The sequence below is a fragment of the Trachurus trachurus genome, assembly GCF_905171665.1.
Source record: "Trachurus trachurus genome assembly, chromosome: 16".
Lineage (NCBI taxonomy): Eukaryota > Metazoa > Chordata > Actinopteri > Carangiformes > Carangidae > Trachurus > Trachurus trachurus.
The window spans coordinates 25,895,934-26,040,112 of NC_139902.1; the positions used below are offsets into that span (position 1 = coordinate 25,895,934).

Consider the following 144,179-nt stretch of genomic DNA (forward strand, 5'->3'; position numbering starts at 1 on the left):
CAATAGCTAATTTTGTGGATTTTAACCCTTAAAATTCCAGTTTGATTACTTGATGTCACTGTTCTGTTATTTTTGAAAATAAATTAATAATCATGCATTTTGTGATGTCAGGGCTTCAATTTGGGGAAAAAAATAGTCTGTATATTTCTACTGTTTACCAGCTGATTGCACTATTCTCCCATTATGGGTGCATATGCATGAAATGCATGCCATTTCTTCGTCAGTTTATTGAGCTGTGTGTGTGTTGTTTGTGTTGTTCATGTGTCTTTGAAGTAGAGATTGACCTTAGTTTAATCTTATTTTAACTGCAATGCCTGATAAAGACTAGTCTCACTCGTCAGACCCTCCTCCAGAGAAGAATAGCAGGATGGCAGTGAACATTTGTGTTTACAAGCAGATTCAGATAAAGCACTGACAAAGGTCTAAAAGGATTTTAGTGGTGTAATGAAAATCCTGAAAGGCATGTGTTCATTTATGCTTTGAATAAAATCACATCTCATATCTTGTAAATTCTCTGCTTTGTCAAATCTATTTAACCCCCTCATACCAAAAGTTGTGTAGACCCATAAAGGTAGCTATTACTTCCCAGTTTATGTAAATTCCTTGAACTTGAGGTTTATAAATGATCAAAATCACAGTTATGCTGAATTTTGCTCATTCTACTAGTTTCAGATCTACCCTGGTCCTTGTAGCCTACTGTCTCCCAAATAGCAGTTGCTAGTTTGAGGTTGATTTGTAGAACAAGGAAGTGTGTTTACTACATGAGATCTTCAAGTTAAACAAATTAACCTGAAAGTGGAGCAAATGTCAAACTGTGACAAAACAACTTGCGATTGAAACATTTTTTGAACCGTGCATTTTGACCAATCAGAGAAGGAGGAATCGTTGCCCCGCCCACCTCATTGGATCTGTCACGGTGCGTCTTTGTTGCTTTCAAAACGACTTGTGAAAAACTGATTTTTTTTTTTGTAAACTAAAACTCGGGTAATTAAGTTGACATTTCATCATAAATGATTGATGGTTATTGAGAGTAATCAAAATAATTTATAACATATGGTACTAATGGCAGGTTAATAATAACAACTAATTCCAGGGGGAGAGAAATGTGGATCAAAACTTTAAAGTAGACAAAGAAAAAGAAAAAGCCCTTTGTAAATGTGTTGAATGTATAAAAGCCATACATTTAACTGGGTTTAAATTGTTTCGGATCTTAATCCTTGATTTTTTTTATTATTATTTTTTTTTTACGGACAGCGATGTAGAGTTGTAATCTGAGATTTACAACTGCCCGTGAAGGCAGCGCTTCTCCTCCAGTCAGACGGAGCCATATGAGGTGAACCTGCTTTAACTCGCGGTCACAGTAGATGCATTGTAGTGGTGGTGGTCAGCTAACGGTGGCATCATATTATCTTACGATGATATCGGCTAGCTAGCTCGCTCGCTGGCTGGCTAGTTTAGCTTACTTTAGCTTATGAATTAACGCAGCCTTTCCGGGGATAATAAGGCCGATGCTGCCGCTGATGGTGGAGGAGGAGGAGCGGGTGAATATAATAGAGATTTCCATCATGTCGAAGTCGTTCCGTTATTTTTAGCTAGCTAGCTAGCACTGCTGCAGGCTAGCGCGGCTAATAGCAGGCAAAAAAAGCGTGACTAATCTGTGTGTTGTTTAAAAAAATAAAAAAGAAGAAGAAGGAAGAAATCAATGCAAGTGCAAATGGAGCAGTGGCAGGACGCGGCCTCTCAGCAGGTCAAGCTGCTCACACACCGTCTGAATGAAGTGTTGTCCCAAGGCCTGCAGCTGCTGCGCTCCGAGCTCGGCGTGGATTTGGGGCTGAAGCCCGAGCTTATTCCGCCATGGGTGATCCTCTTAGCGGCGGGTACGGGGCTGGTGCTGCTGGTCCTGGTCCTGTGGGCCTCGGTCTGCCGGACTTTCTGTGGAAAGAGACGACCCACCGGCGCCGCCGCCGCCCAGAGCCCCGTCGCTGTCGACGGCGACGACGGCATTGAAACAAAGCGAGCCGCTGCCAGTAAAGCTGTCAAAACCGAGGAACCGAAGAAAAAGAAGAAGAAAGCAGAAAAGGTAGGCCACATTTAAAAAAAAAGAAAGAAAGAAATGTGTCTCATCTACTACACCCCGGTTAGCACTGGGGGCTAGGCTAGCTGTCATGCTAGCCTCTCATTGACATCTGAAGCCATGCTGCAAGCCTTTTGGTGGTGTTAAATGTATTGGCTGTAACATAACTGGTCATTTATCGGGGTGTTTTCATTATTATAACAGCCCTACACATTTTTCTTTATCTTATTTTATCGTTATCTTCACGTGTTCTTGACAGAAAGCCCAGCCTAATGGGAGAGCTGTGGCTGAACCACAGGAAGAAGCCATAGTGTCGGAGGAGATAGTGCCACATCACCAGTCGCTGCCATCAGAAATCAAGGCTGAGAAGGCTGCAGAGGTAATTTGCTCTATTAAAGCTCAATGGTAACACATACACACTATAATAATAATAATGGTAATGTGACTTAACATCATAATGTGCCAATTGTGAAGCATATCCCCCGATTGTCGTTTTAAATGGACCCTAAATGCTATTGTATGAATCATATCGGTAGTTTTTTTTATGGCATCCTAAATCAATAAAATCGCACTTGAGGAAACGCCACGTTTTCTCACTGTCACTCTACAATGATGCTGCCGGACCAGCTGCTAGTGTTGGGTTACAGTTTGAAATTGCAGATGCAGCAAAGTCCTGGACGATGGCTGCCCCCCACCCCACCCTCCTACCCCTCTGACTGAGAACAGTACATGGTGCAGTCTTTCATCTGGACACCATAAAATAACCCATAATCTGTGCTCCTCAGAGATGCTGCAATCAGAATATGTTGCCACAGACACCTAGAAATTGAAACGGTGCTCCACAAATCCGGCTTGTAACCGATTTAGAGGGTCTTGGGGTTGTAGTTTCACTTATAAATAGACGTGGCTTGAGCCGAGCGTGCTATTTGATTGATGGTCTATGGTTGTTTCCGTGAGCCCCTGGGGTCGTTTGCCCAGTTGCTCTTCTTGGAGGTGAAGATATTTGTGTTACAGTAGCACCTAATGCCCAATATGTATCCTCTTCCAGGTAAAGAAGTCTAAGAAAAAGGCCAAACAGGCTGCAAAGGAGACCAAGGCGGTGAAAACAGATGGCAAAGAACCAGAAGAAGGTGAAACATTACAAATCACATCATAATTAAGTCCCTGCTTAATATACTCCCAGTGTTTTGACAGTTTTATGATCATTTTTTAACTCACCACTTTCAGTAACAAGGCCATTGCAGTACATAACAAAGAAGTTCTGTACTGATTTTATATTGACTTAAAAAATTTGGTTTAAACTTGATTTATTCCACCAGTCTCAGGCTGGTAGATTAGGAGCACACTGAAACTCTTGTTCTCATTCGGTGTGTGTGTGTGTTGGGGAAAGGTCTTTACATCTCCTCCTTCATCCCGTCTGATCCATACCATATCTCCTCACTAATCCTACACTGAACCTTGGCAGTGTTGTGAAACTAATTCCTCACTATGTTAATTTTCAGGCACATGGGAGACCAAGGTCAGCAACAAGGAGCGCCGCGAACAACGCAAGAAGGATAAAAGTTCCAGCGATGGCTCAGCCAGTCCTGGTGGAGGCGACACGCCTGTGAACAATGCCCCAGAGCAGCCCAAAGCCTCTGCAGCTCCTGCACCTGCAAACCAGAAGAAGAAAAAAGGTATTGGCTTCAATTATGTATATTATTTTAATTTAAATTGTGATTTTTTTTACTTGTTGACTTGCACACAAGGCACAAAATCTGTGGAGCATCTTGGATAAACAGTCTTAATTTGGCATCTAGACAGAGATCTGTGTATAGGCTGTTGTTGTATTTATGTAGTCTCTTGTTGACAGGACAGACTATAAAAACAAGCATTAGGGGAATTAGATTTCGTCTCTTGAGTTTTTCCTTGAAGTGTTGGAGCTCAAGAGTGTGTGTGTGTGTGTGTATGTGCTGCCTTTTCTCCCGTGGGCGGTGTTCCTGGCATATTTTGACCTTCTTATGCTTTGTTCTCAGGGGAATCCACTAAAGTGAAGGCAGAGAAGGTGGAGGCTGTCGTATCTCAAGGTAATTATCAGCGCAAAATGCTTCGGCCTTTGACTGGTTACCAGTTCAGAAAGACACCTTAAGTACTGACATTTCATCTTTGTGATGGAAGTGTGTGGCTGACATAGACATAAATCAAATGCAGCACTCAGGCTACTAACAAAAAATGAGAAAATTGATGTTGATGCCCCTTACACATATTTTTATTTTCATTTTTAACTTATTTTGAGTAGATTTTCTGTTCTGTTTGTTTAGTTTTATCCCTGTGAAATATTTTGTAATCTCTGATTCTTGATAAGTACTACATAATTAAACCTTATCATATGTGTGGCCAGCCAGAACTGTGTTTACTGTGGCTCCATGTCAAGTGTTTCTCTCTCTTGGTTTTTAGTTAACAACAGAGAAGTGGCAGCAGTGACTCCTGCTGTGGCTGATATGAAAGTCAAGGTCCCTGCTCACAATGTTGCCCCGAAGCCGGGCCCCTGGACGACCAGCAGGGAGCCCGTGTCGCTGTGGGGAGGAGACATCGATGGTAATAAAGAAAAAGAAAGAAGAAAATACATGTTGTTGAACCCTACACATGCTAGTGTAATATGTTATAACCTTTCTAGTGTCTCATAACCCAGTAAATCTCCATTAACCTCAGCTTCTGTGGTAGAAGTAGGGATTGATACACTGATATTGACCTTGGTGAAAGTTGCTGAGTCACTGTTTTTAAACCTGTCTGTTTCAGAGTCATGGACTGTGATCGACAGGAATGTGCCCACAGCAGAGTTAAACCTGACATTTACCGGACTGGGAGTTGGTCCTGCTGGTGAGTGATTGTGACAGTAAACTAATGATGATGTGAGAGATGGCTCTCACCAGTAGATGGCGTAGTAGTTTCCCAAAGCGTCTCATGTTCGTGGAGCGTTGAGTCACCGTCTCTTTTGTCTGTTGCAGAGCCCCGCACTGTGAGCGAGCTGCCATGGCTCAGTCAGCCCAGAGTGGACGATGAATGGTCTGGAATCAGTAAGGAGCTTTTTCTTATTTTATTTTCCTCAAAACTCCTCTCTTTAATGTTTATCTAACCAGTTTTGACTCCCCTTTCCACCTCTAACTGTTGTGTGATGGGTTATTTTTCAGATGGTGGCTCCGTTGACCCCAGCTCTGACTGGAACGCCCCCTCTGAAGCCTGGGGTAACTATGAAGAGCCCACTCCCGAGACCCCTCCTGCTCAGGAACAGCCGCTCCCGGAGCCCGCTAAGGTTAATCTGCTTATCAGAGCAGCTGTAAATACGTCTACTACTACGCTTCAGGCGAAAATAAGCATTATGGGAGTTACCTGGAAGTTTTAAAATAGCAACGCACTAGTTGACGACTCCTGAGGGCTCAGGCCTCGGGGCAGCTGCCCTGGTTTTTCATCTGCGTGTCGCCCTACTGCTTATAGTTATAAATACACAGCCCTTACACATTTATGAAGGCACTCACAGTTTATTAACAGGGGCGAGGTTTAGGATGTCTACAATCCACTTCACTGTAATTCATAATCATTGGTGTAACAGTAGGTTCCCAGTCATAGAAATGTCCTGGAAAAGCTTGAGTTGTCCTGGAAATGTATTTATCACATCGTGGCATCAGCTACCAGAGCTCTATCTGACTTTTTCAGACCCCACCAAGGATTTCTTTTCCAAAGAAGTGCCTCATGAGAAAAGTAGCGACTTTGAGTTGATAGTGTTTCCAGTATTGGAGGGTTTTCTCTGCTGAGTGACAGATAGAGGAGCAGCAGAGAGCTGTTTTGGGTGTGGTTTAAAAACAAAAAACAACATGTTTGCGTTGTTCTATGATAACTTTGTCAAGCATGTAAGATATTATTTCATAGATAAATTAGAGCCATTGACTGAACATCTTTAAATCAGACTTCTGGGAGAGAGAATGAGAGAGAGGAATAAACATAGAAACAAACTGGTTAAATGTACAAAATAAGGTACAACTGTCAAAAAGACTTCTCCAAAGCATCAATGGGACTGGGGATATATCGGTGTATGGCATGATAACATGTCTGTCAGACTGTAGCAGCTGAAAAAATCCTGGAAAATGATTTTAAGAAAAGAGTGGGGACCCTGTAGCACCATGCCTTCTGCTCCACTATTGTCATGTTGTTATATTCCCACCAGAAGGCCTCAAGTAAAGAGGTTCTGTAAATCTGATTTGGTCACTGCTGCTGGTTCCTGCTTCTTCATTTTTTCTCTGTGTTCCTCAGGATAATGATGATGATGAAAAGGACAAGGGAGAGACTGCTGCTGATGGAGCAGCTAAAACTAAAAAGAAGAAGAAAAAGAAGAAGAAGGCTGGAGAGGAGGGAGGAGCAGCCGGCCAGGTAACTGCTTGTGATCCAAATTCACGTTTCATTCTTGGATGTTAATCTTTGTTAAGCTTTGAGGAGACGGATGTAAACTCGGCTTGTTTGCTGCGTAGGGCGAGGAGCCGGAGAAGGAGGCAGCTCCTGCAGCCTCGGTGAAGAAGCAGCCAGCTGCTCAGGAGAACGCCGCTGCCATCCAGCCGGTCAAAACAGCTGCTGCTGAGGTCAGTGGAGCAGCTCTCTTCCTGTTCAGTCACATTAAACATTACAGTTTAATCAAGGAACATGCCTCTCTTCTTTCCTACAACGATACAGACTAATTCACTTATGCTTTCAGGTGAGAGTGGAGCGACCAGTGAAGGACAACACATCCTCAAAACCCCCCGTCACACAAGTGCCACAGAAGCCCGCTGATGGAGAGCCCACTGCCAAGCAGAACAGCCTTCCTGCTCCAGTCCAACAAAGTGAGCACATGAGCCAGTTCTGACTATAATAGTGTAGTTGGATTATCTTTTGTTTATTAAAACTCCACCCGATTCGACCTGAATTTTACCTGCACTTATAACACTTATGGTGAAGTGTTGCTGTTGCTTGTTAACTTGTTGGATCAATAGCTTATTTTTCATTAAGGCAGTCCATTGGCCCATTGACATAATCCCTATAGTTTTAGCAGTAGGTTCGTTACCTTTAATTGTCGGTGCAAGCTATTTTTCGAAAGGCGGAGCAGAGCCGTGAGCTGCTCAGAGCTACGCTATGGAGGCTAATGGGATTTCTTGGTTTCCCTCATCAAACTCATCAAATACACAATCCAACAACTCCAAAACGCTCTGGTGGGCAAGTTGTGACCTGCACATTCACCACACTATGAGATTTCGAGGCAAATGCAGAGACTGCTTGCCGAAAAACCGCCCCCGACGGGAACGTGCATCAGTGGTTTTGCATGAATTTACCTTGAAAACAACTCTGCTCCGCCGTTCTAAAAATAGCTTGCACCGACAATTAAAAGGTAACAAACCCACTGCTATGACTGTAGGGATTATGGCAATGGGCCACTGTGCCAAAATGTACTATCCCTTTAAGTTAACAGCAGTTTAACGATTCCTTATTAAATACACATCACCCTTTGCTGCATGATATTATCCACCTAAGAGTTTCGTCAACTCATCTTCTTGTGTTTCCACAGAAAAACCTGACGAGAACCAAGCGCCCAAACCAGCAGCAAAGAAGAAGAAGGCGAGGAGAGAGACATGAGATCGCGTCCACTCTGCAGATCTCTGTATGCAAAAGACTTCATATCCTGTTTATGCAACACCTTTTGTGACAAGAACTTTGAACTAAGGTCTTCATGATGAACTTAAAACCTTAAAAAAAAAAAAACCTGTCTGGAAAATGAAAACGACTTTTATACACGTCGCGTGTCAGTCGGTGGATTGTTGAAAACTGAACCTAGATGCAGTGCAATCTAATGTGATGCGGTGTTAATGATTTTTGAGTATGCATTTGATACTTTGATTCTTTCTTCTAATTCTACAGAATCAAATAACTGAAGGAGCTGTATTGTAGTAATTAATTAGACGTGTAGAAAAAAATAAATACTGATCATGTTTAGAGATTTGATGTTGGGGTGGCTAACGGCCGGAAGTTTTCAAAGGTGTAGAGAGTGAAAAACGGTCGACATGCATCAGGTCACTCAGCACTGGGCCATGATGGTGAACTGGCCTTCGCTTTGCAGTCTTTTTTTTTTTTTTTTTTTGCTCTGACGTTTGCGAGTCCTGGTGGCACAGCGAGAGGAGGCGTGCCGAGATCAAACGGATTATTTCTCGTCAATGGATTTGCTCAGTAGGGTGTAAACACTTGTTGTGACATAAATGAGACATGAGCATCACTAGTAGGTGCAGAAAAGGGAACCATGTCTGCTCTGTAATTTTTTGCATTATGATCAATGTGTGACTTCAACATTTCATTGACTCGGTCCATCTGGTTTGTCCCTTGTCTGACATTTGTAGTGCGGTGTGTCAACAACTGTCCCCTTGCTGTTTTTACTATCTGTGACTGCTTTGTGGCTGGAGCCGTGTGGGAGCCTCCGATCATAGATGTACCATTGCGGTGTCATCAGCCTCTCTCCACCACTTTCCACCTGTGGTTGAATTGGAAATCTTCAGAACCTTTTGTAAAACCTGTTTGTAATAAAAGAAAAGCTAAAGCCATATGTAAAAAGACTAAATAAAGGCCAGTTTTTCTATATTTGGGGCGTCTTCATTAGTTTTTGGGTCAACAACCAACCACTGTGTAATGATGATTACTTAAAAAGCCACATCATGTGATTTCATGAGCTGTCCAGTTGAGCCTGGAGGCTAATCTTTATAAAACAACCTACATTATGTCAAAATTATTTATGAAATCAGAAAAAAGTGCGTGACATCGGGGTTAAATGGAAAAGTATCCAAACACCTGGAGAAGACTCAAGTCATTACTGAAGGGCTATTCAATTACAAATTCAGCTGGGCCAGATTTTCAAACCAAGAAATGTATCTGGGCCAGACATTTTCAGCGGCTTGTGGTTTTAAACTAACACAAATTATGTTTATCGAAAAAAGTAATGTGTAATAATTGTTTCCATTAAGAAATTGATCATATTTGACACAGGCACATCAAAAAGTGCATAAAAACAATGAAAAAAAAAACTTTAATTGAACAGAAACTGAGGCAGTGGCAATACTTCACTCCACTTTTGAAATAATTGATCATATCTAAACCCAGGCACAAATCAAAGTGCATACAAAAATTAATACATGCCCAGTATAAGCAATAACTTGCTTCCCTTATGAATCAAAATACACATTTTGGTCCCTTGCACAGTGCATAAAGAAGAAAAACTGTATTCATTGTATACTGTAGGAATTTCTGAAAGCTCATGGTTCAGGTTTTTCTGCATTTCTTATGGGACCCTGGTTGGGGCCACTTGGAGGTTCCTACTGGTCGCATTTGGCCCCCGGGTTGCTATTTGAATAGGCCTGCATTACTGGGTAACACTGTCGTTTTGTATAAGAATAGATTAAACTATGCACAGTGGATAAATACCTTTCTTCGTGGATGCACCTCAGTTATGCTGCAATTAGAAATGTGCCTATGGTTACATATCAAATCCCAAATTAAACACTAGTTAGACACTATTACACCACAATAAATCTCACTGTCTAATGAGAAATGAAATACCAGATACCAGTGTCATACCAGTTCCAAAAATACTACAATTAGACACTATTACTCTCTTATAAATGATAATATGATATGAAATGACATCTGCTCGATGTTTTCATTTTGGGTCGACGCTATTTATTATCCTTGATCGTTGTATTCAAATCATTAAATCAATGTACTGATGTAGATCAATGTGTCATTACTCTCCTAGTTTACTCTCACTTCTCTTCTCTTCACTCTGTTTCAGCAGCCCAGCCCAGAGTCAGGCCAAGCCAGGCCAAATCAAACAGCTGAGACCTCTTTACCCTCGGCTACTCTCCTCAACATCTCAGCTGACTGACTGCTCGCTTAGACCGCTCACCTGACAGCTGTGACGCTCTGCTGCTGGAACTGGAACTGTTTTTCCCACAAGCCACCTCTCTGGCCTTATGACCACATCCATTATTTATCCTAACTTTGTACATCGTGTGTGTCTGTGTTTCCTGCACAGGTTAAAGGGATAGTTCACCCAAAATTCAAATTCACCCATTATCTACTCACCCTCATGTCGACTAAGGGCTGGGAGAAGTTTCAGAGTCCTCCGTGCCTTCTCTGAGTTGAATGAGTTTTCATTCAAAAAGACACACCAAAAAACATCCAAATACCTCCATGCTGCTCGTCTGTAATGTCCCTCTTGTATTGAAGCCCCGACATGAGAAATTGTTCCGCCGGTCAGTGCAAATCACGTGAGATTTGCACTGACACAGGAAGAGCAGTGAACTGAGAGACTGGGAGCTTCCGCTACAAACAAGCTTAAAATATAGACTTATCAATACAATACTTCAATACAAAAGGGACATTACAGACGAGGAACATGGAGGTATTTGGATGTTTTTTGGTGTGTCTTTTTGGACGAATAAAAGTGAGCACCATTCACAACCATTATATGGACAAATACTGCTGCGTGGACCCCCCTGTAACTCAGAGAAGGCACGAAGGACTCTGAAAATTCTCCCAGCCCTTAGTCGACATGAGGGTGAGTAGATAATGAGTGAAATTTGAATTTTGGGTGAACTATCCCTTTAAATAACATAATGTTATTGTATCATGATGATAAAAAACTGTCTTGAAAATGAGAGGAGAGAAATGGACAACCATCAACGGTGCATTCAACACGGCTTTTAAAAGAAAAATAAACAAGAATAGAGGTGATACTCCATACTGTATATAACTATTCCTGTTGTGACGGGAGGGTTTCCTCTGGTGTCAGCTTTGATATTGTCCTTCGATAACACACCCACGCTGTCTGTCTTTAACTCCAGCCTGACCTCTCTAAACCACTTTCTGTTGTCTGCTGCTCAGCTACACCTGCCGGTCTGATGGAGGTCAGCTGTAACAGCCGGAGGTGACCACCTGCTCCCACCTGCTCCCCCAGCACGAACACAGACACACATACACATACACATTCACATACACCTTCCCTCAATGCACATCGTAAAATATGTCCAGTTAGACAACAACAAAGATGTGGTTTCCCAACTGAGTGACATGACATCACAGCCCATACTGTTCAGAAATGCTTAATGTAACATATTTTAAGTCTCAGTGTTTATGCTTTGCACTGACTCACTCTTGACTCTTGAGATTTTAAGATGCTTGATATCACAAAACTCCTGGTGAAGGAATGCGGCTCTACTTTATTATAGTTTTCTTCAAATGAGCAAAAAGTAATCTTTAAGAAAATAAAAATTATTTGAATTTTAAATGAAAAGACTAAGGGATATAGCTAGTAGACTGCTGCAAGTAGGCCTACTGCTATCTATTGAAGCTCTATAAGTCCACTATGTAAAGTATTGCAGAATAATTTGGGGACTAGTGTCTAACTGTGGCACATTTTGGTCTAAGTATCATTTATTTTTGGATCTAATGTGCAACAATTTCTATTTGCAGCATAATTAAGCCTCTAAATAGCTAATATTTGTTTACCGTCTAATAAAGGTCATATCAGTTATAGTTGCATTAATGTGCCGCAAGGAGCTTTTTTCTACAGGTTTCTAGAAATGACACGTTACCTCATCAGGTTGATCCTCTCTAGTCGGTCACATGCTCCTGTGTTTTGTCATCAACAGGAGGACACTGCTCCGTTAGCAGCATTAACCGGAACTGGGCCGGAAGCAGGAAGTTTTTGTCTTCAAAATAATAGCGCAGTGTTATTACCGAGGTGCGTGAGTGACGTCATCATATCAATCAGTCAATCAATCAATCAATCAATCAATCAATCAATCAATCAATCAATCAATCAATCAATCAATCAATCAATCAATCAATCAGCCCACACGGTTATTGAAGTCAGTGTGCTCTCTATGGCACTTTCCAAATGTCTTCTTCAACATTGTAGGCTAATGCAGTCCTACATTAAGGATAAAAGCAGCAGTAGTAGGCCTAGCTAGCTATTGAGAGTGAGGAGTTGTCGTCACAGCTCAGAATCCCAATACATCCATGTCAGAGCCCCGCCCCCCTTCTCCGCCATGATGGAAGGATTCCGGTGGCAAAAGCCATACTAGTCTATGGGCAAAACAAAATCGTCTACTCCGTAATTTACTGTTTTACAATGCCGGAAATCACTGCTGTGTTAAAAACTGCTCCAGTGATTTACTTTCTCCTTATTCTTTCTTGTAATTTGTTCATCTGTTGGCGCAAAAAAGAGCTAGAATTTAGTCCGTCTCTGTGCTGTTCTGATGTGTTGCCCCTGGCAACCGATAGCGTCTCCTTCCATCATGGCCGACTGGCTGCTCAAATCGTCACGTGACTCCTCACTCTCAATAATTGAAACATGCACTCTGTGTGTGTTTATTTTTTTTCAAAACTTGGATACAATCTATCAACATTTCAGATGACCTCCCACTGGAAAAGGTTATCCCACGTAAAAAAAAAAAAAAAAGTCTTCGTGTTGTGCACAGTCTGCTTGGTGGTCGAGTGGTTAGAGAGCACATCCCATGTTGATAAGCACTCCTCGTCGGTTTGACTCCTGACAGAGATTGCATTGGTAACACTTTACAATACACAAAATTAGAGTAGTTAATGAGGAACTAATGAGGAGTTAGTGAGGAATTGAGGTGCACATGGGGAAAAAAATGAATAGGCCTTGACTTTCTATCTCATAATAACACCTGCTTTTCACATGCATTGGACTATGGGAGTCAGTTGTTGGTAGGGTGACCCACAGATCCCCAGAAAAACAAATGTGGGACAAGGACTTAAAAAATAAAAAATAATTATTGAAAGATTGAGGGACTGCATTCCCCCAGTCTCTCTTCCTGCTTTCTTGTCTCTCCACACTGCAATCAAGCCCAGGAATATCTTTCAATAATAAATTATTTTTTTTAAAAGTCCTTGTCCCACATTTGTTTTTCTGGGGATCTGTGGGTCACCCTACCAACAACTGACTCCCATAGTCCAATGCATGTGAAAAGCAGGTGTTATTATGAGATAGAAAGTCAAGGCCTATTCATTTTTTCCCATTTTAGAAATTGCATTTACTTGACTGACGTAAGAGAAGGTGTTTATGCTTAAAAGAAATCTCTCAAAGTCCATTATGTTATTATAGCATATAATATAACCTATGAAAAAAACAAACAAACAAACAAACAAACAAACTGATAATAATAAGTCGATAGTAATAAGTCAGTGTTTTATTTTGAAACCGGATGTGTCCCTTACCTGCCGCTGCTCTTGGCCGCTCGGCTCCGTCGTTAAGCTGCTCGTCACTGATAAGAGGCGCTCAGCTCAGGTCAGGACAGGAGCAGCAGCTGAATCCTGTGCAGTCATTTCTCCGTGAGGACGGACCGACTCCGGGGTATCCCTGCGTGCACACACAGACAAACACAGACACACACATACACATAGACACACAGACAGACACACACACACACACACCGCTGACTGACTGACTCTCTCTCTCTCTCTCACCTACATGCTCGAGCAGCAGCCGTGATACAGCCGTGACAAGATGATGATCTCCCCGTGGGACCGCTGGTACTCCACCAGCTGCTGTCTGTGCTGCCATGTCCGCACAGGAACCATCATCCTGGGGGTCTGGTACATGGTGAGCACCGCCTATAGTTTATTATCATCACTCATCATCATTATGAATGTTTACAGATGTTAGGCTATGTTTACACTGGATTTAATGATGCATTCTGATATCATCCAAACCCTTAATTTCAGCAAATGTCTGGATTATTTACTTTAAGGGTTATAATGTTGCAGAGTTGATCAATTTGTTAATCGACTTATTTTTAATAATTAACCTTATAGATAAGAAACAGCTCAAAATATGTGCTTTGTTTCCAATGATTGTGCAATATGAAAACCAGAACATATCAGTTCTGTTTTATTGCACCAATCTGTTAACCTGTACGTGCAGGAAGGGGTTAATTAAACCAAACACCCACATGTGGAAAAATCCTCTGGCTGCTCCCTATGAATAAATTAGCAGTGGGCCTCTTCAGGTAGCAGGTTTTTGTGTCATGATGCTGCTGCTGCTGCCTATTGACTGCAAAGAATTTTCCATCGCATTCACCTGGTCAGTGGGGATGAATGAGTCATCTGCATAATGAGTTTTGCCAGCCAGACCAAAACAAAGGCTTATGTTTGTGCTTAGACTTCAGCATTTTTACATTGGATTTGAAATTTGATTTATTTATAGCTATTTATAGGGATAAAGTTCAATTTGTCATTTTAAGATCCCTATTCTTTTTTTAAAATTCTGCAGCTGATCAAGATTAACCCACTTGTCAGAGTTCACTCCACTGCCTCTTTACCCATTTACCCCCTGTCTGTCCATATTGTTGCCTTTATCTGCCCATATGTCCTCTCTCCCTAAGCTCATCAATGCCGTGGTGTTACTCATCCTGCTCACAGCGCTCAATGATCCTGAGCAGTACCACCTGACTAGCGCAGAGTTGGCTAATGACCTGGACGTCATGGATGATGCCAGTAAGTAACCTAGACGGCCGGTGCTCAGCAACCTCCCAGTAAATGTCCCAAATATAGTCTCATATAAAAACCGAACCAGAGACACAACCAGTGGATCTGTTATTGCCATTTATTTTCTGATTATTACATTTAGTTAAAGCAGAAGTGAGTGATATATTTGTGTTAATATAAGTCTTAAATAGTTATATCTTCCGACAGCAATCACTTAGCTACATAGAGTGTTTGGACTGAAACACGGGTCTCTCAGTCCCTCTGCTCTGCTCTGAGCCGAGGAGAAAACATTTATCGTATCCTACAGTTTTTATCCAATGAGGAGAGAGAACGGCATGCAGGGCTGTGTGTGCAGCCAAGGAACGCTGTGAATGTGGTGACGTAGCGACGAGGACTGTTATGGTGCGTTCAAGGAAACTCGTAACTCGTGTTTTTCCGACCTGTGAAGTCATACCAGTTCAATCTGGTACGAGTTCACGGGTTGGAAGTTATGAGTGGCCGTTATAGTGACTTTCACCGGTAAAACAGGACGGAAAAACACGAGTGGGTTGCCTGAAACGCTACAAAGTCGTAAGTTGTGACTTGAAGCTGTAATTTACGGTTTCAAAAGCCTGCCTGGAACGCAGCATTAGCGAAAACAACCGGACCACTCACTTCTGCTTTAAGTAAACAGCTCATATGTAATCTGTGAGAAAAAACCCCTCTAGCTTCTGTATTGCTTTTATTTTACCTGAAATTACATTTTAAAATTGAATGTGACGGATGACTTCATCTCTTTTTGTGTGTGGTGATAGGCTCAAATAGGTTTGTCAGCTGCTAATACAATGATTTATTGTGTCGTGAGAGTGAGTGACCTCACACATGCGTCTAGACGACAGTCAGCACTTCTCTTTACATTTAAACATCCAAAGCCACAGACGTGCAAAGCCTGATGTCCATCTGTGCAGGGCATTTAAAAAAAGAAAGCCTTCTTAACAGAGCCAGGTGCACACACTGGACTGGACTCAGTCTGACTGGAAGTCCAGCACACGATGCTGGTATAACCTCTGATTGGGAATGACCGTACTGCCCCAGCTCCGGGGGGATTAGGGCGTCCGATGATCCTTTACCGAAGGCAGGACCAGCTGCTGCAACCCTCATATTAGGAACACACATACACACACTGAAAACAAGAAATAACCTCATATGATAATGAGGAATGTGGTAATGTGCAGTTATTTCACAGTTCTTGTGTGGCACATAGGTTAGAAAAATAAAACTAAGTTGTGTGCCCTCTGTTTTCGAAGGCACTTGTTATTATTTTTGGTGCATTGACTCAAAAAAATAATATAATTCAGAGCAGCTTCAAAGCCTCTGCTGTCGCTAGTTAGGGCAGCAAATCTTCAAAGCAGGACATCGAGCTGTGATATAGAGAGGATGAAGATGAAACAGAAGGACAAAAAGCCCATCAGGCAGTTTCTCTTTTATTCTATTGCTCTTTATATTGATAAAACCATTACTGAAATAACAAAGTGAGATTACTCACTTATCTACATCATAAGTGCAGAACTAAAGTTGGGAGGCAAATGTGTGCATAGCTGTGAACTAAACTAAAAAGAGAATAAATATTTGACTTACTGTATTCACACGAGGTGGACAAAAACATGACTCCAAATAAATGCTGATCGGCTTGATGCATATATTATGCTACCATGTTTGTAAGCGTTTAGGACATTTTAATGTTGTGTTCATGGCTTATTTCTGGTTTTAAAACTATTAATGAACTTTAAAGGGCTTGCTGCTTTTTTCTCCAGTGCTGGCATTTTTGGAAATGTATATGTTGTTTCTCTCTTTATGCTTTCAAATCATGTTTTTGTGAGCTGAACTGTAACTCAAAGCTGCAGTTTACATACCGTATATATCAGTTTACTGGGTCAGAGAGGACAGAGAAATGTTCCTCCATTAAATTCCCTAGCTGGTACAGCCACATCATGTACTCGGATGTTGTGCCTGGTGATATCCTTATGTAACCTCATGATTAGTTTTGTTATGCTGAGTTGATACGAGGCCGGGCTGACATGGAGCGAATCACAGAGCAGAGGTTAATTCCTTGTCTGGCTGACAGATGCAGCATGTCATTTATCTTCTGCGCACACACTTTAGTTCAGCTGGACATGATGTCGAAAACATTTGCAGAAATTTGATTTGGATTTGGAGCGTGCCTCAACCAAAGTGACCTTGCAATGAGTAAAATAGACAAATATTAATAATAAAAATAACAAAAATATTTTCTTTTCTTCTCTTGCTGCTCCAGATATGTGCATTGCCTCTGCAATCTCTCTGCTGATGATTCTTATATGTGGGATGGCAACATATGGTGCATACAAGGTAAACAGATGGTTTTCTTGACTATTCTGTTAATACTGAATCAAAATAGCGGATAAAAACTAAATAAATTGAACAATTAGTCACTGATTGTGTCAGACAGAGTGGAAATCTCACAGACTTCCATCATTTAAACAGCTATTAGATATTGTTATAGTGCTCTGCCATACACACACATGCGCTTCTTCTATTTTTTGCAGTCTTTGAAAAACATGAGAAATCCAAGTGCCATCCGTCCCGTCCTGTTTCATAATTTTAAACACACCGTAATCTCTTTGTGACCTAGTTTGAGGATTGATGTCCACTGTGTCTGCGTTAAAGGGCTCAGCTTGATTCTCCCGCTCTCAGATAAACATATCAGCCCATCCTAAATACCCTAAAATCAAATATCTCTGTTTTCAGCTGCGTGCCGCCTGGATCATCCCGTTTTTCTGCTACCAGATATTTGACTTTGCTCTCAATACCCTGGTTGCTATCAGCATTGTGGTTTACCCCAACACCATACAGGACTACCTGCAGCAACTGGTGAGACCCCTTCAAGTGTTTTCAAGTCAGTGACACCGAACAGCAGGAAATTGACTCTTTTGTGATGCTTAAAGTTTTTCACATATCAGTAGATGCTGCTTCTGTCTGCTCTGTCTCCTAAAATGAACTCTTCTGCTCACCAAGTGTTGTTTTTCTTGACTCCTGTGCAGCCTGATAACTTCCCCTACAAAGAGGAGATTGCAGCTCTCAGTAATGTGTGCTTGGTCCTCATGGTACTGCTCTTCATCGGCTGTATTCTTGGCTTCAAGGTAAGCTTTTAGTTTCATTTATACACTTGGATTGAACAGTTCTTTTCAGGGCCTGCCAGGGATTTTACTATATGACATCATAACAAATGAGACTCATCCTTATAGATCAGGTGAGGAGCTTGGACATCTGTAGGGAGCCAGTTGAGGCGGTTTGGCCCATCTGATCAAAATGCCTCCCTGGGCGCCCCACTTTTATTTATTTGCAGGATTAGTTAACAGTTTAAGAGGCTAATTGAGCTACGAGAGCCTTAAAGCAGCTTCTTAATTGGGTTATCATCGAAGTTAGAGAGCTCAGTGTGTCCTTGGTTCATGCTTGTGGAGGGATGTTTTAGTTGTGATTGGCAGTGGGGAGCTCCAGTAGCTAGATGCATGCTCAGATGTTAGATGATTAACAGATGACACTAAGATAGACCAAAAATAAAGTCTAGATTAAAAAAAAAAGTGAATATTGGTGTGAGTTTCTTGAGTGTTATAGTTCCTTACACTAACATAGTGAAAGTGTCGGGACAGGACGGCCTCATATGAGACTGTGAGGGATTATGTGCCATGTATCACGGTGCCATCTGTGTTTAAATATATTGCAAGGAAGCAACACTTGCGCCACAGCTTCCCAGGGGACACGACGACCTAATTATGTTTTGGAACACAATGATTTCCATAATAACGTGGAAAAGATGTTTTTTTTTTGTTTTTTTTTTTGTTTTTTTCTCGAAACCACAACCCTGCAGGGACTGTGCTTAGAAAATAATGAATACTTTCAGGTGCACAATTCATACACACTGTAAACACCAGCCATGTGTCAGGTGAAGACAAATGTAATGAAATTAATAAATTGGCAAATTTGTTCGTTAATGAAAGCAAACAGAGAGTATTATTGATTAGATGACATCCAGTTCAAGCTTGTGATCTGTGTTTTTCTGTCTGATTTCAGGCGTACCTCATAGCATGTGTGTGGAACTGCTACAGATATGTGAGTGGCCGAGGAACCTCTGAAATCCTGCTCTACGTTACAACCAATGACACCACGGTAAGTCACCTATATGATTATCTTTACTGTGTTTTTAAGCCTGAAAGCACCGGAGTTTAAAGCTCCTAACAAAAAACTATTGTGGCCAACTTTATTCAAAAAAAGGTGTAAATTATATATTTGTCTGGGACTATTTTCAGCAACGGATTAATACACATTTGGTGCACAAATGAGCATTTAAAGCAGAAAGTACAGAATATGGCTCTGAGTCAACTACAAGCTACACATTTATAATAAAGATGGATGTTAACATCACTCAATACAATGGTGTAACATAGTAGTCACAGATGATTTTGAATAGATTTTGACAACATTTTAGCTCTATAGCACATTATAACATTTGTTAGTTGAAGTCTATTAATGCTGGTTTTAGGGTTTACATTGAATTTGCACAGAACGTCACTGGACAAGTTGTTCAATTTACCGGGAAGTTGCTCAACAGTTAGAGAAACGCTGTAGTAAAACATGCATTTCTTCTATTTTTTCCCTATCGGACAACCTATGAGACTTTTGTCAGCAACAACTGTAGGAGAGATAATTTCTGACAAGCAAAGCCCGTGATTTACACAACAGTGGTTATTAATGAAATAGCTGAATAGAAGCGAAGATGCTCATATAAGAAAAAAGAATCATCATCGCCATACATTTGCTATCCTTTATGTCTATATTACCATCTAGAGATCGGCCATAAAACGACGTCTCTGAACTTGATTTGCTGCTTCCTTCACTTCTAAAGGCAGCATAACAACTTCTGTGGAAAAATGATTTCCCGTTTCAATCCCAACCACAAGTCACGTTTTTTATCATCTGCGTGGGTTTCCTCTTGCTCCGGGCCAGTCTGGCTGCTGTACAGTAAAGTCATCATGTTGATGGGGGGAAAAGGAAGTGTAACGCTATAGGCCGCTGCCGTATAGCAGGTAGTTTAATATTGGCTGCAGAGGCACGGATGGATGACCGTACTTGGACGGAGAGACGAAACTTCATGCTGGCAAATCCATTAGCTATATGACGGTGATTGAAGCACAACAGTAGTACAGTGAGCTCTGTGTGACTGTGCTGGGGTCTCCTGTCGGTGTCCTGTTGCCCAGGTCTGCACTGCTGCCCACACATGCATTATAACCACTCATACTTTGACAGAAGGAGGAAGAAAAATGAGGCTGTAAAAACACTAATGACATGTTGTGGCTCTTATTAAAAAAAGAAACGCAGAACAGTTAAAGCAGATATCAGCTTCACGGCCGTTTCGGCTAATGCTGCGTTCAAGGCAGGCTTTTGAAACCGTAAGTTACAGCTTCAAGTCACAACTACGACTTGGTAGCGTTCCAGGTAACCCGTAGCTCGTGTTTTTACCATCCTGTTGTCTGTGAAAGTTCCCTATAACGGCCACTCGTAACTTCCGACCCGTGAACTCGTACCAGATCGAACTGGTATGACTTCACAGGAAGGAAAAACACAAAGTACGAGTTTCTTTGAACGCACCATGAGTTAGCAGCCCCCGCCCTTGTCAGGCATCAATTGGTCCTCGTGCTACGTCACCACATTCACGCGCATCCCTTGGCTGCACACACAGCCCTTCATGCCGTTCTCTCTCCTCATTGGATAACACTTGTATCCCACAAGGAAAATTTTCTCCTCGGGTTACAGCAGAGCAGAGTGACGGAGAGACTCGTGTTTAGGCTGAAATACTTCATGTAAGTGATTGCTGACGGAAAATAGGACTATTTAGGACTTATATTAACAAAAACATTCCACTGATATCTGCTTTAAGATCTGTAAGCAGCTGGATCCATTCAGACTGATACCCGACCTCACACTATGTCGGGTTTCACAGGTATTTTTGGAGAAACGGTCGACAGCTTATGGACGGACCCCTCCGAGTGTAACATTCCTCTCGATTTGACACAATCCACTTCACTCGACAGCTTTATTCACTCACTGCGTGGCTTTATGTGATGTTTTGAGGTTTTTCCAAGGAACAGAAAAATGTACGCGGGCTCTTGATGCATAAAACACCTGAGCTGTAAAGAGAGAAACAGGAGGCCTATACTCTCTCCAACCTCCTGACATCATCAAGTGAACAACAGTGCCAGAAAAACAGGAGTTTTATTTCCTCACTTATACCTCACCTCTGGAGGTGTGCTGTTCCAGTTACAGCCAGGCTTATTTAATTAATTAAAGCTCCCCGCAGATCCCCGGCAGGTTTGTGGCTTTTGGATAAGCAGCAGCGAGCATGGCTGGCTGCGTATCAGTTATTACAATGGTTAGGTCAAAGATCAACTAATGCCTTCCATATGAGCCAAACTCCTGCACTGCACATATGGAAAAGTTATTCACACTCATGCAGGTGCTGTATTTATTAGGAGCAACATTAGATTAAGTTAATAACTGAAATACCTCAGAGGATAAAATAAGTAATAATTTCTCTCTTTACGATTTAAGGTCTATAAAGACGTGTCAAAAGATTTATCACAGTAAATGTAGGCAGATGAACAAATTTACTAAATGGGCAGTTGTTCTGCTTTTGGGAGTGTGAAAGAATGCAAGAAATTACATTTATTTATTTATTCTGTACAACTAAACTCCAACAGCACAAACGTTTTGTAGGAACGAGACCCCGAGGAGTTTGCTTTTGGTTATAAAAGAGTCTCATATTAATGTGGACGAATCTACGTTACCCACTTGTTAATGGGTCCATTTTCGATAAATATATCGTTTTGTCTTTATAGCTGTTTTGATATTATTATTTAGTGGTCGACTCGCCCAACATTTCCTAGTTTCGGTTTCCCGGACGCTGCCCGGCGGGTCATGGGAATAACACTGCCGGATCGCTAGGTGGCATCGTTTATGGTCGGAACTACGATGGTATCTGATCGTCTTCAAACCTCCGACTTTCGTTCTTGATTAATGAAAACATTGTTGGCAAATGTTTTCGCTTTCGTCCGTCCAAAAATTTCACCGTGTGCACGGAGGCTCAAGGGAAATGTAATGTGGAAACACTTCGCTTTCTGAAAGTCCTCGTAGTCCCTTTAATTTTATGGTTATGCTTAGGGAGCAGAGCATGTTGGCAAAGTGTGGGGAAAGATTGAAGTTTTGTTTATACGTAAATAAAGATATGAGTGAAGTCACAGTCAATATCTAGCACTTTATTATGGGCATTATGCAATACAACCCAGCACTTTATATTCTCATTGATTAATTTCATGTGGTTTCCCCAACTCCTAGTCCATATTGTTCTTATTTTAATGGTTTACTGGTTTATCTGTTAATTTTGTCTGGTTTCCTCTGAATTTGTCTCTCTTGTTTTAACAAATACCAACCTGACAATCGGACAAGAGATGGAAAAAAGCCACGTGGCTACAATCTCACACATATTTACATTCTGCATGTTTATTGATATGTACTGTCCCTTATATCATGAATCGTATTTTCTGTACGAAACAACAACATTTTCCTAACCCTTAAAGGTGTACAGAAATGGCCGTTGGTCCTGTTTGTCGCGCCGACTTGTCACGAGCTGCAACACGAGTTTACCCGAGTAAGGAAAACTAATTTGATTGGTCGTTATCGAGCGGGCGGGACATTCAAAGTTTGGGGCGAGACCGAGCTCCGTGTGTGTGTGCGTGTCTCAGACGTTTGAATGACAGATGACGGATCCAATATCAGTGGCTGGTGAATCGTGTACAGGCTGACGTATAATCCGTGCGGCTGCATTATCCAATGCGAAAAAAAACAAACACACTTTCATCCCGGATTTACTCAAAAATAGAATTTTGCACAAAGTTTGGCCTACAACGTCTGAAAGATGAGTTATTACACTCATTTTATGACCAAGAGTGGGCTTAAATTCAATTTTCTTTTCTGTACACCTTTAACAAAAGTAGCTAGCTACACCAATCGTCTGCATTATTCTCTGAAGACGATCTCTCCTGTATCCTACAATCCTACATTTTGCAGTGTAGTTTACTGACATTATGGACTTGTAAGTTCAAGGAGAATATGCTGTCAGTTTATAATTGTGTTTCCCTCACAATGGGACTTCAGCTCTAGATCTGTCATCTATAAAAGAACATCACGCTGAGCAGCGGACAAAGTGAGACTGACGCAGATGATAGAGAGTCATTAACCAAATTTAGCACCAGTGACCACTTAGGCTACCCTAGTTTTACTTTCAGTTGAGAGGGATACATAATAGAGAGGGGATGAGTGAGCAAATAAGCCTCTGTGCACAGCTTTAAAACACAAAATCTGGACAACTTCTTGCTTTGTTCAGTGTCCCATATCTCATTCATCACCCAGGTTCTCTCCCATGGATTATATTTCCTTCTTGTTTTGAAACAGCGTGTACCTGCAGAGAACACACCCACACACAGTAATGTATCTAAATGTCTAAGGGCCACTGGCTAGAAATCAGTTTGCCTGACTGGGGCTAGTGTGGCTCAGGGGCTGATAATGATGACTGGCCTGCCCTGATTGAAATATCTCAGCCTCTATTAGACAGATTGCTGTGACGGTTCATGGTCCTCTAGAGAGGAGATGAGTATAACGACTAATGATGATCCTCTCCCCCCCCCCAAAAAAACCCTGCAAGCCATGAGGTTTTGACATTTGCGGTTTTGGTCTTAACTGTCTTGGGAATGATTGGATTAATTTTCCATGAAATTTTGGTACACAACCTCATGTCCACTCTGGGATGAACTGTAATAACTCTGGTGATCCGCTGACTCTCCCATCTCACCGCATCATCATCACATCCGAACACCACCACTTTGAGTTTTTAAGAAACTGATGATATTCCCACTGACCTTGGTCCTACTTTGTGTCAGCTGGTTATTTTCTTCAATAAAAGTAGCATATAATATCCAAATGTTAATTCAAAGCTGTGTATTTAAAACTTTCTTATGTAAAAATTATTTTGACATTAAAATGTGTACATCAATGCTAGAACAAGTCATCTTGCAAAATGGCTCTATGCTGTATTACTGCTCTATGCAGGTACTGTAACTGTAGCTATCAATCAATCACATACTGTATAATGCAATAAACAGGACATTGTCTGTCTCTGAGATATGTGGAATAGAAGTAGCCTAATAAAGTAACTTGAAATTAAAATATACATATTAAACGTATTTAAGGACAACACTTAGTAGATACGTGTTTTCATTTCATCATTAAATTCATGCAAAACAGCTGATGCACGTTCCTGTCGGGGGAATTTTTTCAGCAAGCAGTCTCTGCATTTACCTCTAAAACAACTCTGTCTGGTAACGTTCTGTTATTATCTCATAGCGTGGTGAATGTGCAGGTCACAACTTGTCCACCAGAGCGTTTTGGAGTTGTTGGATTGTGTATTTGATGAGTTTGATGAGGGAAACCAAGAAATCCCATGAGCCTCCGTAGCGTAGCTCTGAGCAGCTCGCGGCTCTGCTCCGCCGTTCTAAAAATAGCTTGCACCGACAAATAAAGGTCAATTTGCCAAAATGTTGAACTATCCCTTTAAGGCTGAAAAGTGCTTCCTGTTTGACTGTGTAGAGACAATGTGGCTGACAGCTAAAGCTGCCCTGCCTTACATATTCAGTTTTACAGGTTATGTAATGGTATTTTGTTGAAATCCTGCATTTTAGCCCCGGTAGGAAATCATGAGGGTTTCTGTGCTTTGATATATTCATTTGATCCAGAATACAAGTTTTAATTCTTGTGTTTGGAACGACACCAAAGCCGGTGTAATATTATGCAAGTTTAACACAAACGGGCTCAGAGTCTGACACAACTATCATAATATTGCACTTGTGCTATTTAAGTATTGAGTTATACCCGATTGTTCGCAGTAACCATGAGCTTTTTTCCTTCTTCTTCGCTCTTTATCCACAGGTGCTGCTTCCTCCGTACGACGACAGTGTCAGTGCCCTCCCCACCAAGCAGCCTCCCCCTCCTCCCTACACCTCCGCTACCGCATGAAAACATTACCCAGGATGCAGCAGCAGCAGCTGACTGGACGACCCCAACAAAGTTTATGCACCACACTGCCTCTCCAGTCTACAGTATATTCATGGATATATTGAAGCTACACACACATACATTACAGTACAGCATGCACAGACACGCACACATAATGACATCACACACATAGTAACTGCATGCACGCCACGCGCACACTCTAACAATCACCACCGTGACCTCCACCCCTTCACCCTGTTATTTATTGATTGGTGAACAACTCGTATTCCTATTACTCTCCCCTTGTATCCTCTCTCTGTCCCTGTCGGTGTTATTTCCAGACACATGATGTGTGTTTTTATGCATTTTAACAACTGGCTGAAGTAATTTAACGAAAGCACCAGAAAGTTTGATAGACGATAGATGACATATATTTTTATGCTCTGTGTGTGTGTACTTGTGATAAATATTTTGTGAGTCCTCTAACTTTGATATTCATATATGCACAAATGCAAAAATGTTATTCCTGCTCTCGGTAATGAGTGAAGAGTCGTCACGTCGTTGTTTCCTGTTTGTCATGTCTCTGCTCGTGATCAGGGTTGAATTGCCTTCATTCATAACTTTCTCTCTGATGGGGTGCACTTTATAGATCTGTGTGTGTGTGTGTGGGGAGTGTGTGCGAAGTGTCGCCTTGACTGGAAGTTTTCCCAAAGAAACGAATCTGCCTGTATTTTTGACATGATCTTAGAGCAGCGTAGTAGTGTACAGTATATCGAACATATCATCACCTTTTACTGTTTTATCCACCTGTGGACAGTGTTGTGTCGTCTGTTAGGGGAAGTTGGGGCTGTGCTGGTTGGCCCTTGTATCTTTTAGATGTAACTGTGTGTTTCTACTGACTGAATGACTGACTGATGGGAAATGTCATGAGCTGCTATGTATTTATTTGGACGGCACAGAAGTAGCACTGATCTGGAATCAGTTCGCTCTTTGAAGTCGCTATGAGAGAGTTGCACGAAGGAACCTGTTGCAATGACTCTAGATCGGACCTTGGGGAGCTCAGCTCGGTAAATGTGGACCCTGGTTGTGTTTTTTCAATTAGGCCAACGGTAGCATCTGGTCTGTGTAAACACACGAGTCTGTTCCACCAGATGCCATTATATTGGCTGGCGAGTCGCTCTCCGGACACAAAATGTCCTGCAAGACACTGAAGACTGCTGCTGAATGAAAAATAAAGATGTGACATTTATTTGTCTATTAAAATCCAATTCCATCAACAGATGTTTGTGTTTTATTTTGAAGGTGAAACTTTTATGTAAACTGTGAAGTTTGTATTTCAGCCAGTTTATTAGTAGGCTATAGTATTCTTTGAGTTGTACTTCACACAACTACAGGGTATATACAGGAATCTTGAAGTTAATATTAATACCTTTTTAAGACTTTTTCAAGACCTTTTCAATATTTTTCAATACCTCACTGCCACTTCAAGCTGTAACCATTTACATCAGTGACACTTTTAACTCAACAGTTTTAGTTTGTGATAAAGACTATAGACCATTATGATACAACAGAATTCAAAATAGGCTAGGATAATAAATCAAAGGCAAAGTTTCTAAAAAAAACAAACAAAAAAACATTGCTCCACTCTTCTTTATGTACCGGTTCATCTTTGTCTTTTACAATGTTTTTAGGACTCAAACTCTTGGACAGCTAATTCAGAAAAAAAAATACCTTCAAAATTTAAGACTTTATAAAGTCGTGAAAATACTTTTTAATACTTTTTAAGGGTCTTAATTTTCCCAAAATTGATTTACCACCTTTTAATACTATTCAAGACCCCCACGGATACCCTGAACTATAACTATCAACAAGTGATAAAGCAGGAAAATGTCTCTGTCACTGACTTTCTCTCCTCTGCCCTGCACCTGGAAACTGTTTTTGTAAAGAGGTGTATAAATAGGTTCATTGTGTGGCACACAGACACAGGTGATGGTTGTTACAAAGTCTTTCCATAACTTTCTGCTCCATGGCTCCTCGAGTGAAGACACAGAAAGTTCATCCAAGCATCGCTTTGAAAGTTACATACACCTCTGTCACGGTGGTTATGACTTAAACTACACAGCTGGACAAATGTTTTTTAGTGTTCAGACACGTTAACTCTCAGATATCTCCTTTTTTTAAAACCGGTAATTACCACATTGTAAGGAGTTCTTGTTAAAGATATAAGAAAACATATTCATTTTTAAAATCCTGTGCAAAATAAAACCCTCTGGATTGTATACAAACTTGCAAAAAATATTGAATCATCATCATATGATTTGTGTTTTCACCCTTTAAGATGCATAATGGATGTCAAACATCTTTGAATTTTATTCCTCCAATGTCCCTCAATCAAAATAAACTCTTCATTTTTTAATGTAAGACCAAACTTTGGAGTCCTGTCAACTCCACTTCAATAATAATATGAAATGTTTCAGGGCTTTGAAGTTCGAGGAGTGGAGCCAGCTCCCAGCCTCCCCCGGTTGAATGTTTTACCAATAGACAAACCTGAACAAGAGGCGTCCCCCTGGTTTGGAGTCAGAGGGGGTGTACACAGCGTAACGGAGAGTGGATGGAGTGAAGAGCAGAGCAATGAAAGAGTGTGCACACATAGAAAAACACAGGACTTGGATATATGCATGTTTACAGTCTGGAGCTACTGCACAGATTTTTCCTCTTGACTCGAGGTTGGATTTCTTCAGAGACTTTTACTGCAGCACTTGAAAAACTGTTAGTTTCGTTAAAAAAAGGTAAGAAGCTTGATCTGTTTTCCTTAAAGCAACTGTTTAGTTGATGATATCTACAATACTTTTCTTAAGCTTTTTATAAATCATAAGAAGAGGAATCACCAGCTGCCATCTGTTCTGTGTTTACTTCAGATATACAGTAGTAGGTGAGGAATTAAACGTAGTTTCCGTCACTGCATCATGAAAAGTCATCACAGTGAATGTGCAAAACAGATCAGGTCCCATAAAACTCTGTTTTTGAGTTGTAGTAAACACACTGCCTTGACTTAAACTCACGAGGAAATGCTCAGTGAGAAGCACCAAACATTTATGTTGCACAACCAACAAAGCAACAAGGTTCATTATCTTCATTACACATAATCATGACCATGCACAGATGATTTTTTTGTTCTCTAGCTACAAATAAAACTAATAATCAGCTGAGACATGGCAGAAATAGACAGATACTGTGTTATTGTAGCATGTGTATCTATGGCACTGCACACTTATTGCACTGACTGATAGTTGTTAATGAAGAAAACACTGTCAGACCTGTGGTAGAGAGAGACATCAGACACATGTGAGGCCAAAGGTCAAAAGCCCGATGTGGGATGCAACATGGATATTTGACCCCTGCAGGTTTCAGGTCAGCAGCTAGCTACTATATACATACCTGTCTGTGTGTGTGGTGTTGCTGCAAACAGACTGAGCTCTGCGTTAGTGTCATCACTCCGGACAAGACTGAGAGAGATGTTCAGAAGTAGAAATCCAGAAATATCAGTAAACTATGTCGACTCCTCCTGTAAGACTAATGCCACGTCATTCATGGACCTATTTGCTGTTTATCAAAGGCAGGTTTCAGACGGCAGCAGAGCCTGTAGTCTGAATATGATGGGATGGCTCTCCTGGGGACTGGATAAGGAAACAGTCTGTAGTTCTTAGTAGTAAATCACGTTACACCACCTGTGCAGCAAAAACACTGAGAAACCCATGCATATGGAGTTTTGTTGACTTTATATGCTGGTAAATGGGAAACGTGTTCACTCACTTGTTCAGAAAATATATGAATACCAATAAAATCGATGTTGCATGCTGAATATACATGATATCATATCTTAAATGAGCCATTTCCTTTGGCTTTTTTTCCAAGTCCTGTGCCAGCGTGTGTGAAATAAATACAACTATACAACTTCAAATGTGAAATCTGAAGCTGAGCAGGTCAAATGTGCAAAAGGTGAAAGTTCTTCCTATTTATATCCTTCTTCATCATTAACTTATATGTCACCTCATGTCACAGACACTAGAGAAGTTTCCTTCAGCAAGGCACAATTGTGTCCAATTAGATAATAGGACAAGGAAAGGGAATATTACATAATACCACTGCTAATTTACAGGGTAATTTAATTAAAATGCGTCTACAAGGCACAGATGGCACATTTAAAAATAAAGAAGAAATGCCAGCAGAATCCAGTAATAACTTATTTGTACCTGCAAACGTGCAGTAACTTGTGACAAAATGACACTGTAAAATACTATTTACAACTAAATGACACTGGATTTGAATAATGCATTCATAGGCAAATTGACAGGTGTGTGCACTTATAGCTGCTCTGAAAAATCCTGCACAACTTTGCAGTGAAGCATTTATTCAAGATTCCAGATTCTCTTTATTGTCATTCTGCAGAAACATCAAGGATGCAGAGCAGAACAAAAGTGTAAGCATGCAAACACAGATAAATAAGTAAATAGACTCATTAAATACATAAACATACCTATCTATGTCTATATACATATGTTAGACATTTATACAATAAAGGCTGAAAAGATGAAGTGAGTGCACAAGGAAAAAAGCAAGGGGAGGTTATTGCAGAGATGAACCTGATTTGAGGCATTGTACATATGACTTAGGTATTGCGCTTTCAATATGATAGTGTTAGTGGGAACTGTTAGTGGTGTGTAATTGTTGTGTTTAGCAGCCTGATGGCAGCTGGTTATCCAGAAAGATGAAGAATTAACTCAATATAATCAGTAGTTATGAGCCCGTAAATAGTCCTAAAATGAAATCATAATTAGACAATCACTTGATTAACGGGATTGTCTTTCGCTGTTTATGTTCAGAATCCAGATGCAGTTTGAAAAGCAATTAGATGGAAGATAGAAATAACACACTCTCTTGTTTTTGGCAATTTCCTTCCTGTCTTGTTGCAGTTTTGTAGCTACTGTGCTCTTCATCTCTCTACGAACGCTGCAGTTGTCGCCTCCTGTCAGGATGAGGGTCCTGGCCTTTGGCCTCTTCTGCCTGTTCTGCTGTAACGCAGCTCAGCTGGACAGACGCCGTCCCAGACCCCTGAGAGCCAGAGGGAAAAATGAGACCGCTGTCCAAATCAAAGCAAAGGGTAATATAATATATATAATAATAAATATATAATATAAGTAATCAGCTGCATTTCTGTGAGTCAGATTTACACTGCAAAAACTCAAAATCTTTCCAAGAATATTTGTCTTATTTCTTGTCAAAATGTCAAAATTTTAGTCTAAACTAATCTCTTTCCACTTAAAATAAGACTCATCACCTAAAAATTCACTTGTTTTTAGACAGTTTTCACTTGTTTTAAACTAATTTTCAATTGAAATAAGTAGAAAAATCTGCCAGTGAAAGCAAGATTTTTGTGCTTGTAATAAGAAAAAGATTTTTCTACTTATTTAAAGTGGAAAATTTGCTTGAAAAAAGTTTAAAGTGTCTAAAAACAAGCTACTTTTTAATGTGATGAGTCTTATTTTAAGTATAATTAGATTTATTTTGACTAGAAATGACATTTGGACTAGAAATAAGACAAATATTCATGGTAAGATTTTGAATTTTTGCAGCGTAGATAATGTTGTTGGGCTACATTTGATTTTCTTCTTTCTGTGTCTTTCATCACAGAGGCCCCCTGCAAGGCCGTGCCGCTGGATTTCTTCTTCGTCATCGACAGCTCCAGAAGCATCCGTCCCAACGACTACGAGAAGGTCAAAACCTTCATCGTCAACCTGGTCCAGTTCCTCGAGATCGGCCCCGATGCCACGCGGGTCGGCCTGCTGCAGTACGGCAGCGTGGTCCAGCCCGAGTTCTCCCTCAAGACCTACGCCACCAAGGCCGAGGTGGAGCAGGCGGTGAGGAGCATGGTGCACCTCGCCACCGGGACCATGACCGGTCTGGCCATCCAGTACGCCATGGAGACGGCCTTCACGGAGGAGGAGGGAGCGCGGCCAGCGAGCCTGCACATCCCACGGATCGCCATGGTGGTGACCGACGGGAGGCCTCAGGACACGGTGGAGGAGGTCGCGGCTCAGGCGAGGCAGGCCGGCATCCAGATCTTTGCAATCGGAGTGGGCAGAGTGGATATGAACACGCTGAAGGCCATAGGCAGCGAGCCGCACTCCGAGCACGTCCACCTGGTGGCCAACTTCAGCCAGATAGAAACACTCATCTCCGTGTTCCAGTCCAAGCTGTGTGGAGGTGATGATGAGTCCCGTCCGTTTCTCTTTCTCTTTGATTCATTCATGCAAACGTGTCTGATTTAGCCTACTATTTGTTTCGTGTGTTGGTTTTTGTTCCTGCATGTTTTAGTTTCAGAGATGTGTGACGTTGTGGGCCATGAGTGCCAACACATCTGTGTGAGCAGCCCTGCTTCATACAGGTGCAAGTGCAGGGAAGGCTTCACTCTCAACCCTGATGGAAAGACATGTAAAGGTGAAAAAAACTCTCTTTTTTTTAATGTGAGTGTTTTTTTTCTTTGTTTCTTTTTTCTTTTCAGATTTTGACTGTGTTTATTTCTCAACCAACTTGGTCTTCGTTCACTTGGAGCTGATACTTTAAAAAAGGTGCTATATTTGAAGGGATACTTCACTCAAAATCTATATTTCACCAATCATCTACTCACCGTCATGCCAAGGAAGGGTTTGGAGAACTTTCAGAGTCATCAAAACGCTTTTGGAGATCCAGGGGGGGTCCGGCTGGCTACGGATTTTCATATAATGGCGGCGGATAGTGCTCACTTTTGAATCGTCCAAAACACACTCTATGAAACATCCAAATACCTCCATACTGCTCGTCTGTACTGACCCAGGTGTCCTGAAGCCGCCACATGAAGAAGTTGTTTGGAATAAAATAATTTGATCTCTGTTATTAGCCTTATTGTAGTAGGAGCTCCTAGTGGCTCTGTTGATGTTTGTGCGCATGTGCGAGATTTGCTGCGAGATGTTCGTTCGTCGTTGTAAACCATTGGATGTTTAATGTAAACTCAGAAGAACATCTCGCAGCAACTCTCACGCATCTTGCGCAGCTCACTCTGTTTTTTTGGGGGATTTTATCATAAGCCTGTGTATGCAGCACTAAAGAGAAGATGCAGTTAAAACAGATGGAGACCAAAACAGAGCTGCAAGGAGAGTTAATACTGGAGTTTCCTTCATCCAGTGGATAGAAACCCAGCTAGGTTTAATCCTGCTAATTCCGCATTAAACACCAGTTGGATTTGTATCTTTGTTGTTGCTCTGTAGCTGAGGATATGTGTGCTGAGGTGGAGCACGGCTGTCAACACATCTGTGCCAACCTGCCCGGCGGTGGCTACGAGTGTCGTTGCCGGCCAGGGTATGAACTCACCATAGACCTGAAGACATGCAACAGTAAGAACACAACGCTTCTTTTTTCTTCATCTTTCTTTTACTTTTTTTTAACCTCTTTTTTGTTTGTTTTAGTTTAATGCTGTGTAGAACTGACAAACAAAGGATCCTACCAAAATATTCATCACACACATTGTTCAGTTTTATCCTTTTGCTGATTTTGACAACACATACATGCGCAGTGAGGCGAGGACCAGTGGAAACATTAATTCCAATCCATCAAAATGAGTGTGATTTTGTATTTAGTGCCTATCAGGGTGTGAAGTTGTTTCTGTCCATCGAGTCTATCAACGCTGTGACTTAAATCTAAGAAAAAACGACAATAATCTCTTTAGAATAGTTTTTATCTGATGTACCTTAAAGTGTTTAGGGATTAAGGCAACACTTTATAATAAGTACACATTTATAACGCATGAATACTCATTAGTATGTAGTTTATAAATACAGTTAGTGCTTATCAATGATGAGTAAAACATTTTTAACTGTGTTTATAAACTTCATACTAGCCTAATTAGTATTCATGTGTTATAAATGATGAATTCTGTATTTCATGTTTAACTAATAATTAACTTATCATAAAGTACCGAGTATAACTTTGATGGACCTCCAACCCAAACGAGAGCCAACATTCCTCCTACTGGTGATGTCCCCCCCACCCACGGCTGGGAAACAGTCCCTGTTCCCCCTCTGGTGGATATTAACTGATATTAAGGTGGGGGAAGATTTCCTGCAGGAAGTGTGCTTTAGCAATCATTTGAGCAGCTGGTGAAATGTGGAGGTGTATCCAGAGTGTCAGAGTATCGCCAAACCAAAACAAGAGAGGCTGTTCTGATCTTTATGAGGGAAATGGTTACAGATTTCTCCATGAACTACTCTTTTGTCTGTATTGTGCATGTGCATGTTATGTGTTTATCTGAAAGTATTTATCCATCTGAAGTTGAAACGACAGTTACAGAATACAGATGCAGCAGCAGCAGCAACACAAGAAGTAGACTAACTGAGATTGATCTCACTCAGAAATAGATTACTGCGACCTGGGGGACCACGGCTGTGAACAGGACTGTGTCAGCATCCCAGAGTCCTACATCTGCAGGTGTAAGAGAGGCTACGTCCTCAACCTGGACGGGAAGACCTGCAGCAGTGAGTGATGCACAGACGGTTACATAAATTTCCAGTAAAGAACAGGACAAACATTTCACCTCGATAACAAAGCAACAATCTCTGCTCTTCTTTGTTTTGTGTCTGATGTCACCCAGAAATCGATCACTGCGCTGACGGCAGCCACGGGTGTGAACAGGAGTTTATGAACACTGACGACTCCTGTGTGTGTAAATGCAGAAAAGGCTTCACACTCAGGCCTGATGGGAAAACATGCAAGAGTAAGTGTCAGATGGTTTATTCTTTACTTCATTGTTATTTTTTTGTACTGATAGAGCAACAAAAAATGTGTTTTTAAATTGCACAACTTGTGATGAATCTATACATACAACAATATAACATACAGTAGCTCAAAGTATCCATGTTTTCAAAGTCATTTGTCCTTTATCCCATCGATCTCACTGCTCCTCCATCGATTCATATTATAAACAAAACAACAAACTCTTTAATCTTCTTGTTTCTGTGTCTGATGTCACCCAGAAATCGATCACTGTGCTGACGGCAGCCACGGGTGTGAACAGGAGTTTATGAACACAGACGACTCGTGTGTGTGTAAATGCAGAAAAGGCTTCACACTCAGGCCTGATGGGAAAACATGCAAGAGTAAGTGTCAGGTGCATTTTTTCCCTTTTTTAATTCTAGTATTTCTTTGCACTTTTAGACAAAGACATCCGCCACTGCTGTTCACAGCACAATCATGTCTTACTGCAAATGTTCTACTGACCTATTTTGCAAAACAGGATTTCTCCTGTTTGTCTCTGAAGTGAAGCAAGAGAGCAGAATTAATGCAACTAGAATATTAATGTCTTGTGTGTCTGAGGAAATGTAATTAATTTATGATTCTTGGAAAGTTGTGCCTTAGATGTCCTTACAGAGCGGTTCAGAGGATGTACAGTACGTGAGAACTGCTCATGCTCATGAATCTCCTCCGTTTGCGCTGATACAATAGAGTAAAAGGAAGAATTTGGAAGAGTTCAGACTCTTAATGTTGTTCCTATAATCTTTCTGTGACATTTTTATCTTTCCAGTGCACAAATAAAAAAATCATTGCTCCAGCAGCTCAGTAGTTTCTAATGAATTCCTCAATAATCCCAATAAACTGACCACTTCCTGCAGAGATCAGTGCATTTAACAAAAGAATAACCTGTCATCCTTTGTTGCTGTTTGTCTATAATGTCACCCAGAGATCGATCACTGTGCAGACGGCAGCCACGGATGTGAACAGGAGTTTATGAACACAGACGACTCGTGTGTGTGTAAATGCAGAAAAGGCTTCACACTCAGGCCTGATGGGAAAACATGCAAGAGTAAGTGTCAGATGGTTTGTTCTTTACTTCACTGTACTGTTAGAATAAGACAAAAAAAACAACAACAGTATGTTTTTAATTTCCACCCCATGTGATGAATCTATACATACAACAATATAACATACAGTAGCTCAACAATTACCTGTGTTTACTGAATAATTTCTTCCTTATCCCATCGATCCGACTTCTCCCTCATCGATTCATATTATAAATAAAACAACAAACTCTTTAATCTTCTTGTTTCTGTGTCTGATGCCACCCAGAGATCGATCACTGTGCAGACGGCACCCACGGGTGTGAGCAGGAGTTTATGAACACAGACGACTCCTGTGTGTGTAAATGCAGAAAAGGCTTCACACTTAGGCCTGATGGGAAAACATGCAAGAGTAAGTGTCCAGTGCTCCGACAGTAGCCTACGCGTCTTTCATGTTTTGTTCTTGATGAGTGAGTCACATCATGTGCAATGTTGCATGCAGTCCTTGAATGCTACAGGACATATCCAGCATGACTCTGAACACGTTCGAATAACCCAGCCCTTATACCCTACAGTACATGAAGGCATTTTGAAGTTGGTCACGATCAGGGATTCAATGTTCTTTTCTGGCCACTAATACTCTGAAATAATATAACAAAAATAATAGAGGCACTGAATTAAGCAGTAATTTACATAATATAAATATTAATGCAATTTTGCATTGACTGGCTGCCAGGGGCTACAATGTTTATACATCAGAGTGTAAAGATTTCTGATAAATGTTGAATAAATGTAGAAATTCTGACCTGAGGCTTCGGCTCAACCAGTAGGTTTCATCCACCTGGTCGATGCACTCAATAAAACTCTCCTCACCTCTTTTCTCCATTAGATTTTGAAACCCTTTTGTAGCAAGGCAAGTTTATTTGTATAGCCCATTTTTACAAGCAGTTTGTCTCAAAGGGCTTTACACAACATCCTCTGCCCTATAAACCCTCACACCGACTGAGGAAAAACTCCCAAGAAAAACCTTAACAGGGGGAAAAAACGGGAGAAACCTCAGGGTGAGCAACAGTAGCTTTATGATTCAGCATTATGATTCATCATTTGAGGGACAATGACAAATTCATGGCTGTTATATTTAGGTTTTGATTGGACATAAACTGATGGATCTGATTTTGATCACAAAAGATAATTCAGTAACCATTTAATTTATGGGCTGTTAATTAGGTGATAATGCCAAGAAATAGGCTAACAATTAATTGCATCATAATGTCTAAATAGCCTAGAAATAACGGTCAATTTCATAGTAATGTGGAGAAATATAGCCAAGAAATAACAATTGATTGGGTACATAGAAATAGCCCAGAAATATCAGTGAATTACAACTAAGGACTTGGTGGAGAAATATTCTGGCCTTTCCCAAAATATTCAAAGCATGAAAAGCATGTGTAATCTTTTGCCTTTATGAAAAACACAACATTATGAAACTGACTGTTATTTCTAGGCTATTTTTTGACATTACCACGCAATTAATTGTTATTTCTTGGCTATTTCTTGACATTATCACGTAATTAAAGGGTTACTGATAATTCAATCGTGGGATGTAGTTTCTGCTACTAAACTCAACAAATGCAACACACCATTACCATCCTCCTCTGCTACAGATGACTCATTGCAGAGCTCGACCGCTGTGCCCTTGATGTATGGATGTAAACAGGGGGTTGAGGACGCCGCTGACTCATGCATGCGTGTGTTAATTCAGAACACGCTGAGATGTAAAAATGGAAAACTAGAAAGATGGGCATCATTCATCTGCCTCTGACTGATGTGATTAAGATGCAGACATGCTGGGATCAGATGCTATAGGAAGCAGCAGTGAGGAGGATTTCACTTTCTTTACTCCTTAACCTGACTGTTCCCTGCAGAGATCGATCACTGTGCCGATGGGAAACACGGCTGTGAGCAGGACTTCACGAGCACCGAGGATTCCTGTGTGTGTAAATGCAGGGAGGGATACACACTGCGACCCGATGGCAAAACATGTCAGAGTGAGTCCGAGCCTCCTTTTAGACAGATAGTGGATATTGAGCTGCAATAAAAAAAAAGAAAAAGTGATGATCATGTTTCATCAGCATTTTTCAGATGCTTCTCCTTCGCCCTGTTACGTTATCTGCATGTTACATAATCCTGAATGAATTCTGACCCGGATGGGAGGTCAGTGATAATCCCACTGCTCACTAAAATAAACCCTCCCCTCCCCCCAGATTAAGGCAATATTCTGTGTTCATCATGATGACGAGTTCATATCTCCAGATATTTATAACTGGGACATCTCTTGGTTGATAATGCTGATGACCGTGACAAGAGGGTTTACAATAGATAACCACAGGGAAACAATGCGAAGAACACAATTTTTTCTCCATGTTTTACAATTTTTTTTACAGCAATCAATAATTTGTAAAACTCTTGCACAACACTTAGACTCATGGGTGCAGAAGGAAAAAACACAGAAGACACTTGAATGATTTGCAAAGAGGGAACTTTTACTAGTCCAGTCCAAAGTCAAACACAGGTAGGCAGTCGGAGAAGGCAACTAAATCCAATCAGGAGTAAAGCACAAACATCTAAGTCAGAGGATACGGGCAGAGTCAAAAACCAGGCAGGCAAACATGAAGGAACAAAGGCTGGAGAGCATGTGCACACTACGGCTACGATGACAATCTGGCAGAGGAAACACAGGGAATAGATAGGTCAAGACTATAACAAGACACAGGTGTGTGAGAAAAAATTGGTGGGAAACAACAGGAAGTAACGTTGGACAAAATACACATAGATCATTCCTACAAAATAAAACAGGAAGTGAACATACACAGAATATCACATAATTCATCAGTACAATACTGACCAGATACCCTGGTCTCTGCAGGTCTGGATCTATGTCAGACCGTGGACCACGGCTGTGAGCATCAGTGTGTCAGCATCACCAGCTCATACATCTGCAGATGTTTTGAAGGTTTTGTGTTGGCTGAAGATGGGAAAAGCTGCAAAAGTATGATTTTGATTTATTTCATATAGACGATTATCTTCAATATTTCACTTTTATAATGGTATATGAACATGTTTTGTTGATGTGTGGCAGAACCAGAGTGTGGCGACGGAGTCATGGATCTGGTTTTTGTGATCGACGGCTCCAAGAGTCTGGGCCTTGCCAACTTTGAGGTGGTCAAACAGTTTGTAAACGGCATTGTGAGCTCTCTGGACATCTCCAAGACCGGCACACACGTTGGCCTCATTCAGTACTCCACCAAGGTGCGCACAGAGTTCACCCTGAGCCAGTACACCACGGTGCACGGCGTGAAACAGGCGGTGAGCCGGATGCAGTACATGGGCAGAGGCTCCATGACCGGCTCGGCCATACGTCACATGTATGAGTCCAGCTTTTCAACCAAAGAAGGCGCCAGATCGAAAACCCCACAGGTCTGTGTCGTGTTCACTGACGGGAGGTCGCAGGACGACGTCTCTGAATGGGCCACAAAAGCAAAGAATTCAGGTACACACAATTAATATCTAATCTTGACATCCACCCTATCTGGTTTCTTTTTCTTTTTTTTTTATTGTTGATTTTATTGATTTGTGTCATTCATTGAGAAAAGAAAAGAAAAGAAAAACAGTTTCATACAAGACAATAATGCAACTCCTGAATAAAAGGGGGAAGAAAGAAGCAAATGTATGTAGTATACCTCTTTTTTCAAGAAATCCTTTTACAAATTAGATAATGAAATAAATAGAGTAAAATAAATTAAAATGATGGCTGCACACTAGCTATCAGCTCATCATCCTAGTAAATTCCTATAGGTTCAAAACATACTGCATGTCTCCATGCAACATTTATTTTTCTCCAGGGATCACCATGTACGTCCTGGGTATCGGCAAAGCCATCGAGCAGGAGCTGAGAGAGATCGCCTCTGAGCCTGATGAGAAACATCTTTACTATGCTGAGGATTTTGAAAAAATGGGAGAAATTACAAAGAAGCTCAAATCCAGGATATGTACAGGTAAACACACACACACACACACACACACATACACACCACCCACTCTGTCACCACAACAACACAACATTAACTGCAACTGCATCCTCCAAAATCAAGCTGATAATATCTAGAATAACATCAATTTGTTATAAGCTCTTTTCAATGACGCTGTCTTCTTCTTCCTCTGTAAATAAGGTGGTGGTGCATCACTGCCACCTACTGCTGCTGTCATGATCACTTATTCAAAGCACTGTTTATGCAGCAGCTCATATCACTCATTAGCCCTTTCTCCTCCTGTAATCATGTGCACTCCTGATGCATCTCAGCCCACATACTCTGTATTTTCTGCAGAAAGAGACAGGATTAAAGAGATTTAATAAGACCGGGTGAGAGTGAGAAGGTGAGGGAAGATAAAAACTGATCCAAGGACAAGAAGATTTTCTCCTCTCCTTTCTTCTCCTTCTCTTTTTACAGACAAACCTTCTGATGTAAACATGTGCGAGTGTGAGAACGTGATGATGTTTCAAATCCAGGTCGCTGAGAAGCTGAAGAACCTGGTAGACAATAATATCCTTTTCTGAAAAGACGGTACAGTAGACATACAGTTGGCTACGGTTTGTTGGTGAACCCATGCAGGCAGATCTGCAAGTGCAACATGTATGACAGACGGGATGCCTCATTATGCATTGGTGCAAAAATGATCCATGTGTCATTGATGTGGTGTGGCACACTGGAAAACTATGATGGATTACTGGTCCAACAGGTTCAGCACGAGTAAAACGGTGCAATGATGTGAAGAACAAAAAACAAAAGACCTGTTGCAATGCCAAACAAGTTAAATTAAACTGGTTTAGTTTCCAATGAAATAAGATCCATATTATAAAATGATACTTGCACTCAGGATGCAGGTAACCTCCCTGGTTATGAAGGTAAGTCAACAGCCAAGATTCAGTGCAGTGGTAGGATTTAGATCTGAAAAGTAAATTATATCTAAATGTAAAAGTTAAACGTGAAATTACTGCCTCCTGTGTATTTGTATAAATGACATAATTAAATAACTAGTGTTTTTACTGGTAAACAGTGATTTATATTCATCTCTTTGAGAAATTTAAAGGGGAATCTTTGTTTGTAGTCTTTGTTGAAACCAGTTTCAGCTATTGGAGACACAGTTTGTTTGAGATGCCACAAACCACCAAGGAGTTTGGTTGTGAATGAATGTTTCAATCTGATTCTAAAATATAAAAGAAATCAATCTTGAGTAAAGTAATTAGTCAAGTATCAGTTACATTCAACCGCCAGAGGAGTCAGTGTGCATCAGACCACAGGTAAAATGAGTAAAAGTCAGTGCTTTACGTATTTACATCACGATGACTGTCATCTATTGACGTAATAGTCTCTGTCTATGTAACAAAGAGGATTAGGGTTTAAAAAAATCAAGCAATCATTCATCAATTTTAAACAAATACATTTCCTGAGAAGGTTCATTGTGTCTTGTTGTCTTTGTTCATTTGGATGCACCTCGTTCCTTAACACGCCCACTTGAAGCTTTGTCAAAGAAGCTGGAGACACTCGAGAGTCGACTGATGCACAAATAAAAGACGTGAGACATGTCCGTCCCTCCTCTACCCTGCAGGGAAATGTTCACAGGATCCTTTAAAAAAAAAAAAACAAGCTATGCAAATGTAATACTTTCTACAGCAGCTATTTATACACTTTTGTATGCGACATACTGTAATGTATTCAGTTTATTTTTTCACTGTAAAGTTCTTTGTTATGTAATGCAAAGTGAAATAAATACATTTTTGAACTGGAAACTCACAAATTAATTGTTTGAAGCTATATATGAAAGTTTTTTTTATTGTCACAGGAAGTGGAGAATTTATGAAAACTGCTATAAAAAAAACATGAAAAGCAGAAGCAGCAGAGAAAGGACAAACTGTCCATATGCTGCTCTGAACATTGCCACAAGGTGGTGGATCTCCTCCAGAGGGGACACTCCTCTGTAAAAAAAAAAAGAAAAAAAAAAGGGGGAGGACACCCACTTCATGCCTCCTCCTCCCATATGAATAGAGTGACTGTGAGCAGGAAGCAGTCAAGGAACATTCAGCTGTAAGCGGCTGCACCACTGCTCTGGCTGTATGCTCACAACAGATCGTTGTCTGGGGCAAGAGGGCAGCGGGCCATGCATGAACACACAGACGGGGAGATAATGGTGCCCAGCTTCTCTTAGGAACTACAGAGAGCTCAGCTGTCCATGTGCTCACTGCTAGCCGCTCTCTGTCTTTGCTAAAGAAAGAAAAAAAAAAAAAAAGCCACTGGGACTTTTCTTTGCTCCTCAGTAGGCTCCAAGTTTTTTTTTTTTCAAAGTGTGCGTGCGTGCGTGTGTGTGCATCTCAACTTTTTTGTCCAAACATGGGGTGCTCCTCATCCAGTGCACAGACTGTGGATCAAGAGAAAAGACCAGGTACAAAGCCAGAAGAGAGCAATGGAGAAACACTGGGTAAGTAGTGGAAGTTTTAAGTGTTTGCAAATCTTATTATGTGTGTTTTTTAAATGGATAAAAGAGAATATTATAGAGTTTCTGAGTAGTTGCTCTGAAACTCTCAGGTCTGAGTCAGGTCTTGCTTGAGGGGTGTGTGGCTGCTGCTGGTAGGTTTGGTACACTGTGTGCTTTTTCACTTCTGCCTGCACCACTGCAGTGGATTGAGGGAATTATTCATGTTGAGCCACTTTCTTTCTCATCAATGCACTGAAGTGAAGTGGGTGGCTTTTAACTTTAAGCCAGTTGTTTTATGCATGACATCCTCTGACAACAACAACAGCAACAAAAAAAGTGAGCTGCAGGACTCACTGGTGGAATAAAGCCTGAGGAGGAGATGTCCTGTTTTATTCTCCACACTAGAAGATGTAGATGCATCTAAATTGGTGTAATTTTAATTAAAAAAAAAAAAAAAAAGACTGTACATGCAGCTCCTTCAGTAGCACTGTGAAAACTAGTCAGGAGAGTGAAGCAGTTGATTTGCAGCCTGAGGCAAGAGTTGTTACCCGACCTGTTTGCTAGGACTTGATTTTTCCACACACACACTAGAGCTTATTTTCTATAACATCAAAAGAAAGCAACAGCCAGCGTGGCACAGACAGTCTGCTTTACACTTCCAAAGCTTGTGTGCATAATAAAAGTGACTTAGATTAAGATCTGTGTGTGTGTGTGTGTGTGTGTATGTCTGCATGATAAGGAGTGCTTGAAACTCACTCCAGGAATTTGCAGCATCTATCACACACAAAAGATGTAGGTTAACAAAAGCAGAAAAGAGGAGAGGCTAGAAAGATTGATGGCCTCTTTTTTGCAAAAGGCCCAAATGTTTTCAGGCTCTTGAATTCCTCTGCTGGGGGGTGGACAGTAAAAAGTCTGTTTTGCATCTAAACATATGTAATCATGCTCTGTAGGTTTGTTTTGCTTTACATTATGCATGTGTTCTGTGTCTAAGCCTGTGCAGCCACTGACACAGGCCATGATTGTCCATTCATAGGTCCAAACAGCCCACACTGGCACATGGCTATGTCATGCCAGGCACAGCTGCATGTACAGTATGTTCTCACCACACGGCCCCCCCTCCCCTCCCCAAGATGTACTGTAGCTTTGGGTCACCCTTTAATTTACAGGCCACTAATTAAGGTCAAGAAATAGCCAAGAAATAACAAGTAATTGTGGGTAAGACTTTATAATAAGTAGCCTACACATTAAGCATTAAATACTGAATTCATCATTTATAATATATGGATACTCATTAGTATGTAGTTAAACACAGTTAAAATGTGTTACTCATCATTGATAACTAACACTAACTGTATTTATAAACTACATACTAATGAGTATTTATGCGTTATAAATGAAGAATTCAGTATTTATTAATTACTTCTTATAAAGTGTTAATGTAATTGCACAGTAATGGCAAGAAATAGCCTAGAAATAAAGGTCAATTTCATGTTTTTCATAAAGGCACAAGATTACACTCTTTGAATTTTTTGGAAAAGGACATAATTTTTCTCCACCAAGTCCTTGCAATTGTCAGTTACATTCAATTATTTCTGGGCTATTTCTACGCATTCAATCGTTATTTCTTGTCTATATTTCTCAACATTACTATGAAATTGACCGTTATTTCTTGGCTATTTCTTGACATTATCACGTAATTGGCAGTGGTCTGTAAATTAAAGGGTTACCTAGCTTGGATGTTAAGTGTCATGTTGTAATTAAACCAGGCACCAGAGCTTCTTCCTCTGTGTTCATATGCAGCAGCTTCTCCGTCTTCCTCTGTGTCACAGTGTGATGTCTGTGTCAGGACGTTGTTCCTCAGCCAAGCCAGATGTTGTCACCTGGAGAAGCTTGGGGCTCTTTCCAGGCTCTTACATCACCCCAACAACCCAACAAGAAACCCACTTATTGTAGTCTCCTCTGAACGTGGCTGAATGGGAAAGGGAGGTTCAAACCATGCAGTGTACAGTCTATTTAACAAACCAACTGTTTGCCATCCAAGTCGCCACCGGTCCCATCCCCTGCCTGGGCCCCCGTCCACCCCCGACCCCTCCCCCACCCTCTCTGGTGCCTCTGCCCAGCCATGGCACTGTTTTGACTGGGATCTCTGTCATCTTTGGCTGCTAATTCATGTTGACACACAAGTCATCCATGTCTGGGGACGCTGTCGCTGTCTCGACCCAAACACACACTCGGACTTTTCAGCAGCAGCGGCAGCAGCTCTGGCCCAATGTGCAGCAGCAGACAACAGCTTTCTATTCTGCATGATGTTAGGTCTGGTTACAGAACAGGACACTGATGGAGAACATGTTGGGAATCTATCTAAAGGAAGTCAAACAACCTTTCAAGGATTTTAAAGATTGTTCAAAGCACTTCTGCTTTAACATTTCCACACTTTTATCTCAAATGCCATCTAATAATAACAAATAAAACATATTTAACTTCACCCTAAATACTGCACACAACTTCTGTGCTGGGTGTTCTTCCACTGGCTCATTTTCATCGGAGTTGCCAGGCCGTCACATTCCCTTCCACCCATCACTCTCAGCTCTTTTTACTTGCCCCGACGGACAAATAAAATCAGGAAGCTGCAGCGTCCAAACTGTCCACCCAACTGAACCCCTCTGGTTTGTCTCATTTGTGAACAATGTGCCCCCAGTTATCCGTAAAATGAGAATCCACATCAAAAAGCCTCTGTTTCTGTTGTGGTCGTTGCGATTCTTGTTAAACGAGATGGTGCTCTGACATTTGAGTTAAAGTATCCAAACCCACTATTGTTCCATTCACTAGTTTTTTTTCCCCAAGGCTTGCTCGCTCACTGACGCACATGCACACCTATAAGACAAGAAAAATAAAAAGAACAGTCTTCTCTCAAAAGGGCATCAAAGACGTGGTCACATGTACTTTATTTCCTTTGAGAGTGAGTGACATTCAATGTCCCTCAGGCTTTAGACAAACACACAGGCTTCAATAAATCATATTTTCAGCCACGGAAATGAAAGGATGTTTTCCTCAGCACGCACTGTGTGTGCCAGTTATTGCTTATTTCCTATCTCCTGCATTCCTGTGGGTTGAGTCAATAGTCATATGGTTTGGGGGTTAAAGTAATCTGCACTCATAGATCATTGTCATATAAATTGTTATTTATAGTTACCGTATGTACCATGCAATAGTTAATTCTATTAATGTATAGTTTTTGCAGAACTTCTATTGTGCCATGGCAATTCATTCTTGGGTAATTTTTGTGTGGGTAATTAATGTTGTTAATAAAGCTGCTCAGACCCCCCAGGAAGTTTCCAACTAATGCAAATGAGTAAACTTTTAGTTGCTCAGTGTTACAGATTAACAGCAGCTCAACAAACAGATGGAGATTGATTAGTGTGAATTGCCTATAATCAACCTTTGTTGTCCCTGTGTCCCTGACAGCAGTCAGAAATGGCATCATCGCAGAAGATGCACAAACCATCGAGGACCAGATGCAGCTGCCTGTGCAGACTGCTCTACCCGATGACCTGCAGCCGGGAGCCGATGAGGAGACAGAGGCCGTGTTAGTGGCCCTGGAGGCCCAGGAGGACCTCGGCTCCGGAGAGGACCTCCTGGCTGCTGCCGAGCCTGCTGCTGCTGCCCCCGAAGAGCCAGCTCCAGAAGCTGCAGCTGAAGTCTCCGCTGCACCTGAGGCCGCTGCTGTGGAGGTGGTGGAGGCCCCGCCGCCTGTGGAGGAAGTGGCCCCTGTAGAAACTGTAGTGTCCGAGGCCTCGCCTGAAGTTGAAGCCGTGGCCGAGGTCGCTGAAGAAGAAGCCCCTCCACCAGCTGCTGTTGAATCTGTGGCAGCGGTGCAGACAGAAGCTCCTGCTGTTGTTGAGGAGGCTCCTGCTGTGCCGGCCGAGGCCGCTCCTGAAGTCGCCACCCCTGCTGTTGAGCCTGTCGCAGCTGAGCCAGCGGAGGCCCCGGCAGCAGCAGCGGTGGCGGTGGTGGTGGTGGAAGAGGCGGTAACCGAGGCCCCTGCAGAGGTGGCTGCTCCCCCCGTGGAGGCTGCAGCACCAGAGCCCGCCCCAGCAGCACCAGCACCAGAGTCCTCAGAGCCAGCACCGGCACCGAGCGAGGCCCCAGCACCTGCAGAAGCCGCTGAGACCCTGATAGATTCTCAGATTGCTGCAGCGACTGTTCCTGAGATGCCCCCAGCAGCTGCAGCTGAAGAGGTCACACAGCCCCCTCCAGCCCCTGTTGAGACGGCCCCGCCTGCTGAGACACAAGCCGAAGCTGCTGCCGAGGAGGCTCCTGCACCCACACCAGCACCAGCACCAGCACCAGCAGCAGCAGTAGTAGTAGTAGAAACCCCTGCAGAAGTCGCACCAGAGGCATCACCAGCACCTGTGAGCTCGGAGCCCGCGGCCCCTGCAGAGGCTCCTGTGGTTGAGCCCACCCCAGCACCAGCAGCTCCGGCTGCTGACCCAGCACCTGAGCCCTCAGCCAAAGGTAGGAAGCTCTAACACCTCAGGATCAACTCCCTTTCTGATCCAGACAACACTGTGTCAAATACTGAAAGATTCTCAGAACACAATCTATATTAGGATATTTCTTTCAGTTGACAACCTGCAATACTATCATCACAAAGTGAAACAACTAATCAATGAAGGGTGATAAAATAGATTCCAGTATGGCTGCCATCGTTATCAACAGGTTTTATTATGACTGACTTCATTAAACAAGGGATAGTTTCCCGACAACAACCCTGTCATACCAACTGTTTAAGGTGTCATAGCTCATTTTCTCATCTGCTCGTTAAAGCGTGAATGACAGATTGAGACAGTTTTCGGGGTGGAGGACGAACTGAGCAGCTGAAATATTTGCTAAATCTATTGCAAACATGCGTTTGAGACTGAACATGTGCAAACAAGCAGAAAAAGCCGAGCAGAGACAGACTGGGTGATGTGCAGCAGCAGATAAGAGGCGATAGTCCTTCACATGTCCAAACAACTGATCAATCTTCATATAACCAAAGTAAGAAAGACTTTTTGCAACATCAACCCCCCTCAAAGGTGTTGCCATTGGTAACGGAGCAGGTATCCAACACACATACAGTACACACAAATGTGATTAGCAATACCACACTCTCAGTAAATCATTCAACTGTCCTCATACCGAATAAACCTCTCCTCCTCTGATTGGTTGGCACTGACAGGATGAACTGGACATTGTTGAGGCTGAACTGATAACACAGTGTGTGTGTGTGTGTGTGAGCCTGCCACACACACACACACACACACACACACACACACACACACTGTGTAGCTCGTCTTGAGTGTGTTGATTATGGCAGAAACATACTGTCAGCACAACAGCCCCAGTCACGCAACACTCACTCATTGTGCTCTATTGTGAGCTGCCCTAGTGCATGATCATGCTCTGCAGCATCCAATCACAAAAGACAATTTGAATACAATACAGGTCAGACTGGATTCCAGTGATAGGGCAAAATTTTAGAAGAAGAAGAATAAAAAAACAGGGCTGAGCTGAGGAGAAATTTAGGTGATTCATCTCTAATTACTTGGCTTTTTCAGTGGAGAAAGTTCTGCTCAATAAAAACCGACTACTGTTCATTCATTGTCACGTTTTTTAAAGAGCACATAAAGTCACTGCTAAATGTAAATGTGCCTCCACCACTCACAGATCCCAGTTCAGTTCAGCCTGCACCCCCACTCTTGACTGTGAGGGAACATGCTGTACTTTCAGGGCAGCACGTGTGTGCGGCGTAGTACTGGTCTGGTGTGAAGAGACCTTGCATAACTTTTTTATGAGACTTCTTCTCTCTGGAGGCTGCGTTGCTGTGTGCAAGCCAGACCAGTTGCCATCCAACTATATAGTGTGTGTGTGTGTAATTGTATGTATGTGTATGTGTGTGTTTAGAGGGCAGGTCAGTCACTAGCAATCACTTGTAAACCAGTTCAGCAGAACCAGATGTGCTGAAGGAGGAATGTTTAACCCTTTACAATTGCTCTTCAGGCCGTTGGGTCTTTGTTTAGATGATGGTGACGTCATATGTCAAACAGGCTTGATGTGCCGTCAGTGTGAAGGACGACACGACGAGAGTGTGGCTTGTGTTGAATGAAAATGTTATGTATTCATTTCTGCTCACTCTCTTTCTGTGTGTGTGTGTGTGTGTGTGTGTGTGTGTGTTTGTGTGTGTAGTGGAGCCTGCAACAGAAGCCTCCCAGGATACCAAAAAGGAGGACTGAGGTGGTAAGAGCACAACCACAAACCAGACGCAAACCAGCATAAATACTGCAGGAAAAGACTTAGAGAGGAGCCATCCTGTGCATTAAAACCCAGTATATATTATTTATTATATTATATATTGTGCAAAACACTGTACACGTTAACATTTTTTTGTGTAAACTGGACATATTGAATAGAAAAGTGAATTTTGTGAACCACAATCACCAACAATCAGTGCAACATTTGAAAATTAATCTGTCTATTGTTTCAAGATGTCTTCTCCTTCTCTTTTTCTCCTACAGGTGGAAGTACTGTAATCCTCCCAAAAAATAATGAAAACTCCTAAAACTACAAATGCAACATTTTACTGGAAGAGCAACCTGACAAAGTGACCAAACCAACACTTTCACATTTTACAGAATGATCTCATCATCATCAGCTCTCACCAAACCAAATTACAGCAGATTTAGACATTAATAATATGCACGGTGCCTTATAATAACTTGTTGTCTCGTAGGAGAGATCGGGATTTTTCCTACATTTGTAAATATAAAACCTTTATGATGAGTTTTCCTACTGAGATGACCATGAAGTGCCTGGAGCCATGCACGCGTGAGGAGGGGGTTCACTGAATGCAAAGTGCTATGAAAACACTTAGGACAGGTTACATGAGACAAGACAAGGTGCAATAAACTCTGTGAAATCTGTGAACTCTTGCTTTGAGAGATTGTTAACTCATCATCAATGACTATAGAGTGGCAGTGTGTTGAAGTGTAGAGAACAGGAAATCCTTGACTATTTAAAAAAGTAGCTGCTTCTGAGGAATACAAGCCAAAACACAACTGTGAATACAACTATGCAAAGCGATGGAGGTGACACCAAACTGTAGAAGACCAACACCGATATGAAACTCACTTTTTAGAAAATGAAATAAAAAAATCACAGATTTAATTGTTAATACAATTGTATGAAATGTACACATCATTTTAATTGCTGCCTTTATGGATCATCATCGGTTTATTTTAATCCATATAGGAATGACAGTACTAAGTGTTGAGTGTACAGTGCAGTACTGATAATAAGCACTACTGTAAGTCAAATTTATGCAGTCTTAAAAACATGTTTTGATTTCACTTTATTGGTTTACATTGAAAAATTTCATGAATGAAACATGTTGTGAATGGAAATAATTATTTTTAAAAAATACAGATGATCTGATGCATGTGCAAAACAGTGATGACACGAAGATGAGTCATTGCCGATGATTGTATTGATATTATGAGAATTTCCAACCACAATTAAATGCATCATGAGGCCGAGTAAACGCCAAGGGAAACATGCACATTTTTTTTTTTTTTTTTTGCTTTGAGTGAATTACATACAAGTGTAGTGCAGTAAGAGATCACCTAGTAGATGTGATATTTAATTTCTCATTAATTCTACAGGCTGTGTTAAAAAAAAAAGAGTCAAGGTCTTAGAAAATGGTTTAATTGCATAAGATGTGAATGGGAACAAACAAATGTGTTGATAAAATGTCTGATGTCTTTTTTTCTCTTCCACCTCCATCTGTTTCTTTCTCTGTAATATATTCATTCTCTGTTCTGTGATCTTGCTAACCTTTTTAGTGTACAGAATAAAGTTTTACTCACTAATAGGTCGACATCTGTTTCTTTTAATTAAAATGGGCCTGTGTGTTTTATTATATGTGTTTCCAATACCCAGAAAAAAAGGACTGACCTTTAAAAGAGATGTTTTTCATCATATTGCCTCTAGATTGACAAGTTTTATAGTGAAATATGGCCATGACAGATTCATTTTGGAACTATTTCAGCTGCCCATCCATTATATTATGATTAACTCCCTCACAGAAACGGAGAGCCGCCACAATTCAACGTAGTAATGATATTATGTGCATGCCCACAACCACGCGTCATTTAAATTGAATTATTAGTTTGCGTACTGTACAAGCTGCCTCAGCCTCTCTTCTATTCAAAATGAATTAGATAATGTCTACAATGAACTCCAGTGACGTAAAACAGGACAAGAACAATGGGTAGAGAAGGCCTTTCATAATCTATATTAAACCATGTTCCAGGACACAACCCCCCAATAATGTGTTCATGTATAAAATTTCCCATCCTGTTAAAAACCCCGAGGCATCAATAAATGCTAACAGATCCCCATCATAAACTGATGAAAATCGATAATATATATCACAGAGAATTCACAGTGACGATCAAGTTGTGGTTTCATTGAGACGAGGGACACAAATCACCATTACAGTCAATTTAAAAACATTTATTATTGAGTTAGATTTGATCGTCATGTGGAATAATGAGAGAAGATACAGTGTCATGGGTTATGGCTCGTGACAACAGTAATCCTATACAGCAAACAGAGTTTAGTTACTTTTCAGCTATTGTGAGTGAAATATGAGCAAAGAGGATTAAAGATGCAGCGTTGTCTCATCAATGACGATGAAACGGGAGAAAGTGCTCTGAGAAAGTGATCCTCGACATGTTTGTGACAGCAATAGAGCCCTATAATAATCTATAATAAAAATATTTAGTACCATGTTTAATCAGCTCTTCAATTGGTCTACAAAAGAAGGCTTGGAGACTTTTCAGCGATTCCAGTTTTTCTTTATAAACTATATTGTTAGGAAGCGTTGGTCAGAGGGCCCAAGACAGCAACTGCTTCAATCTCAACCAGTCCACCCTGCAAAGACAAGCAGAGAGATTTGACATTTGTTTTGTTTTTTTAAATCGTACATAATGAACATTTCTATGTAAATATGCTTGAGACTGTAACCAAGGCTAATTTCCTTCTCCAGTCCCACTGGCAGGTTGGTGTTCATAAAAAGAAAAGGCAAAAAAATAAGGCAATAAAATAACTGAATACAGGCCAGACATCTTCCACTTTTGTTAAGGAATTAGTACAATGTTAAAGTGCAAGATGCTAAAGTGCTACCTAGTCCTAGTTAAAGGGCTCAGTGCTGCATGTGGCCTCATTTCATATGCTCTTAAAGTGCATAGTGAATTGCACTCTTCCCTATTGCACATACTGGTGTTATTGCACGAGCGAGAGAGAGGACACAGGTTACAGTTTGTATAAATACACCAAAAGATTCAATAGGAAAAGAGCAGCATCAGTCCTTGAAAAAAAGAGGGAAAAAAAGAAACTGTACATACTCTGGGAAGAGCAGCAACCTGGTAGGCAGCTCTGGCCGGGTAGTTGGTGCTGAAGACTAGAGAGAGAGAGAGAGCAGCAACAACACGAGATATCATGATGTTAGGGTAGAAACATGTAAACATATTGACAGGGAGAGAAACAAGAGGCCTCTGGGTGGAAGTTAGAATCTGCAACATATTAATGTGACGTTCACACAGGCAGAAAAACGTGCATGGGTGTAACAAACAACTAATTAAAGGGCTCAGGCAGCCATTAGTCTGATTGGTTTCACCTGTGTTTCCCCTGTCAAGCCACATCATCATCATCATGTGTGCTGTCATTACAATATGCCAAGTTTTTTTGTTTAGATTTCAATTATTACAGCTCAATCCATCATCTCAAAAATGATCTACAATATGGAAATGTTCAAATTCTGAAAAGTATGTAAGCAGCCTGTGGCACTGCTGAGGCCATATCGAAGCCTGGGCTGCTGAGGCTCGTCTGTGTCGCTGGGTGTTTCTCCTCTTCCTCTACAGGATTCAGGTCATGTGCGTTGGCTCCAAGGCCAAACAAGTGGAGTTAGATTATGGTCTGCATTGCAAACCAGTTAGTGGTCGTTTTTATGCGATTCGAGCAAAACTCGATCTGAGAGGAACAAGTGAAAACACCCGTGTGTGTGTGTTCAAGGTGTTATGTTTAAAATCAAAGATAAGACAGAAAAACACAAAAAATCTTAAAGGGATAGTTCAACATTTTGGCAAACTGGCCCATTGCCATAATCCCTATAGTTTTAGGAGTATGTTCGTAACCTTTAATTGTTGGTGCAAGCTATTTTTAGAACGGCGGAGCAGAGCCGCAAGCTGCTCAGAGCTACGGAGGCTAATGGGATTCCTTGGTTTCCCTCATCAAACTCATCAAATACACAATCCAACAACTCCAAAACGCTTTTGTGGACAAGTTGTGACCTGCACGTTCACCACAATATGAGATAATAACAAAACGTTACAAGATGGGAGTTGTTTTCAAGGTAAATTCAAGATAAATCCTGATCCTGGGCACATTCCCACTCAGGATATTAATAAGGCCAGTAGGTGCATGTATGAAAGCAATGACCAGCAGCAGGAGAGTCTGTACTGTACATTGATGATGAATAGATTATGCTGACACCCAGTGGCAAAAACTAGACTACACAACTTAAGTCATCTACTTTTGCTTGTGGAGTCACATGTTATTATGAGTTACAGAGAGAGTCATGGTCAAATATTGAAAAAAACAAACAAACAAAAAACACTCATACTTACACTGCTTGTAAATGTCATTGACATTAGTGAAGTCGTTCATGTCAGCCAGCAGCACTGTAGTTTTGACAACTGCAGGAAACAATCGTGGAGTAGAAGATGTCAAATGATCTACTGTGAGATCTTCTCAAAATACAAAACTTCTCAAAAAGTAAAGTTTAGTTTTTCTTTTTCCATTCTCACCGTTCTCATAGCCACATCCAGCAGCTTTGAGGATTTCACCCATATTTACAAGAGCCTGGAGAGATGAAATATCAAAAATAGCATCAAAAGGACTATAAACATCTGACAACACACTAAACATTTTGTGATGCGCCTGGTTGATTGTGTGAGAGTCAAGTTCACCTGTTTTGTCTGAGCCTGGACGCCACCCTCAACCAACTGTCCACTGGCAGGGTCCATCCCCAGCTGTCCTGAGATGTACATTGTCCGATCCACCACCACTGCTTGGCTGTGGACAAAAAACAGGAGCAAAGAATTAGCTCATTAGACTAAAGGCTGGATTTAAATACTGTAATGAGGTCATTGATATTACAGGAATCATATACACACCAGCAGGAACAGGAAGGAAAAAATAATCTGTATTTAACGTTGTATTGTAAACATTTTAAGAGACTATTCGTGCATTTGTTTCTCTGTTTTATCAACTCCCAGTATTTATCTCACATACTGTAAATCAGTGTTCACACAGAAGCTCTGCACCTTAACCAAAATGTATAATGCAAAGTCAAAGTCAAAAGTCAAAATCATTTATTAGTCTCCCGTGGGAGAAATTTCTCTCGGACAGAGAGCAGTGCTGCTTCACAACAAGACAAAAAACAGTACAAGAGAAGAGCAGCAGGAAAGTACAAAAACATACAGTAAAATCATTAAAGTGCAATATGCCTCAGAGAGTAGTGCATTGCCATAAGGAGTACAAACTACTGCACTAAGAAAGCAATGAGCACAGTCTGCTGTTAATATTAATAGTTTATCCTTTCAATAGTTTACAAAGTTTAGAGTGCAATCCAAAAAAGAAAACTGTACTTTGACCCTTAAAGCACATCTGAGTGACCACTGCTCCACCTCCAGCCACAACCAGCTACAGTGCAACCAGCTGCAACTTTAACTTTATAAATCTGATTCAGAGCTGCTCTCACCTGTACGGTCCGATGGCAGCAGGAGCTTTTGTTGTGTTGACAATCTTCCTGATCAATGAGGCCATTTTTACTGAGAATGTAACAAACCAAGCGACTGAAACAGAGGATCTAACTGTGCAAGTGTCTTAACGGAGAAGAGAAAGAGGCACCGAGGGACGTGGGAACGTCCGTGCTGCTTTACCGTAAATCGCAGTTTAGCGGCGCATTTTGTTTTTAATTTTAGTCATAGTGACGATGAACAGATATATTGCAATACTCAAACTATTTTTAATACTATAATACAAATATAAAACAGAAAATAACTGTAATATGAACAGGAATTGTATTAATACCAGTATATATATTTGTTGTTGCGCCTTTAAACTACAAATCCCGTCACCACCACCCGGAAGCAAACATGCGTCAACTAGCGTGCGTGAATCTCACATGGTGGCGAAGTGAAGAGGTGAGACTCATCAGAGTTGGACCAAAGGCTGATGCTCAGGAAATGTAAAGGTAAACATACACAGTGTAAATATTGTGCATTTAAATGTAATACTTCTTTTTATGTGCGCTGTCCTTAATTTAGCAAGATCTTAAAGTTTACGTGGAGTGACAAACGTGGCTAAGTTAGTTAGCTGCCTGGCGTTAGCAGTGGGCAGAGTGACAAGTCGGTGAAACTGCGTCTTTTTTTAATCGTGTTGTTTTTATTATAGAAAATGTCTTCCGCTAAAGAGAAGAGGAGGGAGATCAAGTTGAAGAACCAGCCCTCAAATGTGCAGTATCCTCCGGCCCAGAGCAGCAGCAGCAGCGGCGGTAGCAGCAGCACCCAAAACGGAGCAGGTAGCTTCATCTGATCTGTCCTCTCTGGGTTTATTTTGTGTCATATCATTGTGTCTGGCTCCTGATTTTGTTTTTAACCTGTATCTGCCTTCATCACTACATCGCATCCTCTACTATGATCCCTTCTCCTCTTTATCACTGATTTTTACATGGGTCTGTGATTGAATATTATCTATCTGAGGACACAGAGTCCATGTCAGCTCCATCACTACTGCCCTTCATCTTATCCAAACCTCATTATTGCAGGGAAAGCAGGAGTTTATCTACAAGGAATAACAACAGCCAGGGTCAGATTGACTCAGGGAAAGAATCAACAGTGGGAATGCAGCTATCCAGGACTGTCATAATGTCAGGAGGAGGAATGTAAAAGGGCAAAATGACTGCGAACATAAGAATAAATATTTTCGAGAACTACTGAACATTTTATTTAAAATCTGTTTGCCACAAAATAATCACCATAGAAATAATCTATCCAAGTGATTTGAGCCGTGTTTGTTTTTCAGTTGTCTGTCATACCCATAATCCAGTGTTTACACATATTCTGATTTCATATAACACAATAATTCTTTGACAAAGGTGGAAATGTTGGCGATGGTCCGTCTGGCGTCCATCGATCGACACAGAGGCCAAAGAGCTCTCACCATAACAGTGGATGGGTCCGTGGGCACCAGAAAGATGGACAGAGCTACTCCAAGGAGTTGCCCAAGTACATAACTGGTAAAGACGTTGGTTTCCCCCTTGAGCAGTTTTGTTAATTTGTCTTTTTATTTCAAATAAATGTGAAGTTTAATTCTACTGAAGATGCAAAAATATATACGCTGCCCCAGTGCCCGTCCAAAAGAACAGTCACCACTGTGGATTTAACTAAGCTAATAGGTAAGAGCCTCCCATTGGATAAATACTGCATGGATGATTATGTTTCAGTTGGCAACAACTTATTTAACCCTAACTGATGCAGTCTCATTTCTTAAACAACCATGTCAGAAGACACATCCTGTGGTCGTGGAAAAGATGTTAATCCGTTTCAGAAGGGTCAAATTATTGGCATCAAGCAAATAAAACATCTAAGGAGATTTCTGAGACTAAAATTGGGTTAAGAACTGTCCAACGCATTATTAAAAACTAGAATGAAAATGGAGAACCATCATCTTGAAGGAAGAAATGGGGTCCAATGTGACCACAGAGTCCAGACCCTAACCCAATTGAGAATCTTTGAAAAATGAATGCAACTCTGGATGGAAATAAATGTTGTGAGTGACATTGCAGAAGCTTATTGAAACGATGCCACAGCAAATGTGTGCTGTAATCAAAGCTAAAGGCGGTCCAATGAAATATTATAGTGTCTGACTTTGTTTTTTTTGGACGGGCAGTGCATTTAATGTCTGCGTCAGATGAAGATTGATCGACTCTCTCTCTCTCCACCCTTCTCCGCCCAGCTGGTGGTTTTGCCAGAGCCAGGGCAGCAGAGGTGCAGGCCATGGTGAAAGCCTCCTCTGAGATAATGGGCAGCTGCATGTTGTTAAAATCTCTGCCCAAACACATGAGGAGACGGGCGATGAGCCACAACACCAAGCGGCTGCCTCGCTCACTGAGAGAAATGGCCGACCGGCTGGTAACGCTCAATCCACGTTTTACATTTAGCATCTTAATAATATCACACCTAACGCATAGTGATACTAACTCTTCATCTTTGACATTTCCGCTCCTCTCCTCTCCTCTTCCCCCGTAGAAGAAGAAGAGCCACAAGGCCGGCACGAAGAAGAAGGAACAGGCGAAGAGCAAGAGCCGCAAGGCCCGGCGGCGCCACGGCAACCTGCTGCTGGAGTTCAACCGCCGCCAGAGGAAGAACAAATGGTTGGAGACGCACATTTGGCACGCCAAGCGCTTCCACATGGTGAAAAAGTGGGGCTACTGCCTCGGGGACCGGCCGACATACAAATGTTACCGGCCCTGCTACAGAGCCATGAGCACCCACTGTTTGCTGCAGGTGACACATGAACGCGTTTTATTGTTTAGGAGGTTTGTGTTTGAAAACCAGTAAAAAATCAACTTTAATTAATTAACTTTTGTCTCTTCAGGATCTTTCATACTATTGTTGTGTAGAGCTACAGGGAGAGGAAGACAGGCTGCTGGCTGCTTTGTCCCAACTGACGAGCAAAGAAGCTGGTAACTATAACAACAAATACACAGTTTTCATTTTGACTTCATTGTTTTCTAGTATCTGGATAGTATGTTGCATTTTTAACTTTCAGAATTGCTGTTCAAGCTTGTAGATCTTTACTTAGTCACACAAGATAGATAGATACAAACATCACATTAAAAAACACATTAAAACAATACAGCAACGACCTTGAGGCTGACATGTACGTACACTGTGCATATAAGTTACACATTGATTAATTAAAGAGGAATAAATTAGCAGAAAGTGCACTCAGAAAGGCCACTATAGTGACAAGTGGCTTGTATAACTGATCATAACTGTGTGCGATGCATTATCAGCTGAAGAGTTGTGGAGTCGGATGAATGCACATGCGTACAGACTAGTAATATAATAACATTGGTGTGTGTGTGTGTGTGTGTGTGCAGGTCCCACCTTTGCTGCAGCTCTGAGTCTATCAGGGCGAAGACAGGGCAGTGTGGTGGTTTACAGAGCGGGACGATACCCCACACAGCCCCTGGGCCCTGTCACCTTCCTGTGGAGACCCCGTACGCAGGACTCTACTCACAGACAACTGTGGATTTGGGCTCATCCCACTATTAAAGAGGTGTGACATGTTGTTTTTGTTGGCTTTATATAATTGAAATTAAAAACATGAACATTTAGTATTCTGACAAAAAAAAAATTCTATTATGAGTCAATAGAGAAATAAATGGAGAGATAAAGCAGAAAACTTAAATCCTGATACCGTCTCTTCCCTCCAGGAGCTTCTGCCTGAATTACAAAGTGTGTGCCAGTGCCGTGAGGCTGTAGTTCCTCCAGTTGTGCCTGTGGTTACACCTGCTGAGGTTGCCCCCACCCAAAAACCAGAACTTACACCTGAGAAGACCCCCGAAGCCACAGAGACCCCCGGGAACAAGAGAAAGCGTAAGTTGAAGGATCCCAGTGTCCCTCCTGCCAAGAAGATCCTGGGAGACGGCACCAGATCTCCAACCGACCCGGTGACATGGAGGTCCAGCTCCACTGGAATAGTTATAAAGTTAGTGTAATTCACAGGCTCAATTAAATTAAGTAGTGTGATTGTTAGATATTTTTTTAATGTTTGTATTTCTCATGTTAATCTGTTGCAGTGACCTCACCATGGAGATCGTACGCTACCGCCTGATTGGACCACAGTCCCACACTGTTCTGGCTCACACTTTAGAAGCTGCCACAGACTGTGATGTAAGGTTCATCGTGTTTTAATCAGCAGTAAAGGGATAGTTCATCATTTTGGCAAATTGGTCCATTGCCATAATCTCTATAGTTTTAGGAGTAGGTTCGTTACCTTTAATTGTCGGTGCAAGCTGTTTTTAGAACGGCGGAGCAGAGCCGCGAGCTGCTCAGAGCTACGCTACGGAGGCTAATGGGATTTCTTGGTTTCCCTCATCAAACTCATCAAATACACAATCCAACAACTCCAAAACGCTCTGGTGGACAAGTTGTGACCTGCACATTCACCACACTATGAGATAATAACAGAACGTTACCAGACAGAGTTGTTTTCAAGGCAAATGCAGAGACTACTCGCCGAAAAACTGCTCCAGACGGGAACGCGCATCAGCTGTTTTGCATGAATTTACCTCTAAAACAACTGGTAACGTTCTGTTTTATTATAGCGTGGTGAATGTGCAGGTCACAACTTGTCCACCAGGGCGTTTTGGAGTTGTTGGATTGTGTATTTGATGAGTTTGATGAGAAATCCCATTAGCCTCCGTAGCGTAGCTCTGAGCAGCTCACGGCTCTGCTCCGCCGTTCTAAAAATAGCATGCACCGACAATTAAAGGTAACGAACCTACTGTACTCCTTGCCAAAACTATCCTTTTAAAAGAAACGAAGAGCCTCTGAGGTGTGCTTGCATTTAACACTAACTGTGCATTTATTTCTTCTCTTTTTTTAAGAAAATGAAACAATCCCAGACGTCCTCCTTCTGGTGGCCGGAGCACTGCAAGGACGAGAGCAAGATGGAACTACATCAACAACAAGCTGATATTTTTCACATCCTGAAAGGTTAATTCATATTTCTAAAATATACATTTAAAATTTAACACACATATTTATCTAACAGTGTATGCTTTATTTCACCCTAGACGTCTATTCATCTGGAGAGCTGCCTGCGGGCACGGTGCTGGGTCTGACTGTAGATGACCCCAGGCTGACTTTACCAACAAGGAAGGTTAAAGCTTTGCCCTGTGTAAAGCAAACACGAGGTAAAATCTGACCTATTTGCACAGACAGAGGAGTGGGCAGGTTATTAACATACGATACAGACGATTACAGGGGGCATGGAAACCAAAACAATGTTCCTAATGCAGACTTGTATGTCATCCAGTGTGCAGATTGGACGTAATATTCCTTTTTTCCATTCATACATCATGTTGCAGGCAGAGTTGCAGCATCAGTCTGTTGTTGTGTCCGGTCCTGAGGTTGTGTGAGTGAGTATACGTTTGGTCCTGTGCTCCTGGGGGCCTCTGCCTGTCCATGCAGATGTTCCAGGTTCGACTCCTGGCAGGACCGTTTACTCCAAACACATCCTTTAGCGGCCAACAGCGGCTGATTCACTGGCAACGAGGGTTGATTTCAACCAATGCCTTTTTATTTTTTCCTAATTTTTCCACATTTTGCACATTTGTAGTTCACAATTAAATTGGGCGAAATAAAATTGAATCAAACCAACATTTAAAGGATAATAACATTTCAGTGATAATACCAGAGGCAGAATTGTGTGACGCCACGTGTCACTGTTCAGTGTTCACACACACCTTTGTTTACTCTGCCAGCTGTTAGTTTTCATGTTGTAATAAGGGTGTAGGGAAGAGGAACAGGATTTAATCGCTTCCTCATGAAAGACCCGGTAGTATCCAACAGGACCTTAATCGGCATCTCCAGCCATAACAAGGATAATAAAGTCTCGGCTTAAAATAACCAAGATTATTCTTCAAGTCATGTCACAGTGACATTTAATCACTGGATCCTGTTTTAAACAAAGGATCCGTCTCATCCTCTGTTGTTGTTTTTTCTCCTGCTGATGAGAAGCAGAATGACAGAAGGTGTCACTAGTTTCATCAGAGATTCACTGTTCAAATTCAACAGATCTGCTCACTGGATGACGTACACGACGGCTTAATAACTTTATAATCTCAGCCTCGGTGGCTTTTCAGGCTTAGTAGCTGGTAGAGTTTGCAAATAAAACTCCAAATGCAGTTCTTGGAGGGTTGTTCCAAGATGGAGGTCACTAACTTATCAGTTTAATTTCAAATCTATAATATATAAATAATCCTTATTATCGTATTTAGAGGATGCACAAAACTATATATTGCTCACTTAGGATTTAGCTCATGAATCAGACGTTTTGAGCTCCAGATGTCACAGATGTGGGTGATACAGGAGCGTACCACATGTCTGTATTGTCTGTCACTTCAGAGGAGGACGAGGAGAAGAGGAAGGAGCTGATGCTGCGAGGAGTACCGGAGCGCTGCTGTCAGAGCTTCCTGTGGGATACGTCTGTACGGGACAACGTCACTGACAACAAGATATCAGAGCAGGTAGTTTTCTGTCTCCGCCTCTTTGAAATGTCACACACACACACATTCTCGGTAATCGTTATTCATTCATTCATAACCTTTATTTAAACTCGGAGATATATTGAGGAGCAACCTCATTTACAATATAGCCAAGATGAAACACAGAACATACAGTATAAAGACAGAAGACAAAACAATTGAGAATACATAAATATTCAGGCATAACAAACATACATAAGCATAACTTGAATACATAAGTGTAGTTAAAAGCAGGAGCAGTTAGAGGTAAAATATAATGTAATTATGGATTAAAATCGCCCTATTGGTAAAAGTGGGGTAAGTTTCAGATGATTTTGCATATTGACGTGCATGAGACGTGTGTGTGTGTGTGGCCACAGGAGCTGAACCGTATGAGGAGCGAGGTGCTGGTGCCGGGCTCCAGGCTGAGCCCCACCCCCCCGCAGGGCCGAGTCCCCATCCTGCTGGTCCACCAGCCGGGGAAGCAGGTGGGACATGAGATGAGCTCCTGGGGCGCTGGATGGGACCTGCTGCTTCCTAAAGGCTGGGGCATGGCCTTCTGGATCCCACTGGTAGGCGCTGTTTTCATTTCACCGTATTCATCTCTTTGTTTCTGCAGAGCAGGGTTATTATAGTTAAAGGGACAACGAGGAGTTTTGGAAAAGCGAAGCGTTTTCACACTACATTTATGAGCCTCCGCGCCGCGCACCGTGAATTTCTTTGAGCGGCACAAGGCAGACTCATGTTTTCATTCATCACGAGTTTACCCGAGTAAGGAAAACGAATTTGATTGGTCGTTATCGAGCGGGCGGGATATTCAAAGCTTGGGGCGAGCCCGAGCTCTGTGTGTGTGTGCGTGTCTCAGACGTTTGAATGACGGATGACGGATCCAATATCAGTGGCTGGTGAATCGTGTACAGGCTGACGTATAATCCGTGCGCCTGCGTTATCCAATGCGGAAAAAAAAATACACACTTTCAGCCCGGATTTACTCAAAAATAGAATTTTGCACAAAGTTTGGCCTACAACGTCTGATAGATGAGTTATTACACTAATTTTATGACCCAGAGTGGGCTTAAATTCAATTTTCTTTTCTGTACACCTTTAAAGTCAGAGGTTCAAAGACGATCAGATACCGTCGTAGTTCCGACCATAAACGGCGATTCGGTGGCGTTATTCTAATGACTCGCAGCAAAACTGAAAGTAAGGAAACGCTGGTCGGCTCGCCCAGCATTTCCTTTAACTAAAACTAGCAGTGAAAAAAATGTAGTAAACTGAAATAAAAATGCTAATTAATTTTTATACAAAAACGAGAACTAAATAAAAACTACAATAAACAATGCAAAACTAACTCAAACGAAACTGAATTAACTTTAGCAGATAACATCAGCTTAGTTGTAGTTTTCTTAGAGATGGCTAAAGCTGCATGAAGAAAACGCCACAGCTCAGTATGGGACGACTTTAAGTACGACCCACAGGTAGATAAGAGTGAATGTAACGTGATAAGGACTGATGGGAACATTTGGATGCAACTAAAAGGGAAGAATCCCACAAATTCCTCAGAAATAAAAACTAAACGAAAACTGCTTAATCACTTGTTGAACTAACTAAAACTAAATAAAAGTCAAAGTGAAAAACTAAATAAAAATAAAAACTACGTAATGAAAATGTTAAAACTAAAATAACCTTGCTGCAGACTTTTTTTTCCTCTGCATATATTGGTTTTTAATTTAGTGTTGGATTTGGACCTTTTCACATACTCTAATACTAGATATTAAAGTTATTATATTGGGCATTACAATATGAGGTAGTAATGAGGCCAAATTGGTTTATTGTCTGCACACTGAATTTGAAACCTCCCAAAACTATAATAATAAAACATCAATGAATAGTTGCATCAGTAATCATTTTAGGGGGAGTGTTTAAAGTTCATGTCCTTAAAAGTTTGTGCTTGATATATTGTCCAGCACATGTTTTCCAAATGTTGAAACCAATCAAATGGAGATATGAATAGCGTGGATTTTATTAAAACCAAAAATTGTGTATGTTTCTAATTCACTTTGTGGAGTTTTGAGGTCCATATGGAAAGCTGCTTTCATTACTTGGATGCCTTGTTCATGTTTTTGAAGCGGTGCCATTTTGTTTACACAATCACTGTGACTAATGTTAGCTGTACCTGAAGCCCCTCAGGTTTGCTTTATTTGTTAACTTGCTTAAAAAAAATCCAATATTGACTTGTTTCGCCCTCTCTTGCCAGGTGTACAGACAAGTCCGCATCGGTGGGTTGAACATGAGCCTGAAACACTCCCAGAATAAAGGAGCCCCTCACTTCCCCCACGATTACCCAGACTGCCCTGCAGGCGCTCGCTTCCAGGAGGAGCAGGAGGCCGAGCTCCTGGACAAGTTCAAAAGGTCAGGCATATAGAAATGTTGTGTGTGTGTGTGTGTGTGTGGTGATTACTATCATGACCATGTTAAAAGCTGCATTCACTGAACTGCCAAGTATTTTGTTTTATCTGGTAATATTATTCTGGCGCATGACTAATACATCAGCCCGCTGATAGAAAACAGAATCTTAATTACTTGCCCAGAGTATAAAAGTCCATTGTAGTGGTGGTGGATGCGTTTCAACAGTCTATTTTTTTATTTAATTCACCATTTGCAAACTTTAAATTAGCCTTTTCAACTGTAAAGGGAACATGTTTTTACTTAAATAGACATAAAGTACGATGATAATGCTGCTGATGAAGCTCTGTTGGACAGATGCGCTGTCGGAGTCTGTTACTATGTGACTGTATAATAATCATCTGCGAGGAAAAGATAATATTTATGAGGCTTCAGCCTAAGTAAGTGGTGAGATTGTCGGTGGATTAGAGGTTTCAATAGAGGGGAAGCACTCCAAAGCTCTGACCCCGGTTAATTTCCATTATGCAGATCTGTCCCACCGTGCAGATGAGATGGTAATGACGCTGCGTGCTGCTTATCCGCCGCTGCCCACCGTTCAACCGGGTCGTGATCGGTTGCATAAATTTGGCAGTGGCGCCGGTTGCCCCCGGACAATTTGACAAGGGTTTGACCTTTCTGACCTCTTCCTGTAGGCGTCCGCCCGCCAAAAGGACCAATTACATTAAACATGGCTGTCTGGCTCCGTTCCGTTGCCCATGGCAACAGCTGGCCGAGGAGTGGGAGCTTATCACGAGGGAAAGAGGAGGGAAGGAGGAGGAGGAGGAGGAGAGGAGGAGGAAACGAGACAGCCAGACCCGAACCACAACCGCCGCTGACACGGTTATGGAGGAGGAGGAGGAGGTGGTGACATCACACGGAGATACGGCTGTAACAAAGACACTGAGTCGCTTCACTGTGCTCAGGTGAACGCTTGTTTGTTTTCTTTTGTTTCTTTTCTTGTTTTACTATGAAGATTTATTCCTTTTCTATCCTCCTCTTAATGTTTAAATAAACTGACACTGCAGGTTTACACCGAGGTCCCTCCAGATACTAAACATCCTGCACATCTAAATCACCTCTAACAATATTAAAACAGTTGACTTTTAATGCTCTCCTGAGCAGAAATGTGCCGTGTTTGTGCAGCTTTGTGCTCCACTCATCACTTACTTCTTTGCTCTTTTTTTTTTTTTTTTTAAGAGACCTCGGTTGCAGCAGTGTTTGACAAGCTTGATGCATGGCACTTCTCCAGTCTACCTCCCTTTCATCATAATGTCCCTGATGAGAATCCCCAAAGTACATCCAGCCTTAAATTGCTGCAATACATCACAGAGATTAGTAGAGGGGAAGAGTTGCATCTGTTCTCATAAAGCCATCACACAAGCTCTGAGTAATGACTGACTTTATGAGAAAAAAATTGGATTGATTTCCACTGTCCATCGGCGGACCTTTTTGTCTTCTGCATTAGGAATTTCAGGAACGTTCTTTTTACATTTTATGTCCCTCGGGACGCATAATGAGAAAATGACTCTTAATCATTTCTCATAAATGATTGTCGGTTGTTTCTTTGGCTTTTGCAGGAGCAGAAAGTCTCTGCGGCTGCTCTCCGGTTGGTGCAGACCCACCACATCTAAAGGTCAGAGGCTGTGTCGTGCCGGGGAAGGGCCGCCGCTCGACTCCTCGGCCGCGACGTCCTTCCTCGCGGAGCACGGCATGAGTCTGGTGTGGGTGCGTCTGTCGCTGGTGTCCAAGGGCAAACCGGAGCTCCACGCCACGGTGTGTGTGCCGAACGCAGAGGACATGAAGCTGCTGCTGAGCAAAAAGTCGTCCGACGGCCCCCAAGAGCCGCCACACAAAAATCACTTTAAAAGCAGAATGAAGCGCAGAAAGAAGAGCGGTTCCAAGAAAGCAGCTACCTCCTCCTCCTCCTCCGATAAGCCTGAGGGCAAAGGGTCAGACCTCCCAGACCTCAACGCTTCGCCGTCGGAAGAAGACCCCAAATCCACCTCTGACTCATCCACAGATCTCATCTTCGGGTTGTGGCCGGATCCTCTGCCGAGCGTCACCTCGCACTGCTCCCGGGTGGCTGTCGGCTGGGTCACGCAGGGTGACTTCTCCCTGTCCGCAGGCGCTGGGGAGGCTCTGGGCTTCGTTAGTGTCTCCGGTCTTGTCAACACCCTCCTGAACCAGCCGAAGGAGCACAGAGGAACGCTGCTGTTGCGCAACCCGACCTCCCTGCATTACCGCTTTGTTAAAATCAACATCGAGGTCTGATTGAAACATCTGCAGAACATGATTTACCAAGAAAGAAGAAAAAAAAGCAATGATTTCTGCATTAGAGGAGAAAAGATAAATGCAACTCTTTTTTTTTTTTTGGTGATGAATCACACGAGGCTTCGTTAAGTAATCTCGCAGAAATCCCTGTGCCTTCATCATAGATTTCATGTCTTGTGCCATAATCTGCTGTGAAGACTTAACGGCACGCATGTGGACTGACGACGAGCTACCAAGTGTCAGTGTTGAAAAGAGACTTTGTTTTAGTTGTGTTTATTTTACCCTGGGAACAGACACTCTCAAGAGGTCGTTTTTCTTTTCTTTTTTTGTGTATTACTTTTTGCTCCATAAAGGGACCGGTTAAGTAACACAGCTTTGTTTCAGTTAAGAGTAGTTTGACCTCATTAACTGTGTTTCAAGAGGTATTAATTTATGGTTTTATTATTGTACATCCTTTTTACATCCAGACCTGATAAAGTTGAGAGTATTTATGTTCATGGCATGGCCTTTTTGTTTTTAAAAAAGTCAAATTATTGGGTTTGAATTTGAGAAATGCCACAGCACTGAAAAGGTTTTGTTCACACGCAAGGCAATAAACTTCTGCACTCGACAGAATATACAAGTATTTGTATACATGTGTGTAATTACTGTCACCTGCACCTGTTTGAATCCAGCACATGTGCTAATTTAACCTTTAACACACATTAAGATCTGGCCCCTTAAAAAGTAAAAGCATGAAAACAACTGACACTTTAATGTTCATTCTTTTTATAGTTACACTGGCATCGACAGTGGTTTTCCACACATCCCATAATGTGTAGGTGGGTAGATAAGAGTTCTGTTGCTTGGCAACACTAAAGTTTGGTAGCAGTTGAGTAGAGTATGCAGTCTGAGGGTTATTCGAGGTGAGGATGGGAGAGCAAGGACCTGCGTTAGTGCTTTTTAAAACCTGTTACATCAGAAGTTCCTGGAGACAGATCTCAGAGTGACGTCTGCTCGAGCGATTAAAACCTGAGACGTGTGATAAATGGGAGAAACTTAAACTGATGAGCCAAGACAGGAGGTTTAATAGAAGTAACACTGCACTGCTTTTTTTTCTCCTTCTTCATTTCAAACGTAATATATACACACATCACCTCAGATTAACAAAACAAATACAGTGTCGCCTGGTCATCTCTGAGCCTCCTCCACCATTAGAGGGCAGTAGTGCACTTTACTTTGTTATATGGCAGGAAATCTTCAGACTATTCAAATATCAGATTTTTATCCCCACGCCATGTTTGTCGACAGCTGATCACAAACACAGACCACTTTATTCAGTTGATTAAAATCATACATATGTTTTATTGGGAGGCTTTAGTCACAGTGACCTCCGTTTTGTTTTTTTTCTTAAATTAAAAGATGCTGCTAATAAGGCGTCTGGTGTTGCCCTTTGATTCTGAGGTGTTTCATCTCGTTTAGAGTGAGAGAGTCAGTCAGTCGACCCTGTTGAAAAATACTGTTAACATAAGACAAAAACAGAAAGTTCTCAGGAATAAATAGAGCTGTTTTGGAGAGAGAGGTACTCCACATTTCTGGCATGGACATTTTTTTTAACACCAACATGGCCACCGATACTGGTGCTCAGCTGGCACCGGTCTGAAGCGCTGCCTACCATTTATTTCTACAAATAGAGATATTATTGAAGTATACCCAGGAAGAGGCACACACGCATTCACTCACACACATAATATACACACATACACGTATACACAAATCGACTCAAAAAAAAAAAAAAATTACAGTCCCGACAGATGGAGCTGGTCCTAAGAATCGTCTGTTTGGCCAGCTCTGTTGCACATGAGTTTGGCTGCCAGCGATCCGTATGTCGCAGTCTTTGCCTCAGGCTGCACTTTGACTGTGTTTCTTCTCCCTGTGAACACAGACAGCACAGCTCATTAGATGGACCCTGCTGCCAGGGCTGCAGACATTAGCGGCCAGATAAATCCAGGGTCACTTTTGGCAGAGTTATATTATATTATTACTGCTGGCTAGTCACTGCACCGTACACTCACTATAAATAGGTCAGCCGTGCAGCAAAAAACTTGGTCCTGCAAAGCTGATTAATAGTTTATTGAAAAAAAAAAAGAGAAAGTTACCAGGTATCCTGTCCATTGGGATAAAATTGCGATCCTGTTGCTTAATCTTTGGTCTGTTTCTCGCTATCAGAAAAACTCCCAGGAAGGACAGGAGACAACTGGAAAAAAAGAGGATCAATTATTGACACTATTTCTGACACTAAATATCTCACAAATCAATAAGATGCAGATGCAGATGCAGTTACTGGTTTTTGAGTGCTTACCCAAACAGGAACATAAAAATATTCAGTAGAGCCAAGCCTTCAAACTCCTGGTAAAATACTATGCCTGTAAAAATAAAATAAAAAGAGCCCATTAAAATGCATTTCACAGAATAGCACAAATATGCAGATCAGATCTCTAGTGCTTTGTTTATTTGTGAAAGAAAAAAAAGAAAAAAAAGCAGCCCTGAAAATCCAGAGCGCTTTTTATTTCTACAATGTTGTTGAGCACAAAGAGTTTGGTTGTTAACTGGAGGGTGTAGAGATGAGCAGTAACACTCTTTAACACTGTGTGTGTAGTTCACTGTCCTCAATGTCTGCTGCTTTAACCACCACTGGGTTAGGATGAAAGAATAACACTTAATTCAATGTTGAACAAAACTGATTATAGAGGAAAAGTCCACCTTTGGTTATATTCCTATAGATTCAATACTAATCAGCTATTTGTAAAACGAGTTGTGGCCTAACTTCACCTCCTCCGTAACAGTAGCTGCTGTTCTTTTTGCTCTAACAGACTGACGGACAGCGGAAGAAGACCTTGTTTACAGTTGATGCTTATTGACCTGCTGGAACATATTTCTCTTTATTACAGTCCGCCGAAGACGCACTGGAAATAGCTCGAAATGACGTCACTCGTCACCACAGAGGTGAATGGGCAATTTATTCGCACTAAGAATAACGAATGGAAATGGATTTAGTAAAGTGAGGTCCATTGTCAGTAAATCATTTTAGATAATAAGAAAGTGTTTTTTTATGATTATTTTCCCTTCAAGACAGAATTGCCTTTGAAAAAACCCTTGATTTGTTTTTCCCCGGACTGAACAAAGTACACTATTACTGACAAGATAATAAAGACCTGACCTGGCAGAATACACATGCTATAAATACTGTGCTGAACAAGGACTCCTAAGTGGTTCACATATATATATATATATACGAGTGAATCACCAACTTCACTGTGTATTATGGTGCACTGTGTTGTGTCATGGATTGATTTCAACTCTTGCAGTAAGTTTTGGAGCTTTGCTTTACCTCTACATAGTTTTTCTTTTTGCTGACAAAAGACCAAAACAAAAAAAACGATGTTTGTTAATCTCTCATTACTCATTGACCTCCATACTCGTCGTCATGGTGGAAGTTTTGTGGAAAGCACGATGTAATTTGATATAAATTATAGCGGAAATAGAAATGTCTTTGAACTAAAGTCTTATCTGAAACTCAATTAAACTTTTATTCATTTTTCACTTCAAGTTGGAAACTTTGCATAGTATTGTTCGCTCCTTAATTTACCGTGTAAAGTGCCTTGAAATAATGTATGTTGTGACTTGGCACCATACCAATATAGCTGAACTGAATTGAATTACGTTCTTCTGTGCATTCATTTTTAATTTTTGCATTTTCACTTGGCCTGACTGAAGGTAATTCTAGAGGTTAGCTGAGATTAAATGTACCAATTGGGTACTGGCTCTGTTTATTCCCGCATTTTTATCAACTCAATTAAAAACATGTTTAGCCAGCAGCATGACAAAGTCGATCTCTGGGACCACTTGAGTCCAAACACAGTTTCTCAACAATAAAATAATCATTTGTCCAACAGGCCCAACTTTGGTTTATAACTACATATCTGCAAAACTAAACACATTCATTCCCTTCCTCAACTCAACTTTGTGTTTAGTGCTAATTTAAGACATTAAACAAAGATGCTGTACAAGATTGACATTAAACCTGCTAAAAAAAATAGTAAGTTTGCATAATCAGTATGAGGATGTTTGTATACTGACTAAAAGTAATGTGGTGCCTAAGTATGGCTTCACAGAGCAGCTATCATGCTGACTCTTGTGAAACTCACTGATATAATAAATCAATACTTTTCTTCATGAATGACTCACATGCATTGCTTTGGGACTATTTTCAGTGGCTCCATACACAATACAGTATGTATGTAGATACAGAGTACCAGCTAAGTGTTTTGACTTTGAATGTCCATATATGAATTATATTTGCATGAAAAAATGAAAACATATTTAAAATGTACATTTAAAACCTATTCACTATTGGACCAATGTCATATACTGACATATAAAGTGTGTCTAGCTCAAACAAATATGTATGCGATGTGTGCTTATCTTGTAGACATGTACTGTAATGTTATGTGTCCCAAAGCCTGTTCATAAACTCTGTTCTAATATTATACATAGTTGGCTTGATTCGTTGTTGGTTTTGGACTTTTTCTGTGGGATTTATTGACAAAAAGAGAAATACAGATTGTCTCTTGTCTTATCCTTTCAGAAAAATACAGAATGTATCTTGTCTTATTCTTTAAAAGTGAAAAACACAGTAAAGTTTTAACCAACAGGAAGCGACAGATTTACGATTCGACAAACCTGCGAGGATGGCACTTGCAGTGAAAAACACAAAGTTGATGGGAACCACCTCTGTGGCATCAAACATTTTCATGGCCTGATTGAGAAATCTGTGAGGGAGAAAAGAAAAGAAAAGAAAAAAAAAAGATTTAAGAGGTGCGGCGAAACACAATGACCTTAGTAACAGAGGAACTATGAAACAGCCTATTCATCCATCATAATAATAAGACTGTGAGGTGTTCTGCAGGGTACAATGTCACCATGTCCAATAGATTGTTTTTCTTTAGTTTGTTCAAGCCAAAACATTGATTCCAGGGATTTCCAGGGACTTAAGAGAAGTGTGGAGTGTGGAGGAGAGAGAGAAGACAAAAAAACAACGAAGGTGCACATAAATACAGGGAGAAAAAAACCTTGACTAACTTGATCTGGAAGGCGCAGGAGGCGACCATGACGACAAGCATGACATAGAAGATGGGGTAGATGAGCTGCAGCTGGCCTTTTATCGACTCTGTGATCATCCCTGACACGGCTTTGACGGAGATGACGGTGAGCGAGGCTGCAGCAAACACAAGAGCAAACACACGCACACACACACACAGATAGATAAATCACACAATTCATCGTTTAGTGCTCGCTCAACTTGTACAGTAGCAATGAAGAACTTCCTTCACTGCTTCGTGCGTTGCGTGCTGATTTGTGGAGGTGGTTAATTATCTCTCAGTGAGTTGTGGTGAATTATTTTTCTTGCATCGTGAGCATCGTGCTCAGCTCGGCTCGGCTCTTCACAGAGCATGGGTCCATTGCTTTTTTATTTTTTTTTAATGGTAGCCAGGCAACAAAGCCACCTCTGACTACCTAAAATGGTTTAATCCATAGCCTCTGCCCCTCAAACAGACAGCTCCCACTTGTTTCGTACCGAGCAGGGCCACCAGCAACATCACAATGACGATGTGCTTCACCTTCCTCCTCTTGTACACATAGAGCAGGATGCAGAAGACGATGACCTCGATAAACTGTTGAGAGAGAGCGAGAGAGACGAGAAGGAGAGATGGGGTTAGACAAGTCGTTAATGCAACGCAGACTCCATGTTTTCAGAAAAAACTGAATTGCTCTCCGGTTTGTACTTTTCACTGCGGTGCATGCATGGCGTGCAGGCAGAGCGCAGCAATCTTTTAATTCAGACAAATCACAGCAGCAGGGGGAAATTAAATGGATTGGCGGTGGTCTTTGATGAGAGGGACCCAGGCCAGGCTTGTCCTTTGTGCGAGTCCAGTCCAGTACCATCCAGTGGTGGTTCAAGGACCTCTGATATAACACCACTGAGCTCCAACAGATGAGAGTAGGATCGAGTAGGATTGGGGGGCAAACTCACCTCTGCACAATCATCAATGTGTCGCTATAATGTGCTACCTGAGCCATTCATGCTCATGTATATCATTTAACACTGTACCGACACACACTGTGAATGAATGAAATATCAGTTTGATAGCCCTGCAGTCCTTCTTCCACCGATGAAATCGTTTGATAACGGTGTGACCTCTGGAAATAATATGGAAGACAGTGATGGATATTTCACTTTCCTCTGATTAATCACCATCTACAGTTAATCCCCCCTCTGTTCTTGATCGCGATAGTTCTCTGCAGGCTGATGAGTATTCACAATGCATTGCCAGAGGTGGTAAACAGCATGCCCCCCCCCCCCCCCACACACACACATTTTTCCTTTTTTTTTTAACACTATCAATCAAAACGGCAGCCAGAGGCAACAGCAGCAGCAGCAGCAGCAGCGACGACTATCTCCATTTGAAAACATGTGCTTGTCTATCCATCCATCTGCATTTCCCTAAAAAATCTTGATTGAACATTTTGTCATTTTTTTTCTATTTTCATGCAACAGATGTGTGTTTTTGTGTGTCTCCGCCCGGGTGTGATGTGCTGTGATTTGTGCAGTGCAGCCGTTCAGGAAATAGGACCAGCAGATACATAAATGAGAGACACACACGTTGTGCCCTGAATAATGATGACACTGCTAAACATGCATGACACAACTGTTTACACCGCGTTAGCTGTCGTCCTTGGCTTGGTTTGATGGATTGTGTGTGCAGATAATCGTGCGGTATCGACTAGAGATGCCTACTACTGTCGGATCACAGGTGCTCCACTCCTCTTCTTCTTCTTCTTGAATGACACACACACAGCTCTGTATTTTCTACCCACAGAAGTTTAACCTGAAAGGTTTTCCTGTCTCACTCTGGCTGCTGTCATGGGAGTCGCCGGCGCTGATGGAAAAGCATCAGGATGTGACCTTCTAACTGCTGAAATCTTTGCTTCAGATACGTCTCTGGTGTGTGTGCTTTTTGACAAAGGCTACTGTTTCACATTTGAGAGCTTAACATTTACATTTTTGTTGTTTTTTTTAGGTGATGTGTAGGTTTTTGAGTTTAAAAAAAAGAAAAGCAAAAGCACTTTGTTTCGGCTCTGTACTTTGTTCTAGATTGGTTGCTGCAGTAACGGCTGTGTTTATGCCATCCCCGCCTGAGGCAAAATTGGAGTAGAAGAGCACATGGTGAGTGTTAATGCGCTTACAGAGCATGAGGTGGAGGCTGATTTTCTTTTTCTTTTTTTAAATAATGAGTGAAAACATTGTCGATCTTAGTTTTAACAGGCAGAGAGCAGAGCTGATCCACAACATCTAGAAATACCAGAGATGTTTCATGGTTGTGAATAATGATTGATTATATCATCAGTTGTACTTAAACTCGTTGACTGATTCATAATTTCACTCCTCTATCTCAGCACAGGAGCTGCAGTTGGTGAGCTGCTAAAAGTAAAATAGGTATGCATTCAGAGTCCAAGAAAACACAAACATGCTGCTTACACATAGGCCTACTTATTTATACACAGTTGTTTATGATACGTACGAGGTAAAGCAGGAAGTGCCAGCTGACGATGTAGTACTGGACCACATGTGCTGTGATGTGCGTGGTGGTGTGGGGGGCAAACGTCACCAGGAGGTACGTTCCTGTTATTGCCAGGGTTCCACCTGTAAAAGAAAAAGTAAAATGTTTTTTTTTATATATCTTTATACGACAGCTATCACTGCTGGTAAACATGTACCATCATCCTGTTTCTACTTTGTAAGATGAACATGATTTTATTTTGCTTTAGCTGCACTGCTTTACTCACAAGACATCACAATTTGACGTGTTACTGAAGCTGCAAAATTTCCCCCATCTTTAAGGTTAAAGGGATAGTTCAACATTTTGGCAAATTGACCCATTGCCATATAGTCCCTATAGTTTTAGGAGTAGGTTCGTTACCTTTAATAGTCGGTGCAAGCTATTTTTAGAACGGCGGAGCAGAGCCGTGAGCTGCTCAGAGCTACGCTACGGAGGCTAATGGGATTTCTTGGTTTCCCTCATCAAACTCATCAAATACACAATCCAACAACTCCAAAACGCTCTGGTGGACAAGTTGTGACCTGCACATTCACCACGCTATGATATAATAACAGAATATTATGAGACAGAGTTGTTTTAGAGGTAAAAAAAATTGCCCCCGGTTTCAGCGGTTTTGCATGAATTTGCCTCTAAAACAACTCTGTCTGGTAACGTTCTGTTATTATCTCATAGCGTGGTGAATGTGCAGGTCACAACTTGTCCACCAGAGTGTTTCGGATTGTGTATTTGATGAGTTTGATGAGGGAAACCAAGAAATCCCATTAGCCTCCGTAGCGTAGCTCTGAGCAGCTCGCCGCTCTGCTCCGCCGTTCTAAAAATAGCTTGCACCGACAATAAAGGTAACGAACCTACTGCTAAGACTATAGGGATTATGGCAATGGGCCAATTTGCCAAAAAATTCCCTTTAAAATATTTATTGTAATCCTATTCAGGGAGTGATGAGCTTGTAGCCTATAGACACCAAACCTAAATGTATAGTCTTCTGTAGCTGCAATAGACATTTGAATTGTCAGTTGTCTGACTAAAATAAGGATAAAGAAGTTCACATTAATTACATGAGAAAGAAATTTAAGTTTAAACTTGATTTCTTTAAACTATTTAATTGAATTACTGCCTGACAGTTATGACTAGCATGCCCTTACCTGACACGCCCCCTGTATTTAAGTTACAGTCATTTCATTACTTGCTTATAAGCCTCATTCAGGTCAGTTCATACACACACAGTCTTTAGATATTCCAACCTCAGTCACTATTAACTAACCTTGAACAAAAAGCTCGTACTTTCTTTGCACTGCAGGAAAAATATATAAAACTCTTCAATGAACGCTGCCGCCAAGCTGTGGTGTAGTGTGTGTAGTTTTAATCTTTTCTTTGTCAATTTGATTCTTAATTCTCTTACTGGTTTAAACAAGTCTTTGCAAAAACAGGGCAGTGCTCACTCTCAGCGATTCATGAATAAAACATTCATACAATTAAATGTTTCCAATATGTGGTTCATAATGTCACTCAGCAATTACAAGACAATAACAAAACGGGGAGAAAATGCTGATGATTTAACCCGGAAACCAACAATGTGCAGTGATGTGTGCGTGTGTGTGTGATGCTGATATGAATTTCCAGTCTAGCAGTTGTAATTATCATCATTGTAGCGACCATCACAATCGTGCCATTTGGCAGCAGACTCTACAAATTGTTCTGACAAACAATAGCTTTTCAGAAAACAATATAATGAGATAGGTCTGTTGAATGGATTGTGCCTTTTCCCTCAAGTGTCAGATGCACAATAGACAGAAATCAGACTTCTTGAATTTTAAATGTTCGATCCTGATCCGAGGCCACAGAGTTTCAGTGTCTGTGTTGTTAGTTTGATAATGATCCAAACTTTAGATGTTACTTATCAAGTCAGAGCAGGAAGCTGGGAGGACACAGGTCAGGTCCTCAGGTGATGAGGAGTTTGCTTACCAACAACGTCAGAGGCCCGCAACGTCTCCTTGAGGAAAATCACAGAGATGATGGCACTGGCTGGGGATAGAAAATATATCTTCATGTTAATTTTACTGACAATCAAGACAAACTGCAGTCCAGAACCTATACTGTGGATTCAGAAAGTATTCAGACCCCTTCAGCAACATCTTTTTTAAGAAATGCTTGGAAATGTATTAAGAAATCTTCTGAAATATCACTTTGACATAAGTATTCACACCTCTGTCGCCTCTGACGCTGCATATCAGAGCTACGAGGAGGAAGGATGTGAAACCAGGGATGTGTCGGGGCAAACATCTGAGGAAGGCGACAAAAACAAGGTCTGCTCAGAGGCTGCCATTATTCTTAAATGGAAAAACCTCATTATAAACAAATGTGTATCTTTCTAAATTGTGTCCAATCAACTGAATGTACCACAAAGGGATACCAGTAGAGGTGAAGAATAATTTCCTCTCATCCTTTCTCCTTTTTATTAAATCTAAAATCCTGCTTTTGCTATGTCATTATGAGTGTAGGGAAAAATTTCTTTTTTAATAATTTCAGCACGAGGCTGCAACAAAACAAAATCTGAAGCGGTCTGAAAGCTGTTCTGAATGCACTGTAACACGGTCCATTCAACACAGTCCTGACAATATAATTTGAATTGTTGCGAAAGAACAATTTGTTCTCTGTTCGTCACAAAAACATCACAATCAATGGTAATTTCCTCTCCTCTAAAACATAATTAGTGTTCAGCAAATTTTTTTGACCTCAGATTCTGGTTTAATCAGAAGCAAGCTCTGGCACTTGACTGGATAATGACTTGATAAAAATAAAAATGACATATATTGAGTGTTGCAAACACAAAGATACACAGCTGGATTTATACATTTACTGTGCGCTGTGAATACATAAGTCCACATTAATAGACAGCTTGTACACTTGAGACACACACACACACACAGTCCGTGACATGTTGATATTGATCAGCATCATAAAACCTGTCAGCGCTGCTCAGATAAATGGAGCTCATTAGGACTTCGTAACGTCAGCATCAAATTACGAGCAAAAATGCTCTGCCGCCACATGCCACATTTCTCATGAACCCATTCATCAATATCATTGTCAAAAACTGTGACGCTGAAAAAAAGCAATCAGCTTCACATGGGCTAAGCCTCAGATTAGGGCTCCTTAATGTTTCCCTGGGATATGCGCCGAACAGCAGCGAGCGAAACGAATAAACATACAGCGTTTGGCTGTCACGGAGACAGATTGACGGTGTGACACGGGCAGATATGTAGCACTGACACACACACACACACATACATACAGACATGCTGATAAACAGGCTGATACGCAGATGGATGGCCACACACACAGGTGGACGTAGCGGCCTGATACAGAAAAACAAACACTATGACAAACAAGACAAACTGACAGGGAAGCAAACACACACATGCAGCCTGTCACAGAGACGAGGCCAGTTTACATAATAACACACACCGAGGCCGCTGTGTTGCACATCCTCAACAACATCACTGAGCAGAAACATTTCCCAGCTTTGTTGTTACACAGTGCACACCAATATAGCAGCTGTGAACCACTGCCACACACACAGGTTAAAGGGAAAGTTTAACATCTTGGCAAATTCGCTTATCACCATAATCCCCTGTAGACATAGCAATAGGTTCATTACCTTTAATTATCGGTGCATGTTGTTTTGAGATCAGCGGGGCAGAGACGTGAGCTGCTCAGAGAACACAATGGAGGTGAACGGTACAGGTCCCTCTGTCCCTCATCAAACTCATCAAATACACAATCCAACAACTCCAAAACGCTCTGGTGGACAAGTTGTGGCCTGCACATTCACCACGCTACGAAATAATCATGTAACATTACAGGACAGAGTTGTTTTCGAGGCAAATGCAGCTGGAACTACATTCAGAGTAGACACGGCTGCTGGGCAGAGTGATTTCAAAAGCGCAAGTAGTTCTGAGTATTTGCCTCATGTGTCGTAATGTTACATAATTATACACCATTACGTCATAGTGTGGTGAATGTGCAGGTCACAACTTGTCCATGAGAGCGTTTTTTAGTTGTTGGATTGTGTATTTGATGAGTTTGATGAGGAACTGTACCGTTCACCGCCATTGTGTTCACTGAGCAGCTCATGTCTCTGCCCCGCTGATCTCAAAACAATTATATGCACCGATAATTAAAGGTAATTCACCAACTGCTATGACTATAGGGATTATGGCAATGGGGGAATCTGCCAAAATGTTGAACTATCCCTTTAAGAGAAAGACAGATGTGCAGGTGATGGCACTCAGACAGCAGCAACAAGCTAACTGAATAGAGGAATTGCTGGAAATGACTGAAAAGAAAGAGACAGACATACAGACAGACAGACATACAGGCAGGTTGAGTTTGTGTGTAGAGGCTCTGGCACCATCGTAAGGAGATTAGCCACGGAGCATAAACAGCTCGATATGTCAGAGACACACACACACAGACACACACACACACAGTGGTTGCGGTTGAAGTGGCATGACAGGCTTTTTCTTTCTTTTTTAAGGACGTTAAACTGACTCTACAGCTGATAAAGCCAAGCTGTGACTATAAGCTTTACTATAAACCATTATGCTCAATGGCTGTGTCTATATACAACATGATCCTGATGGAGAGTCTTTCAGAGGACAGAGGACATATGTGTGTGTGTGTGTGTGTGTGTGTGTGTGTGTGTGTGTGTGTGTGTGTGTGTGTGTGTGTGTGTGTGTGTGTGTGTGTGTGTGTGTGTGTGTGTGTGTGTGTGTGCGTGTGTGTGTGCGTGTGTGTGCGTGTGTGTGATGCCGCAGGGAAGCTCCTGTCAAAACTGGAAGTTTATAAAGACTCTCGTTGGTATTCTGATGAAACAAGCGTCGCTAAATATTTCATATACCACCACCAGCGTGTGTTCGTTCGTATATTCGTGTATACACATTTTAGGACTCGTCCTTTTGCCTCTGGGACCGGCTGGATCTAACAAGTAACCATAGCAACTCCATACAAAGTCATAGTCACACACACGGCTTGATGAAATGAGAAATACGGCAGCAGGCAGGAACTGAACCTCTGGGGGTATATACGCGACTCTGTCACTGCCCCTGCATGTTTATGGAGGTAGGTAGGTAGATGTGGTCTGGCCGTTTGTCAGTTGTGTTGTAATGGGAATCTCTCTCTCTCTCACACACACACACATGCTGTACACACACTGTCAAATATTCTTCATCCCCCTCACAGAGAGATATGAACAGATCAAAGCAGGGAAAGTCTGGTCGTACTCAAAAAGTACAAACTGTTATCACGTTGCACATCTTATTTGTTCACAGTGTCACAAACTAGTAACCATGATGTCACAGAGTCGCTACAAAGTTTATAGATTTTATAAAAAAGTAATCTAACCATAGCCTATAACAGTATGCAATGTCTATTTTTCAAGATTTTCTATTCCACCACACAAAAATAAACGGTCGAGCAGTGCAGTGGTAATGTCCAAAATATCTCCAACCGTTTATTTCTGTAAAGAAATCATCGCAACAAGGAAAAAGTGTTTGTTTCTGTGGCGGGGAGAGCAGGCGCTCTGCAATCGGATAGTAATGTCTTTCAGGGTGTTTCAGAGTTAGGCTAACTGAGGTGAGTGACTACATGCAAAAACACAAAGTTTATACTGTTTATACTGAACACTATATGAGTTCAGTGGTGTCTCGTAAGGATTGTAGTCATGTGTTTGTTGTGGTGGGTGACCATCAGGACAACGATTTAGGGGTCAAAAATGACCGGAATTCTCCTTTAAAAGCAGGCTTGTATTGGACTTTACACGGCCTGACACTGTGCTCAACACACATCTTTGTTACAGTGCTGCAGGTGTGACGTCTGCGAGCGATGCTGAAGCAGCGTGTGAATCTTTTTTTTTCTTCCTCCTGATGCTCTGCTCCTCCATACAACAGCATCTGGGATGATGCTGTCATTCCTAATAGACACCGATGTGCTCCGTGGACGGGGGACACTAGTAATTGCTCTCCGTGGAGCGTCGGGGTGCCAGTGTGACATGCGGGGACAGGGGGGTGGGTGATGATGATGGCAGCAGCAGCATCATCATCAGCTCCCACGATCCGATCCAATCCTGTCCCTTCCCTCCTCTTCTGCCTCCGCTCTCGACACATCTCTACCTGTTGTCTCATTTCATTCAGATCCTTCCTCTCACCTCTCCCTCCCTCTTGTCCCCTTTTCTCCTCTCTTCACACCACCCAGTCACTTCAACCTACATCATGTTTACTCACCTCCCTGTCCCCCAGGCCTGGGCCGCCCACCCATCAGTGTTGGCAGTAACGTGTCACAAAAGTATCGCAATTACAGTAATGTATTACTATTTGTTGTAACGCAGTAATATAATGCATTACAAATAAAATTTCTGTAATATTTTACCCGTTACAATCCAAGTAATGCGCGTTACAAAGCATTTTTACTATATTAGGGGCCTGATCTGCTAAAGGTTTGCTTGTATAAAAACTGGTGCAAACTTATCAGCTAATCAGCCTAATATTACAGCAGAGTCTACATACAGTAATAGAATATAAGATTTTCATGTTTACTAAAGGAACACATAAAACAAAAGGAAAACATAATTCATATCATCTACCAGACAGGTAATTTCGGAGCTGTTGGATGAACTAAAGGCTGATTTGGAGCCACTCACACGAATGAGTTAGTGGCAAAAGTTCTTTCATGTCTGCATTTCCCTGCATCTGGGTCACTCCAACTGCTGTAGCATAGGCCGTGCGTCTCGATTACAACTCGCAAAACTGTAATTTCTACCCTGCAGTTTGCACGTGCGGCCATTTAGGCAGTTACTCTTGGTAGATCACCAGCAAAACGTAGCTTTAGTAGCTTTAAGGGGCCTACACATGCAGTCGCTACATCACCGTCCACTGAATGTATAATCAGCTGCAATAAACTACATTTTATAGTCACATTTCTGTGGTTATTTTGGCGAAAGTAATGCAAAAGTAGTGCAGTGCATTACTGTACAATTCAGAGACAGTAATATTATAATGCAACTAATTACTTTCAAATGACAGTAACTAATAATATGTAATGTATAATATTTTGGATATAACTTGTCACTGCCACCACCCACCCAATGATCCCTCACTCAGCTGTTGCACAACAACGCAGCAGCAGGAGGAGTGTGTGTATGTTAGACCCAGATGTTTTTACACACCACTACAGCTATGCACTATGTGTGTGTGTGTGTGTGTGTGAAGCAGCATGAGGTGAGAGGTGGAGTCACGGCGACAGACAGCAACCCGCACATTCCCCGCCACCCCCGCCGCCTCAGCTCCACTTATTAGCTCGGAGGATGACAGAGCGTGTCGCGGCTGCAGACATCTTCCTCTCCTTTTACCTCCCTCTCCCGTCCAATCACCTCTTCATCTCTGGCTTCATTAATTCTTCAAGACTCTCCTTCAGCACATTTGAGCTGCAGATTATTCACGCACACTCTCACACACAATTCAACACAGGGCCTGTAGCTGTCAGTGTTTTTATAAGGATATAATAATGATAGTAAAATGGAAATGAGCGGAGTAATTGCTAATACCTGTGTCTCTAAAGAGAAGTCATTATAATGTCAGCTGCAGACGCAGTGACACAGCGCTAAGAGGTTACTGCTATCCGTAGAGCATAGTGCCGAATCCTGTTATTGTGATAAAAAAGCGTTTTAGAAAGTAAACCGTGCTCAGTGAAACAAGTGCAACAACAGAGGGGGCTGCCTTCTTAACACCATTCGTGGTTTGGTTCACTGCTTTATTCGAACCATTCATCCACTTAAGAGACACGACTATAGGAAAATCGTTTGAAGCGTTGGGGGTAATAGCTCTCATTAATATCCATGACTCACCCACCAACACCACCTCCTCCAGCAGCAGCAGCAGCAGCAGCAGCGGTGAGTGATGGGTGGCAGGAGGGAAGAAGTAAACCTGTTCAATATTTAACCTGAGTTGAGAGTGTTTGCACTGCAGCAGCTGCCAGCTGTAGCAACCGGGGCGGGCTTTGTTTTGATTGGCTAATGAATCCAGCTCAGTTCACGACAGCTTTTAATTCATTCTGACTGCTGTACCTATTCACAATGTCAGGAGTAACACAAGCAACTGTGAAATCTGGAGAATAGATATATAGATCATCGGTAACCCTTTGATTTATGTCATAATTATGTGATAATGTCAAGAAATAGCCTAGAAATAACAACTAATTCCGTAGTAATGTCAAGAAATAGCCTAGAAATAACATTTAATTGTGTGATAATGTCAAGAAATAGCCTAGAAATAATGGTCAATTTCATACTAGGGTCATGTTTTTCATAAAGGCAAAAGATTACACATGCTTTTCATGCTTTGAATTTTTTGGGAAAGGACAGAATTTTTCTTCACCAAGTCCTTGCAATTGACCGATAATTCTGGGCTATTTCTATGCAACCAATCGTTATTTCTTGGCTACATTTCTCGACATAGCTATGAAATTTACCGTTATTTGTAGGCTATTTGTAAGCATTACAAAGCAATTACTTGTTATTTCAAATTAAAGGGTTACCAGATCATCTGCTAGTGTGGCTCCATCTCTTTTTACTTTTTAAACACACACTACATAAAACTGGAGCACGAGAATGTAGTGGATGCGTGTCTTAAGCCACAAAACTCCACAGTTCTTCTTTTCAAGGGTTTATTGAAACCTCTCTTCAAGTTACAACTAAATAAAAACTGTGCAGCAACCCAAAACAGGACAATAATCATGAGCACAGTCAAAAACCAGTGTGGCCTCCTCGTAAGAAGAGTACAGTTATTATTAACTAATAAGCATTCTTATAACCTCAATATATGAGATCAGGATAAATACAACAAATCTAAATTACTGTATTTATCACCTTATCCGCAAAATACAAAATGGGTCTAACATCATATTTTGGGTCCAAGAAACTGTGAGTTGGGAGGATGGACACCCACACTGACCTCCTGTGATCATCGTCATTTGTTTAGTTGTGATGCACAGGATGCAAACAAACCACAGAAGAACTTCATTAATAAAGTTAATTTCCATGTCCATGGTTTGCTCTTAAATTTTCTTTTTTGTGTCTGTGTCTATAAATAACATCTAAGCGAGGAGGAGTCACACCGCCAACAGACTGAGGCTTCGTTGTTGTTGTGTCAAGCCTTCAGTGTTATTTAAATCAGGAGGAGGCGGCTAATAGCAGGTGTGTCAGTGGATTACTCAGCTGCGTCACTGAGGCGGCCGATGTGACAGACCCAGAATGTCATCAACACATGTCAACACCTAACGCTCCCAACGACATGTAAACAGTTCAGCTCCTGTTCAAGGAGGGCTGATATTTACTGAAGGCTAAGAAGGAGGATGTCCTCCTAACGTTTAGGTTAGTCAATTATATTTATTCTGTTTATTGTCCATAGATCCTATATTGTTTTAATGGGCCATAACATTAGATGTTTTTTCAATCCTAAATGACTTAAATAAACATTTCAAACGTTTTAAAAATGATTCGGATCAAATATGTCTGGTCAATATCTGGCTCTGTGTTTCAGATCATTCACTTTGAAATACAATAATTGATACAATATTAAAGTGACAAGACTCGACTTGCTCTCACACTGCTGCTCTGGGTTTTAACCCGAAGGCTTTCTGTGTCGAGTGTGTGCGTGTGATGGTTTCTAACCCCTGTACTTCCTCACACTATCAAAACACATGCAAGTTAACTGGTGACTCTAGATCACCCCATACTGTAGGTGTGAGACTGGCCTCAGACTTGTGTGAATCTACAAAGACATGCAATAAAATTACTGAATGAATGCTGCTGTCATGCTGCCACCTTCAGCTCTGTCTTATTGTGGAGTCTCTCTGGCCTTCAGCAAGAGAAAAACAGCTGAGATCAGTGTACAGACTCAAGTTCTTGAAGAACTCTTCAACTGAGTTGGTTGCACGATTCAGATCGTTGTCCTTCGGATTGAGAAAATGTCCAAAGTGCGATCAATGTTGATGCATCTGGCTGAATCTGGACACACACTGCTCCTGTATACCTCTGCATCCATGCTACTGCTGCCTCTCTAAATGATTAATAAATGCCACTGTGTCAGCTCCACCTGAGCCACCACCATGTCTGACAGATGAGGTGCTACACATTGGGTCATTAGCTGTTCGTTGAATTTTTTTTTATCCACATTTTTGTCGCTCCATCATTTTGATGAAGGTTGATTTTTTTTGTTTCCATAAAACTTTGTTTCAGAACTAGTTTCTTTTTGTATGATTTTGCAAACTGCACCAGAGGTTTGACAAAGGAACAATGTCTGCCTACGTCCTGGAGAGCATCAACCAACTCAGAACATTAGTTATGTATACAGTACAGAGCCTGAAGAACAAGATATGTAACTGTCAAAACACTTTTTGTATTTTTCATAAACTGTCTCCAGACTTTATCCAAAGTCTAACTCAGCAGGATGTTTCATCATATCACAGTCACACATCATTCACTTTTCTCACTTAATGTGGACATTAACACATTAGATATCTATTTGCAGTCCCATATCCAGGCACACGGAGGTTCGTGATTCATGTACACATGCAAAGGAAGTTTCCAGATTTGTGGCAGTAAAATATCAACTTATAGTGACTAAAGAATCATAAAAATGTTTTATGGCTGTTTGGTTGAAGTCCTATTTATATATTTAACCATTAAACTTCATTATAGTGACTTCAAAACCATGTACAATTTAACCAAATCCACCATATTTTTCTCTAAACCCCAAGTATCTGGTATGATGGTTATGTGGTTTGCACACCTACATACAAAAGTCATGCAGTGTCATGAAAAAATGGGAATTTGCTTTCACACATGATCAAAAAAAATTCAATTTTGAAACTATCTACTGTATCTGATGTGTTGGGTTAGTCCTTCCTCATTTTTCGACAGACTTTAAGAGGATTTATGTTTCCAGTAAACTGTAGATAGAGGTGTGAGTATGAGTTTTCAAATCGTTGCATAAGATTACACAACTCATTGTGATAAAAAACAGTATTCGGAAAATCTTCCAATAACACCTAGGGAGACTGCTGACTAAAATATGAAATGAATCCTACTGCAGCAATGCTTCTGCTCTTTTTAAGAGTAACCATACACTATAGACTTTTTCTCCCTCAGATTTCACACTGAAAAGTAAAATCCTGTCAGTTTACATAAATACATAAATTAAACACCTGGCATGAAGAGGGTTGTTTATGACAGGATCAGAAGTAAAAGAGCCCACATGGCTGTCTCGAAGGAAACAACCTTTCATCCTGCTCACCCCTCATGCATGGATAATGTATGAGAGAAAAGGGTAGCCCTTACCTATGACAGACACACAGCCCAGTGGGGCGATGAGTGATGCTGGGGCAAAGCCATAGGCAGCGAAGTTCCCCAGCTCCCCAATGCCCATGAGAATCACCCCGCACCACCACATCAGGGAGGTGTAGTAGGGCTTGGAGCCTCGCTGCGACTGACGGACATGAGCATATTTCTGTCAGGAGAGAGAAAGAGAGAGACAGACAGAGGGAACAGGAGGCAACACTCAGATTAAGTGGATCCAATTACTGTAGAGCTGCACAAGACAAACTCAAACATGCATCACACAGACATTAACAACTTCCATAGACAAATAACACAGAGCTGGAAAAATGAGCAATTTAAGAGATAATACAGCATCACGGGGGCTCTGGTGCAGTTTTCAACACAACACCGTGACACTCGGCTGATTAACATTTCATCCCAGAAGAGGCGTGGCGCCACTTTAGCAAATCATTGAGGCAGCGACAAACAAACACAAATGTACAGTATAATATACTTAATAATCATGTCTGTGAGCTCACTCTGCCTCGTAAACATCAGCATTTTTCCAGCAAGTTTTCACATTTTCGTTGAAGTCCGACTCACACACACACCTTGCAAGCTGCTGCCACCAACACCTAGGTTAATGCACCTGTTGCTGCATTTTTCTGACAGAGTGTAATTAAGCTCCAGACAGATCTAGTGAACCACTGAATCGTGAAGTAGAAAAAAAAAACAATTAAAACGAAACAATCCAGATGTTAAACAGGTACGTTTTTAGACCAGAGGCTCTAAAGCCTCTTAGGCTGGTAAATACAAATGAGTGAGAGTGTGTGTGTGTGATTAATGAATTACACATGTCGCTTAAATGATTTTGAATTGATTATTTATAACAGCATGTCGCTAAAAAACAATTGCAAACACACCGCTTTAAAAATCGCTCATAAGGCCATCTGGGGTGCATTTAATACGCCGATAGGCCGTAATTAGTGTGATAAAGAGGTCCAGACACAAAGTGTGAAGAATGTGTTGTTTGAATGAAATGTATTGTGTTAAACTGAGATGTATGTCTGGTGTTTAAACATTCCCGTTTGTGCGTTTGTTTTCATTTCAGAGCCGTTTTCTAATGCACAAAACCTGCTGTGAATGTGTCGGCGGGCAGATCACACAGTCAGTCCTAATGAACACATTCAGAGTTTGCTGAAGAGAGAGCAAAAACAAAAAAACAAACTACCAGGAGAGAAGCAGCCTAGCAAATTCTCAGAGAGTGCAAAACTGAGTCTTTACAGGAGCTAAGAGCCCGCTGTGAGCGGAGCGCCTGATGCACGACTGGATCCCAGCGCCTCGTACCTGGATGTTGAGTGAAACGCTGATGAGGACGTTCCCACATATAGAGATGATGATTCCCAGGAGATAGGTCTGAGGAAACAAACAGTAAACAGACAGGAGATTAGGTGATGCTCTACTTGTCACACAACAATTATAAACACCCCATAATACTCCCCGCCAAGTCCTCTCTCTCCAGCTGTCACATCTGTCACTTCCATGACAACCACGGAGAGCTTTGTTCCACTGGTGCTCTGCTCAAAGGCACTATGCACGTGTTTGTGTGTGTGTGTGTGTGCTCCTTTAGAACAAAAGCTTCTTATTATATAACATATATAAAGTTGTGTCTCACAGCAAAATGCACAACCACATTTGACTCACATACCCCAAAACACAAACACACCCTCATCACATCTCTCCCACGATATTCGACACCTCACGAAAATCTGGATGCAGGTTGTTTCGCACCTTGAGAAACAAACATGACACGCATGCAGTGTTTTGGTTGTGTGTGGCCTACATTGCTGTTGTAGAAACAAAGGCAATGTGGGAAACACTGGAGCACAAGGCCCCAGCTATATGCTAATGTCAGCAAGCTCACATGTACAGTACATGATGACTATACTGTATGTTCACCATCTTGATTCAGTAAAGCAGCTTAGCAATGTTTCAAAAACAAAACATAACGCAATATAGCATAAGAGAAGACATGCAATGCTGCAGGACAAAACAGCCAAGAGCGTCTTTTATTCTTAAGACACATTCACCATCCGAAGCACCATTCACCAGTGAAAGACACATGCAGTACTGAGGGAACATGGAAAGTGTTTAGTATAGGTGATTATCTGTTTATGCACTGTAGGGACATGTGTTTTGTTTGGTTTTGCATTGTAATTGTGCATAAATAAAAGGCTGCTACTGGCCGCAATCAAGCTACGGAGAAGAACTTGTATAATAATGACGGCGAAAATGAATGATTGCACAGATTTGTATGAAAACCAGTCCAGCTGTTGTTAAGACATTTCAGTCTGGATCGTAATGATTGAGCCACGAACCAATATACTGTTTCTATGGTGCCCTAAAAATGCCTTCAGACTGTTATTATCTTATTATTAAAACTTACATAATGTCATAATAACAGGAGAAGATAGATATCTTTTTGTAGCCAACAGCACGAATTCATGATTGCTGTTTAACTGATGGAGGGAGAAACAGGATTCATTTGGTTTAAGTGTTTCAAGAATACACAAAGCTGCCCCCCCCCCCCCCCCCACCCCCCCCCCCACCCCCCACCCCCCCATATGCTTGGAAAATTATTGCCAGGAGGAAATTTAATTTTAGGTCATAAACATACCGGCGGCTGTGGGCGGACAAAGTTTACAGAGAAATGAAAGCACACAGTGGGGGAGGAATATGAATAATGAAAATCTAAAGAAAGAAACTCAATCACTGTAAAAAAGAAAAAAAGAAGTAACAACAGCCGAGCACATCCACACAAGTGTTTATCCCTTGAAAGAGCATCATGAAAGAGAGAGAGACGGAGGGAAAACAAAAGGATCAGAGGCGAGAGGAGTGAATGAGTGAGTGTGAGGGATTACAGTAGAAACTGTTTAAAAGGGAAAGATGGGAAAAGGAAGCAGGGACAACAGATGAGCGACTGGTTGATATGTGAAGTGGCAGCGTGCTCTCTCCTCAAGTTCAGGGGGTCCACTCTACTGGACGAGGCAGGCGGGGATTATTGTCAATAACATCCATCTGATATTGTTGACAATGAGATAACAGCACTGTGGTTAAATGATGCCACGGTAAACAGATTCCTCTGGTCTCCAAACACGACGGATCATCTCTATCGCACGATCCAGAGGTCTGTCAACTGTTCATCTGTTCATAACATTACCGGACGTCATGAATGAAGAGGAGAGAGGGGGGAGAGCTGTAATTAGACTTCACACTGTTGGAGTCATTCACCAAAAATCCAAAATCAAATTATCTGGATGAGAGAAAAACGGGCCACAGGCCTCTCAGAGAAAGTATACGGTGAAGTGTGCAGAGGAGCACCAGACAAAAGGATGATGATGGTAGTACACTTCTTCAGTTTAATAACCTGTCTTTTGATGAGAGCAGCAGTGTAACAGGATCTCACCCGCTGCAGGTGTTGGCTTTTACTACAGGAGAAAAAAATATAAGATATAAGATTTCAACCGTGCGCAGGAGCTAGATGGAGCATCACAAATCTTGATATCGCATATCAATACAGAACTAATATGTACTTCATCCTTAAAAAAAAGAAAATGTAAATTCATCTTATGAGTAGGCTACATGTGGATGTCTCTTTGCACATATCAGATACACTAAGATAAGCTCATTTATTCTGGATGACAGCTCTGAATCAACATTTGCACTTCATGAATACTTCCAGTTTCTCTGAGCTGCTGCCCTTCACTGCCTCCATGTGATATTTATGTAGTTTTACATCAGCTTTATGCCAACCTCTCTCACAGTTATTTCACCTAAAAGATTCAGTGCAACCATCAAAAATGAAACACATTATAGAAGCAGAAGTGTTGTTTCTCCTACGGTAAACTGCATATCAATCCATTAAGTTATGATTTAAAGTTGCACATATTTTATTTCTGGCCTCAATAATTGTCAAATTATTTATGAATAGAGAAATATGTCTAGTATATGATAGTCGTCAAAAAGTAAAAACACAATAAATGCTATGACTCGGAGTGTACAGCAGTGTCTGTGAGGCTGCACATGCGGTTTGTGCTAAATACTAATGACAGGATGCTACTGTAACATGCTACATGCAACAACATACTAATGTTTAGCGGCTTACTGTAAATGCTCAGCATGTTGTTCATGTTCTCTTGGCATGCATGCATGTTTGGCACCAAAAACAAAGTAGCTACAGGCTGAAGCTAATGGGAATCTGCATGAAACAAAAACATAAAATTATGCTTTTCATTCATTCAAGTATAATAAAACCCAAAGGAGGTTTTCCTATGACTCAGATTTGCATCTTAATTTGAAGTTCAAGTAGAGTCCAATTTGCTGCCAATTTTCTCCACTGATAAACATGTCATACACACACACCCATGTCACGTCCAGAATAATTCACATGCATATCATAATAAATCCAAATTGATAGGAGCCATCGATCAAAAACGACCGTGGTGGCGGTGGCGGCTGTAACACAGCGAAACGACCGTTTCCTTCCTCACTTCCTCCAAGTATCAGAGTAGTGAAGTGAAAAAGTGAGGGAAGACCAAAAGCTGCTTCTCTTAAACCAGCTGGCCAGTTTTAGTTTCAATTTATTTAATCATCATCACACAGTTTAATTTCATCTAACAGTCCACTTTAAAAGTAAAACCACTACTCTTTATTATTGCATAACACAACTCATCATCTCCTCACCACCACCACCAGCCTGATAAAGAATTTAAGCCGTGTGGATTTATGGGTAATTTTATAAATTCAAAATCACCACCACATGCAGTCCAGTCGTCTGCCTCTATTTCACAGTCTGCCTCCATCTCCTCTTCACATTTAGCTCGACACCAAGTCTGATGAGTCCACTGACCTGTAACACACTGCAGCAGGGAGGACGCCGCACCAGAGGTAAACAGGATTTTGATTTCCAGTGTGTATGTGTGTGTGTACGTGTATCTGTATATGCATTATGTGTGTGCTGATGATGGCAGCGAGTCTGAGGTAAACAGGATTTAGGAGGAGCTGGGGAGCAGATGGGCAGCTTGATGTGGAGATTCCTTGGGGACGGATATCACATGAAGGTAAAGAGTGTATGTTTGTGTGTGTGTAGGTGTGCAACGGCGGACTACATCCTCAAACGAGGAAGCAGACAGAGAGAGCGAGTGTGTGTGTGTGTGTGTATAAGAGATGACTAGAGCTCAGCAGTAATTCATGATCAGACAGACTCGCGTCATCCTTCAGGCCAGCTGTGGTCTGTTCGCTAAACCAAGATCAATAAAGTTGTCAAGCTTTATAGGACAGAGTGTAAGTGGCCTGCTGCGTTGCTGTTACTGAGCCCACACGAGGAGGATAGGCTGCTAGTTAATACTGAGAAGGGGGCCGGGGGGCAGAAAGCCATGTTTGGCTGTGTGTGTCTGTGTGTGCATGAGAGATAGAGACAGTGCAGTGAGAGTACAAGGAAGTGGATGTACAGCCTGAGGAGAAGTTTATTCCACAGACTTCACACGGGAGAAGTGGAAATATGGAGTGTGAGGAGGGATTCATCTCACCTTCTATTGGATTCGCGCACGTCAGAATAAGCTTGGCGGCGGACACTACATTCAGCCTCATTACTATTATTCTTCTATTTGTTTGTTTGTTGTGTCAGTGCTGGTGGGAGAAAAAAAAAGAGAGAAAGAGCGCATGCATTGTCAGAATATGTGGTCGCAGCGGGAATCAAGCACCTCACTCTGACAGCAGGAGCCTAATGCTGCACCCAGCGAGGGAGAGAAATACACTCAGCAGCAGAGTGTGAGAGAAAGGAAGCAGGAGGCAGAGAGAGAGAGAGAGACATAAACAGAGAAAGCAAGACACAGAGAGAGAGAGAGAGATGTCAATAGAGTGAGAGTGAGAGAGAGTTTTCCTGTGACAGGAAGAGCAAACAAGGCCAAGTCAGGCCGGGCCAGGAGAGGCGAGGCCGGCTCACTGGGAGTTGCCTCTGGCTTGTCAGCTTGCTAAGCAAACATTACACACTTTACCCAGGGCAAAGCAAAGGAAGGGACGTCAAAACACACTACAAGGCTCCCTGTGTTGCACTGTGTTGCTGCTGTGGCCTTTTGCTACTCGGGTGATGTTTTACATTACCGCACAGTTTTTCAGGCTGTTAAGTCTCATTGAAGAGGAAGGAGAAGAAGAAAAATACTTCATTCATCCTCTGGAGGGAAATTCAAATTCACTATGCAGCAATGGGTCGTCCTGAGACAGTGAGAGACATGTTAAGGTCACAGAGAGTCAACAGGGTCAGTCAGAGATAACCCTTGGTTACAGGTAGAGCTTCACAATCAAGCAAACAAAATATAATCAAATCTCAATATGGTTAAGTGCAATATCCAAGTGCATGAGCTGCAACTTGTTTTAATGGAGGTTAAATGTGCCACAACACTGTTGGCACCTTAAAGTGTCGTGGTGCTATAGAGAAGTAGAGATGTTCCATGTTTGTTTGCTGCAAGCCCAACAACAAAAAAAATCACATCATCATATCTATATCTATTTTTTTTGCATATCATACAGACCTTGTCAGAGGTGATAAACCGCTGGCTACATGTTTGTATCAACAAGTGTAACAGCTGATCGAACACAACATCACTTCCTTTGCATCTAAGCTGGAAATGAACAGTGATCCCTGAGGGAAGGGTTGCCTCTATTCTGAACGGCTCTCCATAAAGACGATGACTTCCACTGTCGGACTGGAGCAAGATGAGTAGTGTGAGAAATACTGAATACATGAAATGTGATTGTTACATGTAGGTCAATTCTCCTTTATTTCTCTTCTTAATAGACTTAACTGCACTTAAATGAATCCGTATCCTATCTATTAAATTCAAAACAATAAATTGAACACTTTGAAAGGACAAAGGTCAGTGATGTGCATCCTGAGCATGTTTACCTTTGAAACTTAAATATATTTCTTTTATAATTGTTACACTTTTACTGACTGACATTTGAACCCAAAACTTTTGGTTGCAACAGAATATTTCAAATTGTTTCACTAAATCTGCTCAAGTAAAAAAAAAGATGGATGTACGTCCTCCACCACTTCATCTATATTTGGCAGCTTTTTCCTTTTCCTGTTATAGAGTGGACTCTTCCTTTTACTCATTAGCGCTTGTGTTTGATGAAGTCCTCTGTAATTGTCGGGTTGTTCCAGACCAGCCACCGAAAAGAAAGTTGTCTTTTAGCTTTTTTCCAAATGATATTAATTTGATGTTTTTTTTAAAAAGGAAGGATTAGGGATTTAGTCGAACAAGTGACACCAAAGAACAGGACGACACAGTGATACAGTACAACCTCTGAACAATGCGGTTCGGAAACTATAGGCAGCAGATCAAAGAAAGATCCTCGTGTTCTTTCATGCACTCATTTTAAAGTCAAACGACAAGACAGGAGAACGACTGAGTTTGTATTGCACCATCAATACTGTACACACACCGCGAGCACAAACTCTGTGCACCGAGATCATTCATCACCAAGGCACAATAAAAGGCAGCACAACAGTTCCTCCGCTGTCTGTTTACTGTCCTCTGTAGTTTCTGCGTCTTCTACATTTAACTGCATCCGGTGTATTGACAGTGTGTCGAGTAAAATCCTTTAAATAAACACCAGACATGGAGTCAATTTGATTTTCTTTTTTCTTTGTTGTGCAGTGTATCAAAGGACCGCGCTGAACACACACAAACACTCATGCTCACACATAAATTACTGCTCTGTGTTTTGCATGAGTTGTGTTTTACCTGAAGCTAATTCTATATTGTCTATAGGCCTACACAAAAATATGCCTGCACCTGCACAAAGCAAACCGAGAACAAAACTTTGAAGCATGTTCAGCTGCTGCTGCAAATGTCAAGTGTTCGTCTCCTCCTGCCTGCCTGAACCAGTTCTGTAGCTGAGGTGATAAAAGCTGAATGGGCCTGAGAGCTGACGAGGAGACTGACAGCACCGATCCTCCTCCTCCTCCTCCTCCTCCTCCTCCTCCTCACCAGGACACTGACCAACAGGCGGGCGGACAGACAGACAGACAGCGTGGCCCTTTGTGTCCACTGACAATGGAGATCTGTCCCTCCTGGGGATGGGCTGATCTCTGGATGAAGCCCTTCACTTTCTGCACAGGGGGGCGGCGCGAATACAGGAGAGTGAGGAGAAGTCAGCTCCGAGACAAAGATGGAGGAGAACAAAAAAAAAGAAGGAAGAACGGACAGAGAAGACACAGGACACACGAGGACTATTTCTGTTCAGCTGCTGTATGATGAAATCTTAACCGTTAATCCGCCTGTCTATTTCACCAGTGAGAAGAACGCTCACCAAAATAAATAATAAATAAACGAAAATAAAAATGCAGATTGTCATGGTAACATTTTACCTCTCTCACTCGCATAACGTGATCAAGAACAGACCTACAGTACTACCAAGAAAGTCTGCAAAGTGTAATGTAACTGTCTTGTTCATTATACCGAGGATAAACAATATCCTTTTGCTTTTGCAGAGATTTACAGGGTCAGCAATGGTATCATCATTATTATTATGTGAAATTGATTAATTAAGACTGAAACAAACTTGAATAACCACATGCATATTCCAATTTGGTAACACTTTATTTGACGCCTATCTCTATAACGCATTATAACCATACTTCTAATGAGTTATAATGCAGTTATAGCACTGTTAAACACTCATAAATGATCATAATGCTTTATAACAATAATCATAACACACTAAAAAACATTTTATCATGACTTATAAGGTCAGGTATTATAATACATTATAATTAATAATAACTAAAAATAGCATCAATAATGCATTATAAATATAGTTATAATGTGTTATAATTGGCTTGTAAACGTGTATAACTATCATTATAAACACTCATAAATTATCATAAGCCTTGATAATAACAAGCATAACACATCATAGAGCATTTTATAATGGCTTATAAGGTCAAGAATTATAATAGAGTTATAATGCTCTATAATGTGTTATGCTTATTGTTATAAAGCCTTATGATAATTTATGAGTGTTTACAATGATAGTTATACACGTTTATAAGCCAATTATAACACATTATAACTATATTTATAATGCATTTTATTGATGTGGGCATTGTCAGCAAGTTACTAACAATTATAACGTATTACAATACCTGACCTTATAAGTCATGATAAAATGCTTTATAGTTTGTTATGATTATTGTTATAAAGCTTTATGATCATTTATGAGTGTTTATAATATGGTTATAATGCGTTATAGAGATAGGCGTCAAATAAAGTGTTACCTAAAAGTTCATACATCTTGTATGGGCTGTACTCTGGCCTGATAATGAGTGGGTACCGTGAAATGTCAGTCACAGTCATTTACATGGAGAGATGCGGGGTCAGTAGCTGTGAGGATGATTGACTCTGGGCCTCGAAATCTAAAAAATTGTTTTTGAGAGAGTGACTAAACCAAATCCTCCTGTTATCTGGAGGAATCTGATGTCTTAACTCATCGTAGTTCTGTGGCCAAGTTTGTTGCTGCTAAACAGTTATTTTTAGCGGCGCAGCCTCTCATCACCCACCTCCTTCACCTCCTATGGAAACAGCAAATTCTGCACAAATATAAACAGTGAGCTGCCGAGGCTGTTTAAGGTTTCACTACAAACCACAGGAAAATCATGTATCTATGAGTTTTAGCTCGTAGTGAAGAGTACTTGATTTTATCATACTTGTACTTTAATCTGAAGATATATTTGACTATATTTAGATTGTTTTACTCCACTTGAGCTAGATTTAACTCCTATTAACATATAACCACGTAACTTAAATAAAAAAAACCTCTATACTGTTCACTTCACTCATTTGTCATCTAATTTTGAGACTAAGATTAAGATGAGTCATTAAAAACCATGAATAACCTTAATATATAATAGGGTATGTGTGAAAAAAAAGCAGTGTCAGTTGAGTTCCTGTGTCATGTTTCATGTTGCTTCCTCTTTCTTAAGTGGTTTCAAAATGTTCCCAAGAATGTCAAATTACCCAGTTTTTCAGGAAAAACTGCAAAAAAAAAATGGAGTTGAGTTTTCTCTCCTTTTCTATCCCAGTCAATACCTCACAATCTTTCAGACTGACTCCATGGATAGAAACAACTGAATTGTATATAAAGTTTGACAACCTACAACATTAAAATGCTATACTGTACATGCATTATTATAAATAAAGTGCAGTATATTATGAGATGATGTATCACTCACTGTGTCATTTTTCAAGTATTAGTTGGTGATAACACTACTTTGATTTAATTTAAATGATATTTTACATGCAGGATGACGTGTATTGAGGTATTTTTCCATTGTTATACTTCATTATCAGCTCATTTACTTAAGTAAACAAGCTCCACTGACTTCAGAGCTGCTTTAAGTCCTATAGGCTAGTATAGTTGACTGAGGGTTTAAGGTGTGACCATGAACTGACACCTTCTCTGTGAATGTCTCTCCCCTCTATCCCACGCTCCCTCTATGTCCTGTCATCTCTCCTCCCTCCGGTGTTGTATTCTCTTAAAATAACCGCATAGCTGTCTCCTTAAAATAAACACTGTTACCAAACATAGTCCATGACAAACTGTGAGTATGGATCACCACCAGAACCAGTTATCTAATGGACAACCACCACCACCACCACCACCACTGGGATATACGCTGTCAAAGCTGTCGAGCTGCTGCTGCTGCTGCTGCTGCTAGAGAAGAAACATCCACGTTTCACAGTCACACCAATGCAAACACTTTCATCTGCAAAGCGAGAGACAGGCAGATATTGTCCCTCTGGAAGTCAGGATGTTCTCTGGGGATGGTGGGCTGCTTAGGACCGAGGGGTGGGGTGGAACTGGGACCATTAGCCAGTTGTTCAGGACTCTTACAGTAGGTCTATTCTCTTACAGCCCACCCATGAGCCATTACTCATTACTCACGCCTCTCACTCCTCCTCTGTTGTTACTCTCTCTCTCTCTCTCTTTCTCTCTCTGACCCATCACTGGTAATGTCACACAGAGGAAACATGGCAGAAAGAGAGGAGAAACACACTGACAAGGGAGGATGAGCATGAGGAGAATGTGTCTCTGGCATAAGAGAGTGGGAGGGCAGAGGACTGACACACTGTCATGAAGGAGAGGCTTTACATTAACATACACCAACACACACATACACACACCGAGAGATTCACTTTACAAAGTCAAAACTTTAAAACTTTAAAAAGAAGTATAGGCTAAAAGGCCTTTCAACAACACAATGATTTAGCCATGATCGCTTTGAGAAGAATAGCTGTGACAGATGCCAACACCCATACATCTCTGTGCTGTCTGGCTCCCTCGTCCACCACCACCACACTATAGTGCTCATTACCCAAAGAGCTTTAGAGGCCGGGCTGAGATTTTGACTCCCAATATGTTTCCAGACAGTAACTTAATCTCGTCTTGGGGCATTAGTGTGTATAGCTTCCTGCTCCAAGTGGAGTTCAAGGAGGGAAGTTACAAAAAAAAGAAAAAGAGGAAAGAAAAGCTCCTATCAGTGCACAGTGCTCAGTGAAGCTGAACAGCAGAAACAGGTTCAACGTGATTTATATCACACATAGAGGAGTAGTAGTTTTATATAGGCTATTTAATTTTTTTTTAGGATGAGTTGTATTGTCAAAACGGCATAATCTAAAATAGCAGCTTCGTGCTCTGATGGAATAAGTCTCATCAACTAAATGAAAGGTCAAAGTTGTCAACATCCAGATTAAAGCGTTTATGAACATATTCTCCACACCCTCTCCGAAAAAAGATTAGCCTAAGTATAAATCCTGGGACTTTCTCTTGTGAACTTGAGAGGAAACTTACCCGGAGCGGGCTGTCCATCATCTCCGCAACGTGAGCGGAGGTCAGATTCGGAGCCTCATCCGGAGAACTTAAGTTCGATATGTTTTCCATAGTTTATCATTAAAAAAAAAAAAAGCCCGGAAATCAAATTTCTTTCTTCTGGATCTCAGCTCCCTCTCTCTCTCTCTCTCCTTCTCTTCTCACTTCACATCTTTGTCCGCTGTCTGTCGTTCACCTCACCCCATCCCGTGCATCATCCCACGTCCCTGTCGCAGCTCCAGTGGTGGAAACTCAACAGAGAAACAAGTTCCTCAATGTTGCGACAAGTGGATCCAGAGTTTGTTGTGACGCATTCACTTGCTGTCGGAAAAAAGAGATAATTTCAATTAACAAAGTTGTAAACGCACTCATATGCTACTGTATTTTGGACATACATTATAACCAGGAGCCTATTTAATGATCATTTTTATTCTCCTTTATTCACTGACCATTTTTATCTGTTGTTTTTATGTTTTAGGCTACTTAGCCTATTGTTTGAATTAATGGGCTTTATGCACAGCTCCAATACTTCCTGAAATAGACCGCTCGTTTATTTCCTGTCTTACATTATTGGACCAATTGATTAATCCAGGTGTGTCTGACTTCACAACAATGGTCACATTATCATACACCAACACTCACGCACACACTATTTCAGGAAGTAGTGGAGCTGTGCATAAAGCCCATTGCACTGATCTCCAAACGGTGGACGTGTGTAACACAATTTCGTTTTTTATATGACGCATAAGAAAGACAATTAAACATATCTATCTAAAAATATCAATCTAGGCTAGCTACTACATCAATGTATTCACAGTCACTAGCGATTTACGATATTACGAGGTGCACCTGAAGTAGCCATGTGAGAGCAGCAGGTGCGGTGCAGTTGCGCCACAAAGCTGTAGCCACACACTGAAATGAACAAGTGATTTATTTGGATACAACACCTATCATCTGTCATTGATACAAACAGAAACAAACAAACAGAGAGTGAACAGGAAGCAGCTGATTAAAATGCAGAGTCGTTTTTTCATTATAGGATCTGATTTGTTTCCCACATGTTGAGCTTCCTGCTTCTTGTGAATTCTGTGTCGAGGCCACAATGATGACCACAAGATTTATAGTGTTTGGGTTGGACTGGAAAGTGAATTTAATTGTGTGCTTGGCAGGAGAATTGGATCTCGTGGGTCTGATACAGTAGCAAGAAATTTGATTGGTGAAAAACACCAAGGCCATTTCATCCAGTGGAGAGTTTCTAGGCCTATTTAGCATAATCATGGACTGTGTTTGTAGTCCAGATAAATGGTTGAGTCTTTTTGTCATACCATGTGTACCCCATAACTCATACATGATGATTCTCAAAGTGGTCATATAAAATGATATATAAATATAAAATAAACTGATTATGAAATTAAAATCATTTTAATTTCTCTCTTTAATTTATGCAAAGACATTTTACACGCATTCTCCTCCTACATTTTAGTTGTTTCTGGCTCTTGTGGTGTTTGCTGTGGCCGAATGTATCTTCATAGAGCTGCAAGATTGTCACAATACTAACTAACTAACTAACTAACTAAATCAATACTGATACCCAGGGAAATATTCAATACTTGACAGCATATTCGATACCGCGGCAGAGCTTCCCTTACAGCTTATAACAGGTGTTCTTTTTATTAACCAAAAAAGCTAACTCTGACTTGTGCAGAGTCTAATATGTTGCTAATCATTTCATTACAATGCATTCCTCCTCTTAATGCATTCCTGCTCTTAATTGCATCTTGTAAATAAAATAATAAATGTTTCCACATATGTGCTCCCTGATTGGGAATCACTGGTTTAGAGTCTAAACCAGTGATTCCCAATCAGGGATATGAGACTACAAAGTAAATCCTACTATTTAAATGTCCTTTTCCTTTCAAGAAACCATGTCAGGGCGTTCTCAACTGGGCCTGCTGTTGTCTGTCTGTGTGTCCAGATGTTGGTAAATGAGTTGCCACCTGCTGGGCACAGTCAGGATGACACGGCTCTGATCTCCCAGATGTCTGGACAGGACAGACAACAACACGTCTGATTGAAGAGAAGAGGACTGTGATGATGATGTCCCCATATGTTCGACTGATAATAAATACACAAACCACCGTGTCACAGGTGTATGAATCTGTTAATTTATTCCACATCCACTCCTCATGAAAAAAACCTCATCAGCAGCTGAAAAGGGAGATGAAAAACAGGTCGTTCTAACAAACAACGATAAGCGCCTGTCGACTCGAGCCCATCTGATCTCTATTCAGGTCGAGTCCGGCTGTGGGTGCTGTACGTCGCTGGTCAAAGGGATGAAGGGATGAGAGCAGCTTCTCTCTCTCTCTATCTCTCTGTGTGTGAATACATGAATGATGAAAGCTTGTTTGCTCTGGTGTGTGTTCAAAATAAACACATTTTGATCCTGCAGGGCTGCTGCTTCATTTCCAACACCTTTTGCATTTTTCTCAATTCCACCTGAGACTATTTAGAGCTGAACCAATATATCAAACTTAAAACTATCTGCTGATTACCCATACCTTTTTGAAGATGAATATCCATAATAATAATTTGAAACTGGAATATGGAAAACCCTTGTGTTACTTTTTCATTGCTTGCATATGAGGCAAGCCAAAGTAAATCTCAAAATAACTTGTTTGTATTCTCTTATGAGTTCAAATGTGCAGTCATTATAGCATCTGTTCTGCTCTGGGACATAATTAGCTGCTTATTTTGCTCCTTTTTTATAGCTAAAATGTTTAAATTACTGTCTTGTTATGTTGTCTGGTTTGGCTGCTTAGCTTGGGAACATTTACTGTATAATAATAACTTGTTGCAACATCCACTTGTGACCAAACAGTGTGTACTGTAAGCTTGTAGAGATTTGGATTTTGACCCATGCTGCTATAACAATGTCCATTCAAACTAAGCAGGTTTTGGTTGATTCATAAAAAAGGTCCAGACAAAGAAGACCTGATGCTGCACTTGTAGACTTGTTGATATATCCTCTACCTGACTGGCCTCTAAGGAATCTGTGACAATTTGCCTGCTCTTTGATGTCACCTCAGTCTTTCAGGTTGTTTTTGAGATCATTTTGCTTCTGTTCGTTTTGCATTTGATTGATTTTAACCATTATAGTCACACACAGAGGCTGTGATATTAACAAACTCTACCCATCACTTTCCACTTTCTCATTTAAGCAGACCCGGTGCTTGTGTTTACAGCTACAGTTTATTGAAGCTCTGGAGCAGCTGTACGGCCGTGATGAACAGCATCAATTCGAGAATATATAAATAAAAACAAGAAGACAGAGAGGAAAATGAGAGGTCAGCAAAGTCTCACTGCTCAAGTCCTTTCATCCTCCGAGGGTAGAGGACAGACAGCTCTGCATGTTAACACTAACCAGTGAATCTGAAGGACACGGCGGCCCAGCTGTCAAAACTGACTGTCAGAACTGGATGAAGCTGCAGCACAGAAATAAATTGCAAATGTCCAATGCGTCGTTGTGCCATTTATATATATATATATATATTTTGTGCGTGCATGTGTGTGTGTGGGCAGACCTAGCACAAGATCTTATTGTTCCAATTATCGTGAGGGAGATGTGTCTGTATTTAGGTCATGGTTATACTGTTACATGACATCAGTGCCAATTAGTGCTCATCATGCCGAGCTTACAGTGAGATGGACACAGGTGTATTCATGTGTTAATATGTTATATGCATAATTAATTACTATATTGAATCTCACCTGTTTTTTGTTTTTTTCTCTCAAAGCTGGAGGCAAGAGCTTCATAGTCATCCGTCTATGCTCCCTCTGCATCTGTTCTTCGTCCTGAGTCAGCCTGCTTTCTCTGCCATAATAATCAAGGCCCATTTGATATGATTACTGTGGTGTGAAGGGGGAGAGCAGAAGAGATGAATGAAAGCATATTGTATTTCACATGTCAGAATAACATGACCACTGCTATTCCAGTAAATCTCTCAGGAGACCCCTTCATCCATCATAGTTGGCAGATATCTGAGAGAAAGAAAGAGAGAGAGAGAGAGCTTTGACTGACAGCTCTTGTCATGCACAGAAGGCCGTGGCATCCCCTCCCTCCTCCCCCAGCAGCGGTTACGGAGTCCCCTCAGAGATGCTTGCAGATGACACCCTGATGCTTTCAGTCAAGGATGTTGAACCTTGACCTACCCGATCCAAAAGCAGAAAGATGTCGGAGCATTGAAGCAAAGTAAAAAGACGACGAGTGAAGAATGAAAGAAATAAGAGGATGGATGGATGGAAAATGTTTAGAGAGACATAAAGATATCGAGGGAGTGGGAAAGAAAGTGAAGGAAGAGAGAGAGAAAGAGAGAGAGAACGATAAAGGCAGCCAAGCAAAAGAGGGGGAGCAGCAGATTTAGTCGACACACACACACACACACAAAAAAAAAACTCCTACACACTCTCAATTGAGCCTGCACCTCAGGCTTTGAAGGAGAGAGGCGATAGAGAGATATCCACATCCTCTTTTTTTACTGTCTCTCTCTTCTTTTCTGTCTCTTTCTCACGCTGTCCTCGTCTCCATCCACTCCTTATCTACCCCTGCACCTATTTGTCATAGTCACTCACTATAACTACAAGTCTTGCTAAATAGGATAAATGGGCTCATGATTGTTTCCTCTTGACCATGTGGGTACGATTACAGAAGATGAGATCTGAATATTAAGATTTCAAACTGGTCCCATTAGAGCTATAAAAAAAAACCTTCATATTTCAGTCTCAGCACACACCCACTGGCTGTAAACCGTCCTGAAATATATCACATCGTATAATCAATTTAAAAATCTACATTGTTTTATATCAAATAAATTTAATCCCATTGACAAATGATTTAAGGCTGGAGCTGGAAAGGACTGAGTCACACATCATTTTACGACTGAAGACATTTTATAATTAGCTAATATCCAGCTGAAGGGGCCGAAGCACAACAATATATAGGACTTACACTGGAAAGTCTCCATCAAAAGATATGAGATGTGAATGAAAGAGAGCGTGCACAGTCGTAATGAAGGTGAGTTCAAATGCATGAGGAACCTGTTCACACTTTTCACTTTTCATTTATTTGCCCCTTCCCAGGACTGTAAAAGCCTTAATCCTCGATCGCAGCTGTAGATTGAACTGAGATGCATATACTTAACTTGAGACTGTGTTATTTTTTGTGTGACTTAATGCTTCGGCTTTTCGCTCCACTTCATTTATTTGACAGCTGCAGTTCCTGGTTATCTTTTATTATTCAGCAACAAAATGATGAGCTTTTGAGATACACCTGTCTCATAACCTGGAGTATTTTCACATGAACGCATTGAAAGTCAGGGCACGTTTTCAATAAGAAAGAGAGCAGATCTAAGGAGGACTTGTTGAGGAAGAAGAGGTAGCTATGAGGAATATTTCCTCCTCCACAAAAGCGGCACATTAAACTCAACCATGTGGGAGAAGAATGAATCAAAAGTATAGCCCGCTTCAATGAAAAGCAGAGAGTGAATAATCCGCAGATGATATTCTGGTGGTTAGCACGAATACTTTTAGAGCAGACCACCTCAGTAATCCTGAACAAAGTCCTGATGGCAGCGAGTGTAACGAACACCAAGCTCCGTCACCTACGCTAATGAAATCTGCGGAGGTGTGTGTGTGTATGTGTGCATGTGTGTGTGCCATCAGAGATACCATTCAAGACTGATGATGGAGCTTTCAGAATTACAAGACACTCATTATTTTTCACCTAAATCTGATAAATGAGCAGCTCAGCAGCAGGTAAAGGATACACAGTAAGCGCCTAATCCTCAGAGCTGTGACATGTGCACAACGCTGCCATGTTTGTGCCGCGGTGAAGAAGACATGTCGTTGCCTATACATGTACATGGGATTATAGTATGACACTGTGAGAGGAAATATGACGGGAAATAATCAGGACGATACAGATCAAGAACATCCAGGAATCACATGTGAGCTCAATAAGACCCCGCCGGATGAGGATAATGATAGACTAAATAGGATTATAATTGTAGCACAACATTCCCACACAGCCACAGATGGATCCCACAAGTGAGGAGCATTAATAGGGAAAAGTCTGTAATTTCACAACACTGTAATCAGCGGAGAGTGACTCTGTGTGTGTATGTGTGTGTGTTTTCAAGGCTCTTTGTTAAGCTTCCCCAAATCCTACAAATCTGAGGGTGTAGCAGATCTGTGGAGAGGCGTAAAGAGATGATGTATAATGCTGTCATGCTGGGAATACCTGAGGAGGAATTAAAAAAGCCCTCAGGAGCATTAAGACACAGGATATAGTGTGTGAATGCAATTTTAAAGACCAGACAATCTGTACAGGCAATCCTCATGGGTTTACATGCCCATGTTAGTGCCAGTTGTTGGAAGAAAAAAAAAAGGAAAAAACGGAGATGAAATATTAATGTGCTGGCTGCCGATGTCGGGGTAAAGAGTTCCTGTGTTGCCCAGAGCCTGTGGTTGTGTTTCCAAAAAAGAAAAAAGTTTTGTAATACAACAACACACGAATATCGAATTTCTTCCAATGATCTGCTAAAGCTAAAGCTAAAGCCATTGTCTTAAACAGGGTGGCCCATGAATGATATCAGTGAGAAGAGAAGAGAGTTTGAAATGATCACAGTGGTGCAGCCTGAGGTAGTGGGTGCAATCAAAGCCTTCACTTCAATTTACATTGTCTCCTTCTACAATATGAAGCAGTAGAGCTACAAACTTTAGCATGGGTTTCTTTCAAAGTGTGTGCTGAAACTGAAAATATAGGCCATGAGCGTACAGTGGCGATCCTAAACTCTACTGGCGTTTCCTGAATGCCTCATACATGTGTAACGGAGGGTCCAGGTGCACTCACTCACCCATTAAGGACGTGCAAACCTGACTGCTAAGTGGTCATTGACTTCTTGGCACAACGGTTTGCATCGTCGTCCGCCATGCGGGAGACCAGGGTTCGGACCCCACCTGGGGCAATCCGTACCGAAACACAACGAAGAGGGCCAGATAACATCGGCTACACATGCAGGCAGTGAGTTTTCGAAGCAAGGGTGCACAGGTGGTTTGATAACTGTCATTGCAAAATGTGCAAATATGAAGAGCCATCAGTGGGTCCCAAGCATTTGCATGTGTCTTTTGTTGCACTACTGCATGTGATTTTTAAAGGAGACATATTCTGCCCCCTTCCCACAAATTGAAATAGTTCTCTGTGTCTTAAAGACATATCTGTGACATGCTTTGGTCAAAATACCCCAAGGATCAAACATTACAGCTCTTTTCATCCATTCAGTCAAAACAGCCCTATTCAGAACGACTGGTTTCAGTGCCTGTCGCTTTAAATGCAAATGAACCACTACTTGCCCTGCCCCGCCCCTTCTACCAGTCCCAGGTAGGGGTGGTATTATGCAAATTACATCATTGTCAGACAACAGAGGGAACAGCTCATAAAAGCACATGGATTTTAACCTGCAAATTTCTGATTTTTTGTCAATTCTCACATTTTAGGGGCCAGAAGGTAAGACAAACACCCAAACATATGTTAAAGAGCCTTCAAAAAATGATATTTCCATAATTTGTCCCCTTTAAAATGCACAAACATTGCACATTGCACATAAATATCATCCACTAATTGGCTGCAATCAACCATTTGCATGCATCACACCCTTTTTCAAACATCAGAGACTTCCTGAAAGGCATGCAGCCTTAATCTGCAGCCAACATCCATCCATCTATCACCTTCATCAGACTCACTGGAACATGTGAAACTAAACCTTCAGCACTTAATCAATGCTCTTCAAGGCCCCTGCTTTAACAATGACTTTACGTTCTGCTAGACGGGGCTGTTAATGACGTCGCCACAGAAACGATAAAAGGAGCTGCTGGTGTTGGAGACAGTGGTGAAGCTGAAAAAGCTGCTGGGATCAATAGTCGTCCTCATACTCTGTATATGAAGATGAATAAACAACATTTCAATTGAGGAGCCATCGGCACGGGTTGAATGTCATAATTCTATTGATCTGAGCTGCATGTGAGTAAAATGTGTTTGATCAATGACCATATATAGGCTCAGCAATCAATTGTGACCTTAACACGAAAGCATCGGTCCACAATTGTAACAATCCTTTAAAACACCAGCAGCAGTTTGACGTTAATACCTCTGAGACATCCTCACGGTGCAGTTGTACCATTAATCTAGTAGAAAATGTAGAAACTTAAAGGGAACATAAGGAAATATCACTTTTTGAAGGTTTTTTTAAACATATGTTTGGGTGCTTGTCCTACCTTCTGGCCCCGAAAATGTGAGAATTGACAAAAATATCTGTATTTTTTTTAGGCTCCCGAGGTTGAAATCCATGTGGTTTTATGAGCTGTTCCCTCAGTTGTCTGACAAAAATCTCATTAGTTTTCAAATTTGCATGACACCACCCCTACCTGTGAGTACCGGTACCTGTAGAAGGGGCAGCGCCGGCGGGGTGAGCAGTGGCTCATTTGCATTTAAAGGGACAGGAAATTAAAACTCAGCCGTTCTGAACAGGGCTATTTTGAGCAGATGAAAAAAGAGTGATGGGATGTTTGATCCTTGGGGTATTTTTTACCAATTAGCATGACAGAAATGTCACCTGGGAACTATTTTAATTTGTGGAAAACGTCTCCTTTAATGTAGCTATAAAATAATCGGGAGATTTTTGGGGCAAGTCGGCCTGTAGCTATAGTTGTTTACCAGACAGAGAGGGTCTGATGATGAAGTATGCAGCTGCAGTGACATCACTGGTAATGTATAGGATGCATAATACAAGGGAATAAAAGTGTAGATGTCTCCACTCTCCACAGAGTTAGTCTCTTGTGAGTTCTTGGGCTTTCAAAGAGTGCAACACTAAATTACTGCAGCACATATATAGCAAAGTGGCTGTTACAGTGTCTCACATGGTGGATTTTCTCTTATAATATTCATGTGTGGAGGAGGCGACTCATATAATGTTTGTGTTTAATCTTCCATGGCATCACTATGGTGCCCCACACACACATAACACAGCAGGCGTAGTTGCTTTTAACTTGACATAGTGTCGGCTCTCAGCTCTCCTCTCTCTCTCTGTGGATGCTGCCCGCGCGCTCGTTACTTGGTGACTCCCTTCTCCTCGAGGAACTGCGCCTCGCCCCTCAGTACCGTGACGCTGAGATCACTTGAGTGAGGGCGGTGCAGAGAGAGAAAGAGAGAGAGGGAAAGAGAGAGAGAGCTACGTGTTGCTGCGCAGCAACAGATAGAAAGAGTGAGGAGAGAGAGAGTGAGAGAGGAATTCCCTCGCACAAACAAAAGCCAGTGCCAGGGCGTGTATCAGCTCTCACGGCTCCACATCCTCATCCTCCGGTTTATACCTGAAGCCGAATAAGGTGAATTCATCATCATCATCATCATGTGAGGACCAGGACCAGGACCAGGATCCCCTCTCCTTCCTGTCGGACCAGCTTCAACCAGCCCACCTACGGATAATATATATTTGAAGAAGGGTCGTTTAAATTTCTTTCTTTTGTGAAAACAATCGCGCCGACTCCAAGAGGCTTCTACCTCTTCCTCTCCCTCTCCTCCTCCTCTGCTCAAGCTGAGAGCATCATCAACCTGTCTGTCTGGACTCCAGGGGGACAGAGGTCTCCGCTTTAATTGTGAGGCCACACACAACTTGTCCCCCCACCCACCTACCTCCTCCCCCTCTACCCAGTAGCTACAGTACTATGTCATCATCATCATCACTGGAGCTGAAATGTGTCCACTTCTTGTAGGAGGATCCAGCGAACTGGACGCGCTGTAAAGTAAGTTCTCACATGTGTCTTTCTTTGTTTCCGTGAAGCCGAGGCTGAGAATAAATACACTAAACAGCGCACGGATGGAGCATCAGCTTTTGTGTTTCACTTTCTAAAAGCACCTGTTATTAATTCAAGAGGGAAACAACCTTTTAATTCAAACACATCTCCCCTTTCTTCTTTTCTTTCTTCTCTCTTTCCGTGTGTGCCTCCTCTTTGTCTCCTCCTGTCAGTGTGATTCTGGTCTGTCACTCTCTTTCTCTCTCTCTCTGGGCGCCGTGCGTCTATGTGTGTCCCTCTCCTCTGCAGACATGACAGGTCACGTCCTGGGGGAACCGGCCGGCAGGGTCCACATGGATGACAACGCGGCGATCCGCATCAACGTGGGCGGCTTCAAGAGGCGCCTCCAGTCCGACACCCTCTCCCGGTTCCCGGAGACCAGGCTGGCGCGTCTCCTCCGCTGCCAGTCCAAAGAGTCCATCCTGGAGCTGTGCGACGACTACGACGACACGGAGAAAGAGTTTTACTTCGACAGAAACCCGGCTCTCTTCCCCTACGTGTTGAATTTCTACAACACGGGGCGGCTGCACGTCATGGCCGAGCTGTGCATCTTCTCCTTCAGCCAGGAGATCGAGTACTGGGGCATCAACGAGTTCTTCATCGACTCCTGCTGCAGCAGCGCCTACCACTGTAGGAAGATGGACCAGGACCACCGGGAGGACTGGGATGAGAGGAGCGACGAGGGGAGCACCACTTCGTCCTTTGACGAGCTGTTGGAGTTTTACAACGACGCCAGCAAGTTCGACAAACAGCCGCTCGGCAGCGCACGGAGGCGCATCTGGCTGATGCTGGATAACCCCGGCTACTCCGTGGCCAGCCGCATCATCAGCATCCTCTCCATCCTGGTGGTGCTCGGCTCCATCGCGACTATGTGCATGAACAGCATGAGCGAGTTCAGCCTGCTGGACGGCGAGGGGCAGCCCAGAGAAGACCCCCGCTTCGAGGCCGTGGAGCACTTCGGCATCGGCTGGTTCACTCTGGAGCTGGTCGCCAGGTTCGTGGTGGCGCCGGATCTCCTGCATTTCTTCGAGCACCCGCTGAACCTCATAGACCTGGTGTCCATACTTCCGTTTTACCTGACGCTGCTCATCAACCTGGTGGTGGAGAGCAGCCCGACGCTGGCCAACCTGGGACGCGTTGCGCAAGTGTTGAGGCTGATGAGGATTTTCCGCATCCTGAAGTTGGCGCGTCACTCCACGGGGCTGCGGTCCCTGGGGGCCACGCTCAGGAACAGCTACAAGGAGGTGGGGCTGCTGCTCCTCTACCTGGCCGTCGGGGTGTCTTTTTTCTCCGTCATGGCCTACACGGTGGAGAAAGAGGACAGCGAGGACCTGTCCACCATCCCGGCGTGCTGGTGGTGGGCCACCGTCAGCATGACCACGGTCGGATACGGAGACGTGGTGCCCGTGTCCATAGCCGGGAAGCTGACCGCCTCTGCGTGCATCCTGGCTGGGATTTTAGTAGTTGTGCTTCCGATTACACTTATTTTCAATAAATTCTCCCTCTTCTACAAGAGACAGAAGCAGCTGGAGGTCGCGATGAGAAGCTGCGACTTCGACGAGGGGATAAAAGAGGTGCCGTCGGTCAACCTGAGGAACTATTACGCACACAAAGTCAAATCCCTCATGGCGAGTTTGTCAAACATGAGTCGGAGTTCACCCAGTGAGCACAGTCTGAATGAATCGATACACTGAAATCCTTCCTATAGCTCAGGTTTGGGTGCATGAAGGACGCTGTTTTTGCTCAGTGTGGCTGCACGAGGAGCTGTCCAGGGTGCTGACTGACCCCAAAAAAGAAAAGAAAAGAAAAACAAATCCCACTTCCTTCATTCCTTACTTCCACAGATGTCTGCCTCTCTCTGTAGCTCAGTGCAATAATGTGTGTCACAGTGGCGACGATGAGACAGTCAGTACAAAAGCAAAATGTACAGGATAGCCTGAGTGTAATATCAATATCTTAACTGTTACATTGTCGTTGCCAGCACCAAACCGGCCACACTATAAAGATTTGCACCACATCACACAGAGAATGCTGCAGTAGTTGTTTTCCAGTAGAAGGTGTCACACTGTTGTTGTCCACCCTCCTGCTATAATATACCTGTCGTGATCAAATCTGTCTGAAAGTAACTCCAGCTGTAAGAGTGTTGATGTGTTAAAAAAACTTGTGGTGTTGCAACGAGATTAACTCGAGATGTGTGGTTACAAAAGCAAAAAAAAAATGTATTAAAAACAAGAAATACACAACACACTTCCTGTTTTCTTAATATGCAGAGTGAAGGTCTCTCGCTGATTGAGATCTTACACTGATGAGACCTGAGGGGGAAGAGGAAGGTGGCCTCTTATAGTGACTGGCACATTATCTAAAGCAGCTTGACAGGCACAGCAACAACCATTCAGAGATGACATGTTGGTTAGAGTTTGTTTTGTTTTTTTCTCCGAGCTTCTTATATTCTTATTTTCAGTTGTCAGGAACAATCACTTAATTATAGGCTACACTTCCCCTAATTATAAGTTAATTGACTCACAACATGGCATAAAAGCAACATCACCTACAGGAAAGGAAACTTTTTCCTGACACAATCCTGAAGTCTTATTTATCTCTTTGTTTATATCTAATTTAAATCCTCCGCACAATAAGTTTGTCTCATTATCCGTTTCCTGTGAGAACCTCCACAAGTCTGGATAGATGTCTAGATAAAACAGGGTTCGTTACTCCACCGCAGCACAGAGAGGAGTCACTGTTGTTGTTGTTGCACATCCTCTCTCTCTCTCTCTGCTTCTGGTCACCGTCATGATAAACAGCTCCGTCAGTGGCACTTGCAGGAATTCAACAGAGAGCACTCACTCACTTAGTGGCATTGATTTCAGTTCAAAGAAATGAGGAGCCACATTTGATACGAGAAAGCTCCAGCTCTCAGTAATAAATCCATATTTTTGATACAGTAGTGATTCCTAACCCCAAACCTTTTCAATCTTTCATTTTTGAAATGCATTTTCTCATCAAAGATGGTTGTGACTGGGGAAAAAAACACACAGCAACATCTTCAGGACTTTCCTCAACTTGTCAATAATTCATACATTTTATGCATATTTCAGTGAAACTATAATCTGCTTCAGTGGTCAAGGGGATAATTGAAAATGAAACTCACTGTCTCCATCTTAATAATATGTGTAGATGGCCAAGAGTCATTTATACCGTTTCTCATAATGAGTAAGTTTGACCATAACAGATCACAGAGTGTGGACTGTGGTGGCAGTAGCCCGCAGTACAATGACTCCCACACGGATCCTAAAGACAATTTTCTTTTTTATTGAAAAAAGTAAAATAATTATGACATAAAATTCTCTCTGAATACTAAAAGAGCTCTTGACTGAACATATAAAATCCTAACAGTGTTAGTGCGCTGACTTTTGACTCATTCCAGCGATGAGGGGAGAATAAGCGAGTGGCGCAGAGGTAATTTAAATGCACATCAGCAACAAGGTCACGCTCACTTGGAAAATCCTAATGAGAAATCCAGTTGTTTTTCCAAGTGTTTTTTTTTTATTTTTTTATGTTTTTGTTTTGGGAGCTCATTTGAAATAATATTTACCCAGAGGCCAATTATATCAGTCTCCCTTTGTTTCCCCCCTCCTAAAACGTGTAGTTAAGCCTTTTCCCCTGGGAGCAGAACCCAAACACCACAGCAGCGGCTGCAGCAGCATCAAACATCGAACATCGAACATGGGAAGAATCATTAAAAAGGAGTTCACGGTGACAACGTGTGACATTTTAACATATCAAGGGAGGCGACAGCAAAACAGACCAAAAAAACAACAGAACAATAGTCAATCTCTGTCTGTCGTAGAGACGGGAAAGTAATTAATCTGGGAGAAGATCGACATGTTCTTTAGGAACTGAATAGGGAAAAGTAAATAACGAGATTAGCTGATTGGCCCCCGATGTCATCCAAATCCAAAAGTCACGACTTTCTCTATGTGTGTGTGTGTGTGTGTGTAGGTCACTGTGACTGCAGAGGAAGAAGACATTGATGTCTGGCCCTTTCCACTTGCCTCCCCTTGGCTCGCTTGTATCATTACCCTCTGACTGTGGTGATAGATGTAAGGAAGGCCCAGGGCCCGCCTGGCACACAGCTGAGTGCAGATGGTATCTCAGATCATTAGAGAAAGGCCACAGCAAAAAAAAAAAAAGGGAGGGAAGGCTGCTTTTCCTTCCTACACCTGTACCTGTAACCAGCAGAGCTTAAAATCCCAGTCAAACCATCTCTTTTAATCATCAAGACCAAAAAGTGTGAGTCATCTCGTACAGTAGAAAGAAAAGAAAAAGCCATATTGTTTTTTTTTCTTTCTTTCTTTTTAATCAGTCTCACATGTAAACATCAAAGCTTTCAGGAGCTATACTTGATAATCAGAGTTGCTTTAGTGATTTCATTTGAATGATTAATTAGCAAATCAAAAGTAAAGACGTACAGTAGATCAGATGTTTTATATGACAGCTTCAACTGGTGTTAATTTGGTTCCTTTCACATTTCACAAAGGAGACGAAGAACATGGAAACCTGCTGAAATGTGAGCTTATTAACACAGAGCTGACAGGGAATAAGCAACTTAGAGGTGTATGTGTGTGTGTGTGAATTGTATTGTGTGTGTGTGTGTGTGTGTGTGTGTGCAAACGTACTGTACACAAACATACCAGACAGCGTGTCTAATGGGGAACTTATTGAAGCTGGCAGCACAGGCGTCATCTCCAGTCTGTGCTCTATATTGGTGATATAAAACTCTTGTTACTAAGCAGGCGTTCCGTGTTGTTGCACATTACCATCTGCTACTATCCCTTTTTCTTTAAACAGTGTGGGAAGACTTGATCTTTTCAATGTGCTCGTTTCTTCCTCTCAATCCCCCCCCCCCCCCCCTCACACACACACACACTTTCTACCTCTTCCCACCGTCTTCTCTGATCTGTGTGAGCGTCTCCGAAAATAATCTCTCATTACACGGATCGTGGCATAGCTAATTATCACCTATACGGATCTAATGCAAATGCAGAATGCAGGTGTAATGCTGAGCAAGGGTGAGCTGAGCAGAGATCGCTTTACACCTCCGTGACAAACTCTAAATCAAACTCATCATGTTGGATTTTTTTCTGGTTTCTGGTTTCACACAATCAGCGTTTACTTGTTTTTATGTATTTATAGTTATTTACCATTCTGCTGTGCTTATTTTAAGATAACAGCTTAGCTCTAATGAGAACATCTGTCTTTTATTAAGATGACTGAGAGGCAACAACTGGTGCTTTGCTAATGTCAGCATATTAACATGCACTGACAATGCTGAGATGTTAATGTTTAGCAGGTTTAGTGTTGATCCTGCTCGCCGTCTTTGGTGAGCATGGTAACGTGTGCCAAGTAGGCAAAGTTCAGCTAAAGCCATTTGTTTTCAAGGAGGAAAAAACAAGTTTCGGATGAATTTACAGTCAATTTTTGGCCAGATAATGGAGCAACACAAGACATTAACATCATAATTCATCTTCAATTAGTTTGCACCTGCAAATATGCATCCAAAAGTTGTCAATATGAGGCAGCAGAGGAAAAGTGACAGGATCAGACCATAAATGTCTTCCAGCTAGCATCGCTAAACATCACATCTCTCTCATTTTGCTAAACTACAGTGTGAGCATTATTATGACTTACTCCTCTAAATCTAATCTAAATCACAACATTTCAGTTTATTAGACATGCATCATATTAACTCACAACTCAGAATACTGAAACTGCTGCTTTAAACCTGTTTCCCTTGCAGGAAAACCTCGGGTGTATGAAGTTGTCATTGGCCCGCACCACCACCACCACCACCACCTCTACCAGAAAACCTCCTCGGGCACTCTAACAGACCATTAACGTCTACTATTATTAAGTGACTCATGCACAGAGACCGATGTTTTTGTATCTAAATCACAACAGTCTTCCCACAGATTTTTAATGGATTGCACAGAATGACCCGATAACAACAGTCACTAAGCTCCACTCTACTTTTTTTTTTTTTTTTTACCAATGACTTTTATGAAAATCATTTCCCAGACTTACATTGAAATTCCACATTCAAATGGCCTAAAAGGCTGGAAATGCTTTTTTTTTTGTTTGTTTGTTTTGTTTGGTTCTCAACAGCCAAAAAGTATAATGATGTACATTGGCAGTTTTTTATTTGGATGTAGCAGAGGCAGCAGTAAGAGCAAAACACTTTAATTATTCCAGTGCAAAGCAGTGGAGCCGGTCTGTAGCTGAATGTAAATCCGAAGCCTCTGCATTTTCATTAAATGTTACATTTAGGACGTTTTTGTTAACCCTTATCTCACTTCTTGAGGATTATACTTTAACTGTAGTTGGAAAAAAACAGCCTTCGTGCCCTATTCTAGGGTGGTTTGACAGTCTGGCAAAAGTTACGGTCCTCAGACCATCTACCCCCAACTGTGCATTTCCAAGTAATCAGGCTAAAGCTTCTCGAAAACCTTATCACACATCTCACGACCTTATCAATCAAACTGCACCGACTGCACAGAAGGCCATTTAGTGCTGTGTGTGTATGTGGGGAGGGGGAAATTAGATGTTGGAGCAAAAACCTACAGTATATTGAGGAATAATTTTTTCCCACAGATCACTGGGAATGAGTATAATTTCCCCAAAGGCTGCTCTCATTCAGTACATCAAGATAATCCCTCTTACTATGTTATGCATGAAATTATCCAGGTCTGAAAAATGATCTGAGAGAGAGACACACACACATATACACACAAACACAATGCCTCTTTACATCTCTGAGCTGTTAATTCACACGTGTCACCGTGCATACTCTACTCTACTCTGTACCTGGAGCATGACTCACCTCGTTTTAGTAGCAGTGCAGCTAAATCGACGGCGGTCCTAGTGGAAACGTAATGAGGCAACAGTTACATCACGAGGGTGGGAAGACGATGACAACATTTTTATTTCTATCAGAGAACAGCGAAGTGAAGTCTGTGGGTTATTCTCTTGCACAAGGTCAAATCAAATCTCCACAAGCCCAGAATCAGTTTGCAGGGGAACATACTACTACTACATGCCAGCAGCACACACACACACACACCACCACCACACATGCACAGATTACAGCAAATTGAACTCCAGATATTTCTCCCTGCACCGCTGCTCCCACAGGTGATGCAGAGAGTCAGACAGACTCAGATTGGATCCATTATTACGCTCAGACTGGTGGTCGGGGGTCGAGTCAAGAGGACAGACACAATCAGACTTTTCTCAACTTCAAACTGAGAGGAGAAATCTCTATGTGTGTGTGTGTGATGTGTTTGTGTGGCCGTGTATTTGCATGCACGTTGTCGTGCGTGTGCATGTGGATGAGTGTGTCATTACTTCCCTCTGGAATCAATTTCCTCTAGGATGTGCCAAGGACAGCAGTCTGCGGACAGTTTGATTTGTGAAGCTCCAAAAGGAGTGTGTCCACCTGAGCCCCGCGGGATGACGATGACGTCAATAATACTTTGAGACACCCTGATGTCTCAAGGTGTGTGCACTGTTAGAAGAAAAAATATTATGTGTGTTCTGCAGAAGTAAAATGAGAAATATGAGTGAAGGCGAAAAGGGCGATCGAGCTGCCTGCAGCTGCAACGCCGAGCGGGATGAAACATTTCTACATTCGTGTGCTAGAGAGACACAAGTTCTGATTCTGCACAGTTGTCAGGTGATAACACACACACAACCACAACATGTGGGTTAAAAAAAACTCCCTGAAAGTAGCAGAGGCTGTGAGACATGATGTGAAACATAATAGCATAAGAGGGGTATTTCTTTTTGTTTCTTGTAACTGCAGCTCCACTCCCTTCTTCCTCCATTGATCTTCCTGGATCATCAACTTGCTAAATACTGGATGGCTACATTCATCCACCTATAGCGCTGCATGGGGAATAGCGATAATTGCCTAATTTGTTATAATTGCGGAGCTGTACCATGTCTGGTGTGGTTAATTGTCTTTGAAACGCACCTGGTGTTGGAATTATAATGTGCAAAACGCTGCAGCCGCTCCGGGGGGAACACCGACTCTACATGAAACTGATTATGGAAACAAACTGAGCTTCGGCCTGGCTCTATGCACTCACTGATTCGGCCCTGTGGTTTTCATTTTAGTTAATCTCAGGGTAGTTTCTGGTGGAGGCAGTGTGTGTGTGTGTGTGTATGTGTGTGTGTGCTACAGTAAAGGTGGAGGTGCCTGCTGATCCCTCTGATAGATGCAGTATACTGTATTGTTTGTCTTTAAAACATTGACAGCACCAGCAGCTACAATATATTGTTATATGGTCCTATTGACTGTTATGAGCCAATATGGACATTTGGTCAATAAGATGCAGTCAAAAGTTATGGTAATGGTCTGAAGGAGCTGAATATCTGGAATTAGATTTTATGAGGAATCAGTAATAAGAGAGTAATTTAGTGGTGATAATTTAATTACAAGGTGATTCATTATATTAAAAGCCGGTTAACAAACTTAATTATGGCCGTAAGGTAACAGCGAATGTGTTCCTGGCCACCTGTTGAACCTAAGGCCACTATTCACTCTTCTTTAATAAGCCACACACTGCTGTTGTTGTTGTGCAGGGTGTTTATCTAAAGTTTTTCAGTTTCAGAAAAAAAAGCCATTTGTAGCTGTTTTTAGTTTTTGTTAAAAGAAGATAAAATGCTCTGAAGAATCCATTACAGACTTTTTAATTGTTGCTAGATAAACATGGATTAATGAGCGTTTGTAAAGTGTGTTAAAAGAAGGCTACTACACAGTGATGATGATGTCTACACTAACCAACACTACAGAAAGTATTCAGACCCCTTCAGTCCCTCACAGATCTAATTTCCTACTTTTCACCTTTTTGAATATTTATCAGAAATATGTATTCAAAATTTAACAACTCTAATGTATAATTTACAAAACTATTCATTCAATTCAAATTCTTTGGGTCCTTCAATTTGCACTGCACGTCAGAAAAAGAAAAAAAAACAATTCATGAAACTCTCTGCAGACCTCTGCCATAAAATGGTGGCGAGGTATAAATCAGGACGAAGGTATGAAACCATTTCTAAAGCTTTGAATGTTCCCAGGAGCGCTGTGGCCTCGATAATTGTGAAATGGCAGCAGTGTGGAACCACCAGGGCTCTTTCTGGAGTTTACTGTCCAGCCAGACTGAGTTACCGAGCAAGAAAAGAGCCCGGCTGGATCAGAACAATGACCAAGAACTCAATGGTGACCCAGAAGGCTTTGAGTAAAATGCATATAAGATGCCAAGGGAAACGTTTCTCTGGTCAGAAAAAGACGATTTAACTGAAACTTTAGACTCAATATCACTTGGTAAGAAGCTGTTCGCAGTCCAACAAAATCTTTATATGAGAGTCAATAGCGCCTGACACAAAAAGTCCATAAAACCACACAAAAACCTTGTAATATTATTTCTCCACACTGCTCGTCCGCTGCAATCCAAGTGTCCTGAAGGGATATAGTCCAGAGTTTACTCAAAACAACATCATTTAGGACATTTTTACAGCCTAAACAGTCCTGTATTGAATTTGCCTGGGGCGCGCTCTCGCGTTCACGTGTGAACGTCATAGCGCAATACAGGACTGTTTAGGCTGTAAAAATGTCCTAAATGACATTGTTTCGAGTAAACTCTGGACTACATCCCTTCAGGACACATGGATTGCAGCGGACGAGCAGTAAGGAGGAAGATTACAAGGTTTTTGTGTAGTTTTATGGACCTTTTTGTGTCGGGCGCTATTGACTCTCATATAAAGTTTTCGTTGGACTACGAACCCGCCTCCCGGGTCTCCAGATGCACTTTCAGGAATAAAAAACTACTCCGGAGTATTCATCAACATGAGGGCGAGTCAATAATGACTGAATTTCATTTTTTGGTGAACTATTCCAACTATATTACCAATAAAGGGGTCACTTGCAGGCGCATGGAGAGAGGACGGTCAGAAACATAAGCCATCGACCAAGAGAAAGAGACAGAGAAAGTGATTTTGTTGATGGTGCTGAAAGATGAAAAGCTAAGGTAGGTGATTCAGCAGCCTGAGATGAAAAGAGGGACCAGCTGGGAGACGCTGCCTGTTGTTCATCATCATCCCACTGGAGGCAACAGGGGTGTGAATCTGAGAAAACAACTGAAGTATACAGATGGATCTCTTCCCATTATGGATCGTAATAGCCTCCTCGGGGCCAAATATCTGCTAATGAGAGTGTGCAACAGTGCCGTGTGTTTTCATTACGTTCATCATCTTTTTTTGGTGGCTTCAATGTGGCTGTTCATAAATATCTGTTTAATAATATCAAGATAAACCTGTGGAACAATTATCTACTAGACTATCATCGGGGTAACAATCATATTATTTAGCTGGAAAAACAGAGGCCTTGGGAGTGAAGGCACGTTCACATCGAAGTTTAAAAAGCTCTGTCACATCAAATAGGAGCAGTGGTAAGGAAGAGAAAGGAAAGCAATGGAGGGAGAGAGGCAGAGGAATTCGCTCACCCCGACACTTCTAATCTATTAGTCTGGGCTACATGTCAAGTCCAATTGGGCAAACAAGCTAAGCAAGACTCCACTGTGCCCCATAGAGACCATGCAGCACTGCTTGGCTGCTGCTCCGCCGGTGCAGTGCTCATGCTCACATCTGAATATTTATTTTTTTCCATTGGAGGTGTCTCCCCCCCTAAATGAAGCCATCTGGATTCCTGTCACATATAGTATGTTTGTGCAGCTACACTTCAAACAGCCACCTTTACCCCCTCGCCCTTTATGGAGTGAGGACACAACAACAACCACAACAACAGGACCTATCCGCGCTCCTTTAAGTGACCCCAGCTCCTCCCATGATGCTCTCTCGCCTACGCGGCCCTCTGTGAGGAGCAGATGGTGGCGATTTCTTCCCGGTGAAATGTCACACTGATATTCGTTGCGTAAAAGATTGGTTTCCTCCTGTATCTGTCCACAGAGCCACTGGGGACTGATGCATCATTTGGAGGAGCTCATTACTCTTTCATGGACAGTTCTCAGACACACACACACACACACTCTCTCAATGTAAGAGAGGACGACTCTCTCACATTCACTCATAAGGTCACCATTAATTAAGCTTCTAACAGTTGCGGAAATGGTGATGGATGGTTAATATTTCCTCGAAAAGACACACTGCGCTGTGCTGTGGACGCCTTTCACTATATGCATCAGTCAGCCACAGGAAGAAAAGTTTTCTTTTATCATGAGGTACGAATCTATTTGCCTCCGTCTGCACAAGACAACAAAGAGAACAGAGTGGAGTAAATGACACTCTCTGTCACTGCTGAGATGGTGGTGGATGGAGGATGGCAGGGATTCATCTCCCGCTTCAGATGTGATAAGAAAGAAGCAAAGATGGTGAGAACATCAGGTGTCTTCCCCTCTATCACATCCACCTCCCCCCCTTTTGTCAAATGCTGTTGTCTCTGTCTGTCATACATATAAATATAAATCATTTATCATTTTTCAAGAACACTGTCAGTGAACAAATCAAATAAATCAATAAACACAGTGTTATTGGCCCAAACAGAAAATTACACCACTGTGTATTTCTACGGTGTTGAAAGAGATTCAGAAGTTATTACCTTGCAGCTAATCATGCATTTAATGGAATCCAATGTCCGTTGATTGTTTATTTAATTATAAGTTGATTCATTCTTGGTCATGTGTGTGCTGCTGATTGCAGCACTGAAGAAGCAAAACATCTTCAGGCAGTCCCAGTGAAGACATGCGCTGATGTTTTCACATAATAATAAGTCATAAAATTATAATCAGCAAAACGTTATCGTGCACAATGATGTATAATACTGTATCTCTGTGAGCTGACATTGATTCCTCTGAATTAAACTGATGAGCAACTATCCTGCATCAGATGATGTATGTAGTAGCAGAGTATTGAGTGCTAATGTCAATTCACTGTATGAAGGGTAAGTGATGGTTATCCATGACAATAACCTTTGTTGTCTCATGCCAATAATGTAAGAATAACCAAATATAAATATGTCTATAGGATGAACAGAAATGACACAGCTGTTATTTCAAAGTAACCTGGAGAGAATAAAAGTATTTAAAACAAAATGTAAATCAATTACGATTATTAAAAACGGACATTTAAAGTTGTGTAACTAACTGCAGCAGCAAATTTGTCAAAACTTCACAGGCAGCAGGAATAAGTAATTCAATAATCAATAATAAAATTCAAATTTCAGCTAACAGGCTCACAGGCTAACAAGCACCATTAACTCTCTGACTCTGAGTTTGGTGTATGAATCAGCTCCCAAGCTCCAAAATATGCTCTGCAGCAGAGTCTTTGGTGCACTGGCTGCAGTTTTTCATGTGCAAACTGGACAGAAAAGGATGGACAGAAAGAACAAAAGCAATACGGAGAGAGACTAAGAAGTGATCATGTTGATAGGGATTAAAGATGAAAAGCCTTACTCAATTCAAGTAATGGAAATCACTCACTAGGAGCACTCTTGAAGAGAACGCAGGTGATTCAGCAAACCAAGTGAGGTCAGGTATCAGCAGCAGCCGAGTCCAGTGAAGTCCGTGAGTCGAGTATAGAGGGATGTGTATGTAGAGCTGAGCAGTCACATGTTGTGCACATACAGAGGCTGTAAGAGTGGAGGAAGAAGACAGATGTTTTTCATTGCGAATGGAAATAAGATGACACTCAGTAGCAGAGCACATACATACAATTAAATATTGATGAAAAGGTATCTCAACGGTGAATAAAGTGGTAAATATATAAAAAGAAAAACTGAATCTGCATCAAAACGTAATGTTTCTTCTCATTCCTTCACTAAAGTTTGGTACCAATTGCTTCCAGCAGACAAGCAAACAAATAACCATCTTGTTCTAACATATTAGTATGTTGAATTTTGCAGATTAGCATTATCCAGGACCAGCCATGGGAGTTGCAGTAGATTTGCAGGTATTACTCATAAACCACAACACTGGTCCAATTTAAAATTTAGATGACTTTGCTGAATGAAAAAGATTCACCCTCTGGACACTGTGTGGATATCTAGTACCAAAATACCAGGGCCATCTATTCAGGAGAGTTTTAAGACACCACAAAGAAAAGAAAAGAAAAGAAACAACATTTGAGGCCGAGCCAAAGCGGTGACCCGACCGTCTGAGTGTCTTCGCCAGTGGGAGAGAAAATGTCATTAGTCTGGCTAAAAAACTGATAAGTGCTTTGCTTATAGGTGACAGCCCTTATCATCAGGATATACACACCTCCAGCCCAGGGACAACGATGCCTCTAACTGTCCATCACGCCGCAGTCTTTCTATTTGAGGCTGCTTTCGTTATCACGCCGTGTCTCTATCGTTATGGATGACAAACCATTTCTCCCACTTTTTATGCATGAAGGAGCAGCAGCTTTCATTCTTTTAGGCTGCCCATGCTTTTGCAACTTCATATCTAAACTCCATGTCCGTGCCATTATTCATTACAGAGCTGTGAAATTACCCATGAAAGCTTGATGTCAGAGTTTAAACAGTAATATACTTTGCCTGCCTCTGAATCAGTGCTGTGCAGTGACTGTTGCTGAGCTATAATCACAGAGAAAACAACAAGTCGAGGTTGTGCACACTGCGGCGGCAATCAAAATGAGGAATCTGTCATGTTCATAATAGTAAAAAATTATAATAATGTATCACCTCTTAATGGTGGCAGAGATTTCGCTGTCATGTGTCAGAAGTGCACCTGGAAACTAATTTAGCTCTGTGTTATTAGTAATAATGAGCAACAACAACATCTTATTTTCTCTGTAATGAAGCGGTAGAGGGAGGTGTGGACACTTTAAAGTTTGCACAAAGCATTTTCAACCATCACTGACTAATTAACTGATGCCTGTGCTGCAGCGTAATTGCACGAAATACAAATAGGAGACGACTGGCAGCCCATCGCATTGTTAGTGCTGAGATTTGTCTAAATTAGTATAAGTTCACGTTTCTCTTAAATCCTGCTGCTTCTTGTGACAAAGAAGGTGTTGCTTCAGGGCTTTAGAGAAAAGAGGCTAATTGTATCTGAGGTGATTATTCTGACAGTTTTTATCTCCGTCCTCCACCTCGGCTTTAAACCCCGATTGTGCTGATATAGAAGCGCACTGTTTAAATCCTGTGCCATAAAAGCTGTCAAGCAGGTTCTTGGTAAATGATTTGTTAGTTTATAAAATTATCCTATTAGCTCACTGTCTCATAGTGCAGTAAGTCCTCAGGTGTGCTCCCGTGAAGAGTCTTTCAATGCTTCTGCAGTAATTACGACTTTTAGGACCCACTCTAATTCCAATAGGGTTTTTAACTTTGCTTGTCACCATGTCCATACAATGTTTGTTTAATAAACACAAGACACTCAGAGTGAAATAGGCGGTTAACACTAGGGCCCTGCAGCAAACCAGTCCCATAAAAATAAATTCAGTCTTTCACGGGTCATATAACTAAGGAACTGGTCCAGTCAAGAGGGCAGGAACAAGGGAAGACACAGTCTAATAAGTAAATAAAAGATGACAACGACGCTGACTGCTTAGATCTAGGGCTGCAACTAATGATTATTTTCATTATTGATTAATCTATTGATTATTTAAACGATTAATCAATTAGTTGTTTGGTCAATAAAATGTTAAAAAATGCTGGAAAATGTCAATCAGTGTTTCCCAAACCACAAGATGACTTCCTCAAATGTCTTGTTTTGTCCACAAACCAAAGAGATATTCAGTTAATTTTCATAAAGGAACAAAGGAGCCAGAAATATTCACATTTAAGAAGCTGAAACCAGAGAATTTAGACTTTTTTTCTTAAGCTACTCAAACAGATTATCAATCAGATATTTGATTATCAAAATAGTTGACAAATTATTGAGCGAGTAATCGATTAGCTGTTGCAGCTCTACTTCGATCCATCTGCTCATCTCTGCTTCTGGTTTCCTCATGTGAGTCAAACGAGTCTCTCTGATACAACTTGATGCTCTCTACTCTTTTCACCTGTCAACATGACCATGGCAGTTTTCTCTGAGAGAAACCATGTTAAACAACATACTATATTATTCATAGCAGAGTATTTTTTGTACAGGAGTTCAATACATGTCTGGAGGGAAAGTTTAAACCCTGCAAGAAAAAAAGAAACACAACATTAACAAAGTGTTGGGGACTCTATTACAACCCAGCTTATTTGGAGCTCTTGCTGTGGAGCTACTTGTCTACAATCACTGATTAAAGAGGAAATTAACTGAGTGATTTGTGATAATTAAACACAAAGAAAACCTGGATGCTTAGAAAAAGTGCTGCTTAGTCCCAGAGTCCCAGAACAGATTTGGAAAAATGCTCTGGCTTGTTTGTGTATTTATGGCTCTTGAATAAATACGTGGTAGAGAGATGCTGCTCAAAAAGGCATTCATCAAGTCATTGTGGATGAATAAGAAGATTAATAAATAAAAACAGCTTGTACTGTCCCTCTCTAGACAATAAAGCCATTTAAGGAGGGGTCATACTGAGTCACATTGTCAATGCTAATGTTCAGCTCAAGGACACTGGGAATAATTGGATTTCTATCACACAAAGACAGAGACAATATCCACTCTCTGTAATCAATACGGGCAATTACAAACTACTCCACGTGCTCTTTAGATGGAGGTAAGAGTTAAGACCAGATCAAGGCTGGCCAGGGGTCGCGGTGTCAAACCACTGAATGGCACAAGAGGCATGGCATGAATGACAAACAATGCCACCAGGAGCCGCACTGCACCAACCAGCCTGACAGAGGATAACGCTGCTGTAGCTGTAGAGTGCATCGCTTTGTGGTTTGGAGGACTCAAACTAAATCTCAACACTGTTAGAGAGCAGTAAGCCATGTGTAATAATAGTTTATCTGAGGCACATGTTGCAGTATAGGTCACTGATATTGATAATAATCTACCAGTATTTAAAGGGATAGTTCACCCAAAATTCAAATTGCACTCATTATCTACTCACTCTCATGTTGACTAAGGGCTGGGAGAAGTTTCAGAGTTATCCGTGAGTTACAGCGGGGCCCGGCGTAGCAGTGCATGTCCATATAACGGTTGCAAATGGATACCACTTTTCTTCGTAACAAAAAGACACACCAAAAAACATCCAAATACCTCCATGCTGCTCGTATGTAATGTCCATCTTGTATTGAAGCCCCGAAATGTGAAATTGTTCCGGAAAAAAAATGTAATATGTCTATATTTCAAGCTTGTTTGTAGCGGAAGCTCCTCTTCCTGGTCCGTCCAAATCTCGCGGACTATTTTAAGATGGTTTATTGACAAAGTCCACAAATTCCACTGCACTATTTCAGATGAAATAAGCATAAATTGCCGTGAGATTTGGACGGACCAGGAAGAGGAGCTTCCGCTACAAACAAGCTTGAAATATAGACTTATTACATTTTTTTCAGAACAATTTCGCATTTCGGGGCTTCAATACAAGACGGACATTACATACGAGCAGCATGGAGGTATTTGGATGTTTTTTGGTGTGTCTTTTTGTTACGAAGAAAAGTGGTATCCATTTGCAAAGAGTGCAATTTGAATTTTGGGTGAACTATCCCTTTAACAATCGCCTCTCTACTGTCCTTGAATCTCATTTGGCTATAGCTCTGACCACTGTGAGTGAGGGCAGCCCAGGCAACACATCCATCAGGCAGTCACCACCACCACCACCACCACCACCACCACCACACACCTGACCTTTGTATAGTGCATGTGAAAAAGTCAGGTTATTGTTCAACTGTAGCACAGCAACACAGTCATGGAGAAACCTCCTGAATCTCAGGAGGACCACAATTAAAGCAGAACCAGAGCTGCATCCTGGCACTTTCCAATCAATAGTGGAGTGTTTTAGTTGATACTTTGTAATAATACATAGTAGTTTTTGCTAATGGGCTGTGTTTTGTTATGATTCCTTTGACGGAGCAGCAGTTTCGTCACGCACAGACACACAAACACACACTTGCTCCAGCTTTCCTTACGTTCATGTACTGTAGGCTACACGTCAGTCACTAATCACTAATAAACCCCCGTTTCCTCTCTCATATGTAGCGCGACCAACGGTGCACACTTTTCATTTTTGTAAACATTTAAACGTGCCACTGCTTCACATCCACTCACCTGTATTTCTGGTCACCCGCTGTCTCTGTGTGTGTTTGGCGAAACAGGAGAGAAAACACTTCCTGTGATTTAAACATCGTCATCTCGCGCGTTTTTTGGGGGGGTCACGTGAGCGGTAGCCTATTCGTTTCTGATCATATGGAAGGCAAATGCAGGCTTTAGAAAAAGTGACTCAAATTGTGGTTTAACTTGGGCCTAGCCCACTATATGTTTTATCAAGCTCAGTGAGAGGAGCTGATACATTTTTAATGGGTCTAGTCCCCCTGCCAGTTGTGATATGGCTGCAGAGAAGGAACATGTGTCCACATATGAGTTGTTGAAGTTTGTTGTTTTTCAATCTTGTATATAGGCTATATTTTTTTCTTTGTACCTTGATGATGAAAAAAGTAAATTTCAACTATGCCATTGATTTTTCTCAGTTTAAAATAGAACCCCATAACAACTTCATATCACATAGGCCATTGTCAATTTAATCTTCTTCTTTTTTTCCCTTTAAAAAAATATATGTGACTCTTTTATTCATTTTACTCTGTAGCTTTTCTTAACCAAACTAGATGTGTGCCTTTCGTAGCTTCTTTGAGTGTAAAGTCATTTGTATTTTATAAAGCTACCAGGCCACCATCATCCGGCTATGATGAAATACTGACTGCATGGATTGGGCTCCAGCTTTCACGCCACAGTAGTTATGATCCATAAAATCCATGTGTTATGATCATCGAGTCTCATTTTAAGCTTGTCATTCACAGAAATCACCGTGTCTGTCTGTAGCTGTCTTTGATTTGTCTTCTCAGTCTAACTGTCTGACTAATTTATATAGATACTCCAAGCTACTGTAGTTAGAATTTGCTCTTGTAAGACTTGTTACTAAGTGTTAGACCTAATTTATATTTCATGGGCCAACATTTGAAGCTACAGTATAGCGTATGGTTTCTTAACTTTGAGGTCCAGACCCCAGATGGGGTCAGCCGATATGGAGACAAGGTCACTGGAGATATCTAAAACTGATGACATGTAGTTCATTAAAGCAGATATAAGCTTCACGGCCGTTTCGGCTAATGCTGCGTTCAAGGCAGGCTTTTGAAACCGTAAGTTACAGCTTCAAGTCACAACTACGACTTGGTAGCGTTCCAGGTAACCCGTAGCTCGTGTTTTTACCATCCTGTTGTCTGTGAAAGTTCCCTATAACGGCCACTCGTAACTTCCGACCCGTGAACTCGTACCAGATCGAACTGGTTTGACTTCACAGGAAGGAAAAACACAAAGTACGAGTTTCTTTGAACGCACCATGAGTTAGCAGCCCCCGCCCTTGTCAGGCATCAATTGGTCCTCGTGCTACGTCACCACATTCACGCGCATCCCTTGGCTGCACACACAGCCCTTCATGCCGTTCTCTCTCCTCATTGGATAACACTTGTATCCCACAAGGAAAATTTTCTCCTCGGGTTACAGCAGAGCAGAGTGACGGAGAGACTCGTGTTTAGGCTGAAATACTTCATGTAAGTGATTGCTGACGGAAAATAGGACTATTTAGGACTTATATTAACAAAAACATTCCACTGATATCTGCTTTAAGTTTTGTTTTAATTTTCCTCTGTTGTTTTTTCCTTTGCGCCTTTGAAACAAGGCTATTAAAAAAGAAGTATGCAGTATTACAGTATACATGGCAACTTGACAGCTCATTAATTGCTGAGGTCATGAAAATATTTTGATCTTGGGAATAGGGATCAGGGGTCAGAAAAGGTTATTGTCTCTGACAGATCCACACACATACTGTACATGAGTTCACACAGCACATGCTCACAAACAGTCGGACATCACAGACCCTCACACACAGACATATAACAGACACACACACACACCCAGCCCACCCTGTACTCACACACAGAGGCTCATTAAGGGAGAAATGTGGAGCAGTTGATCACAGGGAGTCCATGCAGATCTAAAGCATTATCGACCTAAAAATGGCACCGTCTGTCACTGCGCTGCCTGAGTTTATCGACACGCTGTCTGCAGCGGGATGGATGTCTGCTCCCCGACTTTAATGGGCTGCTCTGATCGCCACAGAAAGAAAAAAAAAGGCTTTTGGAGATTGATCGGTGGTTTCAGCTGTCTGGCCTGGTCAGCCAACCTCAGCTTACAAATGAATCACACAGGAAGTCATAGGATCAGTCACTTGTTGTACAACGATCTCCTCCACACTCCAAGACTTTTCCAGCACCTTGAGTGGGATTAAGTCCCAGCTGTTGTTGTTTTATTTCTAACTGAACTAAAACTGTAATGAGCGTACGTTTAAATGAGCATAAGGTCCAATTATAGAGTCCTTCTTCTTGGTGATGTTTCCTTCATCTGTGTTGCAGGATACATGAACAATTTAACAATACATCTCATCACTCTTTTTTTTTTTTAATCTGAAGCTGTTATCAATAGGATCTTTAGTAACTAATTAGCCTAGATTAAGTCAAATGAACTCATTAAACACAGTTGTGATATCGCTAATGGATTTTTTGTGACATTAATGTATTCATTCTTTTAGCAAAATGAAAAGATCTAAAGCAAAAAGGTCTTGGTCTGACAATTAAGTAGTCTTGCTGGACTGTCTCTCTCTCTCTCTCTAATGCACTGCTTGGAAATAGGTGAAACTGTGCCAGAATTCACTACACTGCTTATAATATATCATAGTATGCGATACATCCTGTATGTGGGTTAAGATGGGAAAACCAGGGTCTCTAATGACAGGGAGCTCAACGGACTTCCAAAAAAACAACAAAGTCATAGAAGTGATGTATGATTTACCATCGAAAGCATCCCCATTGTATGTTGAGATTTCCTTGTGTGTGGTGAGGAAGAAGAGGTGGAGGGGATCAAAAGGAAGAGCTTTAATCAGTCCTGAGAGGCAAAAAGCAAAATGGTTAGAGTCTGACAAACTGACAATAAATGATACAGCAACACATTTTGTAGATTAAAGAAAACACTGCAAATCTGAGAGACCTGCATTTGTTTGTCTGTTCATTCATGTGTATATGCCAACGTTTGTGTGTGTCAGGGAAGTGTACCTTGTCTGTTGAACACTTGAGGTGGGAAAACAAAGTGCTTCACGGAGTATACAGCACTGTGAAACACCCAGAACAATTAACATGACATAATAATAAATCATGAAGACCTGTGATAAAACAGGTAGCTGAAGAGACTGCACTATAAAAGAAAAGAGGATTGCAAATGAAGCGGCTCATTGCCTCAGGCGAATCTCTTCACAACACTAAGAACATCTAATTATCTTTGCTATTAATATGGAGTGTGTGAAAAGACACACTAATATCTCCTACAGCAGATTATTTTTTTGAAGGCTGTAAGGAAGAACATACAGTAAGAAACACATTGTAGATTATTGATAGCATTTATTGATAGCTGTGTCACTGGCCTTACATTTTTACACTTTCTTATAAATCACCATTACATTTTTTTACTCATACTCCCCAGACAAACTGCCTACTTCAATTTCTTTAAAGATTTGGATTTGACCCAACATTTATAGCGTGGATAAAGCTCTTATTACATTTTGCACCAATGGTTTTAACTCTGGGGCCTCGGGGAAGACCCAGGACACACTGGGACTGTGTCACCCTGCTGGCCTGGGAATGGCTGAGTGGATGAAGTGAAGGAATATGGATGGATGATTTTAACTCACAGTACTTTCCATTGCAATGCAGAGACTGAGCACAAACTGTGATTGATTGCAGACGATATACTTATTTATATTGCAGATCCTCACAAAAGATAAGTTTGGATCAGTTAGATCATTTTGACAAGCTTCCAAAAAGTGACATATTTCCAATTAATTTAGTGCCACAACAGATATATTTTGATTCACACCCCTTTAATGTAGCTATATTTTCTTATTTGTGTGTAATTGTACTTCCTTGTAGGTAACACTTTACAATAAGGGTCCCTTAATTAATGTTAGTTAGTACATTGTTAAGCATTGATTAACTGTTTACAGATATATTAACAATCATTATTATGTATTACTTAGGATTAGGAAACACATTAATTAATGTAGCCTATTAGTAAGCAGTTAATTAATGTGTACTACTCAAAGTTAGTTAATACATTTAAAAGTTGAATAATGTAATTAGTTATCATTATGTATGCATTACTCAGCATTGATTAACGCATTAGTTTATATATTAATGCTTAATAATGTACTAACTAACGTTAATTAAGGGACCCTTATTGTAAAGTGTTACCGAAAGTTTTTATGAAAAATAACTCATATTGACTTGAAAATTTCATGGACCACAAAAGCAAGGCAAAGTAACTGTACACAAAAGTTATTGAACATGCTTGATAGAAATAAAAGAAGCTTCTTCTGGGGAACAGTAGCATAAAAGTAGAGTAGTAAGCATAAAAGGAAAACCGCATAAAGATAGGATTATTGAGTACCAGTAGATAATATCTCATTAAAGTGCAGGATTAAAAGATTTTCACATATTATTCACATATTTCACTGCATCGCTGCCTCAAACCTTGAGGAACACACCTGACTTGGGAATACACGTGCTTACAACTACTGTATGTTTCAAAGTAATACGAATATGGTTTATCAGAGAGAGCTCATGCTGTGTGGCTGGGAGAGAACCACCTTTGTTGCGACCTTGGATGAAAATGATAAAGAGACAGATCTGAAATTGTTTAAAACAAGAAAGAAAAAACAAAACAAAGGTTTCAATGCATACAAGAGAAAGTACACTTACTTCTCTAGGTATTGTTTTGAATACGCAGTGTTGTGAATACAAAAGCAGCATATACAAGTCATACGTACTATAGGCCTACACTTGTGTTGAACTGTCAGTGGGGGCAGAGAGGCAATTAATCATGCAGCCACCGCTCTCTTCTCACAGTTTCTCCAAAGGGATGTGCCAAGAGGCAACCGCAGAGAGTGAGAGACAGTATCTTGATTACATTTTTCATCAAAACAATAGGCTCTTTCCAAGACCAGCAGTCGGCAGCAGCCCAACCATATAATTGAGAAGATTTAATATTGCCAGGTAGAGAAACCTGTTTCCCTGAGGGTTCACAGAGGCATGCAGATAACAGGAATATGAGCATGAAGGGCCAATTTCCAGGTGCAGAGGACATGAGCCTAATTACTGATCTTTTTTTAAAAAAATTATCATGATTGTGGTCACATAATACTGACATGAATAAGGCAAATGATCTCACCTCAAAATGACTACCCATGAATAAAAAAAAAATTAAGTCAAGAAATGTGAGTAAAAGTCTGAGTGTGGCACTGAATAGAATAAATTATGTGCCATAATTGCTCAGTTTTAAATAGCGTACAGAGGGGATGACTGGATGAGGACTGAGGTGAATGGATACTGATGGAGGCTGGGAGGTGGGGGGGTGGGGGGACTGAACGGCTGGAAACTCTCTGCACCCAGATGGTGAAGGTCTGTCTTTCTGTCTGTCTGTCTGTCTGGATGAGTCACTCTCCGATCCTTTATTTCCAAACAAATTAGACTGAAAACAAGCTACTGCAGGAGAGTACAGCCTGATGAGGTCTGTGGAATCAATATGCTATTAAAACCTGTCCTGTCTTTGCCCCCGCCTCTGCCCATCTGTGCCCCCCTCTGCTCGACCTAACACAACTTTCTGTTTCCTGAGCCGGCGCTGGCAGCACAGAGGGGTTGACTGGCATACCTTTTATCTGCTGCATCTGGCCAGTTTGCTTGCAGGCTGACATCTGCTGCTGTTAGCGAAAGTATTGTTTTGGCACTCGATCATGGTGCAAAAAATAATAATAATAATAATAATTACAGTCATGGGTGTGGTAGTGGGGGGAAAAGGGGACCTGACTACCCAGGGCCCGAGTAGGGTGAGGGCCCATGAAAATCCTGAAATTATAACTTTTTTTGTGTAATGTTTTTATTTTGAAGGAATTGGGCCCTCCAATTAATTGGTGTCGTAATTTATTTCAAATAACATCAACTGAGAGAATGAACTCTGTGTCACAGTCCTCCCAACATATTGGACATTCTGGGGGCCCCCTCTTGGAGGCGAAAAATGGTTTAGTCCGCCCAAAGACAGCGGCCGGCGAAAAATGAAACGTCAGTGAGCCCAGATTGAATGACCTGGAGGCTAACTGTCCTCATGCTGCCCAAAAAACATAAATCGGGGTACCAAAAGAGACTGCTTGCTGAAAAACTGTCCCGACAGGAACGCGCATTGGGAGCTTTGTATAAATTTACCTTGAAAACAACTGGCATGGATAGGGGCCCACTGACATTAAGAGTGTACAGGGCCCAGAATTTGGTGCTACGCCCCTGATTACAGTACATGACCTTTCCCTTGTTTTTCTTTTGTCAGGAACAGTTTATTCTGCAGGTGAGAGGGGCTGAAGTGTAACTGGGTGGAGGGAAAGTAGAATTTATCATGATCCTCAATCCTCCAAACCTGCAGAGATTTGCACAGGAATCAAATTAGTCTACATAAGATCACGTTCCTGTTGCAAGTGTGTGCGTGTGCAGCAGGTCATCTCATGGACTGGCTGCTGTGTGTACTCTGTCTGGCGTGCAGACAGAGCAGCTGCTGCGTTAACAGCAGCAGGATTATACATGCATGTCTTATCTGACTCTGGCAGAGCTCTCCTGACAGACTCCAGCTCTCCTTCGCGCTCTGTCTTTGTCTCTCTCTCTCTGTCTGTCTCCAGGCACAGACAGGAAACCCACCGCACTAGTGACCATATTACAGTTTTAATTGATTTGACACTTCCCTCCAAACTTAAATGGGTGCTTTCAAAAATGGGCAGAAAGAGCAGCCCTCGTATTAACATTATGAAACACACCTGTGGTTGTAATAAAGTAAAAGGATGATGTCCCCTAAGGACAAATAGATACAATAAGAACAAAACATGAACGGTAAAATGTTTTCTGCTTTAGCTTTTATTGGATTTGTGGGTCATTCATCTTAACAAAATTTCACTTTTTTTTAGACTTTTAAGATTTGTATTTGACTTTTTTGTTTGTTTTTTTTCCTTTCAGAGACACTATCACTATCTCTGAACTGCAGAACAGAAAGATTCAGGAAATCCTTAATTCCTGCTGCCATCAAAATGCATAATGCCCTTTGTTAGGTTATACATGTTTACTTTTTATATCATTTTCATATAAGATGATGGACTATCTGGATTTCCCTCCTAGGGATTAATACAATATTTTCTATTATATTCTATCTTTCTTTTCTATTCTATCAATACGGACTTCATAGAGCTGATTATTGTGTCTTGATAATGCAAGTATACAAAACATTATCAGTTTTCACATAGTTTTGAATTGTTGAATTGGTGGCTTTAAACTGCCTGTCTGTTTCCATTTTGCAGGTGGGTGGAGGCTGAGGCTTCACAAAGTAACAGACAAAGCTTTAGCAGGTAAAGCACAGGTCTAATCAATAACATTAATTGTGATTTTTCTCCATTGAAATGCCCCAGGAAGCAGCAATAACAACCTCACAGATGGCCGGCCTGAACAAAACTGCAGTCATTATCAAAATATATACCCGTGGATTTCAAGCAGTAACTTGTTAAAAAAGTCTCCTGTGAAAAAATAATGTCTCATCAGAGCAACAGGAGATGCGCCGTCCACATGTAGCACTTAAGTGAAAGAACCTGTGAGGGTTGACAATCTCAAAATCATTAGTGCTCTTGCATGTGCATCTTAAGAGTAGACTATAACAAACATAGCCATCAGTTTTGTTTATGATTTCCTGGCTGTTAACACTTTCTCTTTTTTTAACAGTGTGTTTCTGCTGTAGAGATGCTGTATTCCCTAAAATGCACTCTCTCTCTCTCTCACTCGGTTCATGTATTTGTCTTTAAACTGCTTCTTTTCCCTTCGGATATGTTTCAAATCCCTGTCTTGAAAATGCTAAATATACAATCCGCAAAACTCACAACAGCTGAGATATTTTTGTTTTAGTGTGGCTGATGTGTGTGTGTGTGTGTGTGTGTGTGCCTCTATCCTGTATTATAAGTATTTTCATGCTGAGCTCTTTACTACAGAGACTATGCTCAGCTGGCCTGAAAAAAATATACAACCTAAATAAATAAAATATTGCATGAAGGTGAACTGTCTACTATGCGTAAAGATGAAAAACCTTTTTTTCATGATGACAGCTGACAGATCTCAGCTCAAAGACTCCGGCCTCTGAATTTTTTTTACAGTTAAAACGAGCCTCAACCTTGAACGTGGAGTTCATGTTATACAATGACCCAGATACCGAGGGCGTCAGCGTAGATAGAAATAGCAAAGTAGTTGAATACATGGAAATAACTCTAAGAAAGACCACAGTTTCGCAACATAGTAACTTTTATGAAACCTCCACTTTTAAGCAGCTTGAGTTAATGCTAATCAAAGCTCTTCCCAAAATAATTCTCCTCTCATCATCATCTATCATCATCATCTATCGGAGATGACAGTATACATTCATCTATGACTGTCTCCATGAGGAATTAAAGTTTAGACAAACTTAGAGAGGCCTCCTTCCATTGATAAGACACAGTAAGTCCATCAGCGTGGCTGCATATATCACACACATTCAACCCTCCCACAACACGCAGGAAGAAAAGTCATTACAATCTGACACGTTCCCTAGGAAACAGCTTCCCACTCCACTGCTGGCTGGGATGATTTTTTCTTTTTTTCTTTTTTTAGTTTTATCTTCTCTTTTCTTATATAAAAGAAATAAAGATAATGTCTGTCAGTTTCTATTGGCTTGTATGCCTCTCATCGTAAAATATATCATATAGTGTAATTGGGAGAGATGTATGAGACAGGGAGAAAAAGAGACATTTTCCATCTTTGAAAACGCATGTAGACCATATCCAAAATGATTTAAATCGCATTTTTTCTCGAGCATCCATCTCCCTTGGTGAACTCTCGGTTGGTTGACTTCCAATTTAGGATGATTCAACACTCAAATGAAGGATGGCGAATATGGCTTCGGATTTACGCCACATGAAGGGATGTTAGGAGAATCAAAGAATACAGGAGGACGCTGTGGACAAGACAGCTCATTAGGCTGATAATACGAGTGTGAATATGACAAGTTATTGTATATTTGCATCATAAAACACTCACTAACTTGACTGATGTGCTACCTATCAACTCTTAATTACTTAGTTACTTAGTGTGCTGTGTGATTCATAATTTCACCTGCTTAGAAGTCATTGTGACAGCATCCTGAGATGTGGAGTAGTCTTTTTTGTTTTGTTTTTTAAGGTGAATTAATGTCTTTAATAGAAGCACACTTCACAACTCAAACACCAGCAGCCTGCTGAGGTAGATGCAGAATAGTTCATGTACACACTGTTGGTTTTCTCTGCCTCTCGGCTCAATAGGGAGCCATCACAAATCAACTGAAACCTTAGGTGAAGTGGTCAGATGTTACGTTTTCCAATCTGTCAAAAAATATTCTCTGGTCTCTCAGCGTGACACCTATTGAGTAGTGAGCCGTGCCCCCTGCTCCACACTGCTCTCACACACATATACTAGGCCTTATTTTTGATTTTTGAGCTGGAAACTGTGCGTGTGTATGTGTGTGTGGTGCATGGACAAGACAACGCCTCTTCAACCACATAGAAGCTGCTCAGACTCGATGTGGTTCTGCGGAGAGGGACGTCTTCTTAATCCAGTGACGGAGCAGGGAAGATAATGAATGTTCAGCATTGGTACAGAGAGCTACAGTCATGCAGCTGCATAAATTTGCTTTTGCTGCCTCTGTGTATTTTCACAAGCGCCTCAGTCATCCATCAGTTGCTCTTTGTCACATGTGTTTCTGATTATTGGTCTTATTATTAAAAAAGATAAACTGTGCTTATTGATAATAAACATTATCATGTATGAAATGATTTTTTTTTTTAAAACATTGTAGTTTGTAGAATAATGTGCTTACGCAAAACTTGGCAACTGAACTCAGGGTTTGGGATCAGTTTCAAACTCTGAGTTCTTCCACTCAAGTAAATTAGATAAATGATGTGTCATATGTAATCATTGTTAAATGGGTGTGTGAGTAATTAGCAGATAGATAGGTGTGAGTTGAATTTGTAAAAGTTGGTTTGTTTTGTCCAAATTGTCTCTGAGGAACTGAAGGAGAATTAAAAGTGTTGCAAGCATCCCCAAGTCAAACTACATAATGATTCCCAACTCTACTTATTTATACCCCGGCTGTATTATGAAGTCTCACAAATCAACAATGCAATCTGTAATGATTTAATATTTAATCAAAAAATCCCACAATTTCCTGAAATTTCATCAGCTTGTGAAATGCTTAAGTTCCAATTAATTTCCTCTGGGCGGTGCAGACTGTCAGCATTTGAAGTGTTGTGCCAACTACAGCTGAGGGACACCTCAGGGAGCTGAGCTTGGTAGAATCCCTGTAATACGATTTCACTGCTGTGTGATCGAGCTCAGGCAGCCTGGTCTTTGTCTGTCCACCCACAGAGCTGGGCTGTAACACCTGAGAGTGAGCCGGTGGTCACCAACGTCATGCTCTCACACTTCTCAGAATCATTTGAAAAGTGGCGACAATTGTCCTCTGTGTCTCCTGGAGAAGGAGAGGGATCACAGTGTTAAGATGCTCTTAGAGGTGAGTGCAGAGAGAGAGAGCGGATTACAGGAATCCACAGCTGAGAGTCCGGCAGGTGTCATGGACCTTACTCAGCAATACAACCAGTGACAGGCATGAGCTCAAAAACTAAATGACCCTCAAATTAGATTACAGTATAGGTGTACCTCACCACCAAGACTCGGAGAATAAGATGTGTTAGTTTGGTTTGAGATTAAGAACAAGAATATTGCTCTTCTGTAAACACATGCTCTTTTGTGTAATTTATCCTCATTGGTTTGAGCATTATATGTCACATTTCACACCTCTCATCCCTGAACCAAGACACCAGCATTTATTCAGATTAGATTAGATTAGATTAAATTAGATTAGATTAGATTAGATTAGATTAGATTAGATTAGATTAGATTAGATTAAACTAGATTAGATTACTGATCCATAGGGAAAATTCACATCCACCACCAACAGCCCCCTCCAAATTTAAAGGGATAGTTTAACATTTTGGCAAATTGGCCTATTGCCATAGGAGTATAGGTTCATTACCTTTAATTGTCGGTGCAAGCTGTTTTTAGAACGGCGGAGCAGAGCCATGAGCTGCTCAGAGCTACGCTATACGGAGGCTTACGGGATTTCTTGGTTTCCCTCATCAAACTCATCAAATACACAATCCAACAACTCCAAAACGCTCTCGTGAACAATTTGTGACCTGCTAACAGAACGTTACAAGATGGAGTTGTTTTCGAGGTAAATTCATGCAAAATCGCTGATGCACATTCCCGTCGGGGACAGTTTTTCAGCAAGCAGTCTCTGCATTTGCCTCTAAAACAACTCCGTCTCGTATCGTCAGCTCACAGCTCTGCTCCACCGTCTTAAAAATAGCTCATACCAACAAATAGAGGTAACGAACCTATACTCCTATAGGGATTATGGCAGTGGGCCAATTTGCCAAAATGTTGAACTATCCCTTTAAATAAAGATGGAAATTAGACCTATAGCTACTTATGGCAAAGGGAACCAAAAAAATATTGTTTGTATCTCTGTGTGCAAGAATAACGTTTATTCATTGATTAATCAACTTACATTCATGAGTTCTTAGAAATGATGAACATTTTCTCTTCTATTCAAAATCTCTTTGACAATGGCACTTCTCTATAGATTAGTAGACTTGGACGAAGAGATATTATTCTGTATCTCCTCTGTTCATCTGTTTTCATTTAGGAGCTCTGAGGTGAGAGTCACTCATGTGTTGTCCCCAACAGCTATAATTGGTAGAGAGTAACTCCTCCATATCCTTGTCCTATCCTCATAGCCACTGAATCCAACCCTTTGTGACTATTAGCTTGGCATGAAAGTATGTCAAGTGCTGTAATAAAGTGATTTTATGAGAGGTGTGTGTAGAAGTGTGCGTGTGTGTGTGTGTGTGTGTGTGAGAGAGAGAGAGAGTACAATGTCTCATCTCTGTAGTGTAAATCAGAGAGGTACAGTAAAAGCCACATTGTCTTGAAACACCCAAGCAGATTGGATGGTGGGTGGCACAGCAAACAAATGACAGCATCAATTGTCAGATGTCTCACAAATTGTCTTTTGTAGCTGACAGTCCCTTTCATGTTGCTGCTTTCACTGATTTCCTTTGTTCAGATTAACTGTGGCTCAGCCCACTCCTCATCCTCACTTCTCCGCCATCTTTTCACTAAATTTTTTCTCCACTCTGTGACCCCCTCCCCCCCTCGATCTCTATGTAGTCCTCTTCTCATCCTCTACTTGTCCATCGCTTCTCGTCGCCTCATTCTTGAGGATGACACGATAGTGCTGGTAATTAGCTTGTGAGAGGTGTGAGAGGCTCGGTGTGGGCTGGAGGGAATGAGAGTGCTCGACAACAGGCCACAGATAATGAAGAGACTCAGGTTGAGAGTCTTGGGTGCCGTTCCTCTGAACTCACTGCGGAGACAGAGTGGAGATGGTCCGCTGGCTGAAGAAAAGGAGAGGAGATTAGGGACATCCTTGAAAAAGGGAACCAATTACCTGGCAGCACATACTTGTCCACTGTCTGAGACATCCCTCCAAACATACATTGCATGCACGCATACACACACACACACACACACACACACACACACACACACACACACACACACACACACACACACACACACACACTGTTACTCCTCACTTGTGAAGTAATCAAGCATCTTTCTACCACAGCAGACATAAAAGAACAGACACACACACTGTCATTTTGTTCCTGCTTCCTTTGGCGGCCAAAGCCTGACTGTCCAATCATGATTCTGGGGCGAAATGCACTGTGAAGTGAAGTTTTGGAGAGAAAATCTAACCTTATATACGGTTTCCACTGATTAGAAGACAGATTGGAGCTGGTAGATGAAGAAGACGGAGAAAAGCTTTAGCACGGAGGACAAACTCAGCCTAGTGGCAGAGAGGATTAAACACATGGTGAAGCAGTGAGGTAACCGGGTGACCAAACCCCCTCTAAAAATTGGGGCAAAGACAATTTTTATGTGGGACAATGTTGGACAACCATTACCACTAAGATGTAGTCTAAAATTTTTATAGATTATATCTAAGAACTAAACTAAGAGTGCATGTTTTAATAATTGCTTTCATCCTCCAAATGCAAGACTGCATTAGTAGGGGTTGGATGGGAGGTGGGGGGGTACAGTACTGCGAGGGTGTGATCATCCACTTCATACTGTAACACCTTGATGGACCAAAAAAACAGCAGTAAAAGACTCCTCTCTCTTTGCTGTAGATAACGGAAGATCCTTCATCCCTATAGACATCAGGCTTTTTAATTCTTCTGCAAATGGTGGATGAGCTGACAAATGAATTTCCCTTTGGGGGATTCATAAAGTCACTCTTATCTTATCTTATCCGACCTCTGTCAACAGGGAACATGAAAACCCACAATGTAACATCAGGAGTCAGACATGGCACAGACAGAGCTGATCTGACAGACACAAGACCATCTCTCTCTCTCTAAACACTGACATGAAGGAGCTGTCAACCTGTGTCTGTGTGCATTTGTGTGAGTGTGTGTGGAGAGTCAGAAGAGTCCCTAATCAGCGCATGCAGCTGGATAGCTCAGTGGGAATTGTAATGCCATTGACTTTGGATTGGGAGGCTACCTGCTACTGGCAGTGACTGTGCCACATTGCCCTACGTAGGAATGGGCTCTATGCACAGCTCCAGCACTTCCTGAATTTAAGGCAGGTCCTTCATTTCCTGTCTTACATTATTGGACCAACTGATTAATCCAGGTGTGTCTGAGTAGTCACAATGGTCAGACACACCTGGATTAATCAGTTTGTCCAATAATGTAAGACAGGAAATGAAGGACCTGCCTTAAATTCAGCAAGTGCTGGAGCTGTGCATAGAGCCCATTATCTTTGTCTCACATTTGTTTTTGGGGAATCTGTCACCTTAGCTGTATCTGTGGAAACAACCTGACATTCATCGGCTTCTTTCTCCAAGTTTAACTGGAAAAATAACTTGATGTTCAGCCTTTACTCGCATCAGCTGCCAAGTTCACAGGAACAAACTTTGTCAGGTGGTCCCAGTCACCCACCTTACATAATGGGGCCCGGGCTGATCAACTAACAGAAAATGCCTCATGTTGGATTTAACACCGACCTGAAACCTGAGGCTAAGATTTAGTGACATATTTTGAAAAGGAGAGGACGTGTCTGTAAATTCTGCTCCAAACCCAAGTCACAAAATGATGAAGGCTGAACTTTGATTCACAGTTTGTAAGCGCTGCACCTTCAACTGTCCAATCAGCTTAGCTACCATATCAAAGCACTTCTGTCAACGCTTTGAACTGTCAAAATCAAAAGCACAAGGGCAAACATGTTTTTAAAAAAAAAGAGAGAGAGATTTTAAAGACTTTAAAGATCTTTTTACATCTTTTATAGGACGATATATTATTTAATGTAAGTTACAGACAGTAGTCTCACTGTAACTAAGGAGAGTGCAGCTAGGAAACAGTCACTAAGATGATGCCTGAAACCAGAAATAGAAAGATTAAAAATGTGCTATTAATACTGTTGTAAAGTTGAAGGCTCAGTTGCTTGGTTATAAATTGAAAGATGTTGACAGTCAACAACATGTCCACCAGAAGATAATCGCAGTGTTGAAGCGGGGAGACACGGTCACCTCTAAGAGTTTCAGATCTTGTTTTGTTTTTTTATGTATACAGTGGGTGCACAGATTTCAAAGAATATATTAGGACTTAGCGGCTTTAAAAATAGGACCAGTCTCCGGTTCACATTCCTGCACAAAACTTCTGTGACCAAGAATCAGCTTTGATTTAAAAAGAAAGTGTCCTGACTCTGACTAATCCGACAACAACAACATCACATTTAATCTTCTTTTCTGCTTTGACTGGACCTGGATCTGCTTTATCCAAAGAGTAAAGTGTGAACACAAGCAAAGACGTTTATCTCACTCACCCAAAGGCTTGTCAGTGTCACAGTCCCTCATCTCTGGTTGTCTCTCTCTCTCTCACAGACAGGAGGACTGCAGGCAGCACGGGTCTAAATCTTATCTGACACATGAAAGACAGAAAATATGTGATGTAATAAATGAATAGACAAAATTCAGAAAGGTATGTGATGTCTTATAGGGTGTATAAGGTGTTGGAGTGAAGTGAAGAAAAGCAGCTTTGTTTTTTACTTGACTGATTTGCCTTCATCACTTCATCGAATGATTTGAAAGGTTTTTCATAGAGATACATTTACTTACAAACAGCAATAAACCTTTTCGTCTTTTTTTGCCGCCCATGATAATGTAAGTCAACAAACACAAGAAGAGTACAGTGTGGTATATAAACAAATTGTTATTATTTAAAGGACAGTGAATCTATTTATTCCACTTAAAGATGGTGGACTCTATCAGTCATTGATCTGACTTGGACCTATGGGTTCATGGGGACAACTGATGTTGTGTGAACAAAAGTTTCAGATACCAATACTTAACTTGACTTATTCTCATCTTTGGAATAAAATTAATTCAGTTACTTGACCAGTTGAATTTTAAAATGTCGGCTCCTATGTTTTGCTGGAGGCGGGCTGTAGCTCAGACATGGCCGCCTGGTGCTTGTGTCAATAAATCAATTACTGTATGCATGGCTGAGACAAATCTGGGTCTGGAGTTTTGACTGTTTTGCTGTTGTTGTTGTTTTAAGTCTCAAGACAAAACTTTTAATTTGTAGTATCACAGGCCACAGCTGATTTATTCTATAACACTAAATAAACCATGTGTGGAAAGCGGGAGTGAGGTGGACGTGTAATTTTGTCTATATATGTTTCTTACCACCCATATCCACTAAATGAATACTTTATGATGAACACCATATTGCTGGAAGAAGTAAATACATGTTAATGTATGGTCTGCAACAACATCTAGAGATAGAGTGACATTCAGATGATGATTGAGTGATATTAAAGAACAAAGTGTGTCAAGAAAACAGTCTTTGAGTCTGAGTCCGCTGCAGACTCTGGCAGACAGGAAGTGGAACCCAACCCGGTCTTCTGCTGTTGTTGTCAGCCAGCTCCCTCAAGGTTTGAGGTATTATGAATTGAGAGAAGCTTTTCTGTCATAAAGAGTGGTTGTCTGAGATACTGTAATCTTTCTGTCAGCTCAAACCACTCTGGCTATTCTCCATTGACCCTCTCTCTCTCATCAACAAAACATGGCTGTTTTCACAACTGCTGCTCACTCCATATTTTTCACACCATTCTCAGTGAAGACTCTGAGAGCGAGGCTGTAGCGTACAGTAGTGTACTGTCCAGATCCCAGGAGATCAGCAGCTCAAAGTCCCTGTGATAACATTTCCCCTAAAACATATAAGACAGGTCTTCAGATGTGTCTAATAATGGACTGGGTGCGTGTAAATCAGAGCAGTAGGAGCAGGCTGCATCTGGGGAAGTCGGGAGTGTATTACAGTACACATCAACACACAACCAGGAGCCAGTGCAGTCGACAGGGTAGAGGAAGCAGCAGGATTTGGGCTGATGTGTATCTTTGAAAAGGGAGAATAGATGTTCACACAGAAAATGTGAAACGCACATTTGTTTGTACAGGTTAAAATTCCCTGCTTTCACTGTCAGCAAACAACACCTAGGGAAACCAATATTTTCTAACACAGGAAAGCATTTATTTTACATTTCAGTGTAGGCTACTGGTTACTGCTGCTGTGTACTTTTAACCATGCACATTAATGTTAACACTTCACTTTGAGTTGCATTTCTGAGCAATATTATTGAATAGTTTACAACACATCAGTCGTAATATAGTTACAGTGTGATTATCTGTTTACAACTTGCGTATTGAGATGTTATTTATTAAGTCACAATGACCAATAGCGCATAACTAGTATGAGAAGCTCTTGTAATCTTCAGTAGGGCAGTAAAGCTGTCAAAACAAGGTGGCGTTAAATTGACTGGGCATGTACATGTGCATTTTGACTGCACTGATTAACAAGGTGCTTCATCCTGTAGGAGAGCCTAATTACAGGACTCAATTAAAGGAGTCATTTTCTCAATTTAACACAGTTAACAGTTCCCTTGCATGTGTAACCCTGCAGCTGAGCTCCCACTCCTGGTCCCCTGTGGTTAAGGTGTGAAAAAGGGCCTGAAATGTCCATTTAGTCAAAACATCAGGTTAATTTTTCAGAGAGACTCAAAATAAAAAAAACTACAACCATCCAGACAGAAGTGCATTGTAAGTACTAAGTAAACAATCTCAACTAATAGATGGTAATGTGTGCACTGACCCTTTAATGTGCAGAGACACTGTTACTTCATGCATGATTACCTGTGATTAGATAAGATCTATGTCTGATGATTTCAAAAAAGACCTCACTGTAGGGTGACCAGGTGACTGCACAGCGTTTTCATCCCTTGTCCCATCACCCATACTGAGACAGTAAGCCGCATTTTTAATTAGCTCTAGGTCGGTTTGAAAATTAATTTGTGTTTAATTTACTGACCGCACAGGGGAGGTTAATACAGCAGTTTCTAGTCCAGGCCCTTAGTCTATGAATCTGTTCTAATTATCTGATTTCAGTGTTTGTGTTTGTTAAGTTTGAATTATTTCGCTCCAACATGAAACTGAGGAAACAGACGAGTGTCAGGGGTGCCATATGCAACAGGACAGAGACTAGCTTAATGAAAAGGTAGAGACACCTTAATAATTGCTGAGAGCTCCAGAGACCTGGGGGAGCGACTGGGTCATGGTGCAGCCTGTAAACTGGGCCCCAGACACATAGAAGTATTAGATTGTTGTATTTGTTCCTCAGTTCGAGAATGAGGAGTAGGACACGGGCTATTTTCAAAGCAGAGACACACAATAAACCAGATGCATGTCTGATGAAAGAACAGGACACAGTCTGATTAGATAACAGGCTTTTTATGTAGATATTATTTGATATTCACGCAAACATCATGGATTAGTGATCATCAGGAACAGATTTTCAGTTAGGATATATATAGCCTATTCTGTCAGCCTTTTTCATTACCACACAAGTGATGATTATGATTGTTGATCTGTTGACACATCCTCTGACAAATGATCAATATGGTGAAGATGATGAATCCAGAGATATGAGAACTGACAGTAACTGACTGATGACAACACTGGTGTTAAATTCCCAAGTGAGACTGCAGATAATCATCAATATTTTAGATTGTTTATTGTCACTTGAACAGGAACAAAATCCATGCAGTTTTAACAGTTCTTAATGGAGATCCCCTTAATGCATATTTTCACTGTAGTAAAAACTCACAGCTAACCCTCCTCCCTCCCCCCCTGGCCGCATGTGCATTTGTTTTCAACGAAGCTGACAAGAAGGCAATCAGTGGAGCAATGTCTACCCAGGTGGTTTGTGTCGTACTGTACAGCAGTCTATGTTTTCCACAAGACGAGATCTGGGACATCTGTCGAATCGATCTGTCGATGGTTTTCAGGTAAGAGACGCTAGGTGGAAGGCAGAGAGCCTCTATTCTCCCTGTTACAAGTTATTTAACCATCATAATTACTCTGAGGCTGTTTAATTAAGGTGCACATCTTGCATAGTTCCTCTTTACGTCAGGTCACAGAAATCAAAATCAAAACTATAATGTGAAACTTTCAACTCTTAACTTTGAACAGGGGGCCAAGAGCCCTGGTCCTCAGTAGGAACCTTTTGTCCCCAAAGCCAAAACGCAGGAGGGGCAGGAAGGAGAGCGGGGGCAGGACTGAACAGAACCAAGCCACACAAGCTTTTTTTAAATTATTATTCCCATCTCCTGCAGAGCAGCTCGCCGTCTGAGGGAGGAGTGTTTGTTTGGACTCTTTCTCCTGAGGTTTCCGTTCTCTGAGGAGTTTTCTTCAACTGTGAACTATTGATGATGTGGGTCTGTAAAGAAATACTGTAATAATACTGTGCTTTACATCCTTCATTTAACCATAGTTGCACTATATTGATGCCATCACTCATGCACTGTACCTGCAGCTACTTCTCATTATATTTTATGGCCATACAAAACTGTGTGTCTGAAGCCTTTATTTGTGTTTGAACATGGTGAAAATGATGGCCTTCATGGAAATAAGGGAAGTTGTCATGCAATTTCAAAAACATTAATAAAAAAAGGACTTCTGTGAATTTGCATCTGCCTTGGATTCATTGCCAACAACCTTTCCAATCAGCATATTCCTGTTGAGCTTTATATGAACAATATTTCAGTGCTCAGGTGGAAAGAATGAATGGTGCAAACATATACACCTCAAGAGACCGATATGTATTTCACTTGCATCCAGGTCTGTTCACGACTGATCGTTAAATTTTTGGAGCAGCTATAGAGAGTCATCGTGAGTGGCCTAGAGACAGGATTTCTTAATTCAATTAAGATAAAACAAAACAAAACAAAACACCGTGGGCTTACAACAGAGCCCCAAAGGCCCTTGTGATTTGGAGAATATCTCAACATGCTGCAGGTTCCCTTCACTGCAACAACAACAAAATGTAGTATGCTTCACTTCCGACCTCATACATTTCAGGAAGGACACGCAGAGGTTTAATGGTACTTGTGAGATTTGGATGTGAAGAGCATCAATGGAGACATTATTAAGTGCAAACCTGTTTAGAAGTGTGCTCTGTCAAGTGGAAACACAGGAGTGTAAACTTATACACAAATATAAATATACATTAATCAGTGTGCACTGGACCAAAACCACATCCACACAGGTGGCTTTGGGAATAGATTTGCTCAAGAACATCATCCATAATGAGGGAGAGGTCACCTCGATGTCCGACAGAGGTCCATGTGTAGTGATCCCTGTGAGTCCTCCTTACCAGATTGTCTTTGTTCCCTTGTGTGTTTACTGTGTTTGTTTGACTTTCCCTGGTTCATGGACTCTTGCCAGCTCCCTGCCTGCTTTGTTTGGACTGCCTACCTGTGAATGACCTTCTGGACAGTTAATAAAGACGTTGACTTTCTAAACTCTACTTCGGCTCCTCTGAGTTTCTCTGCCCCTGGGTCTCTGTAACCGTTGCACTGTAGGGAATGCATTGTATTGTATTAATCCTGGGATCTGGGATTCTTTAAAGGAGACATATTATGCCCCTCTTTCCTTGAACCTCTGCTTGCCCCGCCCCACCCCATCCTGCCTGCACATTATAGATTATTTTGTCAATTCTCAAATTTTGGGGGCCGGAAGGCAAGACAAACACCCAAATATATGTTAAAGAGCCTTCAAAAAGTGATATTTCGATAATATGTCCGCTTTAACTGTCATGGACTCAGCTCTCACCATGATGAGTTTTACACGTATCATTATAGCTAGACCTACACATTTCACACATTACATGCTTTGGGAAATCACAAGTCTTTTCTTTTGAAGTGTTAAGTGGAAGCAAATAAATGAGAAAGTTACACTGGGATTTATCATCATATTGAAATAGGTTTTCTCACTAATCATCTTTGCCAACGTTTATCCATGCCCGTTTGACAAAGCTAACACTGATATGATCATAACCATGACAACAAAGATCATCTAATATCAAGGAAGTACTTGCTTCTTTTCCCACACCTATGGTAATCTTTGTGCCAAAACCAAACCACAAGCCATAACCATTTATTACTGTAACCATGACAACTCAGGTCTGGTTAGAGGCACTATTTTTGGGAGACTCTCCATTGGGTCATATTAGACGGCTGAAAAAAAAAACAACCTCTGTGTTTGTTCAGGTTTGTGGACTTTGGACGATGAAAAGTTAGGTTGTACTGTGGAGCAATTTTTAATAACTCGCTCTGTGGATATAATATTTGACAGACATATTCATTCAGTTTCATTTATATTAAAAGCAGAAACATGAATTTGCATCATCAGTGTGTCATTGTTGGATCATATTTTAAAGGTTAGGACAATGGAAAAGTTTTTTTGTTTGTTTGTTTGTTTGATTTTTCGAAAGGTTCCATCTATACAGCGCATTTAATATGTGCACTGACAGTTCAAATGAAAAATCCAAACACTTCTTCAGCCAGGATGGAGAGCAGAGAGGTGAAGATGCCCAGACAGACCACAGCGAGGTGCAGGAGGCGGGGTGTAATTGGTTCTTTGGCTCTGATTGCCTCCCTTCAACAGGGAAGAGAAAGGTGGAGAGGTTGTGTCACAGGTGAGGTTGAATGATGACGTGGTCAGTCAGTGGTAAGATTCAGTGTTGTGACCAGTATTTATTATAAGTATATGGTTTATCAATGTGTGGTTGAAACAGGAGCTGTATACACCATCTGATGTGAGTGTCATACGAAATTATATCAAATCGTAGTGGCTCTAGGAAGTTGTAGCAAGAGGTCTTTTGGAGACAAATAAAGACACAGCTTCATTCCAGCAGTCCCTGAGTGAGTAGGCTTCTACTTTTATTTCCTCATCCAATATTACGTAGACCTATGCCCCTGTGTCCCTAAACCTGACTACACCGCACTTAACGAGATCAGACATTGCAGAAAACATTTCCACTAGAACATTTTTAGTGTCCTGCAGCATTGATCCAAGGATGTGACCAAAATATTTTTAAACCTCCTATGTGTTTATTTGGTGAGATGAACATCTCAGAGATTTATGGCTCAAAACTTGTGCCAATAAAATATTAACTGCTGATGACATGCTGCCACTGGGGCAAGTTGAGA

The 144,179-nt window shown here is 41.4% G+C and overlaps 8 protein-coding genes across 13 annotated transcripts; 6 read left to right on the forward strand and 2 right to left on the reverse strand.

Annotated features, from left to right (window-relative positions):
- Positions 1 to 1,326: 1,326 nt before the first annotated feature.
- LOC310999362 (protein LYRIC-like) lies at positions 1,327 to 10,042 on the forward strand. Of its 6 annotated transcripts, none has more exons than XM_083989747.1 (14): positions 1,327 to 2,080; positions 2,334 to 2,453; positions 3,123 to 3,204; positions 3,577 to 3,750; positions 4,090 to 4,140; positions 4,511 to 4,651; positions 4,853 to 4,933; positions 5,062 to 5,130; positions 5,245 to 5,366; positions 6,362 to 6,478; positions 6,577 to 6,684; positions 6,798 to 6,940; positions 7,658 to 7,736; positions 9,909 to 10,042. In XM_083989747.1, the coding sequence occupies exons 1-14, from the start codon at positions 1,703 to 1,705 to the stop codon at positions 9,999 to 10,001; spliced, it is 1,758 nt and encodes a 585-aa protein (XP_083845873.1). In that variant the 5' UTR covers positions 1,327 to 1,702; the 3' UTR covers positions 10,002 to 10,042. The 6 variants fall into 6 exon arrangements, with proteins under 6 accessions (XP_083845873.1, XP_083845878.1, XP_083845874.1 ...); XM_083989752.1 differs by having other exon boundaries at positions 6,798 to 6,924; positions 7,644 to 7,736; positions 9,912 to 10,033; XM_083989748.1 differs by having other exon boundaries at positions 9,912 to 10,028.
- Positions 10,043 to 13,638: 3,596 nt separating this feature from the next.
- Positions 13,639 to 24,808, forward strand: LOC310999909 (lysosomal-associated transmembrane protein 4B-like). The gene is made up of 7 exons (XM_083990517.1): positions 13,639 to 13,745; positions 14,527 to 14,638; positions 16,923 to 16,996; positions 17,396 to 17,518; positions 17,689 to 17,787; positions 18,719 to 18,814; positions 24,683 to 24,808. The coding sequence occupies exons 1-7, from the start codon at positions 13,650 to 13,652 to the stop codon at positions 24,767 to 24,769; spliced, it is 687 nt and encodes a 228-aa protein (XP_083846643.1). The 5' UTR covers positions 13,639 to 13,649; the 3' UTR covers positions 24,770 to 24,808.
- Positions 24,809 to 29,742: 4,934 nt separating this feature from the next.
- LOC310999770 (cartilage matrix protein-like) lies at positions 29,743 to 39,229 on the forward strand (the record flags this gene model as incomplete). Its single annotated transcript, XM_083990324.1, has 14 exons — positions 29,743 to 29,909; positions 30,440 to 31,012; positions 31,124 to 31,246; positions 32,053 to 32,178; positions 33,193 to 33,315; positions 33,432 to 33,554; positions 33,814 to 33,936; positions 34,518 to 34,640; positions 34,904 to 35,026; positions 36,540 to 36,662; positions 37,541 to 37,663; positions 37,754 to 38,164; positions 38,517 to 38,669; positions 39,123 to 39,229. The coding sequence occupies exons 1-14, from the start codon at positions 29,783 to 29,785 to the stop codon at positions 39,227 to 39,229; spliced, it is 2,481 nt and encodes an 826-aa protein (XP_083846450.1). The 5' UTR covers positions 29,743 to 29,782.
- A 1,620-nt stretch (positions 39,230 to 40,849) lies between these two features.
- LOC310998958 (uncharacterized protein) lies at positions 40,850 to 49,031 on the forward strand. Its single transcript, XM_083989230.1, has 4 exons — positions 40,850 to 41,148; positions 44,611 to 45,660; positions 47,374 to 47,424; positions 47,703 to 49,031. Exons 1-3 carry the CDS (start codon positions 41,061 to 41,063, stop codon positions 47,418 to 47,420), a joined length of 1,185 nt encoding a protein of 394 aa, XP_083845356.1. The 5' UTR covers positions 40,850 to 41,060; the 3' UTR covers positions 47,421 to 47,424; positions 47,703 to 49,031.
- A 652-nt stretch (positions 49,032 to 49,683) lies between these two features.
- Positions 49,684 to 53,147, reverse strand: LOC310998749 (2-iminobutanoate/2-iminopropanoate deaminase-like). Its single transcript, XM_083988933.1, has 6 exons — positions 53,009 to 53,147; positions 52,215 to 52,320; positions 52,053 to 52,107; positions 51,873 to 51,941; positions 50,592 to 50,647; positions 49,684 to 50,118 (listed from the first exon to the last, which is right to left on the reverse strand). The coding sequence occupies exons 1-6, from the start codon at positions 53,071 to 53,073 to the stop codon at positions 50,059 to 50,061; spliced, it is 411 nt and encodes a 136-aa protein (XP_083845059.1). The 5' UTR covers positions 53,074 to 53,147; the 3' UTR covers positions 49,684 to 50,058.
- A 267-nt stretch (positions 53,148 to 53,414) lies between these two features.
- Positions 53,415 to 64,910, forward strand: pop1 (POP1 homolog, ribonuclease P/MRP subunit). Its single transcript, XM_083989576.1, has 16 exons — positions 53,415 to 53,503; positions 53,704 to 53,830; positions 54,407 to 54,547; positions 55,267 to 55,442; positions 55,560 to 55,817; positions 55,909 to 55,996; positions 56,417 to 56,595; positions 56,753 to 57,027; positions 57,119 to 57,212; positions 57,929 to 58,037; positions 58,118 to 58,237; positions 59,451 to 59,572; positions 59,950 to 60,141; positions 61,827 to 61,981; positions 62,668 to 62,937; positions 63,592 to 64,910. Exons 2-16 carry the CDS (start codon positions 53,707 to 53,709, stop codon positions 64,283 to 64,285), a joined length of 2,997 nt encoding a protein of 998 aa, XP_083845702.1. The 5' UTR covers positions 53,415 to 53,503; positions 53,704 to 53,706; the 3' UTR covers positions 64,286 to 64,910.
- Positions 64,911 to 66,090: 1,180 nt separating this feature from the next.
- Positions 66,091 to 95,485, reverse strand: nipal2 (NIPA like domain containing 2; the record flags this gene model as incomplete). The annotated part of the gene is made up of 11 exons (XM_083989025.1): positions 95,234 to 95,485; positions 84,665 to 84,733; positions 83,339 to 83,507; positions 73,909 to 73,968; positions 71,908 to 72,029; positions 69,903 to 69,999; positions 69,407 to 69,542; positions 69,008 to 69,096; positions 66,627 to 66,690; positions 66,424 to 66,521; positions 66,091 to 66,197 (listed from the first exon to the last, which is right to left on the reverse strand). The coding sequence occupies exons 1-11, from the start codon at positions 95,321 to 95,323 to the stop codon at positions 66,091 to 66,093; spliced, it is 1,101 nt and encodes a 366-aa protein (XP_083845151.1). The 5' UTR covers positions 95,324 to 95,485.
- A 9,920-nt stretch (positions 95,486 to 105,405) lies between these two features.
- kcns2 (potassium voltage-gated channel modifier subfamily S member 2) lies at positions 105,406 to 106,848 on the forward strand (the record flags this gene model as incomplete). The annotated part of the gene is made up of 1 exon (XM_083988981.1): positions 105,406 to 106,848. One exon carries the CDS (start codon positions 105,406 to 105,408, stop codon positions 106,846 to 106,848), a length of 1,443 nt encoding a protein of 480 aa, XP_083845107.1.
- Positions 106,849 to 144,179: the final 37,331 nt, after the last annotated feature.

What these genes read in the sequence shown, in the direction of transcription:
- LOC310999362 (XM_083989747.1), top strand. Translation starts at nt 1,703, where the DNA reads ATGCAAGTGCAAATGGAGCAGTGGCAGGACGCGGCCTCTCAGCAGGTC. An exon ending in GGAGGCTGTCGTATCTCAAG is followed by an intron (nt 4,141 to 4,510) that starts GTAATTATCAGC and finishes CTTGGTTTTTAG; the next exon opens with TTAACAACAGAGAAGTGGCA. An exon ending in TCAAAACAGCTGCTGCTGAG is followed by an intron (nt 6,685 to 6,797) that starts GTCAGTGGAGCA and finishes TTATGCTTTCAG; the next exon opens with GTGAGAGTGGAGCGACCAGT.
- LOC310999909 (XM_083990517.1), top strand. Translation starts at nt 13,650, where the DNA reads ATGATGATCTCCCCGTGGGACCGCTGGTACTCCACCAGCTGCTGTCTG. An exon ending in GGACGTCATGGATGATGCCA is followed by an intron (nt 14,639 to 16,922) that starts GTAAGTAACCTA and finishes TTGCTGCTCCAG; the next exon opens with ATATGTGCATTGCCTCTGCA. An exon ending in CAACATATGGTGCATACAAG is followed by an intron (nt 16,997 to 17,395) that starts GTAAACAGATGG and finishes CTCTGTTTTCAG; the next exon opens with CTGCGTGCCGCCTGGATCAT.
- LOC310998958 (XM_083989230.1), top strand. Translation starts at nt 41,061, where the DNA reads ATGGGGTGCTCCTCATCCAGTGCACAGACTGTGGATCAAGAGAAAAGA. An exon ending in GAGCAATGGAGAAACACTGG is followed by an intron (nt 41,149 to 44,610) that starts GTAAGTAGTGGA and finishes TGTCCCTGACAG; the next exon opens with CAGTCAGAAATGGCATCATC. An exon ending in ACCTGAGCCCTCAGCCAAAG is followed by an intron (nt 45,661 to 47,373) that starts GTAGGAAGCTCT and finishes TTGTGTGTGTAG; the next exon opens with TGGAGCCTGCAACAGAAGCC.
- LOC310998749 (XM_083988933.1), bottom strand. Translation starts at nt 53,073, where the DNA reads ATGGCCTCATTGATCAGGAAGATTGTCAACACAACAAAAGCTCCTGCT. An exon ending in TCCAGGCTCAGACAAAACAG is followed by an intron (nt 52,108 to 52,214) that starts GTGAACTTGACT and finishes TCATCTCTCCAG; the next exon opens with GCTCTTGTAAATATGGGTGA. An exon ending in TGGATGTGGCTATGAGAACG is followed by an intron (nt 51,942 to 52,052) that starts GTGAGAATGGAA and finishes TGTTTCCTGCAG; the next exon opens with TTGTCAAAACTACAGTGCTG.
- pop1 (XM_083989576.1), top strand. Translation starts at nt 53,707, where the DNA reads ATGTCTTCCGCTAAAGAGAAGAGGAGGGAGATCAAGTTGAAGAACCAG. An exon ending in ACTGACGAGCAAAGAAGCTG is followed by an intron (nt 55,997 to 56,416) that starts GTAACTATAACA and finishes GTGTGTGTGCAG; the next exon opens with GTCCCACCTTTGCTGCAGCT. An exon ending in AGTCGCTTCACTGTGCTCAG is followed by an intron (nt 62,938 to 63,591) that starts GTGAACGCTTGT and finishes TGGCTTTTGCAG; the next exon opens with GAGCAGAAAGTCTCTGCGGC.